The 144,179-nt window shown below is 39.8% G+C and overlaps 2 protein-coding genes and 1 long non-coding RNA gene across 4 annotated transcripts in view; 1 reads left to right on the top strand and 2 right to left on the bottom strand.

Moving 5' to 3' along the window:
- Positions 1–40,440: 40,440 nt before the first annotated feature.
- SCAF4 (SR-related CTD associated factor 4) lies at positions 40,441–93,457 on the top strand. Of its 2 annotated transcripts, none has more exons than XM_032476449.1 (20): positions 40,441–40,922; positions 58,478–58,561; positions 59,459–59,503; positions 61,534–61,695; positions 62,798–62,933; positions 63,247–63,386; positions 64,000–64,176; positions 68,378–68,616; positions 68,989–69,097; positions 71,004–71,168; positions 71,702–71,787; positions 72,464–72,654; positions 73,570–73,670; positions 74,103–74,216; positions 75,067–75,223; positions 76,484–76,641; positions 77,894–78,059; positions 78,150–78,236; positions 78,394–78,585; positions 92,179–93,457. In XM_032476449.1, exons 1-20 carry the CDS (start codon positions 40,893–40,895, stop codon positions 93,102–93,104), a joined length of 3,465 nt encoding a protein of 1,154 aa, XP_032332340.1. In that variant the 5' UTR covers positions 40,441–40,892; the 3' UTR covers positions 93,105–93,457. The 2 variants fall into 2 exon arrangements, with proteins under 2 accessions (XP_032332340.1, XP_032332349.1); XM_032476458.1 differs by having other exon boundaries at positions 78,460–78,585.
- Positions 93,458–95,720: 2,263 nt separating this feature from the next.
- On the bottom strand, positions 95,721–103,137 carry SOD1 (superoxide dismutase 1). Its single transcript, XM_032476461.1, has 5 exons — positions 102,975–103,137; positions 99,798–99,891; positions 98,342–98,411; positions 97,394–97,511; positions 95,721–96,153 (listed from the first exon to the last, which is right to left on the bottom strand). The coding sequence occupies exons 1-5, from the start codon at positions 103,044–103,046 to the stop codon at positions 96,046–96,048; spliced, it is 462 nt and encodes a 153-aa protein (XP_032332352.1). The 5' UTR covers positions 103,047–103,137; the 3' UTR covers positions 95,721–96,045.
- A 35,877-nt stretch (positions 103,138–139,014) lies between these two features.
- LOC116662650 overlaps positions 139,015–144,179 on the bottom strand; it is a 13,401-nt gene continuing 8,236 nt past the window's right edge. Inside the window, exons 2-3 of the long non-coding RNA XR_004318628.1 lie at positions 141,860–141,866; positions 139,015–139,024 (exon numbers count right to left, since the gene is read on the bottom strand). This is a non-coding gene — a long non-coding RNA (uncharacterized LOC116662650). The remainder of the gene's footprint in view (positions 139,025–141,859; positions 141,867–144,179) is intronic.

A 144,179-nucleotide genomic window follows, 5' to 3' on the forward strand; every position in this document is an offset into this window, starting at 1 on the left:
CAGTGCCATCCTGAGGATCCTTAAAAGTAGATGAGGGGGCAGAAGAAGAGGTCAGAGTAAACAGTGTGAGAAGGACTCTGCCTGCCCTGGCTGGCTTTGGAGATGGAAAACGGCCACAAATCAAGAAACGAGGGTAGCCTGTGGAGGCTGGAAAAGGCAAGATTCTCCCCTAGAGTCTCCAGAAGGAACACAGCCCTGCCGACACCTCAACTGTAGCCCAATGAGAGCCATTTCGGACCTCTGACCTTCAGAAATAGAAGATAATAAATTTGTATTGTTTCAAGCCACTCAGTATGTGACAGGAAACAAACACAGTGGCTTCTAGGGCCAACATGCAGACAGGCACTCTCCTGTACAAACGCCCACACACTCCCACATTCACACACACTCATGTGCACACTCATGTACACTGACACACACGCGTATTCATGCAGTCACATGCACTCTTCTGGCACTCACACCCAGGCACTCCTCACACACACACTCCCTCACATAAACACACTCACTCACACACACACACTCACACGCTTGTCTTTAAGAACGTATCCAGGGAAGAAGGTATAGCTCAGTGGTAGAGCACATGCTTAGCATGCACGAGGTCCTGGGTACAATCCCCAGTACCTCCAATAAAAATAAATAAACCAATAAACAAATAAATAAATAATCTATCTCCCCACCAAAAAAAATTTAAAAATTAAAAAAATAAATTAAAAATTTAAAAAAAAATGAATCCATTTGACCGCCCTGGATTGGATGGAATAATACCTATGGACTTTTCAGCATCCCCAAGAGAAAACTTTAAATTTCTTCTAACCAGATCAAGAAATAATTTGCAGTGAAACAAGCTGTGGAACATGACAGGGGTTCTGGCAACCTCTACTTCTGCCAGGCCTGCTCTTTACATAGCCCCGCCCACGCTTTTCCAGGGGAGAATCTCTCCTTCCTCCCCCCCCCCCCCCCCACTCTCCATCCCCCTCAACGCCCCCTACACACACCCCACCTTGCCCATCTCCCTCCCTCGGCCTGAAAGGAGCACCTTACTTTCTCTGCCACACAGTGACACACAGTGACCTCTTAGACCAGGATATTAAAACCATTCTCCCTGTGCCTTTCCTCCCAATTCCTGGCTCCTCCCTCCCCTACGATGCATTTGAAATGCTCTTCCTGATGCCAGGACCTGATTTTTTTTCTTTGCTTATAGCTCCCCCGGCATCTAGCTGCACAACTTTACCCTGAAGCTGGGGAGCTGATCTGATGGGAAAAAAACTGGGCAGGGAGTCAAGAGTCCTGGCTGCTCCCGTTATTTCGTGGTCCCTTAATTACAAAATATGTCACTTTCCACAAAATAAATTAGATTGCTGGTCTCTAAACCCCACACAAAATGTTTCATTATGAATGTATTTATGTTCAGTGGGAATTTTCTATGTCCCCCCAGAAATTAAAAGCTCCTTCAGGGCATAAGTTGAGCTTCTATTTACTTTTAATTCACCCTCACATCTAGTAAAATGTACCACACCCTGTGGGTGTCCAGTAAATGTGGGTTGATTGACTGCTGCCCTCAAAGGAAGAAAGGTACTCAATTCAAATATTGCAAATCATGAACCCAGTTAGGAAGAGAGACTGCTTTGCTGGTATGCATTTGGATTGTCTTCATATCACCAGTGACCTTCTGGGAATCTATATCTAAATGGAGAAAATCACTTTTAGCATGCTATAAAATAATCACTAGCATCATTATAGCTTCACACTGTAATTATGTTTTTATAGCAGAAAGTGTTCCATGTGAAAACTATTAGACTTTCTTATTTTATTTGGAAGGCAAGCGTTACAGGCTAAATTGTGTTCCCCGCAAATCCAAATGTTGAAGGCCTGACCTCCAGGACCTCAGAATGCAACTGTACTTTGACATAATGTCGTTAAAGAGGTAATTAAGTTAAAATCAGATCATTAGGGTGGCCCTAATTCACTGCGACCAGTGTCTTTATAGCAGAGGAGATTAGGACACAAACACATACAGAGGGAGGACCATGTGAAGACCCGAGGAGAAGACGGCCAGTCTACGAGTCAAGGAGAAAAGACAAAGAAGAAACCAGTCTTGCCGATACCTTGATCTCAGACTTGTAGCCTCTAAGACTGAGAAAGTTAATCCCTGTTATTTAGGCAACTAGTCTCTAGTTCATTCTTACGGCAGCCCTAGCAAACTAATATACCAAGTCTATAGACAAATTTTATTTATTTTAGATGTTTGTGGAAAGTATATTCATTTCGAAATTACATTCAATTTAATACATGGTTGTTGTAAAAGAAATTTCTGTAAACAGAAAACAAAAATTCAATGAAATTTAAACCTCCCCCTCCCTCACCACTGGTGCATATCTTTCCAGAACTTTTTTCGAACAAAAATATATGCATATAAATATATACAAGTTTTTGAAGTGAATGATACACATACAGCCTATAGTCAACTTTTCCACCAAATATATGTCAGTTTTGTTCTTCTGTTTTAATAAATGTACATATAATTTTAATTTTAATGGCTATCTAGCTCTCCATCGTGTAAGTATATGATAACTCACTTAATCAGTCCTCTATTGTTAACGGCTAGACTTTTTCCTGATTTTTACTCTCATCTGATGCACAATGCACACTTGCTCATCCACCTTTGCACAATTTCCTAGTAATTTCCTTAGGATAAGTACCTAGGTGATCGCTATATCAAAAAGGGATTCAGTTTCCAGACTTTTGATACCTTTTTTAAGGGACTTATTTTGTTCTCCCCCACGTCCCCCATACCTCAAACAAGGCCCAGCACAAAACAGAGGCCAATCAATACTTTTTTAATTAATCAGTTTTGTCAAATGAGGTAGACGTACTCATGACATGTCATTTCTAAATCTATCTTAAGATGCCATAAAATTAAAAGTTATTTGAAGACCCCAACTTCATGGATAGTCAGAGAATGGCAGAAACGAGGGCCAACTGGTGCCCTCAATCTCATGTACATCTGAGAATCTTACCTGGTAACTGAGCCACAGGTGATGTCATTCTCAAAAATCTGGTTTTTGTCAGTGTATGTATGGACTTGGAGGGAGTGGAGGTGGGTTAGCCTAAATCAGTTACCACTATCAGAAAAACAAAAACAAACAAAACACACACACCCACACATACACATGCCACTCAAGCTCAGCATACTAGAAGGCCAGCACATAATGCCTCTGTATTAGTCCATTCTGGCTGCTATAACAAAATACCATAGACTGGGTCACTTACAAGTAACAGACATTAACTTCTCACAGTTCTGGAAGCTGGGAAGTCCAAGATCAAAGTCCTAGCCAAACGTGAAAAGGTGCTTAAAGTCGCTTATTATTAGAGACATGCAAATCAAAACTACAATAAAGTATCACCTCACACTGGTCAGAATGGCCATCATCAAAAAGTCTACAAATAATAAACACTGGAAAGGCTATGGAAAAGGGGGAATCCTCCTACACTGTTAGTGGAAATAAAAATTGGTGCAGCCATTCTGGAGAACAGTATGGAGGTCCCTTAAAAAATGAAAAATAGAGTTACCATATGATCCAGCAATCCTACTCTTGAGCATATACTCAGAAAAGACAAAAACTCTAGTTTGAAAATTCGATACATGCACCTCAATGTTCATAGCGGCACCATTTACAACTGCCAAGAAATGGAAGCCACCTAAATGTCCATCAACAGATGAATGGATAAAGAAGATGTGATATATATGTGTGGAATATTACTCAGCCATAAAAAATGCAATATTGCCATTTGCAGCAACATGGATGGACATAGAGATGATCATACTAAGTGAAGTAAATAAGACAGAGAAAGACAAATGCCATATGATATCACTTATATGTTGAATCTTTAAAAATGATACAAATGAGCTTATCAGAAATAGAGTCACAGACATAGAAAAACAAACATGGTTGCCAAAGGGGAAGAGGGGAGAGAAAAATTAGGAGTATGGGATTGACAGATACAAACCACTATATATAAAATAGATAAACAACAAGGTCCTCCTGTATAGCACAGGGAACTATATTACTATATTCAATATCTTATAATAACTTATAATGGAAAAGAAGTTGGAAATATGTGTGTGTGTGTGTGTGTAACTGAATTACTTTGCTAGACACCTGAAACTAAAACATTGTATATCAACTGTACTTCAGTTTTTAAAAGGTGGGGGGAGTGTGAAAAAAGGAGGAGCTAAAAAAAAAAGTCTCAGCTGATGCAGTGTCTGGTGTGAATCTGCTTCCTAGACAGCCATCTTTCCCCTGTAACCTCACATGACCTAGAGAGTGAGACCCTCTGGGGTCCCTTTTATAAGAACAATAATCCCATCACCAGGGGTCCACACTCATGACCTAATCATCTCCCAAAGGCCCCCACCTTCTAATGCCATTATATGAGGGTTAGGTTTCAACGTACAAACTTTGAGGTGACACACTCAGTTGATTGCAACCCCCTCTTCGACAGAGATAAGAGAAGCAACCCTTTGTCTTTAGCAGTGGACTGTCTTTATATTAAGTATTTGAATCATCTATTTTACTGCCCTAAAATGAAATCGGTAGATAGTATGGCCAACCCACACCTGAAGTCATGCTCACACTTGACTACAATGGAAGACATCACTGAGTAGTCAGATGCTTGTGTTCCGTGCAGAACTCCAGGAACAGGACAGCTACGACTGCTGATTAAAATGGGTGTGTCACATTGGCAACTCAAATCCCAGCAGAGTGTTGCCATCAGTGATGATATTTTCAGAAACGGTGACTCCTGGTAACGAGCTCTCACAAACCAGAATGCAACGTTATTTCCATTTATATGGTTGTAACTCAACTAGGATTTATTGCATATTAAAAGTATATAAAAATAATTTGTGTTACCTATAAACTAGAGTTCAGGTCTAGGATTCAATCACTATCGGCCAATTTTTCACCTACATGAATGACCAACAAGACATTTGAGAATAATGTAAGCCGAGGGACAATTCTTCATTATGAGGGAAAACCTCACTCATTGTAGGATGACAAGCAACCCATGCTCCAGCCTACTAAGTGCCAGGAATGTCCCTAATCACTGTAACAACAAAAAAGTCCCACAAAGATGTGGAGAATTGGGAATACCTGTGCACTGCCAGTGAGAATGCAGACCAGTGCAGTTGCTAAGGAAAGCACCAGGGGAGTTCCTTAAAAAGAATTAAACATGGAATTACCATAGGATCCAGCAATCCCACCTCTGAATATGTACCCAAAAAGATCTGAAAGGAGAATGTCCAACAGATGCTTGTATGACCATGTTTATATCTGCATCATTCAGAATAGTCAAAAAGCGGAAGCAATCCAAGTGCCCACCAACAGATGAACAGATAAACAAAATACGGTCTATCCCTACAACACGAAGGGAAATAAGTCATTCACAAGATGACAAATACTGTGTGATTCCACTTTAGTGGTATCTAAAGCCGGCAAATTCATAGAAACAGAAAGTAGAATGATGACAAGGAAATGTGGGAGTAGAATGAGGAGTTAATGCTTAACGGGTACAGAGCTTCAGTTTGAGATGATGACAAAGTTCTGGAAATGGACGGTGGTGATGGTTGCACAACACTGTGAATGTACTTAATGCCACTGAACTGTACGCTTAAGAATGTTTAAGATAGTAAATTTTATGGTATGTATATTTTATGTATATTTTAACACACACACAGAAAAACCAGAGACATTGGTAACATAGAAAAAATAAAATAAACAGGAAAAAAAATTCCCACAGATTTCCAAAACACTCCAAGTGTGGAACTGCCCAATGAACCATCATTGCACCGATATGCTTCTCAAAACAGAAGCCCAAACACTAAAGTTTGAATGGGAAGTGACGGAAGTGTGAAGAACATCTCAGGGATGCGAAATCGGTTTTCTCTCAAGCGCCGGTGGTTGCTGGAAGTTGACTAAAGCTCTGTGTTAAGAAGGCGCCTTAGCACTGCCTTTGAACTCAGCAAGGAAAACCACAATCTATCACTAATACCTTCCACGGGCAAGAGCATGAGGCCAGGGTGGCCTGCAGGTCGCATGTGTGCAGGCTCAGAAATGTAAACCCTCATATTCTGAATGTCTTCCACCTATGACTGGAGCCTAAAATCAAAACAGCTTTTTGGCAGGAAAAAACGCAACTGACATATCAAGCTCCGTTTTCCCATATTTTGCAAAACGTTTCGGAATTTAGAGCAAAGAAGAAAATACTGGGTTCAAATACTCAAAACTGTATTTATTTCACCCCACAAGAGAAACTCACTGTGACAGAAGAATAGGAAAATAAAAATAGCACTGCTTAGTAGATCTATAAAGCATGGTTTGGGAACCAGTCTGGGGAAATTTACATGCAGGCAGATCCTAAATTCAAAACTCGAGTAAAATTCTTACATTTATTAACTTTGATCACAATTTCCTTCCATAGTCTGCCCTTTGGTGATGTTAATATGTAGAAAATTCATCTGAGATTGAATTTACTAAGGGAAGGGGGGAACGTAAGGAGATAGAAGTCAAGTTCTGCCCTTCTGATGGATGATGGAAGGAAAATGCCATGGCTGCTGCTGGTGATGATGATGGTGGTGATGGTGTTGATAACAATGATGGTAATGATGGTGATAATGATGTGATGGTGATGATGATGGTGGTGATGGTGATATTGATGATGGTGTTGATAATGATGATGGTGATGATGGTAATAATAATGACAGCGGTGACAGTGATGGCAGTAATACCTAATACCTGTGTAGCATTTCTCTCTGTCTGGCTCTATTGCAAATGCTTTACATACATTCCTTAATTTAATCCTCACAACAACCTTATGGGACAGGTACTTTTATGATCCCAACTCACATAGGAGGAAACCGAAGCACAGCGAGGTTATATCAGTTGTTGAAGTAACACAGCTAGTAAGCAGAAAGAGGTCCCAAACACTGTGCTCTAAAACACTGGTTAAATAAAATTTCCTAACAATTTGTTCCTAATTGGAGTTTCTCTAAAATTCTCTGTCAAAGGAAGAGTATAACCTGGTAACTAAAGGCCATTGGTTGTTCACACATCTATGTGAAGCACCTTAATCAAACATTACTCCAAATACTTAGGAGCTTTCACTGAAGGTGGGAAGGGAGGGGTGGCATTGGAGAAGCACCTAAAGAATAGGTTTTGGGGTAGGGGCTGCAGTAGGGGAGGGGCTTGACTCAGGCTGTGGTGACAGCCTCCCAGATAAACAAAACGTGTATTTAAGAACAGGCTTGGGAAGGTTTAAGTATTCATCTATTGTGTTTTAATAAAAGGGAGAGGGAGTGGGGTTGGGAGGGTAGAAAAGATGATGCAGGTAAGTAGCCCTGGGGGATTGGTTTTACTTAGCATAACTCATCTGTGGTCGTATTTTGCTTGGATTCCCCTCTAGCCCCGATTCTGAAATCACTGAGTCTCTGAGTGGAGTGACAATACTAAGGGGCTGTGGATGGCACCTCCATGACAAAATAGCATGCTTTTGCTTTGATATGGTTCGTGGAATTATGTCAATAGATGGGATTTGAAAGTAAATGTTTTATTAGGGACACAATGTGATTTGTGGTGTGAAATAAAATTCATATTTTATGGCAAGACAAGAAACATATAAACATAAAAAATTCTTCTCTGGCCTTTGGCCTTCTCTCTGCCCGACTGTGCACTGTGTACCCATATTACACGTGGACCAGAACTCCCCCATCAGCAGAAATAGGAACTCAGCCATAAAGAGCAACATTCTCCTAGCAGCAACACATAAAACATTATCCTTAAAAGATAACATTCCTTCTTGATCTTGGAAGGGGTCACGTGACCCACCAGGATGACGCTTAGACCTGGGTAATGTAAACAGTCAATAACACATCATTTGATGTACAGCCCTCAGTCTTGAAAAATTATATAACTGTGCCTGGATTTCTAACGAGCAGAACAGTTCTCAGAGCTTTCTGAGATTGTTCTTCCTGGGTTATAATCCTTAAATTTGGCTCGAATAAAATTTTCCATTTCTTTCTTAGATCAACTGATTATTTTTTTGTCAACAGTAGGTAATATCAGCTGGTGGTTAAGTATTTCATAGATTGTTCAGGTAGGGTGAAAAAGAGTGAAGGGCTTCCCTGAGCAGATGATGCTTAAGCTGAAAACTGGATGCATCAAAGGAGCTGACTGTGAGAAGACAGGGAGCCCATGTGTGCAGTGTCTAAGGCACGGGAAGGAGCATGTTGGGAGACAGTCTGCAAATGTAGGAAGGGTGTGACCAGGTGGACTTTGTAAACCACGGAAAGGATCTTGGCTTTTGTTTTAAGTGCTATGGAGAAGCCTAGGTGGGTGGTGGGTGGATTAAGCAAGGTTGTGGCTGTGATGTGATTGTTTTTAAGAACAGTGTGTTTGAGGAACACTGGCTGTGGTTGAAAAGGACAAGGGAGGGGGCACGGGAAGCAGGATGAAGGTTCTTGGCAGAAGCGCAGGCCAGCAATCCTGGCGGCTCGTGCTTGGCTGGAAGCAGAGTGGGCGGAGAGAGGAAGGCAGAGTCGGGATGTGTCTCAGGAGAGTAGGCAGGACCTTTTTGGGATTAGTGAAAGACTGAAAAAGAGCTGAATCAAGGATTTGATGTTTTGGCCTGAGCAGCTGGGTGGATACTGGCGCCATTTATGGAAATGGGAAAGACCCAGGATGGAGTAATTGGTTATTTTTCTTTTGGAAGTGGTGAAGTGAGCAGATCAAGAGTTTATTTCAGCCCCATTAATTTTGAAATACCTACTTGACATTGGGGAGGAATTCCAAGCAGGACATTGGAGATGCAGGTCTGAGATTCTAGAGAGAAGCCAGGCCTGGAGAGGCAGTCAAGCATCCCATGTGTGTAGGTAACAAATACGCATTAACACAGCATCTTCCGGCTCACGGAGTACCTTCCGTGGGCCTCAGCTCACTAACCTCACAGCCGTCTTGTGAGGTAGTTAATGCTTCCACAATTTTACTGATTAATAATAACACTTTGTGTGTGTATCTCACTTTAGAGTTACCACACCACTTCCCCAAAGGCTCTTCCTGTCACATTTTGCTCCTTTTAATCACACTGGGAAATAGAAGGCGTGGTGATGATGGCTGTGAGCACAGGATTATACCTGTCAAACTTACACCTGTAGAGGCATGCAGGTAACGACATGGGGTGTGCATACCTGTGCTTATTCTCTTGCGGGAAAAAAAAAAAAGGCAGTTGATTTTTTTTGTGACGGACATAAGAGCCCTCTGCTGTTCAGACTGGGCGTATCCATTAACTGAGGTTTTTTTTTCAGCTGAATAGTGTAAAAGTATTGAAACAGAGTTCTCTAATTTTTGTAAAATGCTCTTGGGCTAGAAATACTGTGCGATGACCACCAAACATTTTTAGAACAGTTTAGCTTGTCATAACTAACAATAGCTCTATATTATAGAATCCAATATTTTATTTTTCGAGAAAGCAACACTGAGTGAGAAAAACAAAGAGTTTTATGTTTGGGACTAACTTTTTTCCACCGCTAAATACCCAAATCCAGATATGGTCCTCACATAAAAGTAGCAACTGCATGGCTAAAAGAGGAATGAAAAGCACCTAAACCTTTATAATAGCTGTTGCATAGGAACGCCACGTGAAATCAGTAACTGAACAGCTCAAAACATTTTTGAGAAACCTTGTCCTATTTACCAGTGTGCTTTACCAGTTCATAGGTAGAAGGGCATCTAAAGGGTGCTGATTTATAAAGGGAAAGGTATGAAAAAATAAAAATATAAAGGGAAAGGTATGAATTGGTCTTTGATGATGTAGAGGTTGTAGAAACAAGTGGTGAAGGGGATGCCGGACAGAAGAAATACCTTGAAGCCATGAGAATCCTAGGCCCTTGGGCTGGGACAGGAAGATGGAAGAGTGTTCCAGCTGGGCTGACTGAGGGTCTTCAGCACCAGCTGGGTTTGGCCTCCACCGGGTTGACAGTGGGGACCCCAGAATACTCATTCACCGGATGGTGACATACATGATCAGGTCTGAGCTTTACTGGAGGCTTCGGAAGGGGTACGTAGGGCAGTCAGAGCTGGGAAGGGGCAGGATAAATAATGGCCTTTAAGTGGCTCGTACAACCATCCATCAAAGAAATCACAAGGTCCTCAGCTAGGGTAGTGGTAACAGGAAAGAGAAGCCAGAATAAAACTGAAAGGAAGAAAGCAAAAAGGAGGAAAGATGGTTGGGAGAATGGAAGAACCACTACATTAACTATTACAAAGAAGACTTGGAAAATAATTGCCGTTTAAATCAACAACAAAACAACAAACATTGTGTACTTCTCAGGCCTACCTCTACGCACTGCATCTTCCTATACCTAGAGCTGACTGGCATGATTTCCCCAGGCCCATAGTTGCCCCTAGTCCTAGGACCCATTCTAATCTTAGACTGGTGCCAGTTAAGTATCAGCTGAGAGCATTCCCACCCGTAGGGGGACGTTTGAATATGCATGAGAACATCTTTCATTGCAAAAATGATTAAGGGTGGTTACTGACATTTAGGAACCAGAGATGAAAACATCCTGAAATATTTAGGAAAGGCCACACAATACAGAATTGAACCATGTGTAACCAGTAGACCCATCGCTGAGGAACTCGGCACAATCTCCCTGCCGCAATCCCCTTTGATAAACAGGCATTTGCTGTGTTCTCTGTAGCATCTCCCACAAGACTGGATGTATCCAGAGACCTATGAACACAAAGCTTTAACACTCAATTCCTGCTGCAAACATTTGATATTCTGCCAAGATCACTCGAGTCACACTGCCTGCTTTCTCCATATTTTGAGAAGTTACCAAGTACCTAGTACTGTAGTCACAGCTGGTGGCCTAGAGAGGCAGGAAAGTAACCCCAAGTTTAGTCCCTGCCCACAAGGAATTTAACACCCCTCTGAGGAATAAAAGCCTAGCCCACAAAAGAAACCCTTAAAGCAAACTGGATTGATATGTGTCAGTATATAAATCAGAGTTGAAGTTCTTAATACAAACCAGGATTTTAGTGGTTCAGAGGAGAAGGGAATAATGAAAACTGGAAAAGAGGAGGGGTGACTAGACAAATGCTCATCAATAATTCCCAAAGTGGGTTCCCTGGAGCACTTGTCCAATGGAACAGCAAGTATCATTAGTGGGGTGGGGTGGGGGTCTGGGCTTAAATAAGTTTGGGAATTGCTGGGCTGAGCAGAGTTAATCAGGTTTCTTTATTCCAGGACCTCTTAGATTGTCTAATAACTGATAACTGTTGTCTTCTCTGAGAGTGGGTTTTCATCTTCAAAGTTTGCTCCATTTATTTGAACATGGCACTCTTTCTCTCTCTCTCTCCCCTCCCCTCCCCACCACCTTTTTTTTTTTTTTTCAACCAAGGATTTCATGGTCCTGGGGTTGTATGGCCATAATCTTGGGAAAGACCATTCTAATCAGAGCACCAGACACATGGAGGCATTGGGTGGGAGAGGTGGGACCATGCATGAAATAGTGAGAAGACAGGCATAACCAAGGAGGAGGGGAAAGCTGGGGCAGTGGGGGGCAGCAACCAGCAATATTTAAACTCTTCCATCAGACCGTAAAGGTTCAAGTACTACCTCTGCCGTCTACAAGCCACGTGAACTTGAGCACGTGACTTCGCCTTGCTGGGCCTCAGCTTCCTCCTATGTAAAATGTGGTTAATAATAGTATCTGTCTTGTAGCATTGTTACCAGGATTAAGTAGAGTAAAACAATTAAAAAGTACTTAGGACTGGTCCTGACCTAGGATGAAATCATTGTAGGCCAATGTTACGAGGCTGGAGGGGCCAGACTTGAAGGGTCTTTCAGTTGGACAGAGAGATGTAGGTGCTATGGGAAAAAAAATAGTTTCAAAAAGGTTGTTTATTTATACATGTTCCTATTACTAAATATTACATACAAAATAAAGAATATATGTATATACATGTAGGTGTGAGTGCGTGTGAGCAGTAGATGCAAGATTTAAAGAATTATAAAATAAAGACCCATTACCCAGCTAAAGAAATGGAAGCTCACCAACACAACTACCCTCACAAAGCCCTCCCCCGTCTCTCTCCTTCCCTCCCCGTCAAAGGGAACTGCCGGTCTGATCTGGGCAGTCATCATTCCATCTTTTATCTTAGTAGTTTAACTACCTCTGCATTTCCCCTATATACATTAGTCAGTTTGCTGATTCCTTAACACTATATAAAGGCAGTCACACTGTACTTATTTTCCTGTGACTTTCTTTTTTTGTTCAACTTTTCATGACCCTTAGAATGGACCTGACAGTCTGCATGGCTTGCAGAAAAGCAACTAGTTAAAAATTGGAAATTCTAATATATTTCCCTGGATCTGTTAAAAAGCATCTGGACCCAGGCAAGGTAGTTTGCATCTTCAAACCTCATCCTTCTCGTCTCTAAGTTGGGCATTATTATCGGCCCCAGGAGAACTGTTATGTGGCATAACAAGTAGTTAGTGGCAAAGGGCCCATGGCACCTATAAATCCAGATGTCAGCATTCAGTGGTACGAACAGGTGATGCTCACATTAGGGTGGAAGTGGGATCGAACGTGATTGGCGTAAATCGTGCTTCCCTGCTACAGCTTGAATCTCACTAAATTTTAAACCAGTTAGTTCCATATTTTCCCAGACCACTGGTTTCCCTGGCCTCCTGCACAACTAAACAGGACAGCCCCCGGACCAGTAGGAGGGTTTCCTGAGAGGTCACACCTCCCTGGGCAGGACCGGCCAGCATCCCACTGGAAAGCCATGGCCTCATCTTCATCATCCATCAAATCTTGCTTAACCCAGCACAAACAAGACCAAAACTCATCCCTCTGGCTGCCTCCTGCCTTGGGGCAGTGTCAAGTGCATGGAAAGAAGTGCTGATCCCAGCAGGGGGTGACCGAAAGAATTGTTACAATGCCCTCTTCTCATTAAAAGTAAAATGTGTTACGAAGCAGGTACAAATCATTAGCGGTCCAAATACAGACAACTGATGCAGGTAGGTGTTCTGATATGGCCTAACTGGGGTGCTTTTGGAATAGCAGTGAGCCTCTAATTTGTGAACCACTGCAGCGCAAAACTGAGGACCAACAAATGGTCTCTGAGAGGGACTGCAGAACCCTCTCACCATATACCCGAGGAGGGCAGGACCAGGAGGCTCCCTGAAGCATGTGGGTATATCCTAAACCACCCAGGAACAATCCAAACATCAAAACATAGTAAAGGAATAGATTAATAAAAATGTGATATATCCATAGGGTAGAATTCTAGGCAGCAATAGAAAGACTAGCTAGATCTCTCTCTTTCTCTCTCTCTCTCTCTCTGTGTTTGTTTGTGTGTGCGTTTGGTTGGCTCTCAAAAATACAGTATTGAGTGAAAGAAGTAAGTTTCTAAATGAATATTCAGTATAGTATCATGTATTTTATAAACACATAATGTTCACAGAAAATATATTTAAAGGTATGCAATATATATTTTTAATGGGCCAGAAGGATCCTTGGCAAATTTATAGCACAGATTATCTTAGAAGAAGGAGAGGATACTGGAACTGGAGAAGGACTTGCATTCAATCTGCAATGTTTTTTTGTTTGTTTATTTGTTTTGTTTTAATTTTTTTATTTTATTTTGGAGGGAGGAAATTGGGTTTATTGTTTTTAACTGAGGTACTGGGGATTGAACCTAGGACCTCACACAAGCTAAGCATGCACTCTACCACTGAGCTCTACCCTCCCCCCAATCTGAAATGTTTTATTTGTTATATTAAAACAAGAAGACAAAGCACATATCTTACGGTTAACCATTGTTCATCTTGGTGATGAGAGGAGAGACAGGAAGAAGGAGCCAACCACTTTCATTTGGCAGACAGGGCTCTGGACATCCAATCCACAAGGAGCGTCTTCCTGCCCTCCCCGCCACATTGTGAATGGGGAGGAGTCTGTTCCCTCCACTGCACAGGCTCCCAGCATCACGCCCAAACAGGATGCTTAATGTAGCTCCCACTCCATTCCCCCTCCAGCTGAAAGCTTTGCTTCTCCCATCTCCCTCCTCAAGGCCACAGACAACAACCGTGCAGCAGGGACCCCTGTGATGTCAGCCCAGGAGAGTCACAGAAGTGTCTTATAGGCCAATGCCACGCCCCTTCCTGGTAGCATGTTTACCGATAAAGCTGAAATTTACCAACAGAAGAGAAAAGCAACAAACATTAATTATCAGGCCAAGGGCAAATCACAGTCCTTGTGGCACCTGCGAGGGTCACTGTCGCTGTGTCCAGTTACCCAGCTTAGAAGAAAGTTCCCTCAGTTCAACCTGACCTTGGTTAGGGGAGACTTGTCCCTTCCCACTCTGCCCATCTCTTTTCACCCAAAGGAGCCTGAGTCCCAAGCGTCTGTCCAGCACATTTGGACCGCTGGAAGCTTCATGCTTCTGCCTCCTCCGCTTGGGGCTAAGGACTCTGCTCCCTCCACACTGTGCCCTTGTCCCTGTCCCCTCGCAGCCCACAAGATCGTCCTACACCCCCTCCTCTACTCCCTGCCCCTTCCCAGCCTCCAGACATCCTTCTTGTTTGGGATCAGAGAGTTTGTCTCTGGGCTTCAGCATCCAGATCTTTCTTTCATCCAGGTCAGTGGTATCCCTTTCTGCTATGAGTCCTTGGGGCAACCTTATCAGGCAGGAAGGAAAATATCCAGAAAACCAACTGTTTCTCTGCTCTGACGGAGACCCTGGCTCCCTGCCAGTTAGCTGGGTTGATCCTTCCACACTCTTGGGAAGTGGATTTTGCTATTATTCCTATTTGGCAGATGAGGAAACTAGGGCTTTGAGTTGACCCCATGCCTGTAATCACTAAGGAAAAGTTCCATCTCTTTCCTTCCTCCTCCCTCCAAGTCTTTTGAGACAGAGAACTGGGAAGGAGAGAAGGAACACAAGAGGCATGCACGGGAGAGAGCAAGGGTCAGGGGGGTATTTTAGGCACTGGAGGTGGTGGTGGTGGTGAAAACAGCACCTGTGTTGTACATTTGCTGTGAATGGGAGCAAGGAAGGGGGATTTTCAGAGCTGCTGTTGGGTGATTATGAGTTCCCTGGAGTTCAAGAAATAGATGAAACAAATCTGAGTTATCTTGAAATGATGTTTGGTTATTTAGCCTGTCTTGTTTTGAAGGCAACAACATACTATAGCTGATCCATGAGGTTCTTACCTTTATAAGCTTCATAGTAGTGAGTAAGGGCCAGGATCTGGCCTGAGACCCCTGGGCTCTGGCACCCTGTCCTTTCCACTGGCCCGAGGTGCCTGTCCCACTGTTCTCACAGCCCGGACCCAGACCTGGGGTGAGTGGGCTCTTGAAGAGCCCATCAGTTAATGCTCAGCCTCTGATGTGCAGTGAGGCCTGTGCAGCTCCTGCTGGGGGCTGGGGGCTCTCCTGCAGGGGTGCAGTGGGCCTTAGCTACAGCATCCTCTCTGCTGGAGAAAATCCACCCTGTGTCCTGAGCCTCTGCCTGCCCCTGCACCACACTACTTCCTCCTCAAGGTCACCACCCGACCAGCGAGGGGCCATGGAAACAGGATGGGACGAGGACGCTTCTCACTGAGACTGTGGGTAAGCAAAAAGCCAGAGAAGAGAGTAGAACTTAGAAATATGGAGAAATAAGAGGCCAGGGACCAAGATGACCGAAGGGGAATCTGAGGAACCAGAAGCAGGTCCCAAAGCGTGCCATTCTGGTAAGCCTGGCATCCCGTCACCCATCCGTCTCTTCATTCATTCATTCACTCACTCGTTCATTCACTCTACAAATGAGTCAGGCACTAAACCATGTGCCGGGAGCACTGTGGAAAAGTTCACCGTGCTCCTAGTCCTTGAAGTGCTCACACAGCGGTGGAGGTCAGACATCAAACAGCCCCATTTATAACATAAGGGCAAACAGTGGTAAGTGCTGCAAAGCAAAACAAGTTTGAGCGAGGGGACAAAGACACCTGGAGTGAGGCTGGCTCCTTCAGCTTGAGTGGTCAGGAAAGGTCTCTGAGAAGGTGATGTGGCCGCTTGGATAAAAAGAGAGGGTGTTCCAGGCAGAGGGAATAGCAGGTGCGAAGGCCCTGAGGCAGGACGTTGCTAAGGAACTCTGAGAAACCAGTGTTGCTGACCCACAGGGAGCAAGGAAAAGAGTGTCAGAAAATGAGAAAAAGGAAACAGCAAAGCTTAGACCATTGGGCCTTTGTCGGCCAATATAAGGACAGATTCTTTTGTTTTTAAGTGAATTGGTAATCCACTGAAGTTTTAAGCAGGAGAGTGTCATGATCTCATTTTTCTTTTAAAAGGTAGTGCTACCCTGGCCACGCTCAAGTCGGCTGGGCCCTCTTTTGAGTCCCAGAGCCAGAGATCTCTGAAACTAATCCATTTCTCAGCCCTCTTCCTAGATTCAAATCTTCTTTCTTCCCTTCCCAGCTGTTTGCCCCATTTTTCTTGTGCATCGATTCACACTTCCAGCCCCCAAGCCTGCCAGCTCCAAGATGTACTCCTACAACACCTCTGTCTCCTATCTGTCAACGTCAGGCCCAGGAGACCCAGCAAAAGTCACAAAAGGCCTATTTGCATCTCCCCCACAACAGGAGAGCAAAAATGGGGCATAGCTGTAATTAAACAAATAATTGGAGGTAGGAAGCTCTAAAGCAAAAAGAGAAGGGAAAATTATACTGACACAACTAAATATAGATTCTGCTGTGGGCCATCTTGCTGAGGTGCAGACTTTTACAGCAGGTGTTCAGTTTTGGTTAAGACCCTTTGCAATCATTCTTAAGCTGTACAGCAAGGGGCCCTGAGGAAGAGAGCCCCACCAGTCACATCACAGATGGGGAGCTTGAGAAGCAGGGGGGTGAAGTAGCTCACCTACTGGTCACACACGGCTGCTGAGCGCCAGGGCTCAGCTCCATCCAGGCTCGTGACAACAACCAAGGCCTTTTTCGACAACCCTACGTTGTCTCTCAGCAAAGATTATGAAAGACTGAACAACAATAAAATAAGCTTATGCAACACTTCCCCCGGATGCAAATTAAGAAACTGATTTCAGGAACAGAAACTTTGTTATGGTTTGCCTACCTACAAACAGCACAGCAGAGAAAGTTCAATACTTAAAATAGAAGAAAATAAAAGAAGAAAATGGTCTCTTGTGTGACTGGGAGCATTATTTCTGCTCTGAATACTGTGGGGGTTGCCTGAGAAAAATCTTACACTCAAACCTAGAAATGTCGAAGTCTGATGTAAACTTCTCCAATATACCAAAAAATAGCCACTATTTGCGGAGTTTACTAGTTTACAAAACAAAGTCAGCGTAAACATCCGCTCATTTAGTCGTCACAATAATCCTGAGAGGGCCTGAAAATCAGTATTGTTATCTGCATTCCATAGCTGAGGAGACTGAGGCTCAGAGAAGTAAATGACTTCCTAAAATCAGGCAGCTGAGCCTTGAACCTCAGGCTGCTGAATTCTTTTCATTAGGTACAGAAGGAGGAAACACAAGCTTGAAGTTAACAAGATGTGGATTTGAATTCTAACTTTGTTACTCACCACACCGAGGCCTTGGTTGATGCATCCACAAAGCAGGGAGAATAACCCCTACATCGTGTGAATTAAATGAAGAAGTGTATAAAAAGCACCCTGCTCAGTGCCTGACACAATGTAGGTCTCTGTTATTAATATTTACAGTTTCTTTTTACGCATCTCAATGTATACCCTTTCCAGCTATTCTTTGCAAGACACGTGACTGAAAGATACAGAAGGGAGATGTCTTTTTTAATGATCTCACTCCTTCATTCATTGGCCTGGTTCCTTATTGAGAAAAATATCGGCGTGGTATAAGCAAAGATTCACCTATCAAAAGAATCAATCGAAGGGGAGGGCATAGCTCAGTGGCAGAGCGTGTGCTTAGCATCCACAAGGTCCTGGGTTCAATCCTCAGTCCCTCCATTAATATAAACAAACAAACAAACAAACAAACCTAATCATCTCCCTCGCCGCTCAAAAAAAAAAAAATCAGTCGATGGGGTCACCAGAAGGTAAATGTGAAGGAGAAGAGGGCCAGCACTTCATTCATTTATACAATAAATATTAATGAAGTGTCTGTGATAAGCTGAGCTTTAGGGGGACCATGGTGAACCAGGTAGGGACAGCCCTGTGCTCAGGGAATTACAGCTACAGGGAAGACAAACATCAAGCAAGTCATTTGAATCACCGACATCATTGTCTTAGTCTCAAGCTGCTATAACAAAATACCACAGACTGAGGGTTAGAAACAACAGAAATTTATTTCTCATACTTCTACAGGCTGGAAGGTCTAAGATCAAGGTGCTGGCAGATTCCGTGTCTGGTGAGAACCTGCTCCCTGGTTCATAGAGGGCTGCTTTCTCACTATGTCCTCACACTGTGGAAGGGGAGAGGGAGCTCTCTAGGGTCTCTTTTATAAGGATACAATTCCATGACTTAATCACCTCCCAAAGGCCCTACCTTTAATGCCATTACCTTGAGGGTTAGAATTTCAACATACAAATGGTAGGGGGACACCACCATTCAGACCACAGAAATGACTTAGATACCTCTGGTCCCTTGGCAATTTGAGGGTTCAGAAATAGCACACAAATGGAGCTCTTTCCTCCCCTCTGCTTCCTCCACTTATGTGCGAAATCATCTCCAGTTAATGAGCATCAAATCTAAGCAGAGAAAATAATTCAGTCTTTAGTGACTCCCATCACTGCTGCTTGCATTCCACTGCTGAGAATTAATCACATGACTGTATTGGTCTGAGCCGTGACTTTCCACACCAGGGAGGGGGGAGCATGAATTTCTGGTGGTCAACTGACCACCTCTGTCGCTACTAGAAAGAAGGCCAAACATCAGTAATTAATTATAACACCTAATGAAAGTAACATAAAAATCAAATATAAGGATGTGGAAAGAGAAAAAGGCACATGCCAGGTACATATTAATATTCACTTCACACAAAATAAAATTCAGAATGAAAAGCACTAAAAGGAATGTAGCATAGTTATAAAATTACCACCTACCAAATATGCCATAAACTTTTATGAACCTAAAAATCTTGGCCTCAAAATATAGAAAGCAAACCCTGATGGAAATGCAAGGAGACATTGACAAGTTCTCATAATGGGTGACTTTAAACACATGTCTCAGAAGTTGGCTGATCAATTATTACAAAAATGAATAAGGCTTGAGAAATCCTGACTAATAAAATTAGCAATTACAATTTAATAGATATATGGAAAGAAATACTTTTAACATAACAGAGATTATACAATCTTTTCAAAATTTCATGAGACATTCTCCAAGTGTCTTAGGTTACAAAAGAAATCACACCAAAACCCCAAAAGGGAAACCCTGACAGTACATATTCATGAACTATAATGGAATAAATTAGAAAATAATAGCAGAAAGATAACCAACAAAAATCAATCCTCTTAGATATTTTACAGTCCTCTGCTAACTAAGTCACAGTTTTGAAAGGAAATAAAACTGGGAATAACAAGCTATTTAGAATCACAAGAGCACTACATACATATCAAAGCCCATGGGCTTCAATAAAGCAGCATTCAAAGGAAAAAGATAGAGCTTTAAACACATATAGTAGAAAAACAGAAAGGCTGAAAATAAATGAATCAACCAAGTTTCCAACTCAAGAAGCTGGGGGGAGATGGGGAGAAGAGAGAGAAAAAAGAAATCTGAAGAAAGTTGAAGGAAGGAACAACGGGGGAAGATAAAAGTAGAAGTTAAAAATTAAAAAACAGAAGACAATAGAATTGAGTAACTAGTTCTTTGAAAGAATTAATGGAAAGACAAATCTTTGGCATGCTTATAAAAAGAACAAAACAAGGTAAAATATCAAGGCAAAAATTGTAAGAATGTTGACCTTCATGGCAAGCATTCTGAAAATCTCTAGATGAAATAACTAACTTCCTAGGAAATATTAAGTGTAACGATTAATCCAAGGAAAGGTAGGAAACTTGAATAGAATCTCAACCATAAGAGAAATTGAAGGGCTATTCAAAGATCTACCTAAAATAGGCATCAAGTCAGAGGGCATTTCAGGTAGATTCTACCAGACCTTTAGAGGAGAGAGAATTCTATATACAGTTTTTTCAGAACCTGGAAAAGACAAGAAGCCTACCTAATCCTTTCACAGGTTTCATGTAACACTGATCTCTTTCTCTCTCTCTCTCCACATATATGTATATATATGATATATATGATATATATATATATATATCACTAATAAAGATACAGAATTCCATATCCAGCAGTATATTAAAGGAATAATTAAAAAACTGCCATTCTAGGAATGTAAAGATGTTTCAATCCTTAAGAATCTATCAAAGAGATGAAAGTAGGAAAACCATATGATTGTATTAACAGACTTTTTACAGGCATTTGCTAAAATTCAGCACCAACTCATGACAGCAAATCAAGAGAAGAAATGTCTAAAAACTGATACAGTATGTTAGTAACTTAAGCAAGAGCCACTTTATGGGTCAAATATCATAAATCCCTCCCATAAAAATCAAAGATAAGACAAGATTCCTATTCAGTATTGTACTGCAGGTACTAGAAAATACACTAAGAACAGAAAAGCTAGTACCATTCATTGACAAGTCTTTCCTTCAGGTCAAAAAATGGAAACAGTCCTCTATATCTGTTTGTACTTTGCAGTGTACAAAAGAGTTCTCTAAGCACTGTCACCTGCGACCCTCACAATGTCCAGGTGAGATGCGGACAGAGATGTCATCTTTGTTCCCAGCTTTAAGGGTGAGGAATCTGAGAGTCATGGCATTTTTAGATTTCCCTAAAGAAAAACAGCTGGTAAGCGTGATGGAGGAATAGCCCCAGGTTTTTCTTAATCTTAATCTTAATGGACGCCACGTAGCCTCAATTAAAACACAACATAACTCATTGCTACCAATCACTGACACTGGCCAGGCCACTGTCCCTCTGAACAAGTTAAGTTGGAGCCTCAGGAGCAAACTGGGGTGAAGACAGGGGACACTACATGGTGAATAAGACAGAAGGAAGACAGAGAGCCCTGAGGACAAATGTTCTCGGTGCTGTGTTAAGTAAGCTGAGATGCTGTTTGACAGAGGAGGCTGGCCGGTGCTCAAGTGTGCACCAGGTGCTCCTCCAAGCACCTGTCTATGTCAGCTTATTTCATCCTTAGAACAATTCTCATGAGGTTGGCACTATGAATATTAGTCCCATTTTACAGGTGACAAAGCTGAGTAACGCACCCCCACTTACAGATTTAGAAAAGATAGTGTCAGGATTTGAACCCAGGAAACCTAGCTCCAGAGTCTTTGCTCAAAGTCACTACATTATAGTATCTTGAAGGCAAAACCCTGGTTCCGGGGGTGAGACCAGAAACCAACATGCTGTGTGTGTGTGTGTGGGGGGGGGGTGTGTGTGTGTGTGTGTGTGTGTGTGTGTGTCTCCTTAATGGAGGCACTGACGATAACCCAGGACCTCGTGCACACCAAGCATGCACTCCACCACTGAGCTATACCCACCATCCCCCAGACTGTCATGTGCATGTTTTAGATATAAAAACAGTATCATCAAAGAACCAATTTGCTCAATTTTTCTGATATTACTGAGGCCAGAAACAGGGGGAAAGTTCTAACGCACACACAATCTACTTAGAAACATCCGTTTTTATTATCTGCTTTGCTGCCTCCTAAAATTAGACTTAGCACACAGAAAGGAAGCTGTTCCCCTCAGCTTGTTCCCTTCAGTCTATAGACATGTACACTGAGTCTTACTCAGTAAGAGCCATGAAAGAAAATAAGAAAAAAAGTTATGATTGCTCTGTTAGCACCCTAGATAGGGACTATAAAGTGTTATTTAAAGAATGATCCATGTAATTATAATTCATTGCTCAAAACTTATTTTATCTGCAACTATATTCGTTTCTTATGTCAGAGGTCCTTGACTTCTTTCCCATACCCCTAATCTGCTTCTAGACCTTGGTGCATCTCCCAGAGAGAGCCTGATAACACTTCGGTTTTGTTCCCTTAGCACTTACATTTATAAGCGTAGATTTAGATAATCTCAACTTTGTATTCATGTAGACCTGCTGGAGATTATCCAAACAGAATTACTTTTTTTTTGCACAACCTGCGCCTTCACCCTGGAAGAATTTCCTCAAACCCTTTAAGACCCAGTTCACCTCTTCCAGGAGGTCCTCCTTGATGACACCATCACATGGGCTCCAAGAAACCCATACAACTCACCCATGACAGTAGCTCCCTTAGCACGTCCCACATTACAATTTTTTTCCTAAACTTCTCAAACTCTCACTTGAAATTGCAAACTCCATGAAGGCAGGGACTCTGCCCTATTCAGATCTGTGTCTCTACTGTGTTTGGATTAAGGAATACATTAGTATTTCAAGATCAATGCTTTCAAGAATATTAAATATATATTATAGTATTTTTAATAGACTTTAAATTTTATATTTTCATAAATATTAAGCATCACATAGAGACACCTAAGAAACAATTTATTTCTAGTGAGAGCATTATAAATAATGTTTATAAGGAAATAATAAAACAATGGTCCTTTGTCATTAGCAATATATTTGGAGACTTCCTTAGGAATTTCGTATAAAAAGCCCATGAACTATCTTAATAAATCAGAAGGTAGACAGGGATTGGGAAAGCTACTGCCCTTTAGATAATAATATTTCCTTATCAAAGTAATAGAGAAAAATATCCAAGGAAGTAAAAGAAAAAGAAAAATCTTTGTATTTATACTTTGTGTAGGGGGAGGGAAAAGAAAGAGGGAGTTATGATTCTGATAAATGAATGGAGGGAAGATCGGGTATTAAATTTTACCCAGGCTGGGATGGCAATAATGTCACTTTGCAAAAAGAAGTCAATGGAAATGTCATAGATAATAAGTACAAAATCTGTCAATCTGAACAGTAACATACATTAAAGATTAATGATGCAATGTCATTGCATTATAGAGTGACAGGAATTATGTCTAGGGGAGACAGATTCTTAGAGTGGCAGGTATTACAGAAGAATACTGGGATAATTTTAAGACAATTTAAAGACAAATTGACGAAAATGATCTGTGAAAAGCAATTCCACTGAAGGAACTAGATGTGAGATAACTCTCATGCAGCCACTAAGTCATAGATCATTTTAAAACATAAAACATCAGGACATTAAAAAATGATATAGCCACACGTCAGGCACTTAAGCTCGGTCTGTTTATGCAGGAGACACGTGTCATGTACCCTAAACTATTTTTCCAGGGGTGAAATGGATCAAGGAAAGCATTTGTCATTGTTTTTGGCTGAGTATCCTCTGAATCTCCCTCTTATGGTTGGGGTAAGAATCTGGATTTATTTCCCCAGATTATAAATCCTCGTGGAAAGCAGACTCTATCCAAATTCTTCTCCTTGAATCTCTTACAAGCACAGATGTAGAAGACGAATATCCAAGAGTAAGAGGGTGACAGGCAATCATGAAAGAGTGGAAAGCTAGCTGTTATAACTGGGGATCAAACTTGGGAACTGCTCTGGTCCAGGAAGTGTCAGTGAGATGGGGGGGTGGGGACAGCATAAGACGTAGGCCCCTACTCTGCTTTGATCTGATCTCAGGGGGAGATGAATCACTCCTTTGATCTCAAAGGAGTGCCTTAGATCATAAGACATGTTTGAGGAGGGAAATGAGCCTCCTCAAACACAGAAGAGCCAAATCCACAACTTCTTGGCAGGCGTAGGCTAGGCAATGACAATCTGCACTTGATGTAATAATAACAGAATAAGAATAACAATAATAATCGCCCCTTATCTGTGATATAGGAAAGGTAGAAGAACAGTTTTATAGGAATCATTTATATTTGTAATCCAATAGAAGTAAGAGGGAAATATTTAACTTTTTTGAAATTTTTGAATTTAAAAATTTGAGATTTCCTCTCTCTTAAAGACCTTAAAACTTAAAAAGATGTATCTAAAATAAGTCAGCAAGCATTTTGTGTTAAGAGTCAGGTTTTGCAGGCCATATATTCTCCGCTATAATGACACAACCCTGCCGTTGTAGCATGAAAGCAGTCATAGGTGATATGCAAATGAAGGGGCGTGACTGTGTTCCAATAAAACTTTAATTCTAAAAACAGGCGGTGGGCCACATTTGGCCCGCAGTATGCCCACCCCAGTCTAGAACACTGCACAAAAAGTAACAAAGAATGCTCTTTCACTTAAAACATTCTTTCACGCATAGTAGGTGAAGACAAGCCAGATCAAAATGACACTGGTATTTGAGGAGAAATACTTGAAAGTGAGAATTAACGGTGGGGATGATGGGAGTAACGAGGGAAGAAAAAAGCTGGTTTATTGATTATTTAACAAATGCCTACATAATGCTTACTAAAGTTTCAGGCTCTGGTCCAAATACTTCATAAATTTTAGCTCATTTAATTCCCAGAACAACCCTATCACAGACCACCATTATTATCCCCATCTTACAGGTAAGAAAACTAAGATGCGAAAAAGCTGTCACCTGCCCAACATCAAAAAGGTAGTAATCATGGAAGACAAGAAAATCAAATTAGGAGAGACTCTCATAGAAATGTTATCAGAAGACCGAATTACAATTCTCCTTCCACAACTAACTATATAGACAACACAACTAGCTGGTACACACTCCTCTCTAAGAACCTTGGAAAGTTGTCATCACAGTACTGCCCTCCCTCTTGACTGCACAGAATCCCTGCATCTATCAAATGTGATTATGCATTTGAAAGCGGTTCATTACTTCTGTCTGCTCCCACAAAATGTTAGCTAATATCAGTACTCAGTTATCTAACATATATATATATATGTGTGTGTGTGTGTGTGTGTGTATATATATATTTACACACAATACCAATTATGAAGCACTGGGAGATACACCCCAATGGACTTGTTATTTTTTCAAATATGAAAAAGAACAATCAAAATAAGAAATGCAGGATTGATACTAGAACTAAAATTCATGATCAGTGTGACCACCTCATCCTTGTGGAATTCAGATAAACAAAACCTGCCACTACACTGCCCTCAGCTCCATAATGATTTTCACATATATGAATTAATTTGATACTAACAACAATTGTTTTGCAGGCTAGAAATCTAAGATTCAGAGAATCAAATTCATCTGCCTAAGGTTATATTAAAAACCAGTTCCCTGGACTATTTCCGAGGCTTTACAATAATAAAGAAGCTCAATGTGAGGGAAATGGTGCAGTGAGGCCTAAGTAGGTTTATTATTTTACTTGTATAAGTCTTTCCTAAATGCTTAATAGTGTCTCATTTATTTCTATTACTTAGAATTGAATTATCAATATACTTAAAATGTTTGGCAACTAAAGTGTATCTCTTATTATAAAACTATACATTTCAGTCATTCTTTAACTTAATCAATATTTATTTCCTTTCACGACAATACTCACATTTGTTACAGTGCCGTCTTAGTCCAGATTCCAGTCACTCCCATCCTGCAGGACAGTAGTAATTATTATAAAGGAATAACAGTTCTGGGGGATGCCATTAGGAGCTATAAACACAGAAGATCCTATATTGAGTCAGTTAGGATATTTTCAATCACCAATAACAGAAAACCCAATTTAAATTGGCTTCAACAATAAGGAAATGTATTGGCTTTCCTAATTCCAAGCCCAGAAGTAGAGCAGGCTTCAGGGTTGGTTTAATCCAGCAGATCTAGCTCCGCTTTTCTAGGAGTCTCCTGGTTCTGCTCACCATCTAATGGCAACTTCATTCTCAAGCTGGTATCAAGATGGTTGCAGGCATCACGTACAGAAGATGCTACTTTCTTTCTGTCATTCTCTGGAACATGAGAAATTTCCCCCAGAATCTCCCCGAGACATCCTCTTGCATCTCATTAGACTAAAATGTGTCAGATACCTATTCCTGAACGAACCTTTGAGGTCAGAGGAACATCCTGTGGAGCTGGCTTAGGTCTGCATTTCTGAACAAATCACTAACAAGGGCGATGACATTATTAAACTTGTCCTGGATAAAGCATGGGCTAGCCTTGGAGTTGAGATTAATCTAAACTTCATAGTTGTTTGACAGTAGAGGGGTGAAGTAGATCAGGGAAAGCATCTGTCATTGTTTTTGGCTGAGTAGCCTCTGAACCTCCTTCATATGCTTAGGATAAGAATCTGGATTTATTTCCCCAGATCGTAAGTCCTGGTAGAAGGCAGACTCTAATCCCCATGATTGAAACTGAAAGATAGATTTACCCCTCCCCAGGTGCTTTTGTAGCTAGGTGTGGGCCAGTGGCTGAAACTTGGTCAACTGGACACCTCCCCTGCCTTACGTCACCCCCAGGGAGTGAACCAGGAGCAACTGACCCAAGGAAGCAGAGTCAGGGTAGAATCGGAACGGTCTGCCTGGCAGGGATCTCTCACCACGGCGAATTGACCATGAAATTTCCAGGACCAAACTCATAAAAAGCCCACTAAAGTGTCTGATAACCAGAGTCACAGTATGAAACGTTTCAACAGAGAGTGTCAAACCCTAGACTTGAATTCGTTCACAGACCCAGAGCCTCTTGAATGAAGGAAAGGCCAGGAACTCCTGATGGAGAACAAACACAGTAAGATCACAAACACGTATTGAAAATCCTCATCCTTATCGTCCTCTAAAACAGTTACCATCATTAATCAGGATAAGTGTATACTAGAGAAGGGGACATACCTAGATCTTCAGAGGATTATTGGAAACTGGGTCCATTACTAATGCTAATTCCTCTGGAACCAGAATGCCACCATTGTCTACCAGTCAGAGAGATTTATGGGGAGTAAGGTAATAAATTGAATTTTGAATTGTTTGTCTAGGCTCAAAGAGCCCCCAAATCTGTGTTTATTTCCTTAGCTTACAAAGGTATGAAATGAATCAACACATACAACAAACAGCAAATCTCAACGTTGGCTCTCTAGTCCATGAAGTAAGGGCCATTATGATAGGAATGGCCAAGTGCAAACTCATGGAGTTTATACATAAAACAGCACACCACAACCGATAACACAACCCTAGGAGAATTTCGGAGATTAAAAGGCCTCAAAGACCCACAGGTGATGATTGCTACCACATTCCCATTTAACTCTCTGGTTTGGCCAGTAAAGAAAACCAGATGGGTCTTGGGGAATGACAACAGATTATTATAATCTTAATCAGTTACATCTGCTGTTCCTACAGCCTTTATGTTACAAAAGCAAATATACAAACACCCAGGTATTTGGTATGCATCTGTGGACTTGCCAAAAGCATGTTTTCTCTATCCCAACAGAGAACACCAGAAGCAAGTGTTTGTTTGTCTGTTTTACCTGGCAAGGACAACAGTACACCTTTATCGTCTTACCTCTTCGTATTATGTTACTTCTCTGATCCTGTGCCACAGTTTGGTGTGCAGGAACCCCAATCGTCCAAAGGAAACCAAGTTGACAGAATCCAGGGAGCTGAAGTAGCAGACACCCAGGATGACTAGGTTAGACAACTCGCATCGAAGGATGGAAGACAAGTCTCACAAAACTACATCAGATTTGGGGCGGTGGGTTTGGGGCAGAGGTGGGGGAAAGGGCTCCGATAATGGAGAGCATGTTGGGCTCTCTTTCCAAAATGACAAGTAAGTTGTTATACCTTGCAAGCTCTATGACTAGGAATCATACAGTCATATAGTGGGCCTATACAGGGCTTCAGACTTGATTAATACACCAGTTGTGCCATCTGACTCCATGGGTGACACAACTGGCTCTCAGCTTTAGAATGAGAAGGTCCAGAGCAGGTCCAGGCTGTAGTGCCAGCAACTGCCCCTTAGCAACTGGGATCCAGCTGATCCAGTGAGGCCTAGCATGTCTCTGGCCAATTGGGATGCAACAGAGTCTGTGGTGGGCCCTGATAGGAGAACCAAATGGATGACCCTGTGGTTCCAGGAAAAGTCAAGACCTCTCAGCAAATAACAAACCTTTAGAGAACCAGCTCTTGGGTTGCTATGCCACAAGGCAGCATCACGGAGTGATCAGGAGCTCTGGCTGCCTGCATTTGAATCTCATCTCTGCCACTTACTAGCTATGAGGCTGTGGATCATAGCTTCTTTTCCCTTTGTCTCAGTCCCCCACCCATGAAGCTGGCTTAACAGTCAAGACCTGATGGGAGGATGAAATGTGCTCACGCATGAGAAGTACCTGGCGTGGTGTCTGGCACACATGAGAGCTCCATAAATATTAGTTATTGTATTCACTACATTGAACAAGCATGGGTCACGCCACGAACAAAATCTTCATTCTAGTTCCCCTCACCACCTTCAAGCTCTGTTCAGTGGAAGTAATCTCCTCATGAGCCTGGATGAAACTCTAGCAGATCCCACAGCTTTTCTACTAGTTTCCAGGTCATAAATGAGTCACACTAAGTCACAGTTTCAATTTATTAGAGTGTCAGAAAACTCAACCTGACAGTGTTAAATCTTTGCCCTTCCCCGACTTCTTGACTAGAAGCTTCTACTCCTCCTCTCCTTCGTCCACGTCCTCTCTAGCTTGCCAGGTGTTGGTGTGGGGCCACCAGGCTGAAGCAGGAGTGGGGAAAGAGGAGAAGAAGGGTCTAGACCAGTTCTAATTTGGCTGATGGCTTCATGCTGAGTGTCAGAGCCGACAGATGGTGAGTGCTGGCTCTCGCTCATGGGTGCTCTGGTGGGCTCTTTAGAGGTTCCTTCCAGGATCCTTTTCTCCCTCTCTTCCTTTGACCACAGAGATGTACCTATTCTGTCTGGTCTCTTGCAATTCCCTCTTTCATCCCTGGGCATGCAATTCCTGGTCAACCCCAGCCTCTTTCTGCTGAGGTCCCCAGGTGTCTTATCCAATAAGACCCAAAACAAACTGCATCACTGCTTTCTGTCTCCCACTCAATCCTCAGTCACTTCCCCTACCCACCCTGGATCCAGGTGTCATGGCACTCGTTCTCCCACTAGAAAAGGTATTCAGTCCTTTGCTCACCCTTGGGATTTTGTGGGAGTCAGACCTCAGCCTTTGGGCTACCTTAGTTGCCTTAGACATAGTTTATATCTGTCTCCTGCCTCCACAGAACACATTTCAAAACTCTTCCAGTGATCCCTGAGGATCATGATATTCATGAGGCATGAGGTTAGAATAAGGGTCAGCCAACTTTTTCTGAAGAGAGCCAGGTAGTGTATTTTAGGGTTTGTGGGCTCTAGGTCTCTGTGGTAACCACTCAACTCTGCATTATAGCTTGAAACACAATATATAGACAATATAGACAATATGTAAACCAATCAGCATGGCTGTGTCTCAATAAAACTTTATTTATGAAGAGGTGGTGACCAGATTTGGCCTGCAGGCAGAAAGTCTGCCAACCCCGGGGTCAGAGGTAACATTTCCTCCACCTCTCATTTCATGTCCCAAATAGGTGGGGTGGCAGCTGAAGAAAGACAGCCACTTTCTTATTACCAATCTCCTTACACCGATTCCCATCTCTTTGTACCCTGACCACTTTTTTTTTTTAATTGAAGTATAGTCAGTTTACTATGTTGTGTCAATTTCTGGTGTACAGCACAATGTTTCAGTCATACATATATATACATGTATTCGTTTCCATATTCTTTCCCATTATATGTTACTACAAGATATTGAATATAGTTCCCCATGCTATACTGAAGCAACTAGTTGTTTATCTATTTTATATATAGTAGTCAGTATCTGCAAATCTCAAACTCCCAATTTATCCCTTCCCATCCCCTTTCCCCTTCTGGTAACCATAAGTTTGTTTTCTAGGTCTGTGAGTCTGTTTCTGTTTAGTAAATAAGTACATTTGTCTTTTTCGTTTGTTTGTTTCAAAGATTCCACATATAAGTGACATCATGTGGTATTTTCCTTTCTCTTTCTGGCTTACTTCACTTAGAATGACAATCTCCAGTTTCATCCATGTTGCTGCAAATGGTATTATTTTATTCTCTTTTATGCCTGAGTAGTATTCCATTGTATAAATATACCACAATTTCTTTACCCAGTCATCTGTCGGTGGACATTTAGGTTGTTTCCATGTCTTGGTTATTGTAAATAGTGCTGCTATGAACATTGGGGTGCATGTATCTTTTCGAATTAAAGTTCCCTCTGGATATATGCCCAGGAGAGGGATTGCTGGATCACAGGGTAAGTCTATTTTTAGTTTTTTGAGGAATCGCCATACTGTTTTCCATAATAGCTGCACTAAAATACATTCCCACCAACAGTGTAGGAGAGTTACCCTTACCACTTGTATTATCTCAAAGTGGGGATGAGTTGTGCAACACTTTCTCAGACATTTCCCTTGAAAATGCGAATTGGCCTCACAATCAGTTTTGTAGCTGATGACAAACTGGCACCTTCACTGAAAATGAGGCAGGAAATGTTTCAAACGCGTTGAGCTAGAGATGGCTGCGGGCTCCAGCTGGCCCATCCAGTAGAGACATGAAGGCTGTGCCTTTAAAGTCACAGGATGAACTGGCTCTAGTTCCTTTCTCAAAAAAAGACATAGCCATCGCCCTCCATTTTATCAGAGGCTGTCTTGCTTTCTTAAGCAAAGAAGTGGCTCACGCCTTCAATTTCCTTGTCACCTGGGCTCTGACCACACAGCAGCCTTATTGTGACTTGCTGTAAAACAGATGCTACTGGAGGGGCCCAGAACTAGTTTCCTTTAGAATGAACGGGCTGGAGTGGAAGTGGGGGTGGGGGGTATAGCTCAGTGGTGGAGTGCATGATTAGCATGCATGAAGTCCTGGGTTCAATCTCCAGTATCTCCATTAAAAAAATTAAAATGAAATGAATGGCCCTGACACACCTCCCCTTTGCCTTGATGAGTTCTTGTGTCTGCTTTCTACAGATTTTTCTCTTTCCTAACTGCCAGCCTCTCAGCAGCCACTTCTTGTTGCCCCAGTTAGCCTAGCTCCAGCAGCCTCCTTCCCTATTTTGCTACCTTTAATGTGTTTGGACTTAAAAATCAAAGATTCAAGCTGTTAGATTTGGTGGATAACTGTACTAGGAGTGAGGGCTGAGTAACTGTCTGGTTGGTGGCATGTACCTTTTTAATATGTGGACAATAAGACATCTATTTTGGCTGTTTACTGATTTGTTTTTATTTGTTCGTTTAGAGGGAACATCTACTGTGGTTGCTTACAGACATTTATTTAATCATTCACTCATCCTTCACTTATTTGTCTTTTGCTTGAATACAGATACTCAGCCATGCTGCTGCTATTTTGCCTCAAAAGATGACTTTTTAAAAATCTTCTAATTGATTTATGTATTCACAAATGTACAGAATTTGATGTAAATGCATACATGTGATCCATGTATTTTTAGGGCACTTTTTTTTCTTGCCTCCTCTCCTGCCTTCATCCACATTAGGGCCCCTTACCCTACTGTGATGTAGCATGTACCAGCAACTGGGTATATATCCTTCCATATTTTCTGAATGTGTATACAATCATACAACATACACTCACACAGGGGGTGTGTTTTGTTTGGACAACAGTTAATCTTTGTTGTCCACTCAGCAGCCACAGTTTAGCTCCCTCCTCCCCCTTCTATCTTGCTAATAGAATTTATTTGTTTAAATAGTAGGCAAACATCTCTTAATATGAAGAAAGTCACCCACATTCTAGCCCTAGTGAATGAAGCTCGATTGGTTTTAAATAGGGAATCTCATTCTTTTTTTCATTTGTTTAGGGATGAACATATGGCTCAGTTCTGGTAAATAAGAGCTAAGAAGAACTGTGTGGATAAGTTCCTTTCTTCACAAAGGAAATGTAGTGTGAGTGCTGGATTTCGCAGTGGGTTCACTTCAGATTTGTGGTCATGAATATTAACTGAGAATCAAACATTTCAATCAAAATACCAGTAGAGCTTACTCCTTCTCCAAATTGATGAGCTTTAGCTAAAATATATATGGAAATGCAGAAGAACTAGAGTACCAAGATAACCCTGAAGAACAACAAAGTTAAAGGACTTACATTTATTTCAACCATAAACTATAGTAATCAAGATACAATGGTATTAGCAACCAAAGGAACAAAATAATAAGTTAGCTCATAAATACATATGCAGCCATTTATTCACAAAGATGTCAATGCAATTCAGTGAGGGGAAGAAGGCTATTCAATAAATGAGGATGGAACAACATTTTAAAAAATGAAACTTGAACCCTATCTCACATATACACAAAAGTTAACATGAGATGGACCAGAGACCTAATATGAACATTAAAACCATAGAGCTTATAGAAGAAATCATAGCAGATATCTTCATGACCTTAGACATGCAAAGATTTCTTAGCCAGAGTACAAAAAGGATTTAAATATGAAAGGAAGAATTAATAAATTTTACTCCATAAAAATTAAAAGCTTCTAGAAACTTCTGCTTCTAGTGATGAAGTAGTAACAAAGGTTCAGAATTACCCTTCTACCATAACATAAATTTTGAAAACTGGAAAATATATAGGAAACAACAATTTTCAGACAATGGACAAAAGGCAAATTACTGACAGAGGAACAAATACAAGAATTATTGAAGACTTCTTATGAGGAACTATGCACACCAGAAAACAATGGGAGAACATGTATAAAGTGCTGGGGGTTGGGGAACCCTGAAATGTAGTATTTTATACCTACTGAAAAATATCTTTCAAAACTAAAGATGAAGTATAGAATTTTTTCAGATAAACAAAAGCAGAGAGATTTCAGTGACAGCAGACATGCACTAAAAAAATTATTAAAGGAACTTCTGCAGGGAGAAAGAAATTGACACCAGATGGAAACTTGGATCTATACAAAGGAATGAAGAGCACTGGAAATGTTAAATATGTGGGAAATATAAAAAGCATTATCTTGGTTTTTAAAGTCTTTGAAAGAAAAATGACTGCCTAAAGCAAAAACAATACTAATGTATTGTGGACATATGTAGAAGTAAAATATGGGACAGCAATATTGGAGGATTGGAGAGGATGCAAGTTAAAAGTAAAAGGATGAAAAAATATATCATGAAAATACTAATCATAAGAAAGCTAGAGTGGCTGTATCAGTAACTGACAAAATAGATTTCAGTCTCAACAAATTTAAAAGGATTGAAATCAAACAAAGTATAATCTCTGCCTACAGTGTAATTAAATTCTAAATCAATACCAGAAAGATACTTGAGAAATTCCCAAATATTTGGAATTTAAACAGTGCATTTCTAAATAACTCATGGATAAAAAAGAAACCACAAGAGAAATTACAAAATACTTTGAACTAAGTGGAAATGGAGACACAACACAACAAAATTTTGAGAGGGACAAGGGGAGGGTATAGCTCAGTGGCAGAGAGCATGACCAGCATGCATGAGGTCATGGGTTCAATCCCTGGTACCTTCAGCAGAAGTAATAAACAAATAGATAAATCAAATTACCTCCGCCTCAAAAAAAATTAAAATTAAGTTAAAAAAATTTTTTTTAATTTTGAGAGGGAAATTTAAAGTTTTATACCACAAAAGAAAACGTCTCAAATCAATGATCTAAGCTCCTACTTTAAAAAATCAGAAAAGGAAGCGCAAATTAAATACAAAGCAAGCAGAATAAAGAGATTAATAAAGATAGGAGTGAAAAATCAATGAACTAGAAAGTACACAAACAATAAAGCTAATCAATGAAACCAAAACCTGTTTCTTTGAAAAGATCAACAAAATAGATAAATCTCTAACTACACTGAACAAGAAAATTCTAAGAACATTCAAATTACCAACATCAGGATTGAAAGAAGAGATATCACAGATATTAAAAGGATAATGAGAGAAAATCATGAAAAACTTTATGCCAATAAATCATCAACCTTTAAATAAAATTGAATTAGTAACTAAAAAAACCTCCCCAAAAGAAAACTTTAGACCCAGATGGTTACACGGGTGAATTCTAACAAAATCTTAAGGAAGAAATAATATCAGTTCTATACAAACTCAGAAAACAGAGAAGGAAGGAAACACTTCTCAGATCATTTGATGAGGAAAGAGTACTCAGACACCAAAACCATTACAAGAAAAAAAAAAAAAAAACTACAAACCAATATCACTTATAAACATAGAAGGAAGTGGTCTTGACAGAATATTTGCAAATTGAATCCAGCAATGCATAAAAAGAGTAACACCCCATGTCCTGTGGGGTGTATTCAGGAATGCCAGATTGGTTTAACATTCAAAAACCAATCAATGTAATTTAATTTATCCACTAAAACAGAATAAAATAGAAAAACCATATGAGCCTCTCAATAGACACAGACACAGCATCTGACAAAATACGACACCTACCCATGATTTAAAAGAATTTTTTTTTTAAACTCTCACGAAATTAATAGAAAGGAACTTCAACCTGTTACAGGGCGTCTATGAAAAATCTACAGCTAACGATGTAAGTCATGGTGAAAGAATGTTTACCCCTGGGGTAGGACACAGGATAAAGATGTCCACCTTTCGCTTGTTTTATTTAACATTGCGCTGGAGGGCTAGTCAGTGCAGACAGGAAAAGTAAGTAAAAGACATACACAGTGGCTGGAAAAAATAAAACTTCCTTCTCACAAGACATGATCACGTATAAAGGGCCAATATGCATACGAAAAAATGCTCAACATCAGGGCCAGGTGTTGGACTCTGGAGAAGTAGTTCCATGAGGAAGGAATGTATCTATTTTTGCTCACCAAGAAATCCTAATACCTAGCACAGTGCCCTGCACAGTAGACATTTGTATGTATTTTGTGAATGAATGAATGAATGAATGAATGGGCAAATGTTAGACTGGGGTGGTTCAGTCCTAAAAGGTGACATTTCACTTCAGTCAAGACTTGATTTTAAAACTTCAATTTTGGAAAATGGCTAGGAGAAAGTGTTTTCCTTTAGTAGTTACTTGTGATAGTTAATTTTATGTGTCTTACCAGGGCCACCGAATGAAATGCTGAGATTAGCTGGTTTTTAGGTATGTGTGTGAAGGTGTTTTGGATGAGATTAGCATCTGAATTGACAGGATCAGCAAAATCGACTGCCCTCTCCAGTGCAGGTGGGCATCATCCAGTCCACTGAGGGCCTGAACAGAACAGAGGTGGAAAAAGGAGGAATTAGCTCTTTTTATTTCCTGCCTCACAGCAAGCGCTGGGACAGCTCATCTTATCTTCTCCTGCCCTTGGATGGAGATTTACATCATCCATTTCCCTGGTTTTCAGACCTTGGCCTGGGACTGACCACCAGTTTTCTTGATTCTCTAGCCTGCAGATGGCAGATGGTATGCATATATAAATCCATATATATATAAATCTCTATATAGTCATCCTTTGGTATCTGATGGGGATTAGTTGCAGGACCTGCCACACAGATACCAATATCTGGGGAGGCTCAAGTCCCATAGTCCATCCTCTGTATCTGCTGGTTCTGCATCCAAGGATTCAACCAACTGTGGATCATGTATTAACTTTGCTATCCACGGTTGGTTGAATCTGTGGATGCAGAACTCAAAGATATGGAGGGCCAACTGCATATTTATCAAAAAAAAATCTGCATATCTGTCTCAAACCTGTGTTTTTCAAGGATCAACTGTATATAAGATATACATATGGAGGAAATACTATATATACTATATATAATGGTATATGTATGAGAACACATATTTATATAGAGAAAGAGTATATATGTGTGTGTGTATGTGTGTGTGTGTATATATATATGTATAATATATATACACATATATATATATATATTCAAAAGGTTCTATTTCTCTAGAGAACACTAATACATTACTTATATGCTCACATGCTCACATGCTCACTGTCATAGCTAAGATTATCTATCCAAAGCATTTCAGGTTTGCTGTACACTTAATCTGCATGATTTCTTTTTTTAAGGAGCTTCCTCTTTCCAATTACAAAAGTAATACATGCCTTCTGTAGGGAGTCTAGAAAGTGCTGAAAAATAAAGAAGAAAGTGAAAATTCCCTAAAGTCCCATCACCTCAACTGCCACTGAGCTCTTCCTTCTTCTGCTTCCTGTTTTCCTCATTGTCTGCTGTGCTATTTCAGCATCAACAACATAAAGGGCATGGAGATAGAGACTGACACAAAAAGAATCAGGTGGGTTGCTTGGGGACAGAAGGGGACAACCATGTGGAAGTTTCCAGCAGGGAGTTGGAAATGCAGTTGTAAACCAGGAGAGATTTCAGATCTGTAAGTGGGGAGGGAGAGGGATCCCAGAGGTGTCAGCTGAAATTTCAGGAAGGTGAGGAAGCTGGCCAGAGAAGGAAAGCAGACCAAGAAGAAAGGAGGAGTCTTGTACACTGTAATTAGTTTATACTTGCTCCAGAAAGTATAAGGGATAAAGCATTAGAAAGAACTCGCTTTCTCTAGAATTCTTATCTATGAATATTTTCCTGGGCTCTTCAGGAAATGCTCTCTTTCTGTATTCTCCACACCTGTGGACCACAGCCAGCATTCCTCTCAAGAGAATGAGTTGACATGCAAAGGGCACAGAATTAACCAGAATAATACTTTTTGAATGCCATTTTTTCTTTCCTCTGAAGATTGATTTCATCCACTCTCTTTAAAAACACAAGTCTGTTTGGAATGGCTCAGAACTGTCTATTTCCACACCCACATTACGAACACATGAATCTGTTTAAATCTTTGTTCTTTGAGAGAAGGCTAGTTTGCAAGTGAATAAAATGTCTTGCTGATTTTTCTCAGTTGCATGTATTTATGATCCTCCAGCCATCCTTTTAATAGGCTGCATTCCTACTGCTTCAAGGTCTGCTCATGAAGGACAGTCCTCGTGAGTTTTTGTTATCTGACCAAAATGTCCTATTGGAGGATTTGACTTGTCTGCCGGGCAAGATAGAGATGGAAATCTGGTAGCAGCTATGCAGATGGCTGCCAAATGTCCCAAAGCAGACAGAGGTGCTGCCATCTTCTGAACAGAAACATGGTAGAAAATGCAGCCAAGGCACCCAAAGCCTAGCTGATAACACATATGCCCCAACCAACTACCAACATATAAACCAAACAACCCTATCCAGGAAAAGAACTAAATTAATCTAATTTAGATAATCTAAATTATCTATCTCAAACACAAGGATATTAGACATCACATCTTGTTCCTCGTACATTCAAATCTTAACAGGATGGTGCACAGAAAATGTTCTCCTCCAAGCCATCATCCCCTCAGTTCAACAGCCATTACAGAGCTCAACAGCCATAAAGCATTGAGGTCCCAAATGCAAAACGATTAAACCTGAACTCTCCACCTGTCCCCCAAGCCCTTCTTTCCTATCTCTACTCAAGACTTCAAATTTCCTAAGTCAAAATCCATTTCCCTGACTCACAGGAGGAAAGAAGACTGCAAATATGAACTGGGGGACAAGGAATTCCATCAGGCTTTGTGGGCCCATTTTTAAGTTCTGCCACTGTTCATAGAAAGGGAGAGGAAAGGCACAGCAGACTTTTTTTCCCCCCTTCTAATAGCAATACAAGGTCATATCTGCTATTAGCAGGATCATGGAAGCATATGCTGGGAGATGTTGAGTCTGGATGGGAGGAGAGTTAGAAAGCTTTTCAGCATAATGCTTAACACAAAGTAGGTGCCTGATAAGTGATTAATGATTGAAAGGAGGTAATATCTGAACATCAACCAGATGTTCAATGGGCCTGCCTACATGGAGGAACAGGGAGGGATTTTACATGAGAGCAAAGGCCAAGCTGTGACAATTCTCCGACATGCCCAGGGAATGACAAAACTTAGGTTTTGCCCTGGCAGTAGGCTGGAAACATGGTGTGGGGATCTTGGACAGTATTTGGTAGACAACAGATACCCAGAAAAGCCAAGGGGTACATCTACAAAGAATTGTACTTTCCAATGCAGTGCTGGTGGTCCTATGGATGGCTACTACTCTTACAGAAGCAAAATGGGTTTAAAAAACATAATGGTAGTTGATGTAGAGGGTATAACTCAAGCGATAGAATGTATGCTTAGCATGCATGAGGTCCTGGGTTCAATTCCCAGTACCTCCTCCAAAAAAATAAAACACCTAATTACCCACCCCTCTCCCCAAAAAACCCAAACATAATGGTAGTTGAGCTGAGATTAAAAGGTAGAGATATGAAATAGATGAGGGATGGGCCCAAAAGAATATTTGGGATCTATTTTGTTTTGTTCCTTCAACAAATAATTACGAGTGTACTTCACATATCGTGAAAGAAACAAGCACACTCTTCCTTCATTATACAGCTTCTGCCTGGAGCACTCACAAACTTGCCTTCACAATCAAGTCTGTGAAGAATCTTCTGCTGCCTTCCCTACTCGAATGCACATCAGTTTGGCTTCTGCCCTCTCCACTCCTGCCAAAGTCCCTGCTGAAGGCCTGGTTGCTACCAGGTACTTTCCAATCTTTACCTTGCTAAGTTCTGGCTTCAGCATCTGGATGAGGCTGACCACTTCTCCCATGCTCTTTCTTGACTTCTTCTCACTCCAGCTTCTTTACTCCTCACACACCTGCGTTCCCAGGCTTGTTTCCCCTGTCTGTTTCAGCTCCTCCCACCATGCTGTGCATTAATGACTCGCAGATCTCCACCTCCTCTCAGCCATCTCCCCTGACTCCACATGTGTTTACCCAACTGCCTCCTAGACATCTTCACTTATTTGCCCCAGGGGAAGCTCAGACTCCACAGGCCCCAGAAGGAAGTCCTCTGGCCTTGGGCATGTCAGTTAACCGAATTGGGCCCCACTCCCTGAACTATAAAACAGGGCCATTACCAATAGCCGCCTCATACAGAAGCCCATTATGAAGATTAACTGAAATAACACAGAATAGCATGTCAGTTAGACTCCGGCACATGGTAAACAATCTACAAGTGTGAACCATTATTCTGCCTTCATTTAAACCTATTCCTTCCTACCACATACTTCCGAACTTAGAAACCCACCACCCATGCCCTTCATCCAAGCTAGAACCTCCTAGAGCATCCTCCTTGACACCTCCCTCTTCCTTAACCTCAGTTGTGTCCCAGCCCATCCATTCCACTTAAGTATCTGACCTTGTCTCTCCTCTATTCCATTGCCTTAATCCCTCAGCATCCCCAAGGACTAAGGCTATTCTTTTCCTGACTCCACTCATGCTACTCTACTCCTTTCTGGGTAAAGAGCACATTCCATGACAGCATCCTCCTCTTATAATCTTTCAATTGCTCCCCACGGCCTTGGGGACAAAATCCAAACTTCTAGTAAGGGCACAAACTCTTCAGAGCCTGGTCTCAGTCCACACCACTCCCTGAGCTCCAGCTGGTCCTCCTTGGGTAATGCCACAGTACTCATCAAGCTCAAGTCCGAGTGTCTTCTCCAACCACTCTTGCTTCTTCCAGATGTAGCTCGGGTTCCAGTTCCTCTGAGAAGCCTTCTTGGACTTCCAGTCAGATGATTATCTTTCTTCTTTTTTCCCCAGGGTCTCTGCCCTAACATTTGCCACGCTTTAGTTATTATGCGCTCATCTGCCTGTCCTTCCCCACTAAACCGAGCTGTCTGCAGGAAGAAAAATTGAAAAATTATCTTCTAATTTCCATATTGCCAGAACTCAGCACAGTGGCCGGCAGACAGTAGGTACTCAGGGGAAGTGAATCAGGGCAAAGTGTTACCACTGAAAAGGAAACAACGTGGTCTGGGGAATCGAAATCAGGGTTTAGCGAATCCACTCCTCCTGCAGCACAGGGCTGCACAGGCGTTCTTTAGGCCTGCGTGGATATCCAGTGTCTGCACGTCCTTCTTGTGGCTTCAGCTCACGCAGAATTAACTCGCACAATTGGGGCAGACACAGGGCTGCATCGGCACACGCAGCACAAGGGCTTGCAAATGCACGCCCAGCGGGCTGAGGTCAAATTCTAAACCCTTTGTTCCAGGCAGCGGAGAGCAAGTGGCTCCGAGCCCGCCAGCCCCGGCCTGCCTGGGCGGAATGGCACACAAAAAGCCATTGGGAAACACAGCGTCGGGCAGGGACGCGCGTAGCGCGGGCGCTCTCAGTGCCAGCCTCCCAACCCTGGGATCCCGCGCTCTCCGGCGCCCCTCGCGGGAACCTAGACTCGGAGCCAAGTAGTCTCCCCGGCCCGCTGCCCCAGCAGGCGGGAAAGCGCTCTGCGTCCCGGCGTCACGTGCCAGTGGTTGGGCGGGTGGCGCGCGCGCGCGCGACCGGGGCGGGGCGGAGGCGGGGCCACCACGGCCGGGGCGGGGGCGGGGCCGGGCGGGGCGGGAGCCGGGCACAGGAAGCGCTTGGAGGCCCGAGCCATCCCAGGGTGCCTCGCGCGGCGTGGACTCGGGCCGCTGCCGCCATCCCGCTGGCTAGAGGGAGAGAGAGGCCCGCCCGCTTGCCGGTCGGGCCAGTGTGGGCCAGTGCGTGAGGGCGCGGGGGGCCGTGTCAGCGAGACGCAGAGCGCAGCCGCCACCACTAAACGGACATGTTGGAGCCCAGCGCCGCCGCTGCCTCTTTTTCCTCATCCTCCGGACGGGACTGAGAGGGGGCCCGCCACCCCTCCGCCTCTGCCTCTGCCTCGTCCGCCCGCTCTGCTGCCTCGGCCGCAGCCTCTTCCTGCCCGGCCTTCAGCTCCGCAGCTTATCGCCGCCTCCGGCCCCCCCAGGCCCGGCCGGTTCCCCGGCCCCGCTTCGCCGCGGCGCGAGGTCTATGTGACCGGCGGGCCCGGAGCAGCCGCCGCCGCAGCGCGAACATGGACGCCGTCAACGCCTTCAACCAAGAGGTGAGGGGTGCTTAGGACAGGGGGCGCCGGGCCTGCCGCGGGAGTCTGGGCGTCGTTTCTCCCGCCACCGGAGGTTTAAAGCTTAGGTCGGGGTGGGGACGCTTCCTGCCCCGGTTCCGGGGCGACGGGGCCTGCGCGGAGCGGCCTGTGGCCCCGGGGAGGTAGCGGCCGCCGCGGGAGCGGACCCCACACCCCACACCCCTCCCCCACCGCCCACCCCTGGGCGGCGACCTCGGTCTGCCCCTCTCGCCCCCTTCCGGTCTCCTCCAGCCCGCGTAGGCGCCGGTGCTTCTAAGTTCGCCCCCTTCCAGGTCCGGGCGCTCTCGCTCTCTGCTTCCAGCTCCGTTACTGGCTTCCCAGTGCCGGGAGCCCTCAGGAGGCTAAGAAAGAAGCGCGGGCGGGCGTGGGGGGTGGGGGACGGGAGAGCGGGAGCATCTGCCGGTCGCCGGTCTGCGGGAGCAGCGGCCTCGGCTCTCCTGTTGCTCGGGCCGCGCCGCGCAACGGTGGCCGGACTCTGATTCCAGGTCGGAGAGGAGTTGGAGAGGGTGTTCATCCCCTTCCCCCGGAATTCCTACATTTGGGAAGTAGGATTAATAAACGGAGTGGAGGTGGCTCCTTATCATACCCAGTCGTGAACACAAGCCCGTTACGGGCTCTGTGGCCCCAACGTGACACCTAAAAAGTTAAATGGGAGTGAAGTGTTTGCTCTGCCTTAGTCCGCTAGAGATCCGGCTTTGGCCTCCAGTCCCCCACCCTCGCACCCTTCCCGCGGTAGTTAATCCTCAGCTCCCTTCTTTAGAAACATTTACATGTGAAAACGTCCCAAAACCGGGAACAAAGCTGCCTGCCTCCCTAAAGCTCTATGGTTTTATCTCAAATCATTCCAGGTGCTGTTTTTGAGGCTAGAGCCCACACATTCTGTTTTTTAGAATCGATTTGGGGAGAGGGGTCTTGACCATTGATGAGTAAAATGTAGTTAATGAGTGGAAACAATTGTCATGGGTTGAGTTGGATTATATTGTTTTTCCAAATACTAAAGATAAATCCAGCATTGACAAACTCAGATGTAGTAGTGCTAGATGTCCCGGGACAGTGTTAGAAACTTGCTGCATCTCACAGTCAGACTTAGTAGTTTTACTTGTGTCAGAATTAGAGTGCTATAACTTCCAATTTACAGTGCCATAGTATCGTACTCTCCAGTAGCACTGCAGTTAGGACCGTTTATTGCCTTATTAATTATCCTAGAAATGATTTGTCTTCAACTAATACATAAAATGTATTAACTGCAGAAGTTGGACAGTGTCTTGCAAAGTTCAGTAGTGATTATTTTCGGAATGGTGAAATAATATTTCCTGATTTTTGATGGCTAGAGAATTTGTAATAGTGCCCCAAAGATTTCAGGGCTGGAAGTTGACTTGTTTCCTGAAGGCAGAATACACTGAAATGTTGACTCCATGAAGGCAGGGAGTTTCTGTTCTTTGCTTCCTCCCGACAGCATAGCAGATGCTTCCCAAATACTTGTTGAATGAATGAGAATTTATACAAATGGTACAATTTGTAAAAGATAAGTATATTTCTTTCTCCAGATAAAGACTTTTAAAATATTTTTAATGGCAACTTAATAAACGAAGAGAAGGATTTTTAGTGTATTCTTAAGATCAGAAGTATTTAGTTCTGATTTAGGCATTATGAAAGTTGACATTAAGCACATTATTAAGCAAAATGTCTTATGTTAATTCCAGAAAAATATGATCAGTAGTTTTTACGTTGAAAAGCCAAAATTAGGAATGATATTGACTCCTGGAAAAAGGAAAATGGTAATGTACAAACTGAGAATTTTCTTATCATTGATTATTTTCCTCGAATAATTTTCATTTCCATTTCTAGTCTTTATCAAGTGCAAATTGCGTTATGTTAGGTTTATGTTACCAATTTCAACTCTCTTCTGCCAGACTTTCTTCTGAAAAAACTTTCTGGAGAATTTAGTCTGACTTCAAAATCCCTCTCCTTGTGCCTGCCTGATTGTAGTGATTTGATTCTCAGTTAATTGTCCCCATTCAGGAAATGTTATTGATTAGTTCGTTTCCTGTAAGCTCAAATCTCCCAAATCTTATCTTCATTTTACAAACTGTTGAGTGCCTGCTCAGCTGCAAACCCCTGTTCTGAATACAATGGCATTACTACTGAGGATCTCTGTCTCCTAGGAACCTAAACTAATAGAGGACACAAAACTTTGACAGGTAACTAATATGTGATGGAACAGCTTCCTTTGGGGCCCTTATAAACTGCTGTAAGATGGCCTTTGGGAGGGGTCAGACTTGAGAGAAGAAGTGTCAGTTTCAGGATTTCCAAAGATGTAGGAGAAGTGATTCAAGGGCAACAGTGGTGAGAAATAAGGAACATTAGTTTGACTCCAGAGGCTGCTGGGAAGTAAGGATGGTTAAAGTAGTTTGGGGACCTGACAAGTTTCATGTCTGTCTAATGTGTTTGAAATCTTTTTTTTTTTAAGGCTATGGATAAAGTTTTAAGTAGTGGAGTGATATAATCAAAATGCTGCTTGATTTGTAGTATGTTTTATAGAAGGCAGAGATTTGGGGAAATTTGACAGATTGGGGACTGAGATAGGAGAAAAGTAGAATCTGAACTTGGCATGTCCATAGAGGGAATAGAGAGGAGGGGAAGGATGTAGACCGGAAGGATATATAGTCCTGACATCTGCTAGGTTTTTTGCCCTTTTGCCCCTACATTCTAAGTGCTGGGAGAGTGATGATGCCATTAACATGTCAAGCAGTTGTCAAAAGTATATTTAGTAAAGGGGAAAATGTTTGGTTTTTGAACAGGTTGATTGGAGTGAAACAGTAATGCAGAAGTTTTTGGCAAGCAGCTGGTCATGTAGGACTCAAACTTGGACACAAGCAAGAGATGGAGGAGACATGGGGAGTCACTCTCAGATGTGTGGTGGAGAAAATTGAGAGGGGGAGAGAAAAGGAATTAATATTTAATAAGCATCGATAGCATGACAGGCACTTTATGTATACATATCTAATATAATACTCCCACAGCCTTGCAGAGACATCCATTTATAGATGAGGAAACTGATTTTCAAAGAAGTTAGATAAAAATTCGCCCAAGGGCATACTACTAGCAGAACTGAGATTTTAATGCAGATGATTCCATCTTAATTACTGCCTGAAGATAATATTCTTTATAATACCAGAGGAGTGGTCATGGGTTAAGACTTAAGAAAAAGGCCACTAACTTTTTTGAGGGTAATGGGATCTGTAGTTTAAGATTGAATAGTGCTGGGAGAGATAAGAAAATAAGTAGCAAATGTAGATGTTTTTTGTTGTGTGGTTTGGGATTTTTTGGTTTGTTTGTTTGCTTTTTTTAAGAAGTTTGCTTGTGAGAAATTGAAAGGAAAAGTTGCTTCAAGGATGAATGGAAGGAAGACCAATTAATGGTGTACTAAGCACTGGTGGTAGGCCTTTCGTATGTTTATATAGTGTATATATAAGGTCTTAACCTAAATAGTGTTCAAGCTCTAGTCTCTATTAGGTGTAGAAGTTTGAGCATGTTGAAGGAGTTGTGCAGAAAAACATAGTTTAAAGCAGTAACAGGCAAAATTGTGGATGAGAGGAAAGGAACAGATCAGAAGCATAGTTGTAAAAGGTCAGTATATTCCTGATACAGAAAGGAAGGAAGATTAAAATAGGTGAGGTTATTAAAGACATTTTGATAGGACTTTTATGGCAAGACACTGTGTTCAGTGTTGTAAAAGATGAAAAGATGAGTGAAAAAAATCAGTGCTTACTTAATTGTGTTCCATGTTTATACACAACCTAATGTGAAGAGTTTAGTATTTCATGTGTTGAATGGATAAAGGTTATAGATTGGGGTTTTTTTTAATCCAGTGATTGCAGTGTTAGCCTCTAAATCAGTCCTCTAAATCCAAAAGAATCTCTCTCCCACCTTTTTTTGCAACATCTATGATTTTAAGACGTTTAATTAAAGTACAAGAAAAGTGCAAAGAAAATATAACAAGAATTGACAGTTGTTATTATTTTGTTTTTATTTTAAAAAATAAAATATTATAAAGTCCTCCTTCCCTCTTATCTCCAGTTCTTTTCCCACCCCTCCACCTACCCCAGTCAGAAACAATCAAATCATGAATTTAGTATCAATCTTTGTGGTCTATATACTATATATATAATAGTCTGTTTTGATACACGTGTGTATATTGTACATATTCTGCAATGTGGTTTTTTGCTTAAACATTATTAATACTATATATTATGTTTTAGTTCTTTCTGACTGCTGTGTAGTTATGTTATCATTTGAATAAATCTTATTTATGTGGTTCCCTAGCTGATGAACATTTGTTTCTCACTTGTTGCTGACAAACACTGCAGTGAACTTTCTCAAACATGTCTCTGTGTAAGTTTCTCTAGGACAGCTGTTCTCAAACTTTTTGAATTTTGACTCCTTTAAACTCTTAAAGACCACAGAGAGCTTTTGTGTCCATAGGTTATATCTATTGATACTTAGCATATCAGAAATTTAAACTGAGAAATGTATTTATTAAAAGTAATAAATCCATTACATGTTAACATAAATAAGATTTTTAATGAAAAACAGCATTTCCAAAACAAAAATTAGAAGAATGACATGATTTTATATTTTTGCAAATCTCATTTAAACTGGTTTAATAAAACCTGGATTCTTGTACTTCCTTCTTCATTCAGTCTTTTGTATTTACACACATCAGGTAGCCTCTAGAAAAGTCTGCTGTATACTTGTGAGAAAATGAATGAAAAGGGCAAGAAATGTCTTTATGAAAACAGTTTTTACCTCACAGACCACTAAAAGGAACTCAGGCCCCCCAGGGATCCTGGAATTATTTTTTGAGAGCCACAGCTTTGAGGTGGTGTGCTTATGGATAAGCTAGTTTGAGGGGAAGGAAGGAAGAAAATATAAGTACTTTTATATTTGTCTTTATCTTTAAAATCAGGCAGAAATTAAGCTTTATGAGTACTTTGTATGAATTGATGTTGCTACTCTTACCCACTTGGGCTGTCAACCTTGAACCTTGTTATCCTGAAGGAAGAATTGAGTTCCACATCTTATTGGGGAGCTTGCCACCCTTCCTATTCCCACTGGAATTGTGCTGTATGGACTATTGCATATTTCACTTATTGATTACTAGGTGTAATTGTCTTCTAGAATTTAGATCATATGATGAGGGTAATTTTTTTTTTTTAGCCTGTAATGTTAATCTCGTTATTTTTGATCATTCCTTCCTTTGAGAGGTCTATCGAAATAAGTGGACAAAGAGTTGAAACAAGGTTCTCACTATGTGGAAGAGATGTAGAGGACCAGGGCAACAGTTGAAGTAAAATTGGCCATGTTACACTATTAATCACAGAAGTTCAGAATATTAAAAGTTAGTTATAGTTTTATTCCTTTGCTTTTGACTCTCAGAGAATTGCTTATTTCCAAAAACAGCAGAGAGCTGGCTTTATGGTGAGTGGAATAAAGCTGACTTTTCAAGGGTTTCTTTAGCAGGATTTATCACTGATGTTCTTGTTGAAAGTATCCCTCTTCCTGGTCTATCATTTTGTTTAGTTTTTTTTTTTTTTTTTTTTTTCTCAGAAAAAGTTACATACACGTATAATAAGGAATGATTCAGAGAAAAACTAGAATAATGGAAAAGTTGGCTTGTAAATTTTTGTGAAACAATTCAGGAGACAAAAGTACCTAATAAACAGCTGACCCAAAAAAGTTGACAAAATGGTAGTTGGTTTTTGTATATGTGTGTTTTTGTGGGAGTGTTTTGTTGGTGGCAGTGGTTTTTACCAAGTACAAGTTATAGGTTGCTCTGCTCTACCATGGATCTCGAGTGAATATAATTTACCTAGCATTTCAGGAAATTTTTTTTTTTAAGTATAGTTGATTTACAATATTGTGTTAGTTCAGTTGTACAGCATAGTGATTTCAGGGTTTTTTTTGCAGGTTATATTCCATTTTATGTTATTACAATATACTGGATATAATTCCCTGTGCTATATAGTGAAACCTTGTTGCTTATATTTTATGTATAGTAGTCTGTATCTGTTAATCCTTTATTCCTCAGTTGTTCACCACCCCCTACCCCCTTGGTAATTATAAGTTTGTTTTCTATATCTGAGTCTGTTTCTGTTTTGTATATAGATTCATTTGTATTTTAGATTTCACATAAGTGGTATCATATGATATCTTTCTCTGATTTGTTTCACTAAACATTCGTTAGGTTCACCCGTGTTGCTGCAAAGGGCAATATTTCATTTGTTATGGCTGATTAACATTCCATTGTGTGTGTGTGTGTGTGTGTGTGTGTGTGTGTATAAATATATGTGTGTGTGTGTGTGTGTGTCACATTCTTAAGTGAGTCATCTGTTGATAGGCACTTGGGTTGTTTCCATGTCTTGGCTATTGTAAACAGTGCTGCTAGGAACACAGGGGTGCATGTATCTTTTCAAATTAAAATTTTCATTTTTTCTGGATATATACCCAGGAGTGGAGTTGCTGGATCATTTGGTGGTTCTATTTTAGATTTTTAAGGAACCTTTATACTGTTTTCCATAGTGGCTCCACCACTTTACGTTCCCGCCAACAGTGTGCGGGGGGGTCCCATTTGTCCATATTCTTTCCAGCATTTATTATTTGTAGACTTGTTGATGATAGCCATTCTGACCAGTGTGAGGTAATACCTCATTGTAGTTTTGATTTGCATTTCTCTAATAATTAGTGTTGTTGAGCATCTTTTCATGTGCCTGTTAGACATCTGTATGTCTTTGGAAAAATGTCTATTTAGGTTTCTGCCATTTTTTGATTGGGATGTTTGTTTTTTTAATATTGAGTTGTATATCAAGTAACTTTTCTATGCATGTCTGTACATATTCAAAACATTTAAAAGGTCCCTTGATAACATGATAGGGAAAAGGTTGTTACATAAATGATGAACCTCTAGTGTTATTGATAACATTTTTTGAAATAATATGCCGAATCTTTTTTTTTTAAGCATACCTCAGAGCAACAGCATACAACTTTAATGATAAGCTAAAAACACGTGTACTGTGTTATCAGGTAGTGTATAGAATAAGCTTACCTATTAACAGTTGAAGTTTTGGTAGAGTTGGTAATTGTTAAATTTGTATTAATCAGGCTTTATCAAGATCTGTTGAGGAACTTAATCTAGAAGAGACACGTCTACCTTTCTGTGTTAATATTAAGTGTAATTAACAATGTATTGTCATGATTTTTTTTTGAGAACTAGATTTTCCAAGCAATATTATAATTTATTATGCTCCTGTCACCTTCATTCTTTTCAGTATTTGCATGGTTTAATGATTACATTTCATTGCTTTATAGTTAGCTCTTTATTGGTGCTTGTGAAGTCATAGATTAAATACTTAGAAACTTTGAATACAAATGAAGTATTGTACAGGTTAGCAGTGAATTCAGCAAGAAATTCAGTGTAACTCTAGAGTGGAGTTAAGAATTAGAAGCCAAGGCTTAGAGGAAGAAAAGTAGCAGAGCTCAGTGAAAGGTGAAAGGCCATCCGAGTACCTCTTGAAAGTGATAATTTCTGTTTGGATAATTTGTGATTTTTGGTATAAATCCATGTGGGTCAGTTGGAAGAGACCATAGAGCAGTAGTGTACCTAGCATATTCGACACCCAGAACAGAACGGTTTCTTTCCTTTTTTAAACACACTCCTTATTCTACAACAAAATTATTTTCAGAAATAATCATGAAATTGACCAAGAAAGAAATTTGAACTTTATACCATTTACACATAAATATTACAACAGAGAGTAGAAGTTGGTTAATATATTTAAATTTCATAAATACTTTTTAAAATAAAAGTAGAAAATCTTATCTATGTACTGGTCTGTCACAATAATGAATAGTAATATTCTGGTTTCTTTTTAAGCCTTAACTTCTGCATATTTGTCAATGACTGTCACAGTTGATTTTCACGTATTTGAGTTCAGTAGACAGTTATGGTCAGATTTAACAATCTTATCTTCCCCCATAATTGATTGAAAAACACTTCTCATTAATTCTAATTACAAAAAGTTGTACATAAAGCAGCAGATATACAGATAGTTGGAAAGTCTTAAACATAAGGTTACTTCGGCAGAAATTTAGAAAAAGTTCACTTCACAGTAAATTCTAGAAATCACAATGCTATCCATGTCTTTTCAGGATTGATTCTAGTGACTTTCAAATGTCCTCTGGGACAAAAAAAATTTCACTAAAGTGTTTTCACTCGAAATTTCAATATAGGTTTCTATTATATTTGATAAACATTTTTGAAATTATGTGTAAATGTTCACTTCCTTATATTTTGTTGAACAGTAATGGCAATCTCTGTAATTTTTGTTCATGGATCTTCAAGCTTCGTGTTCCTTTGTTAAAGGCTGATTCTGGCTGTTTGTAAATATTTATACCAGAAAAAAGATATGTCAGGAAAGAAGAATTGCACACAGCTATCATACTTTAAGTGCACTGTTTAAAAGTGTGTGTGTGTGTGTGTGTGTGTGTGTGTGAACCACAGAATTGGAGACATAAACTGAGCCTGAGGAGGGTGCAGGCTATCCTGAACCTCTTTGTAGTGATTCTCCAAATGAACAGGTGTAGTGAATTTGCATGTTTTGCACATTGACCACATAACTGGAGGGTTTTCTAATGAATTTCCACTTAGAATAGATTGCTTATTAAAAGATACATGATAAAAATATACAGATTTGATGCTTATATATTAAAACTCATCAATAACCACAGCAGTAGTTTAAAACTTAAGAATCTTGGTCAACAAAATATTTTAGGGGAAGGAATGTTTTATCCCTGATACTTAGAATTGATGGTGTTTGATGATAAAAGAATTCTCAGTTTTATTATTGTATGTAGAGTTTTTAGAGACCCACTTTTTGCTTTCCGCTGGGTGGACTTCCATTGCCCCACTCTAGGTGTGTTATTACGTTGAAGAGCAATGGTTAAGCAACCCCATAATCTGTAAATCTCCCTCTGCAATATCTCCGTTATATCTTTATGTACATTATCATGACTGTTCCACTTTATTTTCTCCTTTTGTCAGAGCTTAGTTTTAGCTGATGTCGAATTATAATGCCCTGCTTAAAGGAAACCTATAATATGGAAATTTTTGGTAATATGGCTTTTAAGCCTTTAGGAAATGGTAAAATACTCTTTAAATTTTTATGGTCATATATTACCTAGTTCACCTTAATTAAGAGAGAGACGCTAAATGATAAATCACTTTGGAAAGAACAGCCAAGTTTGGAGTTCAATTGGAGATACGTTCAAATCCATAAAGACCTTAACCATTGTTTAATAAATCTAAGAGCATATTTTATAAGTTAGAGGTGGGTTTTGGATATATGAAATACCCAAAATAGGCACATCCATAGAGATAGAAAGTAGATTATTAGTTGAGGGATGGGGAAGGAATGGGAAGTGACTGCTAATGGATATGGAATTTCTTTGAGATGTGATGAAAATTTTCTAAAATTAGTGTTTATGGTTGTATAACTATATGAATATAGTAAAAACCACTAAACTGTACACTTTAAATGAGTGAGTTTTATGGTATAGGAATTACAGCTCAAAGCTGTTTAAAGAAAAAGGCAAAAAAGTCTGGTTTTAACACCATTTTTATTGTTTTGTTGCTTGATCTGATTTTTCTGTCAGTTTGGAAACAATATCTATTAGCTGCTGAGGGGCTCTGTAAATTATTTTGTTGATCCTGAATCCTAAGTTTGTTCAAAGGATATCTTTAGTTTTTACATGCTATTTTAAGAAGTAATCCAGGGGAGACAGTTCAAGGGAAGGACAGGAAAGGAATCCTGCATTTGCTCATTAAATACTAACCAGATACCAGGTTAAGGGTTAGGTGTTTTATATATGTCTTTACATAAACTGGAGGGGTGTTGTCATTTGTCCAAGGTCACACGGTGTAGAAATGGCAGTTCTGAGATTTGGCTGAGTACTGTCAGAGGCTGCCTAAGCCCAGTCCACACCCCCATGTGGCTGTAATGAAGTTTTGTGAGCAGCCAGTCTTTGTCTACTATACTGCTTATGAAGGGAGAGTGCTCCCTAAACAACTTTTGTATATTTGAAGCATGGTGGCAGGTGCACTATAATGTGTACTTGGGAATGAATTTGCCACAGTTTAAGAATAATAAAGTTTGGTAAGTTTGTGACTCATCCCTAGTAGTAGAATAGATGCAATCAGTGTTTAAAACTTAAGATACGCTTTTATAGGCATTTATATTTCATTTGCTAATTAATATTCACACTTAAAATTTTAAAATTGATTAGAGACTTTATAAATGTTGACATTTTCCATTTTAATCCCATGCTTGTGTATAGATCTAGTCATTACAACTTTGTGGGGAGAAAAATAGATATAGATAAAATACACAATGTATGGGATAATTTTTTTTCTTCTAATCAAATGATTTTATATCCTGGAACCAGTTTTTATTTCTTCAGTTAAAGTCTAGGAGGAACTATTTAATTCATGAAAATTTTTTATGGCCAACTTTGGGCAGACACAAAGTTTACTTAAATGAGACATAATAAAAGCATTTCTGAAACCTGTGTCCTATGCTAGTAAAGTAGAGCAATGGCATGGATAAAATATTTGGCATTTCCTAAAATCACATCCTGCCCTATTTCTTGAGCAAGGGAAAACGAAAGAATTGAAGGTTGATTGTAGTTGTTAACCAAAAGGGAGGTGAGGAATAGAAAATGACCTGTTGTAATAAGTGGAACTGAAGGATTTAAAAGCCCTGATGAGAGAGGCAGCCTGGCTTCTAAAGTGAAAAGTTTTGAGTGAAGGATAGACCTCTGGAAATTGTAAGGGAGTTAGTCTTAGGTGAAGAATAAATTAGGGCATACTTTATAGAATGAGTCGTCAGAAATTAGAAAAGTAGTTCTGCTGGCAGCAAATGGTAACAGAACTAGGGGCTGGTGACATAAATAAAAAGTGTGAAATAATGCAGATGACGTTTAAACTACTGTTTGCTGTATTATTATATTCTGTTTTCTTAATTTTCTTAATGCACATAGAAACATAAGTAGTTAATTTGAAAGTAATTTCATCCATAATAGTAACAGTTCATATTTGCACTTATGTGTTTTGTAAAGCATTTTCTAGAACTAGGAGGAAAGTTGGCGCATTTGTGGGAAAATGTAGTAAGGTAAAGAAATGTAGGAAGAAGTAGGTATGAAAATTTTAAAAACTCCTGTCTTAGGGATATTTTGTATTAATGCCAGGTCTGTCTTGTCTCTATAAATTCCTCTAAGCAAGTGGAAAATTGTTTAAACATTTGGGTTTCAAAGGATTTGACTCTCTGGAAAGTTAACAGAATTAACATGGGAGTAAATTATATATCAGTAGTTAAAGGGATGCTTTCTTTAATGCACAGATGTCAAAAAATATATTTAAGACTGTAATTTCTTAAGATTTGGATTTTATATGCACAAAGGCTTCAGTTATAAAGATTTTAAAGGGCAAAATTTTATATTTTTAAAATTTTGTTGTAGTAATTTTGAAAAGGTGTATTAAAGATTTTCAAGCCATTGATTTAAACGTAACTATTAACTTCAAAGACAAGATTTACTCCATGGACAAATTGTGTCTGATAATAACGATTCTACTTATTTATTATATTTAAAATCAAGTTGGAGAAATGCATTTTTGTGTCTCAGACACAAAGTTTTCCATTTTTAATCCATGAATTTTATTTTTTTCGTTTTAAAATCAATGCAAATTAGGTAAATTTAAATTAAAAAACAAAGAAAATATCCCACCTAATACCATTAACATTTTAGAGTGTTTCAGTCTTTTTTTCCCCTCCACTTGTGTTTGAAAATTTTATATGTGGTTACCAGATCTTTTCAGTAACTTATTAACGTATTAATATAACATATTAAATGCCCAGTATTAAGAAATTAGTTGAAACAAACCTTATGTAAAGTATATGTAGAGGTGTAAAACGGAATGTCAGGTAAAAAGGGACTGTAAACTATCCCTTATCTAATTGTTCTAGCAGTAAGCATTTTATGGAGCTGTCCTCAGTCTATATAATTAGATGGACAAAGCATCTTTGCAAAGAAAATAATTTTAAAAGTTTTTTTCTAATTATTATTAAACTTAACATGTATTCTTATAAAGTATATGTTACCAATAAACATTTAAGTTACGTTGGCTTTAACTCTTGATTTGTTTGAAGCCAGTGTATCAGATTTGTTGAATCAAATGAATGAAAGAGGAGGAAAGCTTGTAGAATTAAACAATTTTGTATCTGAGTCTGTCAGAACAGAGATTTGAGTACCAGCCTGTCACTGTGAGTGTATTTCCTTTTGGAAGCATCCATATTTTTTTCTTTATATTAAACTTTACAATTTTTAACAGGCACTTAAGATAAAATTTGTCATTTTGGGCATCATAATAGCAAAGGAAGGAATACTGGATGTGATCAATTTAATTCATTATGAAATAAATTTAAAGAAAGCAAATACTTAAAAGTTTAAGTTTAAGGGGAAAAGGTGGGGGATAATAAGTATCCCATTGAAAGAGATTCTGTCGAAAGATTTCTAGTCACTAGAAGCCAGAAGAGATTCACTAATAATTAATAACAGATCAGATTAAACTTTTTTCTTCTGTGAAGTGTACTTCCTCTAGTGAGGACTCTAAACCAAGTATTTCAGAAAGATATTTACCATGATTTCGTCATGAATAAATTAGAAGACTGTAGACAGGATGAGAGTATTGTTAAGTGATTGTTAGCCGACTGGTAGGGCTCAAGAAATAGCAGATAAGGTCATCCTACAAGTGGGTCCTGTTTTTTTTAATTTTTAAGAAAACCATTGTATTGGAGGAAGCCATATAAAGTAGGTTTATGAAATTTACAAGCTGACTGGAGTAGCTGCTACCTCAAATAGCAGAAAATGATTTCCAGACTACCTACGCAGATTGAAAGGACTGTCAGAAACAAATGTAAAGTCAACATAAAGATCTAGTTTTGATAGAGATTCCAGTGCGGGTCTCAGTTGATTATAAATGTGAGTTAATAATGAATTAAGCACTATTTTTTTTAAATAATGAATGATCTCCCACCCACCCATGTCCATCGTCTGAATCCTAGAACGTGTTATTAAGTTAAGGGTCTTGATTTGGGTTAATTATCCTAAATTATCCAGATGAACCCAATATAACCTGCAGGGTCCTTATATGAGAGAGGCAGGAGAGGAAGTGATATGACAGTTTAAGCAGAGGTTAGGAAAAAGATGCTATGCTGCCAGCTTTGAAGATGGAAGAGGCAGCCATGAGCCAAAGGAATTTAGGCACCCTGTAGAAGCTGGGAAAGGCAAGAAATAGATTTTTGACTTAGAGCACCCAGAAGGAAGGCAGTCCTACCAACACTTTGATTTCATACTAGTGAGATTCTAACCTCCAAAAGTGTTGTTTTAAGCTACTGAGTTTGTGGTAATGTGTTCCTGCAGAAATAGGAAACTGATGCAAAAGACAATCCACTAGATTTCCACAGGAGCAGATCTGGACCCTGTTTATTTTGAGATATCATACTTAAAAGGTTTTAGCCAGGATAGTCAGATCTAGAAACCATATCATTTGGCTAATATTCTAATATTGAAGAGAGAGGGAAACATGCTTAGTTATCTTTAAATATTATAAATATTTTATCACATGAGAAAGATCACTATTGTTATGTGCTCCAGAGGCAGAACTGGAAGTAGGAGAGGGAAGGTTATCAGAAAGGAGATTGGGGGTCAGTACAGAGAAGACTGCTGGTAACCAGTGGAGCTGATTAGTTGTGAGTTACTAAGCCTGTGTGACTGCATGGAATCTGGCAGATATATTGTGAAAGCAGTTCCGAATTTAGTAGAATACTGGTTTTGATACTAAGGTGCTATATAGCTTTAAAACTCTTTGATACTACTGTGTTTTCAATACAGAGAAGATTTCTGTACATGCAGCACTTGAATAATAAATGTAATACAAAAAAGATAATTATGGTAAGCTGGCACAAATAATTAAAAACTCGGGGGGGTGGTATGTGTGTCAGAATTCCCAGGGCATTATATACCTCTGAGCCATTTGTATGTTATCACGTACCAGGCTAAGAGATTTATATACATTCCTAATAACCTTATGAGGCGAAGTGAGTACGATTAATCCTCTTTCACAGATTTGAAAACTCCTTGAAATTTAGAAAACGTGAACTAAACATCAAAGTTTATACTGTTAGTAAATAGCAGAGTATCATGTTACTTTGACTAACTACCAAACACTATGAATTCTACAGGTGTCATGGGCCAGATATGCTCATTCCTTATGTTGTCTTGAAGCTGTTCTTTATTGATGTAAGGGATCATGATGAGCAATTCTTCATAATTTTTAGAATACTTTGTGTATGAGGCATCCAGCAGAATAGTGTTCGTATTTAGACTTTCTAAAGTGACAGCAAAAAGACAAACTCAGGTCTGCTGCTGGCAAGTATGTTTTTCTTACTAAGACTTTCTAAGAAGGTTTTGTACCTTTTGAGGCCTACTGCTGCTATTATTTTCAGTAAGAGAATTGCATGGTTTCTCCGGCTGCTTTGACACATTTGTTTTCATTGACAGATTACATTAATTGTGAATACAGAGCTGGAGTAGCGCAGAATACTGCAGCTAGTGACGTTTATGGAGCGCTTGTCCTGTTGCAGATGACTAGTATATCATGCCATATACAAAAACTAGCAGTAGCATTTGACCCTTTCAGATACCTTTAATTTCCAGCATTTATCCTCATGTTCATTTGTCCATCCCCTTTCTCTGTACCACGCTGAAGTTTCTAGTATGCCCTAGTTAATTATATATTCTTGGTTCTCTTCTTACTCATCCTCATGGCTGTGATCCTGTGACCTTTCAGTTTCTAGCCCAGACACAGATCCATAGTCCAGTGTCTGCTGAAATCTCTGCCTGGATTTTCAGTAGGCATCCCAAATTAAATTCAGTATGTCTCATCATTATCCCTGAATCAGTACAATGTAAATACAGACAGACACAGATGCCTGCTTGATATTTTGTCTGTATTCTCTGTCATAGTTAATGGTCTCTGCATGTGTTTAGTCAGTAATCAGCATTGTATAAGGAGATGAGTATGCTGTTAAGGATTGTGAGCTAATTTAAAATCAACAAATTCTAGTCCAGACCTATTCCTGAGCATCATCCAAAACAGATATAACCCTTTTGAGTATCATCTCAAAAGAGGTGTAACAATCTGTTATTTATTAGTATGATTAAAGTAATGCACCAGCAAACTTAATTCTTCCTTATTCATAAGTGCTCAGTATAGGTTTTCTTCTCTTTTCCGAAGTTGTACTTTCTTTAATAGAATAAACACCCTTCCTCTGTCTCTTAGGTGATCAGTTGAAGGCTTTCTTGCTGGTCTATTTCTTGAATGATGGTTATACTGCTATATGGTATAGTCTTTATTTTAATTTTTTAAGTAGATTATGATTTAAATATAGACTGGAGTGTTTCATCAGAAGTTGCATTGGTCTGTCTGGTGTTGCTCAGTTGACTTTGTTGTTGTTGTTGTTGTTGTTGTTGTTGTTGTTGTTGTTTAATACAGCAAGTTCATTACTGCTGAGATAATCAAGAAGTGCTATTTGGGACATTAAGTGAATATTAGCTCTGGCTTAGGCTTCATTAAAACACGATTCTCTAATGTTTTAATGGCCAGAGAAGTAGTCTTACTGTTGCTCATTCTTAAGATCATGTATAAACCTTTTTGCATCTCCTTTCTCTGCTTTTAGGTCCAGAGAAGGAAATAGAACAACAGTAATAAACAGCCATCTTAATAACTGTTATAACTGAGAAGTGGGCAGAATAAACCCTTTCATAAAATGTGTGCTGTATATTTCATGCAGTGTTGATTTTTTTTTAATTTGTATTGAAGTTGAAATATTTTAAATTTTCTTAGTTTCTCATTGGTTTGTATAATTTCAAAGATTACTATCTCCTCTCTAATAGTTTTTCAATTTCTGAGCATTTATTCTCAGGGAGAATTTTTATTATGTTGGTAAATTAAAGAATCATGACCATATTTATTTATATAATCCGTTTAAATTTTTTTTGAGAAGGGGAGATAATTAGGTTTATCTATTACTTATTTATTTTAATAGAGGTACTGGGGATTAAACCCAGGACCCTGTGCATGCTAAGCACTCTACCACTGAGCTATATACCCTGCGCCCTAGATAATCCCTTTTTAAAAAATGAATTCCTATGCTAATATCTTTGTGTTTCTCTTGTTTTCTGTATCTTGGTATTATTTATAGGAAAATTCTACCTTTATCCACTTAAACAGAGTACATAACTAGTTCATATGTTGATTATATCTGGCATTGCATACTTTTTCTAAACTTACAGTTACCATTACCTATAGTCCCATTGTGTCTGTAGTTCTGAAAAGCTGTGAAAATTCTCTGTTGCTAGAGAATTTAAGATATGTTCCCAGGTAGGGCTATTTACATGGAAAAAAAGACTTTAATTCTTTAGGCTCACCTCTTAGTAAAGGTGATCTATGTCTTAGGGATTCCATATTTGAAATATCAGCATTAATTGGAAAGAAATGGAAATATGATTCATGTAATATGAATGTTGGTATGATTGAAAGTGCTCAGGAAGCCTTGAAATTTATTTCAAAATATATTTTTAGAAGTGTGTGTATATGTGCCTATGATTAAAACAAAACAAAATTAAGAATTTTTAAGAAATTAGATACAAGCTTAGTAATGTCAGAATTTTATCTTTTTAACTCTGTGAGCTCTCATGTTTTGGTTGGATTTAAAATTTAGGGGGAAGGATTATTATTATGCATGTGTGGTTAAGTCTCATGGGAGCATCTGATTATTGGATTTACTGTGGTGAGATTTGTTAAATATGGTGTCATTTTTATTCCTGACTAAATCAAGAAATTGTGAATTCAAGCTTTATAATTGCATGTTAAATTTCTTGCCTGATTTAATACCTGTGCTTCTCCAAATGAAGCTTAGAATTATTTGAAGTTCTTTAAAATCTCAGTGAGGCTTGGATTGAAATATTAAATACTGAGTCACACTGTTGCCACTTTTGCCCAGGACCATGGTATGTTTGTTTCCATTCAGATCATTTTTGAGTTCTTCAGTAAAGTTTTGTAATTTTTTTCTGTTACAGATTTTGAAGATTTCTTACCTTTTACCTCCTCCCCCCCCCCCATTTTGCTGCTTTTAACAATCTTTTCCCATTATATTTTCAAAGTGATGGTGCTGGTATGTAGGAACACTCTTGGCTTTTCTTTACTACACAAATTGTTAAACTTTCCAAAAATTTATCATTTTTTTAGTTAATGTATTATAAATATATTTGTAGAACTGAAGGATTAACTGCTAATTTTACTTTTAGTTAAATTTTTTTTTGTTTGTTTTTTGCTTTTTAAGCTCTTTTCACTTATGGATATGAAGCCTCCCATCTCTCGAGCCAAGATGATTCTCATCACGAAAGCTGCTATTAAAGCTATTAAGGTAAGAGTAAAATAAATATATTTAATTTGAAAAGTGTTTTTGAAATTTTGAAATGTTTTTATTAAATGTGGCTTCATCTTGTGAATTAGTTCAGGCCTGAATCAAAGAGCACTAACCAGGTTTTACTGAAGATACATAATAGTACAGTATGGTGCATTTGCATTGTAACATATTGTTTTAAAACCTTATTGAGTTTTTTGTTGTTAGTATTTCCCATTTATATTTTTTAGCTATAAGAAGTATAATTGACAAATAAATTTAGTCATATAATTTAATAAAATATGATTTGATACACGTGTACATTGTGGAATGATCACCTCAATCAAGCTAATTAATACATCCATCACTTCACATAATTACCTTTTGATTATCTTTTATGTGTGTGGGGTGCTAAAAAAGTTGAACTCACTGAAGTAGAAAGTAGAATGGCAGGTTTTTTTTTTCCATTCAATTCTTACAAATCGTCAGCATATTAGCTTCATTTTTATTTTAAAAAACCCTCAGGCTTCATGAAATTAAATGTCTTACCCAAGATCACTCCTAAATAATTGAGTCACTTTAAAAACTGCATTATTTGGTCCCAATTCCATTGATCTTATTCCTGTCATAAAGTTCTCTGATAAATTGCTTTATGAGATTTACTGATTAAAAGTCTAAGAAAAGGGCCTGCTGTTTCGGGGGATTTTTTTTTATAGTTTTCTGTTTCAGTTAGTTTTTTCCTGATTTGTTAAGATTTCTTAAGTTGTTGACTGTGTGTTGAGTATGAATTATTTCTCATTGTCATTCAGTGGGGAATTAATCAGATTCTGCAAATTTCAAGGTTTTGAGTATTTTCTGATTACAGGAAATGTAGAAATAATGTAAACTGGATAATGATTTTCTTTTAATTCTTTTCAGCTTTATAAGCATGTAGTTCAAATAGTAGAAAAGTTCATCAAAAAGGTAACTATCCATTTCATTACTACTTCATTTTAGTTATGATCAGTAATTGTGATTTACTTTGTAATTTGTAATTTGGATGCTTGCTTCTAAAGCCACTCTACAAAAAAGTTGTCTCTAGGAGTTCGTTTTAATCATTAGAGATTTTGGGGGGTTTTTTCTTTAACAGAACAAAAATTTATAGCAGTACTGTTGATTGAACAATTACTGTGAGATAGCCATTCAACAACAGAATTTCTTGTCTGCTGACAAGACTCTCTTCCTTGAGCCTGATAGGTCTCCTCTCCCCTTTGCTGTGTCTACTCTGTTGACATTTAACTCATCTTGGAGTACTTGAAATGAAATCACTGTAAAGTTTTCCAACTTTTCCCTGCTCCCATCATAATTGAACCATTTTTCACTTCCACAATTATATATTGCTTTACAACTGTGTGATTAGCACGTCTGTCTCAGTAGAGGACCGAGAGCAGAGATTTGGACATCTTTGTCTGCTTCCCCAACCTGGAATTGTGTCATGTAGTACACACTGATAAATGTGTATGGACTCCAAAAAAAAAAAAAAAAGTTGTGTGTGGAAATGTCTCTGGCCCATGGCCTTTTAATACTGGCTGAGAGATAGGAGTTAGAGCTCCAACAGACCAAAAAAGGATAGTCAGTAGAGGTTTTTATAGTAGCAAATCCAAGTACAAATAAATAAAATAGAAAAAAATTTAAATTACCTATATGCCATCACCCCAGATACTATGAATGTCTTTATTTCATTTGGATCTACTCAGGTTTTAGTATGTACATGTACATTTATAAAAGGAAAAATGAAGACATACTGATTGATAATCTGCTTTCCCACTGAATTTATCATAAACATCTGTGAAGTATTTCATCGTGATTGTTTTCACAATTTATTTTTTCTCCTTTTTTTATTGAATGAAAGATTCTTAAATTCTGTAGTGCTTTAAAAAAAATCTATAATGCTTTGTAATTTTCAAAAGTTTCACACACATGAATTCATGTAATCCGATAATAACCTTTTTCCTCATCCCTGTATTGCCCCTCTCCGTTCCCTTTCCTTACTGATAACCACTAGTTTGTTCTCTATATCTGAGTCTACTTTTTTGTTTCATTCACATTTGTTGTATTTTTTAGATTTCACATGTAAGTGATATCATAGAGTATTTGTCTTTCTCTGTCTTATTTCACTTAGCATAATGCCTTCCAAGTCCATCCATGTTTCTGCAAATGGCAAAATTCTATTCTGTTTCACGGTTGAGTAGAATTTTGTTGTGTATATATATATATATACATATACGCACACCCTATCTTTATACACTTCTGTTGATGGATATGTTTTCATTATCTACTCAACCAGTTCCTTACTGCTGGGCATTTCACTTCAGGGGCTAGCTTTATGGGGAAAATTAGAGACATCTTAATTGTTTTCCTTGGAATAAATTTCTAGATGTAGACTTGTTGAATCAAATAAGGCTTTGCTTTTATTGCTAAATCATCTTTCATAAAGATTGTACCACCAGAGATGTATGTGGGTGTCTTTTTCTCTGTTCTTTCTATCTTGCCAATTTGGTAGGCCAACAAAGGCCTCTCCTTTTTTGTTTCTCTGGTACTGTAATAGAATTAAAATTAATATGTTGTTAAAATTATCTTTTTGATAATTTTAAAAGGTTAAAATTATATTTTTGAGCAGGATGAATTGGAATAGAGACTTATTATAATAAGTGGATTTGTATGGAAGTGGCTTTGGGATTGGTAAAGTAATGTTGATTCTGTGCAGTTGTGTGTGCGGAGATAGAGGGATCAGAGAAAAGTAAAATATTGGGGATCTGAAGTTTCAAGAGAATGGCAGTTCTCTACAGACTTGTAGGAAATTTGACAAACTAGCCAATAAGAGAACTAAACATTCGGGTAGTTTCTAAATAAAAATAAATGTTGGATATATAGAGTTTCATAAAAGTGAGGTTAATGGGTATCAGATTGTGATTTGCTTTTCTTGTATTGACTTTACATCTTTATCTTTGTAGTGTAAACCAGAGTACAAGGTTCCGGGATTGTATGTAATCGACTCAATTGTGCGACAGTCTCGTCATCAGTTTGGAACTGATAAAGATGTTTTTGGGCCAAGATTCTCTAAAAACATAACTGCCACATTCCAATATTTATATCTTTGTCCATCTGAAGATAAGGTATAGTTTATAATTTTATTATTTAAGTCTGTTTAAATGTATACTAGATATTTGGTACTAGAAAGATAATTATGTAGCGATCTCTGTGAACTTGAAACAAAACCCAGTTTTTTCTGTAGTAGTCATCTCGTATTTATCCATTTTTTTTGTGAAGTCCTTCAGGAATGTTGTATTGTTAAAATTTAAAAGGAGCACCATCTTGCTTTAAAGAAGATGTTGTTGGAAAGATTTCTTGTGTTGAGTGGTAAAGAAATTCTGCAGTAGAGGAAGGCAGTGCTCACCTCAGATTGTTGCTTATTCCAGAAGGGACTAAGAATTGATGGCTTTCCCCAGTATATAGAGATGCTAGAGTGTAAATGGTTTTCATTAGCAATCAGACTATAGTATCTAATTCCTCTCATATATAGCTGGCTTTACAATGTACTATAAAAATATTTTTAAAAAAATTATAGACATGAAAACTAGACTCCAGTATGTGGAAGAAATACACCGGTAAGGTAAACTCAGTGAAGGCTAGAGACTTACAATAAACGGCGCATAAATTTTGAGTATTATGGATTCTATATTTATACTCTTGGAGGAATGCTCTTCTTGGGAAAGTATACAAGAGAAAAAGGTGATTTCCTTAAGTAGGAGATAAGAATTATACCCATGAATAGCACATTTTCTCTGGATTGCCTTCATATTTACTGGTCCACAAAACAACTTACATAACACTTGCTGGCCAGTTTCTTAATATTTTTAACTGTTACGGTCATCCTGAAAATTTTTTTACTTCAGTTCTCTCGGATAACTATTTTTGTTTCTTTGTAACTATGAATATAATGAAAACTTCAAATGCATTATTATAGTAAATTTCTTTTTATCTAGATTATATTCCTTTTTTTTTTTCCCTCCTGTTTCTTAGACCAAATTATACTACTGAAGAAAGGTCAATTAGAGGAGTTTAATCAGGTTGTAATTCAGATGATTTAATTCTTTTTATGAAACAGATCTAATTTGAAGATACTAGCTTAGAGTATTTTTTTTCTCTTTGTAAGAAGTATAATAAATTATTTAAGCAAATATTTATTGTATATTCATGTTTTCTCACACATAACAGAGTAAAATAGTTCGTGTGCTGAACCTTTGGCAAAAAAATGGGGTATTCAAAATTGAAATTATTCAGCCTCTTTTGGACATGGCAGCAGGAACCAGTAATGCAGCCCCAATAGCAGAAAATGTTACTAATAATGAAGGTATGGCCAAGTGTATCTGTGAACTTAGAAATGATATAATTTTTTGTGCATGAAATATTTGGAGTCTATTTATGGTGATGGACTTTTTCCATAAGAAGGAAACTTGAGTTTACATCTTGGAATGTATGGTTTTCTTTCCATAGTTCTTATTTCTAATAAAAGTTTTCAATGCTAGTATAAACTGTAATACTATAATCTATATTTTTACTGTGTGTTTAACTGAATGGAATGTTTTGTATAGAAACTTAATGGAGTTTAAAAAAAATTTATAGGTTAAAGTTTTCTTAGGCCTTAATGACCTTTTCTTTTTTAGGTTCACCTCCACCTCCAGTCAAGGTTGCTTCTGAACTTCCACAGGCCACTACAAACTCTGTACCAACTGTACCACAGTTGCCCAGCTCTGATGCTTTTGCTGCTGTGGCCCAACTGTTTCAGACAACTCAAGGTCAACAGGTAAACCACTTATCCGAAGAAACATTAAATTGTTTATTTAAGATACTGTTGTCAGTTCTTATTTTTCATTCCTAATTATCAAGCACATTTTAGGGAGGAAATATTTCTACTTTTCAACTAGAAAAGCCTTCACCAGGAAGGTAAATGCATAGGGCTAATAGGAAAACTGTGGGAAAGGGTGAGAAACAGGGTAACAGCACACTGAGAAATAGCAGTACCCCTTTGGAGAGAACTTAAGAACTGCCAAATTGCTGGTATGGCTGCTCGCAGTTCCAGAATTTCCAGTTGATTTCAAAATTATTTGGATTGGAGATAGTTTTTTACACTTTTCTAGAGTATATATTTACCTTGTTCACAATTTGGTGTATTTTCTTTTCTCTTTGACCATCATTTTCTACTGTTGGGGTTGTTGGCATACATTTTTAACCTTAAGTGACATTGTTCCCTGACATTCACAACAAATGTAACCATTACCAAAAAGTGGATTCTTTTTCCCAGTGTACTCTGTGCCTATGCTATTTTGAGCCACCTGTAAGATTTTCTTTAGTAAATTAACTTTTGATACTATGGTTATACTTTGTTATGTGGTTTATCAGTTTTCCCATTCTTTAAGCTTCAGCAGATCCTTCAGACTTTTCAACAGCCTCCAAAACCACAGTCTCCCGCCATTGACAATGCTGTGATGGCTCAGGTTCAGGCTATCACAGCTCAATTAAAGACAGCTCCTACACAACCACCTGAACAAAAAGCTGCTTTCCCCCCACCTGAGCAAAAAACTGCATTTGACAAGGTACGCTTCTCTCACATATCCCACTCTATTGTCTATATCACTCAGGTCGGAATGTGGAAGGTTCTCCCTTCTCTAGCTTCTCTGGATTGTCATTTCGTTGCGTTGTGGTTTGAGGGATTTTTCCCCCTTATATCAAAACATGGATTATTATTTCTGGTTATAAATGTAATATATACTTGTTGCAAAATTTACAGTGTAACGGAAACAGGAGAACATTCACCATTAACATACTTGAAGATAACATTTTGATGTATATCTTTTCAGAATTAATTTCCTGGGGTTATATACTTTTTCTTTCGTTTTATATATGTGTGTACATACATATACATATTAAAAAATATATGTATGTCTTTAGTATATATAAACACTGTTTCTGACTTGCATGTTTTGATCTTAATCTTGTCTCTTTGTTGTTGTTGAGGTTAATAGATGTAGATACACATTTTTACTGAGTGATCATTTAGGAGTATTTCATTCCATGGGCACATCACAATTTAGCCATTCCCCCTATTGATAGACATTGAAGTTGCTTTCTGTTTTTTTGCTGTTAAAAACGTTAATTATATCTATATGAGGGTTTGGATTGGTTCAGTGTCTTCCAACTGTTCTCTTGGGTCTTATATATGTTGAAGGAGCTGCCACTGAGGATATAGATGTGCTGAATATACACAGCTCAGAGCTTCCTGTTGAGATGTTAACCCAAACAACTCCACTTTTATCTTGTCTATGTATTGGATTTATGGCCATACAAAATTTCATTTCATTCTACAGATTTCGCTGCAAAAAACAATAAAAGTTTGAAGATCCTGGAATGATATATCTTTCAGTTTAATCTCTAGAATTTTGATTCTTTCTAGCATTTATATTTATATTTATATTTATAATTACAAGATACAATGACTTTATTGCTGGTAGTCCATGTTAAGAATCCATATATAAACAGATACTGGTTATATTGTAGTGATTTATGAATGAATATTGGTTAAAAAAAGGTTGAATGAAATTTTTAAGTAGAAAGGAATACATGTTTATTATAGGGAAAAAAAAGCAAGTAATACAGAAAGTTCCAAAGTAAAAAGGGAATCAGTTCCCCTCTGCTTTGAACAGATTTGTTTCTTCTTTTCAGACCTGTTTTCAAGCATATGTGAACATAAATTGTTACGTATTGTGGTTTTGTTTATTAGTCTTCTGTTTTGTGTTATAATTAGGAAAACTCTTCCCACTGGTATTAAAAATTCTGTAGTTCTCCTAGTAGTTTTATATTTTTGTTTTTTATGTTTGTCTCTCAGTCCATCCATCCAGAACCATATTTTAGAATATCTTCATATTTTGGAAACTGCTGATTCTCCCTCACAATTTTTGTCATACACTTAATTCTCGTTTGTTTCTGTGTCTATCTCTAGACACTATTCTGTCCCACTAATATATTTGCTTATTTCTGCATCATAACAATTTAAATACTTGCAACTTGTATTTTATTTCCAGATGTGTTTCTGCCCTTATTCTCTTTCAGACTTTCTTTGGCTATTCTTGAGCATATGTATTAGGGTTCTCCAGAGAAACAGAAGCAGTTACACACGCACACTCTCACGCTCATGCTCACGCAGTTGTCCAGGCTGGCAAATTTGAAATTTGTACGTCAGAATGGCAGGCTGGAAATTCAGATAAGACTTAATGTTGCAGTCTTCAGTCTGAATTCTGCATGGCAAGGTTTCCATATTGCCATCTTGAGAATTCCTTCTCCAGGAAACCTAAATTCTTGGTCTTAAGGCCTTCGACTGATTGGATGAGGCATACCCATATTATGGAGAATATTTATTCAAAATCTACTGATTTAAATGTTTAATCACATTTTTAAAATACCTTTCACAGCAACATCTAGATTAATATTCAACCAAACCACTGGGCACCATAATGTAGCCAAGTTACATACGATTAACCATCATAATATACTTTTGCAGATGAACTTTAACAAATTTTAGAATTTATGGATTTATATGTTAATTTAAGAAGTACTGATAGTCTCTGTTGCAGAATCTCCATTTATTAGGTTTTTAATGTAAGTTGTATACATTTTTTGTTCCATTTATCCATTCTTAGGTATTTATTCATTTTCCATGTTTAATTTTTTATAACACTTCTATTTAGTTAATGATGCCATAGATGAAAACTTAATTTTTATTTTATCTTGTAAATGGTCTTGGTATTAAATGCTGTTTTCTAATTGGTTCTCTCAGATTTTCTAGGCTACTAAACTTGACTTTTCCTCTCAACATCAACATAGGCATTTCTTTTTCTTTTCTTATTATACTGGTGGCTAGGACTTCCAGGAAAAAGATGTTGAGTAATAGCAGTGCTACTGGCATTCTTACTTTGTTATTAACTTGAATTGTAATTCTCTAGTGTTTTACCTTAAGTGAGTTAATCAGTGTTTTTTAGTTATATAAAGTTTAGAAGAAGGAATTCTTTGCTTTTGACTAAAAAAGGTCTATTTTAAGCTAGTCAAACAGCTTGACTGGGAACATTTTGTCTGTTTCAGCTGCTTCATAGATCTTCAGTTTCCTAAAAAAGCAACAGAAATGCCTTTTTGGATATAAAAGTTTAATTTTTTAATTGCTTCAAATCTTTTTCCAAAGCAATAGTTATAAATCTCAAATTTTAACACACCTGTATGTGATAAACTGCGAAGATCATAGGGTTTGAGTTTTCTGTAGGCAGTTTAGACTCGAGTTTTAATTTTGGCTCCTGTTACTGACTCTTTCTTAATGTTGGGTTACTTAAATACTCACTGTATACCAGTGTAATAAAATAAAAAAGTTTCTTCTGTGTAGCACAGGGAACTATGTTTAGTATCTTACAATAACTTCTAATTAAAAGAAAATGAAAACGAATATATGTATGTATATGCATGACTGGGACATTGTGCTGTACACCAGAAATTGACACGTCATAACTGTACTTCAGTAAAAAATTTTAAAATAAATTTTAAAAAATACCTGTATTTTCTTATTGCCACTGAGGGTTAAGTAAGCTAATGTGCGTAAAGCAGCAGGATGCCTCAGCCATATTAGATTGCTCAGTTATAAGAACTTTTAATCACATGGCCTAGAATTACAAAGAAAGGAAGAAAGACAAATGTTGTCCAAGAAGGGGACTTCTCGTCCTAATTTAGAAATCTGTTCAATAGAGTAGAATCAGAATTTCTAGGCAGAACTATCACAGAACAATAGAAATACAGGAATCTGAGGTTGGAAATCCATGAGCAGGAAGGGTACAGCTTGAGAGAGATGACTGCTTGTTTGACACCAGAGACAGGGCTTTGAAGTAGTAAAGACCATTGTCTACATCCTGATTCTATCATTTATTAACTGTATGGTCTTGGTTTTTGGTTCTTAATTCCTGAGCCTTAGTTTCCTTGTCTGTAAAAAGAAGAAATTATATCTACATTGTATGCTTCTTGTGATGATGAAGTATTGTATGTAACCTACCAAAACACGCAGTGGGTGTTCCTATGGAATTAGGTGTATTACTTTCCTTCCTTCCTACCTTTCTAAATAAATGTGATAATATTTTTGAGTGGCTCTTCTTGATATGATTTTGTGAAGTGCCCTGATTGGCTTTCTTGATTTTTTTTTTTAAATGAGCGTTTCTGGTAATCTAAGGTGAGCTGCGAAGTTTTAAGAAAGAAGCAAGTAATCAGGTAGACTGTGTGGCCCTGTCTGTGCCATTCTCTTTCTTCTTTGTCGTATTACTAGTATATTCTTGAGCAAGCAGCATATGGACATTTTTCTGTAGGCATTTAAAATGATTAGATAAGATGGTCTTTCTTTTTGTACATTTTACAAAGCTGACTGAAAATGTATACCCATTTTCACATGTGCAAAGTTCCAGAAGTTTTTAGTCTAGTAAAAATCTGTCACTAAATTAGCTATAAAATCATGTAGAAAATACTCAAAAAGAGAACACTACTTAGAATTGGGGAAGAAAAGCAGAATTTAAATAATTATGTCTTTTCAAAATGACATTTGTATAAAAATTGTCTATGAACCAAGGTCCTAAGAGACATAAGGGAAAATGAGATTATACTTGAAAGCATGGTGGGGTTATGCATGATGGTGAATATCTGTTGTTTGTGTAAAGATTTTTGTGCAGTGAAGCATAGTCTAAATTTTAAAATGGAATATTGACATGCCTATTTCAGAAGCTACTTGATAGATTTGATTACGATGATGAGCCAGAAGCTGTGGAGGAATCAAAGAAAGAAGATGCTGCTGCCGCCGCTGCCGCCGCCGCCGCCGCCGCCGCTGCTGTTGCTGCTGCTGCCGCCGCCACTGCTGCCAGTGCCGCCACGGCACCTCCTGCTGCTGCCGCACCCCCAGCTCCTGCTGCTGCCGTGCCTTCTGCTGCCCCGGCTGCGGCTTCTCCTCCACAGGCCCCCTTGTGAGTTTCTTTTGATTTCTCAGCAGATACGGATTTAGTAATCATTGTAAGGCATGATGCAAGTAACAATAACATAATCATTTTTCAAAAAAAAAATAATCATTTTTCATACAGTCTTTTAAAGAAAATTTTTTTATTGTGATATTACAGGTTTTCTTCTAAATGGAGAGGGTCCTATCAGATTTACAGTAGAAAAATGGCTTTTATGTTAGGAATAATGCTGAATGTGTAAATTAATATAGACAAATGTGTGATTCAGTCAAATGCTGATAATTAATGACTCCTGAGCAGCATTCTTTTAAGTTTCTGTAATATACATGTGGCTAAGAGGCATGTGTTTTTGAATGGGTAAAAAGATTACTCATTTTTTAGTGGATTTCCTGGAGATGGCATGCAGCAGCCGGCATATACCCAGCATCAAAACATGGATCAGTTTCAACCTCGAATGATGCCAATACAGCAGGAGCCAGCGCATCATCAGGTAGGGACATTTTTCTTACAGCTGAGTTTTAGTAACTGAAGATTTATTCATTAGAGCATATGGATTGGACTTCTTAGGTCACTATTGCTAGCTGGTGTGAGTGGCTAAATAGTACTAGAGCTGCAATAAAAGCTGTTGAGCACATAACTGATTTGAGTTGCCTTTTGATTTAATTAAAACAAGGATGCTAATAAATATTGCATGCTAATAATTTAATACTAGGTATTTTTATTAAAATAGTTTAGAGAGAGATTTTGGTTCTATTTCAGGGAACTGGCTTGTTTAGTTATATAGCTCTTTTCTTATTTCCTCCCTTCCTTCCTTTCTTTCTTTTTCTTCTCTGCTTATCTCTCTTCTTTCATTATATTGTGTGATTCAGTGCTTTAGAGGGCTTTCAAGCTCACAGCATTCAGGAATATAGTTTGAAATCTGCAGTAAAAGGAGCATGGTGTACTTAGAGGATTACAGGAAGTTAGTAGAGCTTTGTTCATTGGGTTTATTTTTTAAAATAAATTTTTTTTATTTATTTAAATTGGGTTTATTTTTTAAAATAAATAAAATAAAATAAATTCTCTAATTCAGAGTTTCCTAAACTTGACTGTGCATCTAAATTATGGGGGCAGGGGAAGGATGTTTTAAAAAAATATAAATTTGGCGCCTCTAGTGCTATAGTCACTCTAAAGAATCTGTTGTGGGGTTTTTTTGTTTGTTTATTTGTTTCTAATTGTGTAGTGATTCTGTTTTACAACCAGCCTTGGGAAATACTACTTTATAGACTTAGTTTAGAAAGTGTTCTAAGAAATCTCTTTAGAATATATTCATTTTCTTATCTGTATCATGTTCAGTCCCTACTATAAACTTTCCTTGTTTTAATGTGCTTCACGGATTCTTTGGGGTTTTCTTTTTTCTTTTTCTTTTTTTTTTTAAACAAATTGAAGGTTTGTAGCAACCATGCATTGTCAGATGATTGTTAGCATTTTTTAGCAATAAAGTATTTTTAAATTAAAGTATATACTTTTTTTTAGACTTAATGTTATTGCACACTTAATAGACTGCAGTATAATGTAAACATAACTTCTGTATGTACTAGAAAACCAAAAAATTATTGTGATATTCACTTTATTATAGTGGTCTGGAACTGAACCCACAATATCTCTGAGGTGTGCCTGCATTTGGTCATATGAAATTGATGCTGTGATTTTAATGACTTGTTGATAAATGACATTTGAAAGATATTTTATGAGCCTGTTTAAAATATGAAGAAAACCTATGAGTTTATTTCCAAATGTTTAACAATTACTTAAAGTTTATAAATAATTTAGAAAGAGTGCTTTTTTTGTGATATTGTAATTACATATTTATGCTTTTAATTCTATTGGTATTGAAATGACACCTGTAGAAATATGTTAGATTGTGGCTTACTCTAGTTACTGTGATATTTGAAACCTTAGAAGTAGGCATATTGGTTGAAACTCCCCCTTGGAGTAGATTTTTTTTAAAAATCATCCCAGAAGTCAATGCTTCTAGCCACTCTTCCTGTTCAAAAGCTTGATTGCCTTTAAAGTTGTAGAGAGTTTGCAGTAGAGTACCTCTGAGCTTCTTTAGTCTGTCTCATTGCTTCCTTGCATAAATGAAGTTATGTTTTTAAATTATAAAACCAAATTTGTGTATTCACAATTATAAACTGAGTTACAGGATTTTTAACCTGTGTGGTTAGATATGTAACAGTTCTTTGGATAAAGATTGTACCTGTAGAAATGTTAATTGTTGTTGCATGTCATAGTTTTTCGTTGGTCAAAATTTATTGAAGATATTTTAGTTATATATAAAGTAACTAAGATTTTTTCGTATTATTTTTGGTAGCTATTACTTAAAATCTGTTCATACAATTTTTTGAAAACCAAAGGTTCCACTTCCTCCTAATGGACAGATGCCAGGATTTGGCCTTCTTCCTACACCTCCATTTCCTCCCATGGCTCAGTCCGTGATTCCTCCAACTCCACCTGTGCAGCAGCCTTTCCAAACTTCCTTTCAGACACAAAATGAACCACTTACACAAAAGACACATCAGGTAAAACTTCATTCTCAAGATTGTTGATTATCTTTTTGGTTCCCTTGACTTCTAGCAGATACCTGCTTGTTGGCTTGTTATCTTCAGTTTTGAATATGAGGAAACACTGTTACCTTAGGTACATATTAACCCTCTCTGTGACCTAGATTTTCATTCGGAAAGTGGATGAATTAATACTACCAGTTTCCATTGGGTTCTCTGAGGATTGAGATGGAGTATGGAAAGCTTAACCAGGGCCTAATTCACTAATTTATTTAGGTGATGGTTTATTGTAACAGTATGTAACTGACATGAAATAATTTCTAGCAGTAGACAAGTATTTCTTCTAATCTTGTAAACCATATAAGACAAAGACTTTTCCCACTTGTGACTGGTCATTGTTAAACTAGTAATACGATCTTAGGTAAGTCCCAAAGAAAACTGCTTCAGAGCAAGGGATTTGTAATTTAGCATTTTTTAGATGTTGTCCTCTTGCCTTTATTTATAATTTCTACTTTCCAGTTTAATGATGGCTTTTGGTTTTGTTTTTAAAGGAAATGGAAGTAGAGCAGCCTTGTATTCAAGAAGTGAAGCGGCACATACCTGATAACAGAAAATCAAGATCTAGATCAGCATCCAGGTAATTTAAAATGTTATTCCAAATCTGTATGTCTTAGGAGATGTAGAATTTAAAATCAAGTTGGATTATTTTTAGATGTGCAAAGTTAATAAACTAACACTTGGTATATTTGTATGTATGTGTGAAGTGGGGGCAGGAGAAGTATTAATAAAAAAAAACTAAGTCAGTCATCTTTAACCCACATTTATTCCCTTTTGAGCTGCTCTAATGCATGCTTACAGTGTTACATGGAATTATAATATTTATATATTCCAAGTTTCGTTACCAATTTACCAACCAAAAAATGGAAATATAATAAGTAATACTATTACCAGATTATGTTTTTAAAATTACTACAGAAAAGGTTTTACTGAGCAGATAGAGAATAGTAGTCACAATATATCTCAATAACATTAAGCTTCTGCACTACAAAGATGTCATTTAGTATAGTACAAATTTTGAAAAATGAGAGATGCAAAGTTAGCAGCCTTATTTATCTTGTTTGTAATATATGCATGCTTTCTAATTTTGAACGTATTAAAAATCTTTAAAATGAATTCCCTACTGTCAGATTCTTACATATCCAAACATTAAATTACCTAGTTGTGTTTTTTCTTTTTCACGTTAACAAACACATGCTTACAATTTCTTTTTCTCTCCACGTGTTATCCATTCTCTCTCCTTGTGAAAATATTAGGTCACCAAAAAGGAGACGATCTCGATCTGGTTCTAGATCTCGAAGGTCTCGTCACCGACGATCTCGATCTCGATCCAGAGATAGACGCCGACATTCTCCTCGATCTCGATCCCAAGAAAGACGAGATCGAGAAAAAGAAAGAGAACGCCGACAAAAAGGCCTTCCTCAAATCAAATCAGAAACTGCTAGTGGTAAATGAACACTTACATTCAACCTTCCTACGTTATTTTTCATGGGATGGGTGTAAAGTGTTTTATAACTGTTAGCAAAATACTGCTTTATCGTGTTTTGTTTGTACTTTGGCATATACCCTTGGATTTGCTTCTGTACGTTAAGCCAGTTGTAAAGCAGTGAGTGAATCAAACCAACGGTAATGAGTAATAGGGTGTCTTTGATTGAATGTATGAAATATGAAGCCATTAACTAGCTTCCCTGTACTACACAGAGTAGAAAGGTGGTTTGGTCTTTATTTTCCTCAAGAATAACTAATGCCCTCTTATTTTTATAAAGATGCACAGTTTAGAGAATGTATTAACTTGCATTATCTCCTGAATTTCATCATGTATTTAGAATATGTTTAGTAAGATGGGCCAGACACATCTTATTAAACAAAATTAAGTGAAATTTTAATTTATAATATGACTGAAGCATATATAAAACTTCTGACTCTAAGGCTTATCAGCTAGGACACAACATAAGAGAAAAATCATACACATGTGATGGTTAGATAGGGACAGCTACATATAGTGAACCAAACACCGAATTGGTTGGTGATCAAGGAGAGTTGGAATCAAATTTTAGCTCTTCCTTTCACTTGCCAAGGGTGATTCTGAGCAAGATACTGCTTCCCTGACCCTGGTTTACATAGATGAAATCTTCAGATGTCTATAAAAGCCATTTTTTTCCCATCTCAAAGGTGTACCTTTCACTATCCTGGTTCCATTTCTGGAAGTACTACCACAGTTTACTAGAATTTTTAAAATGTATGTGGGCTTTTCTACTTAAACTTGATGGAATCATAATGTGACTCATGCATATTTTCTGTAAAGTACAGTGCTGCTCATTATCAAATATGTATATTTTTATGATTATAATTTTATTTTAAGTTTGTAGTACTACACTCTGGGTGGGACAACTGGACAAAAGGACTACTCAGCAAGATGTTGCCAGTCTCTTAGAAGAGTTTGGGCCAATTGAATCAATTAATGTGAGTGTTAAATTATTTAATGACAGTAGATTGATGTGATTAATCTTATTTTATGAAATCAAGGACTTGAGACCTAAGTTAAAATTTGCCCAGATTTGTAGAAGATACAACTAGAGTTTAGGTATTATGATTTCATGTTTAGCATTCTCTGCATTTAACCACATTTCTTGGATAACCAAGTTTAATTTAAAACCTTTTTCTAAAGAAACCTTTATATAACAAAGCTTGGGGGACCGTAGGTTTGTTGATAACTGGCAGTTGAGACTGAACTGGAACTGCCAGTTACAAATTCATTTAATCTCAGATTATAGAACACTGGCTAGAGGGTGCAGGGGGTTGGAGTTAGAGTTGTTAACTGATCAATTACTATTATATCTTGTTGCTCTTTGATTTCTTTATCATATTTTATAATATTAAAATCTTTTGGAGCAGATGATTCCTCCCAGAGGTTGTGCCTATATTGTTATGGTTCATAGGCAAGATGCTTATCGTGCCCTGCAGAAACTGAGCCGAGGAAACTATAAAGTGAACCAGAAATCCATAAAGGTACTATTTTATATTGTATAATTCATTTCTTTAAAAGTTTAATACATAATACTACACAACTTTTTAAAAACCAGTTTTAGACACCAGAGTGTTATTACATACGCATCTTCTTTTAAAGAGGTTATCTCTTAAGAGTTAACAAAATTTTAAGTCCTACATGCATGGTAGAATTTTGTGGGATTTTTTTTTCAAGATGGATAGATTCATCAGGGTATTTAATTGGTGCTTCAAATATAATGTCAAATTTTGTAAAATATTGTATCTTGTCATTCAAAAAATTGTGATTTTTTTACATTTTAATTTTGAAGTTTGCCATCTCATCTTAGAATTTACTATGAAAAATACTTACTGAAGATAGAGGAAAAGATGTAGGTACATGAGTATTTCCCCCCCCAAAGGGGCCAGAGTCAGTGTTTCCTCAATGTCACAATACCCTGTTATACCCTTAGATTGCACTGCAAAGGACTTTATCTCATGTTGAGTAATCCTGAGGTACCTGAGACTTAAAAGTGTTCCTCACTTTTCTATTCTTAGTTGTATGGGGAACTTCACCCTGTCTCTGGTAACTTTTTCCTTTTCTCTTAAGTTTTATGCTGCCCGAGTTAGGGGGTGGTGAGTTGGTAAGGACATGATTACCAGTCAAATTTACATCCTAGGACAAAGTGGGATAAAGGGGTAACCAGTTTCCTAGTGCCAAATATACCTTTGAGTGAGATCCAGGGATAACCAGGCCAGGTTTCTGCCTTGTTGACCAAGTCTTGGTGATTAGGATGGTGGGAAACAGTTAACGCTCAAAATTTTTGACGTTTTTCTCCCTTATCTTTTTATATTTTAACTAATGGTGAAATAGATTGCCTGGGCCTTAAACAAAGGAATAAAGGCAGATTATAAGCAGTATTGGGATGTAGAACTTGGTGTTACTTATATTCCATGGGACAAAGTCAAGCCTGAAGAACTGGAGAGTTTTTGTGAAGGAGGAATGTTGGACAGTGATACACTTAATCCAGGTAAAGCAGTATTTAATTTTTTAAAAAATTTATCTATTTTCTTGGTAGTGCTATGACAAATGTTCTCTGCATTAGGAGTCGATTTTTGAGATAATTTCAAATACTATGTGGGTGCCTGTCTCTCCATTATAAACTGAAGAAACAACAGTGAATAAGACAATTGTGGTCCTTGCCCTCGTGCAACTTATATTTAGTGGGAGAGATGCAGACACAACAAATGAAATAATTACTGATTGTGGGGTTAATTATTAATTATGGTATTAAGTAGATCTTAAGTAGGATTTTTCACTGTGAAAACCTAACAGATCAAGTGAGTCTTAAACTGAACATTGTTGTAGTAAAAATCTACTGCTTCATAATAATTTCTTTGAAAAATGTTTAAATGTTCACAGAGGCTATCAAAAGTAAATGTGTAAGACGAGGAGGTGCAATTATTTGTAGCCTGAATATTAAATGCTGGATGGACAGTGGGATTGGGGAAAAGGGCATTGGGAAAATTTGCAGCTTATGGGGGCATGACCTGAAGACTGATACATAGCAGGACAAAGAGGAGCACCGGATGGCATGGCAAAATAGAGTAAATGTTCGAGGGAAGCTTCAGACAGGAGTGATGGTTTGAGAGCCAAAGGGTGGTGAAACAGTGCTGGACTATTCTCATATCCATCCCCCTTCCCTACACGGTGCGTGTTGCCTTCACTTAAGGTTGCCTTTCAATTAAGGCAAACAGGTATCTAGGGTCTACTATGTACCAGGTGTTCTGAGAGGTTCTGGTCCAAGGTAAGAAGAATCCTGCTTCCTTCCCAGGATCTTTAATCCAAACAGTACACTGTTGTGGTTAAGAACATAGACGTTAGAGCCAGATATGTCGGGGTTGAGTCCCGTCTCTGCCAGCTTACTAGATATGTGACTTTGGACAAATTGTCTTTGTTTACCTCATTTATAAAATGAGGATAATAATAGGACCTACTTATAGATGGATGCCTGTGAGAATTAAATGAAGGTATATGTAATATATATAATGCTTAGAACTGTGCCTGGCACATAGTAAGCATTCTTTTTGCATGTTTGCTGTTGTTATTCATTAATTTAAATAATTTATATAAAATTAGCATAGGCATTTAATAATCATACTGCTGTCTGATTTTAATATCAGCATTTAAAAAATTACTTTAAAGTTTAAAGTTTGTACTGAAAGTTAAAAGAGTTTAAAGTTACAAACTAAAAGTGTAAGCTTTTGTTACATTTCTCTAACTCTCATAGATTGGAAGGGAATTCCCAAGAAGCATGAAAATGAAGTTGCTCAAAATGGAGGGGCAGAAACCTCACACACAGAACCAGTATCACCCATCCCTAAGCCTTTACCTGTGCCTGTCCCTCCCATTCCTGTTCCTGCACCTATAACAGTACCACCTCCACAGGTAAGAATATTTGGGGCATTATTTAATCTTTTAAATGTGTGGAACATACCTTTCTAATCGTACTGTAGATGTGTGTCTAGATTCATAGTCAAAGACGAGTATGTAAATGAGCATATTACTTTTTTGTGTGTTGGCGTATTATTTATAAACTCTTAAAAACCAGAATAAGTTCATATTGCCTTATATCTGTCTGGATTATTCCATGTTTTACCACATAAGCTTTTTGACTTGAGGTGTGACTTTTCTGTTACATAACAAGAGCTAAGTAAGTAACATTTTGGTAAAAATTATGAATACTTGACCCATACGTCTATGCGTGATCCACTAGATTTTTCTTTTCTTTCAATACCTTCCTTCCTCAGTTTCTCACCATAAAATTGAATCAGATAAATCTGAGTTGTCACCAGAGTAGGTGGCCTAGCTTCTTGATTTTCTCAATGTAAGAAAATTACATGCTTTGATACCTAATTTAGCTGTGGTATTTTATAAATGGATTCCCCAAATCGGCACTCTTCAGTTGACCTTTTGAATATGCTGTTCCAGATACGGAAGGATATGCCTTCTAGATAAGATTCAGTGTTATGTCATGACTCATTTAAAGAAACTTGACTAATCTATAAAAGTTGATCATACTTTTTTTAAAACATAATACCTGACATATGTTGGGTGTTTATTAAGTGCCAGGCAGTAGCACTTAACATTTATTTACTCTTTAATCTCCCTAATTATGTCAGGTTGGCAGTTTTCCATTTTATAAATGAGTAAACTGAGATCGTAATGTAAGTAGCTTGCTCAGTGTCACAAACTGCTTAAAAGGGGGGGCCAGGCAGTTTGACCCTAGGACCTGTGATCTTAATCCTGTGCAAATTACCAGGTAGCTTTTCTTAGTGTTAATTTCTCAAAATTACTGTCCTGACCATAAGACATTTTTAAACATTATATTCTAGCAGAATACCAGTATAGGTGCTAGTGAAATATAGTGTGAATTTGCTGTCATAAAGTAGAGAGCAAATAAATAAGTGATTTCTATTATTTAAAAATGTTTCTATAAGGTAAACATATATCATATAAAATGTATGATTTCTATCACTTGGGGTAGGTACAGGTTTCCACCTATTATCTAATAAGTTTATCATATAGCAGGAACAATTTAGAGAGAACTATTTTTTCAACAAGGTATTTTCTTTGTCTCTACACAGTAAAAGGCTGGGAGGGTGGCTAGATACGTGGCTCCATTTTTCTTTCTTTCTAGGTCCCACCACATCAGCCAGGACCTCCTGTAGTTGGTACTCTCCAGCCACCTACTTTCACACCTCCTTTGGGAATTCCGCCTCCCGGCTTTGGTCCTGGTGTTCCTCCTCCTCCACCTCCTCCACCGTTTTTGCGCCCAGGATTCAACCCAATGCATTTACCACCAGGTACACTGAATTATGTGAGAAGACATTCTTTTTTTAGAGCCTGAAATAAAATGACACAGCTTGAATTGACATTTTTTTTTCTTATTCTAGGTTTTCTTCCTCCTGGACCCCCACCTCCTATAACTCCACCAGTATCCATTCCTCCTCCTCACACTCCACCAATAAGCATCCCAAACTGTAAGCATGTTTTTCCTTTGTGTTCACTTGTCCTCTTGGAGCTGGGAGTAGGAGGGAGAATGGACCAGTAATAGGATCTGTAGTATGGCAAAAGAATGTTGACCGGGGAGATAATTAATTATTCAGCTTCACATGTTGATGTAATTATATTCCTTAGCTACTATCGCTGGTATAAATGAAGACACTACAAAAGACTTATCTATTGGAAATCCCATTCCAACAGTGGTGTCTGGGGCTAGAGGAAATGCCGAGTCTGGTGACAGTGTGAAAATGTATGGCTCTGCTGTGCCACCTGCTGCACCCACGAATCTGCCCACCCCTCCTGTAACCCAGCCTGTTTCACTTCTTGGTAAGTTAACTTTTTTATCATTACTTTTCTTTCCCCTGCCCAAGTTTGTTTTTTTAATAAACAATGCTAATGTTGGTAAAATATTCTCTGAGGCTAATATTTTTCTTTGAAGATTTTCTTCTTAAATATATGCACTTGGTTTTTACCAAGAATACCCTCCCTCAAGAGACCGCCTCAAAAATCAAATCATGTTTATTTGTCTTGAATTAAAGTTTGGATTTGCACATCTTAATTTGGTATAGAAAAGTGATGAAGCTAATCTCTGTAAAAAAGGAACTGGTACAAAGTTCATGATTGACATAACCCCAGACATCCCAGCTTAATAAGAGATAGCATTTCTTTGACAACATAGATTTTTTTTTCCTGTCTGGATTAATTTTTATAATATTTAAATTCCCTGGACTTTGGTAGCTTTCTCTCTGGGTTAGTAAAGAAATCATCTTTGATACATTGCAATAAAATGGCTTTGTTACCTGAGTGACAGTTGCACCGCCTAAGGTGTGCATTTCCACTGACCCCTCAGTTTTCTCCTGCAAGAGTTCATCTGTTGTATTCTTTACCTGCAACTTTACTACTGCGATCAAGGGAAGCATGATTTAGATTGTTTACATCTTTAAGAGGCCTTACCCTTATTTGCTTGAATTCTAAATGAATATGTCATATACTTGTTATAGTGACCAACCTTTCAATAATAAATTGTTGTATTTGAAGTGGAATTGCCAAGTGTAATTAGCACTTGATTCTCCTAATGAATAGTTAATTCGTCCTTAGTATTTAAATGTTCTAGTCCTGTGTGCCCATTGTATTTTTCGGAGGTATATGTGTGTGTGTGCAAATGTTTGCTTTCATAATCTTTGATTTTTTTGGAAAGAGCACATTAGGTTACCTTTGCGATACAGAACTGTGGGACATTGGTTTGTGATGTAGGACTTTTACTTTTCACCTACAGCATTCGGCACTGTTGGAAATTTTCACTTTGTTCCATGTACGACATTTATAATAAAAATCAATTTGTTTTTAAATGGCATGCTGTCTTCTGCCCGCTCCAAGACTGAGTTTAGGCTAATAATAAATTTGATTTTTATTTCCTTTAGTATGTGGACTGGGTAATGGTAAAAGGATTTAGGGTTAAAATTTTTCGCAGGTAATGTAGCAGTAGTCTCAATGATGGAAAATGGTTTGTTTAATGAGGAAGTTGCTCAAGAGGTCTATGCCATAATGGAAATCATAGTAGAAGGAAAATTGGAGTAGGATCCAGGAAACCTGAACATCTTTGGAGATCAGTTTTGTTATGCTCCCCCCCCCCCCATATTTGTAGAAAGATGGTTATACAAGAATCATAGAATCTAAGTTGGGTAGAATTTTCTGATCCACCCCTTTCCTCCACCCAACACCCACCCTTGATAATGAATTCTCTTTGAAATAAAATTTCCTGGTCTAGTGTCCTTAGATACTAGGCCACCTGAGACTGTTAACAAAATTGCATGCTTTGGGCTTTTTTTTCTGAGCTTAGTTAGCTCATTGAGTGAGTGAAGAGATTTCATCATCACCAGGAGTCTAATAACCACTACTTTCAAACAACTTTGAAGAATAAATAAACTGCCTCTGATTTAACATTTAAGTCTTGGAGACTCTGCCCTTTATGTCTTACCACGAGTGAAATATATATAAAGTCTCAGCCAACATGTGAAACAAAACAAATCAAAAGTTGATAAGCTTAAAAAATCAGCTTAGTAATAAGCTGAGCGCTGCTAGAAAAATAATTAAATTTTTGACATTTATCATTACCCAACATACCTGTTTGGATGTCCGGCTCCTCCCATCCCCCAGAATGGACGCTCCATGAGAGAGGAACATCTGTTACGTGAGTAAGTGGATAGGTAGGTGGATGGTTCTCAGTGTAGGGCTGTTTTACTTCTACCTCTGGTGATGATCTTGGTCTGTAACTTTTTAAACAAAATTTAGAAATTGAAGAATGTTCCAAATATGGAATGGTTAGAATATGACATAACATAAAAATGAAACTGTTTTATTAAAGTAAACACTTTTAGCTAAAATGCAGTAGTTTAGTTCCAATCATGAGAAAGAAGCTTTCCCTGTTCCTTCAGTTGGAAATCTTGAAAAGAATATCCCATGAATTTTGACTTTTTATTGAAATGAGACTTTTTAAATGTGTATCCAAATGAAGAATATTTATCCAAAGGATTAATGACAATTCCATCATACTGATCAAGGAATATAGTAATCACAGGCAGTGTTGCAGCACTGCAGAACTAGTAATCAGGGCTGGGCATTGTTGACGTTAACCAAGTCATGGAAAATTAGAACTAAGATGCTTTCAAGTTTTGTCTTGGTGCTCTAATGTTTTCTCTTATGATAATAAAAAAGCAGTGTTATACTATGCCAGAAAACTTTAAGCCTAGAAGGTGACACTAAACTTCAGTTTTTCAACTGTGGGAAAAGAAATAAAAATGCCACGCCGGGGTGTTGTAATGATTCAGTGAGCTAACATATATAAAACAACTAACATGGGGCCTGCCACAGGGTAAGCGCTCAGGTAATGGTGGGTGCAATATTACAGGTAAGGAATATCCTAGGTGATATTTAGAATACCTAGAGAAGAATATACTTTGAAACTTTGAAATATTACTTTATCTCTGATTTATTTTAAACTGTTCTAATTATTGGCAGACAAAGGGTACAGTCTTTTCAGGAAAGTATGTGTCTTGGCATAGTCACCTCAGATATTTTCATGGCTTATTAGACCAGATCATAAATCCACACATATTAAAGTTCCATCAGTTGGCTTGCTGAGAAAATGTGTGTTAGTCATAGTGGCATTTCATTTAAATAGCACACTCTAATATCTGTGTTATTCCCATTAATGATACTCAAATCATTTTCTTACAGTGGAAGGTAAATGTATCCTTGAGACTTAACTGAGTGTTTGGATCTTAATTTCTGAAATGTGGCAATAATATTTTTAAAGTAGAGGGGCCAAAGTTTCAACAGATCTTCGAAAGTTCTGTAGTGAGTCCTGGTTATGAAGGAGGCAGTGGGGTGCTTTAAGATTGGTTTGGCTTAAATAATTTTCTCTTAGTTTGGGAGGGATGAGTATGTATTTCTGGAGCTGAGCTGAGGGTAGCCCACAGTACCAAGTTTGTAGAGACTTAAGCCTCTGGTCTTTCATAGATTTTTATTGTTTTAGTAACTGATAATCTGAAAACATGAAATTATTTGATGCACAGCAGTGATTCATTATCACTTGATTTTAAAGGAATCTGTTCTTAGTACCTCACACTCCAAGATAGCTAGTTAGAGCATTGGTGGTTTCATAAAAGCTAGAGGACACAGTTACAGTTGTTGATCATTTAGGAGAAAAGGAATATTAAAGATGATAGCAATTCAGTGCATTCTCTTTACTGTATAAGTGTATGTGTTTACTTTTCCAAACTTTTTGTATAACATGTATTTATTAATATGTACAGCATATTTTTTTTAAAGTTCATTGTAAATGTGAAATTTGGGTTATTTTGGTGTTCCAAACAATAAAAAAATACACAAAAAAGTTTGTTTGTGTTACATATCTCTATTGTGTTACCAGCATATCCAGGATATCTTTTCAAGGAAAAATTAAGCTAAGTTGGACTCATTCCTCTTGTGGAAAATTAAAGTCTCTTCTCTTGCCAGATACATTTATTCATTATAATTATTAAAATACAGACATTTTATCACACTGCTGTAAGGTGGTGGTGAAATTTATAAATAAGAATTGGCTATGTGTAAGATTGCTTCTTACTGATAATTTTTGTTACCAAAGATTTAAAGTAAAAGTCATGAATTGGTGGCCTCCAGGCTGAATTGCTAGAGAGTGGGATGTACTTCATGCTTGATTTCCACACATCGTTGCCTGGCCTCAGTAGGCATTTGAGTTGATGTTCCAAAATTGAGACACTTCAGGAATTATGTAGACAGAATTGGCTTTTGAATTAAACAGGTGTGTTTGCTTTTATGCAGTAGCTATGATCCTTAAGACTTCCATGAAGGTGAATAATTTCACCATCAAATTCTGTAATTACAGTTGACTCTTGAACAGTGTGGAGATTAGGGGCTCTGACTCCCACACAGTCCAAAATCCACATGTAACTTTGTAATTGGCCCTTCATACCCGCAGTTCCACACCTGCAAGTTACCCAGCTGTGGACTGTGTAGGACATATTTACTGGACACAGTCTGTATATGAGTAGATGATGGAGTTCAAACCCATGTTATTTAGGAGTCAGCAGTACTTTAAAATTGGTAACTGAGTTGTGGTGATTTCACCTAAGCTTTGGATTTTTCTGCCTAGAATTTTGATACATTTATAATCAGCAATTTTTAACATTTTAAATTAGAACATTAGAGCACCAAAATACTGGTATAAATAGCACTCAAAAGAAACGTGAAGAAACTTTTAAAATATTTTTTCTTGTTGTGAACTTTGCTATAATATTGGTTATATTAAATTATAAGCCAGAAGGATCTACCAAGGTGTTTGTTTACCCTATAAAAGTGTTCTTCTTCAAAGCTTTTAAGATATTTGAGTTGATAACTCGAAATACTGCATTATATTATTCCACTAGAGTTAGGTAGTTAGAAAAAGTTCCCAATTACTCATCACAGTGCCTGCAACTTAGTATATAACATTGTTCAGTGAATGACTAATAGTGATTAATCCACAAAAAATATTTACCTTGGATATGAATTTATGCATGAATACACTATTTTCTCAGAAGGTAAAGCACTTCAAACAAAACATGGGGAAGGTCTCGCACAGAAACTTGAAAGCTGCTTATCACATTGTCTGCATCTCCTCCTGCACTTCCTAGACTGCAGAACTCCAGCCTAAAGAGTCTATTTTAAGTTTAAAGCCCTCTCACATATTTTTGGGCTTGAGGAAGGTGGGAGGGGCAGACACTCTGGGCTCTAGATTAATTGTGATAGACAAAGATAATGCTGTGAAGAATTTCAGGTAAGATTTTTTTCCAGCTAACATTGGAAATAAAATACCCTGTGGATAATCTCATTATGTGATGGGTTAACTGTATATCCCAAACATCTTGACTTTTTAATAGTACAACTCTTAACTCAAAGTCACAACTGTTACACTTTGCCAGTTATAGTAAAATAGCAATTCATATACAAACTGAAATTCTTAAAGACAACCATAAATAACCGTAGGGAAATTGATCAAACCTTATTGTACGTTATTTTGCAAAACACCAAGGAGTCATTTCAAAGAGATAATAATAGTCTCTTATTTTTCATTTGAAATTATGGTTTTATGTATTAGATTTTATCAAAACACAATGTACTCTATGCTCAAAATAGATACACATCTTATATATTATTGAAAATTTAAATTTCTCTTATTTATTGCTAACATTCTAAGAATGATTTTTTGGTATAATTATAATGTAATCTAAATATGCTTTTTCTCTTTCTTTGAAAACTAGCTCCTCATTTTTCCAAACTCCCCAGCTCCCAACACAGTGCCTACTATAAGAGTCGCCTGAGAATCTGTTCAAAATAATTAAGCTCTAAATATTATTAATCGGTGAATCTAGGCAAAGGAAATACATGTATGGATTGTACTGTTATTTCAATTTTCTGAAGGTCTGGAGTAAAAACAACAAACATTTTTATGATTAAAATATATGTTTTTTATATAATGTACACATACGAATCTCAGGGTATTGGTAGGAGAGACGACAGTGGTTGATAAATCTTTTTCCTTATGTGAACAAATTTTGTGTTAGGTTCATGCAAGAATGCCACAGAAATTCATTCTGTTGGAATCAAGTAAGGTGGAACTGCGACTAGGAACAGAAAAGAAGGTTGTGAGAGAACACTGCTGCTTTGCTTAAAATAAATTTCAGATCTTCATAGGTTTACAGTGGACTCACTGCCCTGGGGAGAGACCTGGACCTTGTAGGCAGCCACTGCTCTTGCCCCATGAGAGGTATCTTTTGATGAGTTGGTCGTCACTTATGGTGCCATCATTTATTCATTCATACATTCAACATGTATTTACTCAATACCTACTGTGTGCCAGGCACCCTTTTGGGTACTAAAGATACCCGAATGACAAGATACGAGCTGTTTTCCTGGGGCTTACATTCTAGTGGGGGCTTAGATCGTAAGCCAATAATTTTGCATGGAGATGCTCCAATGAAGAGAGTAAAGCAGAGACTGGGATCGGAGGAATGTTGCATGATATGTGCTATTATAAATGGGTTGGCCAGGGAGGGCAGCTAAGGAGATAATACGGAGATAAAAGAGGAAAGAGCCATGTAAATGCAGAGGGAAAACATTTCAGGAGGAATAACAGAAGGGAAGCTTGGACTGAGAACAAACTTGGCTTGTTGGAGGGACTCCAGTGGGCTGTTAGGGCTGGAGCAGGGGTGATCAAAGGGAAGAGCAGCAAGTGATGAGTTCAGAGCTGGTTGTTGGGCTGGTCATGAGTCCAGCAGGAGTTGGTGTAAGACTTGAGCAAAGTGTTGTAATCTGGTTCACATTTCTTAAAGGATTACATATGGGTATTCTGTAGAAACCAAACTATAGGAGTTGGTAAGAGTAGAAAGAGGAGACTAGTATGGATGCCATTGGAATAGATGAGGTTAGAGAGCTAGCAGTGTGCACTGGGATGGTATAGTGAAAGTAGTAGGCAGTCGGATTCGGAATGTATTTTAAAGATAGAGCCTCAGAATGGCCTTATTACTTAAATATGGGAGGGAAAGGAGTCAAGAATGATTAAGTATTTGACCTGAGCAATTGGTAGAGTGTAACTGCCACTCCTGAGATGGGCAGATCTCAAAGAAGAGCAGGCTTAGGAGAAGGATGTTGAGTTAAAATGTTGGATGTTTTAATATTCAGGGGCAACTAAATATTCAGGTCAACTAAACAACTGGTAAATAAAGTCTAAAGATGTAAATTCTGGTATCATCAGCCAATATAGATACTATTTACAGCCACCAGAGCCTGTAAGATTACCTAAGGAAGAAATAAATGTAGGGGAGTAGTGAGGGATGAGCCCAGGAACACTTCAGAATTTAGCAGTTGAGAATCTGATATGGAGAACTAAGACATGTTGGGAACTCTTCTAAGTGTTATTTAAGCCTTACAGTCCTTTGAAGTTGACACAGTTACTCCCATTTTGTGGATGGGAAGTCTGAAGCATCAAGAGGTGAAGTAACTTGCCCAAGCTCACAGCACCAAGTGGCAGAGTCTAGAATTCAACACCTACACTTTTAACCACTATCCTGTAATTTTCCATCCAGCAAAGTATACTGACAGGGCACAGCCAGTGGGCAAGGAAGCAAAAATCCTTTAAGCCCAGGAAAGAGAGTTCCTAGGAATGAGGGAGAGATCAACTATCAGATGCCTTTGTTGGGGCAAAGAAGATTGCTGAGACTTGCCAACTGGATTATAGGAATATGAAGGCTTCTGGGTGACCTTGAGAAATGTGGTTTCATTGGCGTGATAAGTTCAAAAGCCTATATAAGTAAATGCAGGATCAGGAGATAATGAGAGGAAGAAACGGATAGTGATTTTGGACATCTCTTTGAGGAGGTGTGCTATATAGGTAACCAGTAAAATGGTGATAGCTGAAGGGAGATGCAAGGTGAAGGAGGGGGTTTTTGTTCATTTTTATTTCTAAAAGACTGACAAAGACTAGAAATTTTTATTGGAAAGCCCAGTAGAGGGGTAATTTCTGATGTAAGAAAGGAGATACTTGCTAGGTTGATAGCCTTATGAAGGTGAGAGGGCACGTACTTAGGATTTGAATAAGAGGCTTCTTTAGCCTTTGGAACACAGTTCACAGACAGGCGGAGTGACACAGATACAGGTGCGGGTAAATTGGTAGATTTGGTGGTAGGCAGGTGGATAAAGTCTTTATAACTGCCTTTTTAAAATGATAAACCAACTAGGATAAGTAAAATCTGGTATTTCTGTATAATGGAATATTCACTGGTAATACAAAGAAATGAAAGACTTACACCAGCTACAACATGGATGGGCCTTGAGAAGATATGCTGAGTGAAAGAAGCCTGTCACAAAGGATCACACATTGTATGGTTCCACTTATATTAAATGTCCAGAATAGGCAAGTCCATAGAGATGAAAAAAATAGAATATGTGGTTGCCTGGGGATTGAGGTGGAGTTAGAGGGAAATGGAGAATGATGGTTAATGGATACAGGGTTTCCTTTTGAGGTTGTGGAAATGTTCTAATATTTACTGTGATGGTTGCCCAACTCTGGATATATTAAAAACCATTGAATTTTACCCTTTACGTGGATGAATTACAGGCTCTGAATTTTATCTCTGAAGCTGTACACAGCAAACCAGCCAAGAGTAGTGGAATTAAGGAGAAACAGGAACAAATGAAACACATTATCTAGAAACATGAGAATGTGAATCAACTAGGAAAATTAGAATTGCTCGCCAGATTTAAGGGAGCACTTGTATTTGTAGTTATAAATTTTAAATAAGACCAGTCAGCATGTTGGGGGTGGTGCGCAGCTGTGTTCATGTGCAGATCAGGTAGAAGAGTTGCATTTAAAACCAACGATGAGGTTTTTCCGGGCAACATGGTGAGGGAGAACCATGGACTCCAAGGCAGGTAAGGAGGAAAGTAAAGATGTGAAGGGCACTGGGGACATGATCCTAGTGGGAATGACAGTTGCTCTGGGAAGGGGGTTAGAGTCGGGTATTTGAAAAACAGAACTCGGCAGTGATAAAGTTATTTGTAATGAAAGGTCCAGGACTTCGTAGAGGCAGTGGCTGTGATAGGATGGAAGCCGAGAGCATGGTGCAGAATAGGTAGAATGAGCACCTTGCTTTTTCTACTAACTTGCCTTTTCAGATATTCCTTCTGCTCGTCCTCCTCCTCCCTTCCTTTCCTTTTTCACATAGCAAATCCTTGCTTTTTTTGAAAGATCCAAATTAAATCCTCCATGAAAGTGTCCAACTAATGTGCTCAGTTGATCACTCCTATAGTGTTTAATTCAAGCCTTTGTAACTTTCTGTATGTCTCTCTAACTACGCAACTGTGGCCATCCTTGGCGGGAAGTGCCCTATTCGTTTATGTACATTTGTATCCCTTATTTATAAATATCTTCTAGATTTCAAGGTCCACACTGGTCTCAAGCCATATCAACCTACTCATCCCTGGCCACCCCTTTAGCCTTTTAACATACTTGTTCTTTTTCCCCCATAATTACCAACATCTTTGCTAGAGATAGCAATGGCACCTCCCCTTTAATCTTGACTTAAATTTTTAAATTGTGAAACTGTCAGGTGTTTTTTTTTTTTGGCTTATTGTAAGAAATAGCTAGTTAAATGCCTGTGTATTTCTTATACTTCTCTAATTTGAATGCAGACATTTGAGACTGTCACTTTTTTCGTCTGCCCTAAAATCCTACTGTATTAGAAAATTTGGAAATTTCTGTCTAGAGTGATATTTCCCCAGGTCTGAACTCTTCCCTTTTTTGTTTTGCCCATATTCTGGATAAGTTAACACCATGACTCTTCTGTGCTCTACCTATATGCATTTAATCAGTTTCTTCAGCGCATTTCCACTGGATGTTGCCCAGGCCCCTCCAACTCTCAGTATTACCATGTAAAATTTATCATGTCTTCAAAAATTGCATCTCTTCCTAAATTTCTGCATTGCGTTGATGTCTCCATCCACTTGTTCATTCAAAGCAGAGAGCTATGTTCCTTCTCTTAAATTCTCAGTTCTGCCTGCTAACGGTCTTAAATCTGCTTCTCAGCTCCAGTACCTCTTTAGTTCAGTCTTTTTCCTGGATTCTTAGATTAAGAGCCTAGCTGCTCTCCAGCGTCCTCCCCCTTGCTTTCCTGTATACAGCTTGCTAGAGGGATCTTTCAAAATGAACATGGGGTCATCCTTGCTAAAAATTCCTCCATAGTTTTCCCATCACTCTAAAATCAGGGTCCAAGTTCCTTGTCATGGCATACAAGATTGAATTGCCCCAGCCTACCTGTTCAGCCTCACAAAACTCAACTTTTTTCTTTTAATTGATAGCTGTTTTTATTTATACAGATTTCTTTCTAGCTGCTTCAGTAATAAACCTCATCTTCTCTCTGATTTTCCTCAAATGTTCTATTGCAAGTCTTAAAACAGCACACTTTACTGCTTCACCTTCCTGTTGATAAGCCTTTCAGAAGCTGCTGTTCTCTTGACCAGTAATAACCTTTCTTACTCGTATTGACCTTGTATGTTTTCCCCTTCGAGACCCAATTCAGACATCCCCTGGGATTCCCACTCAGATTCACATACACCAGCTTTATCAGTTCCACCCTTGTCAGCATACTATAGTATGTGCCATCTCCTACAGCAGTTGACATTTGTGTTTCTACGAGGCGCTCTCCTGTTTGAAGGGAAGGACTAAATTTTTTTAATCTTTAATCCCTAGCACATTAAATGAGTTAATGTAAACCTCAGATGTTCAACACATGTATGAGTGAATTTTTTTGAGTTTGTAACTCGTGAGTGATACTGCATGTCATACTTCCAAATAAAATGAATAACTGCTTTGAATGCCATTTAGACATGGGTAACCCACTATATATTCTGTCGGCATGTGCATAGTGTCAGCTTTCCTAATAAAAATAAAAGTTAATTTCAGCTACTATGCCTACCAAGAGCTTGTGCCGCCTGATGTATTTTTAAATATAACTTCTATTATAAAAGCTGTACTTTTTTATTTGAATGCAAAACAACAGATAAGCAAAAACAGTCCATAATTTCACCACTTCTGTGGTCTGAAGGCCAACATTTGGAACAATGGGAATATTCTAACAGGGAAATCTATAAACTTTGATGGTCTATAAAGTGTTAGAAGGAAATGGACTTATCTATGAAAAGGGGAAGGGATTTGAGTATATAGTATTTTAAGCAAATCCCAAATACAAATATCCACTTTTATGGACTAGATGAATTAGGCACTAGTTTTTCTAGGCGGTTTAAACATAAAAGTTAACCCTGTCAAATCAATCTGTATACACCTTCAAATGCATATGATAAAGGACTTAGAGATGTGTTCCTAGAGACAGGGTTATATTTTATAAAGAATCATTGCTCATTTGATCTCTTCTGTACAAGGTTGAGGTTGGCCTTGCTTCTTTTGGCAGCTGTCAGATGGGTAGTTGAGGAAGCCAGTCATCATGGAGAAATTAGGAATAGGACCTTCCCATCATTCTGTAAATCAGTGTTTCCTGTTAAAGACTCATCTGAACCTAAAACTTTTGTTATAAGAAGATGCTTTGAACCTCTTCCCCGTTTTTCTAGTGTTATTTTAAAACTTGCTTTTGGCCCTTTGATCCTATAGTTGGGTACTGGAATGTGCTACAGTAACTTTTTAATAGTAAACATTGATCGTTTTAGTCCTTGAACAAAAGCTGGTAGGGGGCATTATAGCTCATGGGTAGAGTGTGTGCTTAAATTAACGTGCATGAGGTCCTGGGTTCAATCCCCAGTACTGCCATTAAAATAAATAAATAAACCTAATCCCCCCCCCAAAATGTTTTTTAGAAAGCTAGTGGGAAAGTAGAGTTTGACTTTTTAAAGTATTTCCATATATACCTCTATTAAAAGAGGTTGTCCCTGGGTACATACTTTTTTGCTGCCTGTTTTGAGTTGAAGTCCACAAATACTGGGACTGCACGATGCATTTAGAAAGTGGGAGAAAGGTGGGGAGGGTGTAGTATAGCTCAGTGGTAGAGTGCCGTGCTAACCACGCACAAGGTCCTGGGTTCAGTCCCCAGTGCCTCCATTAAAATGAATGAATGAACAAACCAACCTAATTACCTCCCCTCCCCACCCCCCCAAAAAAAGTTTTTAAAAAAAGTGGGAGAAAGGACCTATCTTGGGTGCCTTGTTGTCCTGCTGTATGGTATACGCTCAGATGTTCACTAAATGATATGAAGAATGTTTGTCTGCTGTGGATTTCATGTCAGTCTGATATGGTATAGGTGGTGGTTCTATATATGTTCATTGGAATTTTCCTAAGGACAGTCTGAAGAATCTGTGGACGGATGAGGTCTTTGCCTTATCCATCTATTTCATCATTTCACCTTTCACCATGGTAATTAGTATTTCTAAACTTTGGGCCTGGCATATGGAAGCTCAGTGTATTCATATCTTTCCCAACTACCAGAGTGCTTGACTGTAAACTATGGTGGTTTTGGGGGGACCAGGAGAGGCTAGTAAGATCTTAACAGTCAGAAATGAAAAATGCTGTTTTTGCAAAGTGAAATATTTATCATCTGTCTGAATACATGTGTGAATAATAACAAGCACCCAACTGTGTGCCAAGCTCTAAGCTCACTTAGATGTTCATCTCATTTTATCTCAAAATGAGGCAGGTAAGTTGTCCGCATTTCTGAGGCATGTGTCCAAGGTCACCTCTGTGTTAAAACTTGTTTCACCAAACATAGTTCTCTTTAAGCATTTGAAAGAAGATACTCTGTTAAAGTAAATACCAAAGTGGTGAGTCTTCAGTGTTAAGAGAAGTATAGACTGATACACGTATATTTTCCAGTCTGCTCTGTTTAGTGCCTAAGTCTAGCAGAATAGTATTGGAGCACCTGTTTTGAGGAGTGCAAACTAAAGTAGAAATTCTTACCTGTCGTATTAGTATTAACTGTTTATACAAAAAATCTAGGAGCAAACAGGACTTGTTAAATGTTTGCTAAAGTGAGTAGGAGGAAGTGTCTTAAACCGAAACTTATGAGCAAACCCTCCTGTAAATGGGACATAAAACCAGTAAGTCATTGTCACTTTCAGTAGCACTAACTTTATCAGTTTTGCCACCTTTGGGCAAAAAGTGAATGGCTGAACACTCAGCATGGTTTAGCAGTCATTTCAGCCCAGCAGCATACATGTTATGCTGTGCTTTGGAAAGGGGCCTGTTTGTGCACGGGTCATTTGATAAGCATTAGTGTTTAAGTAATGCTTACTGCATAATAACTACGTGAAGCATTTTAGTGACAAAGAGCCCTCTCTCTTTACTGGATTTTCTGGGTCATTGGCCACATTTTCTTCTAGTAATAAATTAAGACTTGGAGTATAAAATTTTCCGAGAGTATACCTGAAATAACCTTCAATTGGTTCAGTTCGGTTCTTTATTTCATTAGGGCACAGCACGTGTTTCTTGAGTATTTTGAATGGTAAAACAGCTACTAATCAAGGCTATGAAAGGAGATTTTCACATACTCTTTCCAAAAATTGATATAATTTCCTTTTGCAGTTTATTTTGACTTCTACTTATATTAGGTACTAATGTTTTTATGTATGTTAGTAATAGATAGCTTTATCTAATTTAAGTGTGTAACATATCTTTAGAACTGCTTGCCATGGGTTGTTACTGGGCCCTCGCATTGAGTTTCTCCCAGGTAGACTGGCAAACAATACAAAGTTTGAAGATTTTGGTCTGAATTTCATTTTACTTCAAGCTCCACAGGAAATAGTTGAAAGTAGTGTGACGTCTTCTATGTTATTTACATTTTTATTTTTATTGCCTCTCAGGTACTCAAGGAGTTGCACCTGGTCCTGTAATTGGGCTCCAAGCCCCATCCACTGGTCTTCTTGGTGCCCGACCTGGCCTAATCCCACTCCAGCGCCCGCCAGGAATGCCTCCACCCCATTTACAGCGATTTCCTCTGATGCCACCTCGTCCCATGCCACCTCACATGATGCATAGAGGTCCGCCACCAGGCCCAGGGGGCTTTGGAATGCCTCCGCCTCACGGAATGAAAGGCCCCTTTCCACCCCATGGCCCCTTTGTTCGGCCTGGTGGAATGCCGGGGCTCGGGGCCCCAGGACCAGGCCCAGGCGCTCCTGAAGACAGAGACGGAAGGCAGCCGCAGCAGCCACCACCAACTCAGCAGCCGCCACCGACTCAGCAGCCGCCACCGACTCAGCAGCCGCCACCGACTCAGCACCAGCCACAGCCGTTTAGAAACGATAACAGGCAGCAGTTCAATGCAGGTAGAGACCAAGAAAGGTTTGGAAGAAGATCTTTCGGAAGTAGGGTGGAGAATGACCGGGAACGGTATGGGAACCGTAATGATGATAGAGATAATTGTAATCGTGAAAGGAGAGAGTGGGGAAGAAGGAGCCCTGACCGGGACAGGCACCGAGACTTGGAAGAGAGGAATAGACGCTCTAGTGGGCACCGAGACAGAGAGAGAGATTCTAGAGATAGAGAGTCTCGTAGGGAGAAGGAAGAAAACCGAGGGAAGGAAAAGCCCGAGGTGGCAGACAGGGCCAGTGGGAACAAAGCCGCTGAACCTCCCCTTAGCCAAGTGGGAACCGTAGACACTGTTTCAGAACTTGGCAAGGGGGAGTCTGAGTCTGCAGTCGTAAGACCTTCTGAAGAGTTGCCTGCTGAGGCTACCTCATCCGTTGAACCTGACAAGGATTCCGGCTCAGCAGCAGAGGCTCCTCGTTAGAGACTGGAATTTGTCAAAATGTGACAGTGACGCTTCCGGAGTGTAGAGCTTGAGGTGTACAGATGCTGTATCATATTTGCTCCTGCTTATCAGCCCCGCAGTAGTTGGCGGGGAATTGTAAGCAATTTGATTGCTTCCCTTCTATTTAAAAATAGCCACAAAATAACAAAAAATACTGAAAATATGAATAAATATTACCCTTTTTGCTGTAACTTTTTAAAAGTTTTGACTTTAAAAAGTTTACAAATCGTAATTAGAAGTGCTATTTTTTTTTTTAATTTAAGACAAGGTAACGGTGAAAGCTCCTCAAAAACAATAGGGATGTTTTTAATAAACTCTATTTTCGTAACAAACTTTAATGTGTGTTATTCTTCCTACACTGCATTAAGGTGGAAAAGGATTGTTCACTATCAAAGTTTGAGCTGTTAATACTGTATTGGAGTCTAAATTAGACTTGTTTATTTGATGGAAATAGACATCTTTATGTAGTTACTCTCACTTTTCATTTGTAATATTTTTGATTTTTAGCATTTCAGTCATAAGGTAAAGGTTAGTGGTTTTAATGTTAACTGAAAAGCTTGTTTTGCAACTCAGTCAAGGTTTTCTTTTTTTGCCGTTGTCTTTGTGGTAAATGTTGCCCTAATTACTCTGTAAAGAAAAATTTTGCTGGGGGAAAAATTGGATCCCGACGTTTCCCTACCTGTTGTACTATACATTATCTGATTGGGTATTACTTATTTAGAAGGCTGGGTGTTTTTCCTGCCATCCCGTTAACTTTTTCAAAAGGATGAAAGAAATCAAGGTTAACATTTGCAAAAGCTTTTTGTCTTATATCTGTTCAAGGGCTTGAATGCAACCTATTCTACAGCCTTGCCTGTTGCCTTTCCTTATCATTTTTTAAACCCCCTGCTGGGCATAGGTAAACTGAACCTTTTGCCACATATACTTTTATCTCTTCTGTAAAATTGTTGGGTTAACTAGGAAAAATAGTTGTAGGTATCCAAGAACTATTACATGAAGACATCCAAAGCCAAATCAAACCCATACCTGAAATAGTACAGAAAAGCAGTTACATAAAACCGCTTACCCAGTGCCAAGGAAAAGGCTGCCGTTACACAATCCAAATATTTATGTCCTTGTTGAAGGTTTTTTCTCACATTTCTTAACTGTCCTAGTTTCAGGGTGCTGAGCAATTAACTTTTTCTTTGCCCTCATCCCCAGGTGAAGCTGCTTTATTACTTTGGTTTTAGTTTTCTACAGCAAGATCTTTGTTTTGATGGGGAGAATGTATCTACAGCTATTTTTTTTTGTCCTTGCTTTTGGAAAATAAGAGAATACGTCATTTCATATTTGCAGACTTGAGTTACAAAATTTTTCCTTAATTTTATGTTGGCCCACCAGGAAGTTTAAAAGTCCTAGCTGAAACTGCTTCTAGAAAGAGACATTTAATTAGTGTCCAGATTTCCAAGACTTGCAGCCCTGTATTGCCAATATAAAGTATTTACAGCACTCTATTTGCACGTGGCAAAACCCCAAACTACCAAGTGGTAGTAATTACACTTGAGGCTTTAAAGGACACAAGCAAGTCCTGTACTTGAGCCTTGTCCCATGTATGTAACAAACTACATTAGTGAAGGCCAGTAGTGATTGCTTTTAAACTCCCTGATGATGCGTTTAACAATTTATTGTGAGCAAATTATCACCAATTTAAAAACTTTGAAAACACTAGTCTTTTTCTAAATTAGCTTTCCCTACATTTGATAAAGCCCAAATGATGATACATTTGATAAAGCCCAATATACATTTGTGACCAGTCAAAATTACTTCTGGCTTCTCTATCAGAATAATATTCTGCAATTTTCAATTAATAAACTAGCTCACAGTCAAACCTGAGATTAACATTTAAAACCATTCTCTTACAGGTATATATTTACATTAACACGTTGATCACTGACTTGAGGATCAGGTGCCCTTGAGGAAATACAAATGTCACCCAAGTTTGGGTGACATGGCAATCAATGTGTTGAGAAAATAGACTGGAATTCACTACTTGGATATATAAATTCTTATATTTAAATAGAACACATTTCCTTGCTTCCACCTTACAATAGTATAATGCATTTAAGGAGGCTTATCTGAAAGCAGATTGTTCCAACCTCCACTTTTATTATAAACTAAATGTTCGCAGGTCTACAAAAATGGAACATGTGCCATTTTGGCAGGTAGGTAAATTAATCTTACTAGCTAACTGAGGCTCTAACCTGCTGTTCACAATTTCACCACAAGCTATCAAAGGGCTCTCTTAAACCGTAAGATCTACTTTTTAAAAACTTACATACTTTTTGAATCAAAATACCGAAGTGGCTTAAGCAGGAAAAGTAACTTCCCTAAAATTTAACAAAGGATAGCCTATTTGTCCAAGATTAAAGTTCAACTTAGTCTTAGCTAAATTTACCAGTTGCTAAAACTAAACATTTTGGTGACCTCAGTTAAAACACCTTAAAAACAGGGCTCCATGAAATAGTTAATACCTATCAACATAATAATCTGTTCCATTCAAGCTCTGAGTATCAGCTAATTTAGAATTTCAATTTAAATACTTTAACAGGCTCAAAATACAGTGTCAGAGAAAGTATCTGTTTATTGCAGGCTTAAGTGAGAACTGAAGACAGACAATTAAGTTTAATATCCACATGTGATTAAGTGTGGCAAAATACAGAGATCAATGAAACACATTTTAACTGAATATGACTTTTACAAAGATACAAATCTTCCAAATGATCACAAATCAGTTCTCATTACAGGAACGTAAAGCAATTTTTAAAAGTCACACAAATCACACATTTAAGGTTACAGTGTTTAACATTTCTCAAGTTAAATTTCTACAACTAGCAAGACAACAGATGAGTTACTAGGACTCAGACCACGTCCTAGGGAATGCTTATTGGGCGATCCCAATCACGCCGCAGGCCAGACGACTTCCAGCATTTCCCGTCTTTGTACTTTCTTCATTTCCACCTTTGCCCAAGTCATCTGGTTTTTCATGGACCTTTAAAAAATTTTAAGAACATTAACTTAGGGTTATCAAGCAATTACCATCTCTTCTTGCAATACCCAGAAGACTTTTAAGAAACAACATTATAAAGTGGCATGGTAAATTAATCCTACTAGCAGGAAAATATATTCATATTTAATCTAGTAGTAAAAAGTAGAAACTACTACTCAAAGGTTTTTCTTGATAATGCAAAGGCATGTGTTACCCCTAAACATAAACACTAGGTAAGCATTGCTGTCTCTAAATGAAGTACTAAAAGCACACAATTAGGTTAAAAGGCCGCCACATGCTGAATCCCCCATGGGAAACTTTAGTAAGCTCAGTTACAGTAGTCATTCTTTGAGTATAAATTGCTGTGGGGAAAAAAAGTGAATCAGAAAGAAACTTATCAAAATCGTGCCTAATGAACTACAGGTCCATAAATAAGAGGTAATCCTAAAAATGTCTCAAATATTCACACAATAATATTTATATTTTTGCTCATCAAACACTGATAAATGATTTTTCTGCTTCATAACTATAGCTGAAGAAAATTCTAAGGATAAAGGATCAACTGAAAGTAAGTGTCTACTGAATATTAACGGCCCTCTGGAGCAAGCCAAAGGGAGCCGAGACGGCGTGCTTTGTCTGAACCAGCTGCAGCTCCCTACATAGCTTGGGCAGCTGCTTCCCACGCGTGAAACAGGTGATGATAACCTGCAGACAGGAGTGAATACAGTGCTGAGGTCCACCCCAGGTTTTAGACTAAAAATGTTCCGGTTAACTGCAAGGGGAAAACCAAATGGCGAGAAAACAGCCATTTTAAAACTAGACGGGGCAGGGTACAGCTCAAGTGGCAGAGTGTGTGCTCAGCACGCGTGAGGTCCAGGGTTCAATCCCCAGTACCTCCATTAAATAAATAAACCTAATTCCCTCCCCCTCCCCCACACAAAAAAATACAAATAAGACTAGATAAAGACCAATTCTGTTTCTATAACACAGATCTAATATCAGATATAATCTGCCTTATTACTGCATCTTCCTTATTTAGCACAACAGTGTTCTAACCAATCTAGATCATTAACTCATCTTTACTATAACCATCCAATAAAATAATTGCTTTTCCTAATCTGAACTAAAGGTACAATTTATGTGGATCCTTAGAAACCAGGATTAATAATCATGAAATCATGAAAGGATACATGACCATGTGTTAGAAGAAATTTATGCATATCCTTACTATACAAAAACTTACCACCATTGTGCGGCCAATGATGGAATGGTCTCCTGAGAGTGAGATCACAGGATCTTCAATAGACACAATGGCCATACCATCTTTGCCAGCAGTCACATTGCCCAGGTCTCCAACATGCCTAACATTGAAAAAGCATTAGAGGAATTAGGACTGATTTACATTTAACTTCAGCTCATGAGCTAAATTAAAAACAGACTGAATCAGAAACGTTAACAGTGGGCTAAGAGGTAGATATAGTCTATGTACCAAACAGGACCCACTTTCCAGGCTGACAAAATTTTGTTTGAAAACATACAAGTTTAAAAACAAGTAACTAGATGTTCTAGATACAAGGCTCTTCAAACAAGGCTTCAAGTTTATAAAGCAAAGCTCTGGGAAGTCGTGGGATGGGGGTGCACTTCTAATTTCAGAGGTAAAGTACCAAAGGGTAAACCTTAAGTTATTGATGCCTGTTCAGTGTTGGCATGGCTAAGACAGCTATGCCCCCAGGCCTCTGACAGAAAAATAAATTAATCCTTGTCCTTATATTTAGTATTTTCCTGAAAGGCTCTCAGAAAACAAACACATACAAATGAAGTCTCAATGAATTTTCAGTATCAATTTTTTATCTACAAATCTTCCAATGTTTCACACGATGATGGTTTATTTTGCTAGTGGCTGACAATACTGTTACTCATGACATTTCCTGTATTAGTTCCCTTTGGCTCTTGTATTAGTTCTATGTTCAATAAATGCTACAAAACCAAATCGTTTCTAAGTGTCCCCATTTGTCAATTCCTTAGCCTAGGGAGTAAGGCATTCTAGCACCTGGGGGCAAAAGGTTACATGGGGGCAACAAGTTCAAGAGCAGAGGTGCAATTATCTTAGCATGCACTCTGCAAGTAGTATACCCATACTGACCCCCAAAAGTCATCCCTGTTAATTTCAAAAAGAGTTAAGGTCACTCACCTCTCTTGATCCTTTGGCCCACCATGTTTTTTGGACAGAGGATTAAAGTGAGGACCTGCACTGGTACAGCCTATTTACCAAGAAAAGTAGCTAAATTATGAATCAAAATTCCAAAATAAATTCTAGAAAGAAACTGATTATTGCTAAAACCTCAAATGGAAAAAGTACTGACCCACATTGTGACTTGTAGGCTAATAAAAACAGAAAGGAACACCTTAAAATGGGCAGGGAGTAGAGGCAATTTCTAACCACTGTGTGGTACTGGTAAAGTTAATAACCTTCTCTGGGCTTTGGTTTCTTCACTGCTTTGTAAAATAAGAAGGCCAAAAATTGACCTTCAATGGTGGTTCTACTATTAAAATCCCATGATGATGATTCTACTTCATAAGATGACAGCATACCCTAACTACAAAAAACTTATCTCCCTAGCAACATGCTACCAAGCAGCTCTCCCATTTGTGGCCTTTACTTGGGGGCATCCAGGATATAATATGGCACCTTACGCCCAAGGGCTGTTGCCTCACACAGCTCTAGGGGATGGCACTCAGGTTATATTCTGTAAAAATGGCACTCCTGTGCACCAGGGAACACCATTCACACAGAACACAACCACAACAATGCAGGTTCTTTTATGACATGGTTCTTCATCCAAAAGCTGATGGAAAGTTTCCCCTGTTTACAGCTTTTATCCATACTCCACTGCCCCCTCAAGCCCTCCCACCCCAGGGAGAAGGCATGCAGGTTACAGGGTGTGGCACACTTAAGTCAAAGCCACAGAGCAATCACCCCCCAAAGCAGAAGCAGTAAAACCAAGAAACCACTGGAGGAATTTTTATAATTGTTAAAATGGATCAAATCTGATCATTAAATCACTATAGGAACAAAATTATGGAACATTAAAAACAAGTTTTCCAGCAAAATGAATCAAGTTCTCATCATTAAAAGTCTAAACATTGTTTAGATTACTCAAATATGGCAAAAGGTCACTAAAAGCAATTTAACCCATAAGCTTTTAACTTGCTTCTAATCCTAAATTGAGAAAGTGAAACTCAGTCCAACAGTTTACAATCATCCTATCATCAGTTTGTATCTTACTTCCCCCCCACTGAGGATCCCGAGTCGGAGGTGTGGAGCTATTCTTAACGGGAACGCAAATACACGCACCCTGCGCTCGCCACACCTGCCCTCGCCACACCTGCCCTCAGCCTGCAACTCACAAACGTGCAATCACTGATAATCAAACCATAATCAAGATAAAAAAAAATCAACTCCTTTCCCTTTCATTCCACACGTTAAGAGTCAAAAACCACTTCTGTGACTAATACATCCCTGAGGTAGTCACATAACTTGACTTTTGTTTTTTTCATGCTGAGTTTTTAATGCCTGGGGGTAACTCTACCCAGTTTCCCTCACTAGATTAAATCAGCGCAAGTCACCAGACCAGCACAACACCCACCTTGTGTGTTATCTCCAAACTGATGGACATGGAATCCATGATCGCCTTCGGCCAATCCTGAAATGGACCCCGATACCATGACTGGCCCATTTTCCTTTATTCAAAGAAAAGGGCGAGAAGTTTGAGAGAGCAAAGGCTTCTGAACAAAGAAAACAGCCGAATTATCTTTACCGTTCACAGGAAAATGGAAAACAACGAACATGGACTTGGGAGTTGAAAAATCTGTGTTCAAATTCCAGGCCCACCACTTTCTAGCACTGAACCTCCAGGAAGCTGCCTAACTATTCATTTAAGTACGTTCTTGTTTATTCTGTAAATAGTACAAACAGGTTGTACTTGCGCATGGTGAGTGTGTGTGTACATATCAAATGTTTTAATCCAAATGTCAGCACATCATACTTCTTTTTTTAGCACCTTGCTTTCTTTATGCAGACACTCTTCCATACTAGCAAACATACAGATCTGCCTGGAAGGAAGAAAGGAAGGAAGGGAGAAAGAGAAAAGAAAAGAAGCACCCCGGGAGTGACCAACTTGTTACCCAAGGATCCCTGTTCTCCACTCTCCACAAGAGGAGTGTTTACCAGTTTCCAGCATAGAATATTTTTGATTCACAGCCAGAAAATACCCTACCCCACTGCTCCTGGAGGACTGATTCTAGTCTAACCAGAAGTACTGTTTTCTCTAGTCTTATTAGGCACTGAAACCTAGATAACCTTTCTACTCTAGGAACTGAAATAAAACATACACATCATCCCCACCATACAGTAATACATGATGGTGTCTTTGCCTTTAAAAAGCCAGGACCAAAAATTACAGGAGGTGTTAACCTTGAAGATCTGACTTTTCACTGGCTGGATACCACTGCTCAAACAAAGCAGCATGGTGACCACTGCCTTTTGTGTTTCTTTTTGAGAATAGATATTATTCTTCCAGGTACAACCTTTAATTTTGGAAAAACCCAAATGTGAATGTTATCCCCCCAAACACACCATGTTATCAAAAGCAGAGAGAGAAACATGATAGGTTCTGCCAACCCCCCATCTAACAGGTAATGCACAGAGCACACGGAAGTAGTCCGCCAGTAAGCTGCCCGGGTGCAAGCCCACAGGGGCCAAGCCACTATCTCAAATGAGTAGAACAGTTCAGGGAAGGAGGAGGAATGGAAACCGGTCCCGCACAGTTTTGCCCCGGACTACTGAAGCCTCAGTACAGGCAGATCACCAAGTTTTTCAAGAGAAGCTAGGAATTTGGACTTACGGGTGAAAGTTTCTGATTTGTAAAAATTGGAAACTAATCCAAAATGTTAAAACATCCAATAGGCCGAGAAATAGTTTATTGCTAATTTAATACATCTGCATTAAAGGAGGGTCTTTATCAGGTACAAACAGCACCATCAAAATGAATTTCAGAACATGAAAGAGGGAGCCACACACGCCACTCAGGGAAGGTGGAAAAACTAAGGGAACCTCAGTTATGAATGGATTCACAGCCTGGCTTCTGAATGTAATGCCAAGAGCTGTTTCTCAGCGTTTAGAGGGAAGGGATTCCTCAGAGGCTTCTAAGATTCTCTAGTGGGAGGAAGGAAGGTGGACAAAACAAAGTCTAGCAAATAAAAACAGCAAAATTTAGTCAAATGCCAAAGAGCCTTTTCCAGAAAATTTCAAAATCACTTAAAGGAAAAAATTAAGCTCAAATTAAGTTCTCCCTCATATAAATTTATAGTTGGGAAAGTTACCTAGATGACTTTTCCTGTCCTCTCACATTCTAATAAACCATTTTAGAGACTAAATCTCATACATACGTTGAACAGTCCCTCATGATTAACAAGCCATGCACAACATAAACAATCTTCCACTGGTCACCTAAGATTTGGGGAGACAATCTTAACACAAGCACCTCCCTTACAACACCTGTGTTTTGCAACATTACTGACGAGTGTTTCTTTAGTTTTATTTTACAAGGTTTGTTGGGACGCTTACCCTCTACCATCTCATTACCAGGCCTACTGGTAGAGAATTTTCAAAGCCACTTTACAAAGCATTTGGCTAAACAAATGCTCCAAGAGCAGAGTTAAGTAACAATTCCATGCAATGGAAATACTCCAGGTCTCCCAAAGTTGGAATCCCAAACCCCATCCACCATTCTCTACCAACAGGAATTCTCAATCCTCCATGCACTGTTAAAAACCACTTGGGAAACCTTAAATATAGCAAAGTGCAGAATGCACCCTAACAGACTCTGATGTAACTGGTCCAGAGCTGGGTCCTGGTAGGTGCATGTTAAAAAGCTCCCCAAATGAGTCTACTGTGCACTCGGAGTTAAAAATCACTCCTCTGGAAAATCCCCTCCAAGGGAGTCTGCTAGATCTCTGGCTTTTGGAGCTTTGATCAAGGCCATTTCCTTTACCCTTATAGCCTGACGATGACCTAGAGCAGGGGTCAGTAAACTTCTGTAAGGGGTCTCCGTCGCATACTCTTTTCCACATGTTTAAACATAAACATAGAAAAACATATAAAAACCACTCTTAGCTCAAGGGCTGTACAAACACGGCCCCCGGGACAGATCAGGCCCGCAGGCCGTAGTTTTCTGACCCCTGAATTAGCTCAAGCTGGAAAGGAAGCCCCAAAGGGATAACGGATGCTACAATTCCCAGGTCTCCCGACCGCACCCGCCACCCCCGGATCTCAAGGGCGGCCGGCGCCTCGGACTGCGCAACTCAGAATCTGCAGGATCTCAGGACCCAGAAAACGACCCCGCAAGAAAGGGCCACAGCCCTGGAGAACACCAGGGAGGCCTCCGCCCTAGGCCGCCGAAGGGGCCCCGGGAGGGGCATCCGGCCTTCCTCCCTCGCTTCCTCGCCTTTCTCTGGGGCCCGCGCTTGCTGGCACCCACGGGGTCGGCCGGGCGTTCCCTCCCTGCACCCTCGCCCAGGCCTCGCCACGCGCTGCCGCCGCCGCCGCCGCCAGGTTCGCCCGCCCGGTGACTCAGCACTTCGCGGCCGCGCGCGGGTGGACGGCTCCGGCGAACCGCGCGACTGCAGGGCAGGCCGGCCGCACCGACCCGCCGACCCGCGCGCCGGGGGCGTGGCAAGGGCTGCCCGAGGCCCCGGCGGCCGGCCGCTCCAAGGCGCAGGTGCGCAGGCACAGCTCTCCGCCGGCCTCCCTCCCCTGCCCTTGCCTTCTGCTCGAAGTGGATGGTGCCCTGAACCTGGCCGTCGCCCTTCAGCACGCACACAGCCTTCAACGCCATGACTATCGGGGACGCGCGCCGCTCAGGGCTACGAGGACAACTCAGGCAACGGGAGACGCTGCAGAAGACGCCGACGCAAAAAGCTACCTCCGCCGCGCGAGACTTTTATAGGCCGGCCGCCGAGCCCCGCCCACCCTGGCCCGGAACCAATCACCGCCCTCGTGCTCAGCCCGCTCCCCACGGGGGGCCTCGGGACGCGAGTGGCCTGGAATGACCGGGGCGGGGCCACGGGGCCGCGTGGGGAGCCCAATGCTCCCCGTCGCCGGCTTTTTCCGCCCCGCGGCTGTAAAACGCCCAGGAAGCTGGAACAGTGGAAAAACCAGCCTTTCTCCTCCAAAGGGTGTAACTCGTGGATTGCAGTACACGAAATTGGGAACATGAGGTATACATGGCACGCCTTGAAGATCTGAAGCCTATTTGTCTGGAAATGTCATTACTTATAACTGACTTTGGTCATAATGTTGTCGCGTTTGTTATTTAGGGATGTATCAATCTGGTTCCGTTGGATAGTTCTGTTATTGTCTTGTGTTTTGGGTTTCTGTGAGCATGTAAAGTCGATACATCTCAATCCTTGGCCTCACCTTTTCTTCCCTGTAGTTTTCTTAGTCCTTGGCACATAGAGTGACTTGTTTGGTTACGCGAATTGTGTATTCTTTTCAAATATTTCCTGTTTGGCAAGGCCACAACCCTAAAAATACCAACAATGTCAACTGATTGATTTCTACATACCTCTGTGTTTTGTCTGACTCTGCCACAACAGATTACAAAAACATATGAAATGAGCAAACAGTACAAACTACTTTTGTGGGGTTTTATTTAAAAGTATAAACGTCTTTGCTTGTGTGCTCAGAAACCTTGAGAAAGATGTATAGGAGACTGCAGGTGGGTACCCTTGGGGAGTGCGAATTAAACTTTCACTAATGTTCTCTTAAAACTTTTTTTTTCTTTTTTGCGGTGAACATGCATTTGTCTGCAACAGTTTGGCTTAGAATGAGAATCCTCTTGCACCAGATACACATACTAGTGTTGGGGGAATAGTTTAGTAAGCTGAGGGCTCCAGAGGGGGCATTGAGGAGAGAAAAAAAATCCATCTTCCCTCCCCATGGTGCTGCCTGCATAACAAAGATGAGTGAACTGTTTTCGGAGCAGGCAAGGTTAACTTAACCTGGAAGCATGTCTTGGACTCACCCAGAGAGCTCATTAAACTGCAGGTTGCTGTGTTTCTGACTCACTGAGTCTGGAGTGGAACATGGAATTGGCATTCCAACTGTGTTCCCAGGTAGTGCTGATAATTCTGGTCTGGGATCACACTTCGAGGAACTCTGACTTGCAGGTGTTTTTCACGCGCAGTGAAGTATACAAGTTGGGGGCAAGAGCCTGGACCCACTTGACTCAGAAGAGGAGATGGGGAAAGCGTCCTGAAAAGAAATGGGGAGTCAAGGAGACCCAGGCAGGGGCCAGTCAGGGACCTAAGGGAGAAGAGCTCGGGCTGCTGGGGATTTCTTTTGCCTTTGTTTTGTGGGATTGAAATCCTTCCCATCTCCCCTAGAACTCCAACACAATCCATGTAATGCTCCGTAAGAAGGATTTTATTGTGAGGAGGATGTTGAAACACTGAGGCATAATTCAAGGCCAGAGTGAAACAAAGCAGAGTCTTGCTTCAGCCCCACATCTTGGCTTACAGTACTTATTTATTTAATTATACTCTTGGTCTCTAAGTCATCTTCTGTCAGAGGTACACAATCTACATTTTTCTTTATCATCCTCTAGAAAGTATATATTTGTAATTTTGCTTATTGTACTTACTAGAATTTTCCAGATAATTGGCATAGGCTAGGCAGTTGCATAAATGTGCCAATATCAGCCAAAGGGCCTTTGCCCAAGGCTGAAGTTTCTTTGGGTTCTTGGAAGTTGGAATCAGATTTCAGTTCACTTGCCAACAAAGCAGCCCACGAATACAAAAAGGGCCCCTGGGATCATGAGTCCCTCCTCTTTGAGATAGGTAGACAAAGCCTGGGTCGGTGCCAGGGCTTGTGTTGCACAGGATTAGAGGACCCGTGAGGTTCATTCCTAGTACTGCCCTCACACCTGCGCATGGGGGTCCCACACTTTAGAGGGCCCTTTTCTGTCCCTGTTCAGTCCACTTCTCCCATGGGGGAAAGAGTGTGGAGCCAAGAAGGTGGTCCCACCCAGAATCTTACCCCTCTTTCTAGAGCAGGGTTAAGGAATTTAAATATGTGATCCTGAATAGCATTATTGTCCTCCTAAATTAAAGCAGGGTATCTCAACCTCGGCACTGCTAATATTTGGGGCCAGATACACCTTTTTTGCAGGGGGCTGTCCTGTGCATTGCAGTATATTTAGTATCATCCCCGGCTTCTTACTTCTAGATGCTCTAATCACCCCCCTCGCCGAGCTGTGACAACCAAAATTTCTCCAGACATTGCCAAATGTTCCCTGGGAGGCAAAATTGCCCTCAGTTGAGAACCACTGTTCAAGAACAAGCATTAAGTATCCAGGACCCTGGCCCTAATAGCCTTCAGTCTGTTTCTAGGACCTGGACAGGCTACTGATGGACTGTACCACCATGGGTACACACCTAAACTTGACCATAGGCCCCTCTCAGTGCAACCTGGAGCCCTCCATGGGGAAAGAAGGAGGAAAGACCAGGGTGGGGGCATCAGGCTCTCATTCTACTGCCACTTTCCTACAGAGACGTCCAAGAATTCCAAATCTGAACCTGCCTTCCAGGTCTTCGTAAAGCTATATTTGTGAAGGCAGGAGGATAAATTACATTTTATTTAGCTGTGTTATTTTGATTTAAAATATTTAAACATACAGCATATGATAGGAGGGCCTCCATTTGTGCCCTTGCCCATGCCCTGTAAATGTTAGGGCGGCCCTGTTCATTTTGACCTTGAGATTCCATGATCCAATGGCTTTGGGGTGCTCCTGCCCAATAATCTAGTCATGGAGTTCATGTGTGTGACCAGAGAACCCAGGCAATTTTGAAAAGTTCAAATCCCATTGAGAGTCATTATCTCCAAGAGATCAAGCGAATCTGAAAGCAGCCTGAGTTGTCTTGAGCCCAGGAATGAGGCTGGAATCTGATAGTCAGAATTGGGCACAGGTATTCCAGGGAGTCTCTGATTTTGTGGGGAATGATGAGGGCTGGCGGCTTCAGATCAGACTGCAGCTCATGCAGATGACTAAGCAATTGTCAGTGTGTCATTCTGACCCCTGAGGATGAAAATCAGTCTTTGAGGACCTCTGTGATTAGGAGGGTAACAAGAAGGTAGACCAGAAGCTCAGTCTTGCATTTCCGTCATTTTCATCTTCTTCTTCCTCTTTTCTTAGAACCCATTCTTCTCTTCTCTCCTTTATCTCACCTCTCTCTTCCCATAAATCATTTTTCCTTCTGTAATTCCAGGTAATCCCCCTCAACATCTTCATCATTCTCAGTAAATAAGCAATTTTCTATTAATCTCCTCCATGTCCAGCATCACAGAGGCGTTATCACCAAGGCCTTTGCTGATGAAAAAGTGTATATTATGCAAATCGTAGGACAGTGTCAGAACTAGAGGAAATCCAAAAGAAGCAAAGTACAAAAAGAGAGGCTTATTCTAATGCTAAGAAATAAATGCACTAATAACTAGGGAGCAAATTAGAAACCGTTAAAGGCAGTTTTAGCTAGTCCTACCAGCAGACATTTAGTGTTAGTAAATCCCTAAAACAGAAAGCTATTACCAGTAAGCACTGTAAGAAGATTATATCACAGAATCATGAAGTAGCTGAGGCATTTTTAAAAGTTGGAGAGGAGAAAAAGTATAAAAATAAATTTAGATTGTTAGTAAGCAGGACTGAACAGCCTGCAATTAGAAATTTATGAACTGTAATTGACAGCTGTATATTTAATTATCTTGGCAGTAGCCTATTTCATATGATCTCTGTTTAGCAGTTTCAGCCTGGGCTCTAGCCCACTCTGGCCCACTCTTTCATCTTGGATAATTCTCTGTAGAGCTCAGCTGTAAATCAAAGATACCTGGGTTTGGTACAGGGGTTATCAACCCTGACTGCACCTTAGAATCCACCTGGGAGCTTTTTGAAAACAGTGCTTGGGCCCAAGTATAGTCACATCTTCAAACGGTATGTAATGAAACTGTAAGTGCACATTATATTACTGTAAGATACATAAGAAACAACAATGATTTTCACTGGAAAGGGGCTACTTACCTTGTGCTTTCTATCCCACAAGGAAAATAAACCTTTATTTGGCTACACAAGGATAACCAGGTTTCTGTTACATGTGGTCGAAAGCAATTTCTAACTGACAGAGATGAGAAGCCACCAAAGGAGTTTTAGCAGGAATTGACATGATTATGCTCATGTGCAATAAGGACTTCAGTGGGTAGATTGAAAGGGGTGGGGTGAGACTGGAGGCAGAGAGGCCCTTTGGGAGAAGTGATAAGGCCTTGGCCTGAGGCCATTGCAAGAAAAAAGGGAGCGATAATAGAAAAGGAACCTCCAGTCTCAGGCACTAACTAGACCTGCAGGTTGATGGGCGGAGAAGGCAAAGGTTTGGGGGCTTGGGTGACGGAAGCGGGGGGGTTGTGCACCTGGGTGCCTGAGGAACCTCGAAGTGCCGAGCTGGAAGCGGCCATTTGGACACAGATGTGAACCTCAGGGTCACCCCCCAAGTGTGGACCCTGCCTCAGACTCAACCCCCATGCTATTCAGATTTGTAACAAAAAAGTAGTTACTCACTTCCTTCAGGGATATCATTCTCTTCGTGATTCTCTACCAATCTGGGTGGGCAGGAAACTGGTGAGATTTAGGCACCAATTATATTATCTCAAGTTCACCTGGTTTAAACAATCTCTTTAAAGCGGTGATTCTCAGACGTTAATATACCTTAGAATCAGCTGGAAGACTTGTTAATACACAAATTGCTGGTCCCCACCTCCAGAGGTTTTTTCTTTAAAAAATAAAAACAGCTTTAATAATATATAATTTATGTATGATAGAAATTTCACGCATTGTAAGTGTACACTTCAGTTATATTTTTAGTAAATTTATGTAGTTGGCAACCATTACCAAAATGCAGTTTTAAAACATTCAAACCAGCCCAGCAAGTTTCTTCATGCTGGTTTTTGCTTAATCTCTCTCCTACTCCAAGCACTAGGCGACAATTGGCCTGCTTTTTTCTCTATGAACTAGCTTTTTATGGACATTTCTTGTAAAGAGAGTCATACGGTATGTAGTCTTGCATCTGGTTTCTTTCACTTAGCATAATGTTTCAGAGCTTAATTTTGTTGTAGTAGATAATGGCAGTTTTCTCCTTTTTATGTCTAAAAAGCATTCCGTTGCATGGACCATACCATAAATTGTTTTTCCAATCACAAGTTGTGGTGGACATTTGGATTTGTTATGGGTTGAATTGCGTCCCCTCCAAAATTCTTATGTTGAAGTCCTAACCATCCCCCTCACAAAGTGACCTTGTTTGGAAATACTATTTCCAAAGGTGAGACACTGGAGTAGGATGGACCCCTTATCCAATACGACTAGTGTTCTTACAAAAAGAGGAAATTTGGACACAGGCAGGCAGATAGGGAGAACGCCACGTGGAGATGCAGGTAGAGATCGGGGTGATGCTTCTACAAGCCAAGGACCACCACACACTGCCAGCAGAGCCCAAGATGGGAGGGGCGAGGGACAAACTCTCCCTCCAAGCCTCAGAAGGGACCAACCCTGCTGACACATTGGTCTCAGATTTCTAACCACCAGAACTATGAGCCAGTTTCTGAATTTAAGCCACTATGTTAGATTAGCCCTCACAGACAAATACAGGATTATGTCTGGGTTTTGACTGTTACAAATAATGCTGCCAAGAATATTGGTATTCATGTCTGTGTGGACATATGCTTTCATTTCTCTTTGGTTTGCTAGGTTTTTTTGTTTTTTGTTTTTTTATAATATCTGGGGTTTTTTTTAGTATTCCTCATAATTTTCTTTTCTTTCTTTCTTTCTTTTTCTTTTTTTTTTTCTGTTGTTGTTGAGGGGGGAGGTAATTAGGTTTATTTATTTATTTATTTAGAGGAGGTACTGGGAATTGAACCGAGGACCTTGTGCATGCTAGGCATGTGCTCTACCACTTGAGCGATATCCTCCCCCTTGGTTTTTTGTTTTTTTTAAAGAACTGCCAAACAATATTTCAAAGTGGCTACATCATTTTGCATTCCCATCAGCAACACAAAGGTTCCACTTTCTCCACATCCTTGCCGACACTTGCTATTCTCTCTCTTTTTTAATTACAGCCATTTCAGTGAGTGTGTGGTGGGATTTTCATTGTAGTTTTCATTTGCATTTCCCTAGTGACTAATGATGTTGAGTATCTTTTCATGTGCTTATTGGCTATTTATGTATCTTCTTTGATGAAGTGTCTATGCAAGTCTTCCCCCATTTTTGGTCTTATAACACTGGCTGGAATCTCCAGTGCAATGCTAACTAAAAGTGGAAAGAGCTGAGATCTTTGGGCTGTTCCCAACAGTTTAGGGAAGCAGTCAGTCTTTTACCATTAAGTATGACGTTAGCTGTAGGTTTTTCATAGATGCCCTTTATTCAGCTTGAGGAAGTTCCCAGCTATTCCTAGTTTGCTGAGTTTTTGACCTGAAAGGGCATTCGCTTTTGTCAAATGGTGTTTCTGCATCTATTAAGATGATCATGTGGTTTTTGTCCTTTGTTCTATTAATATAGTGTATTACGTTGTTAGTTTCGGATGTTTAACCGGTCATGTATTCCTGTAATAAATCCCATTTGAACAGAGTATATAATCCTTTCTATATGTTGACAAATTTGATTTGTTAATATTTATCAGGGGATATTGTTCTATAATTTTATTTTCTTGTGATGTCTTTATTTGATATCAGGATAGTACTGCTGTCACTGAATGAGTTGAGAAGCATTTCCTCCTCATCTATTTTCTGAAAACGTTTGTGAAGAATGAGTGCTATCTGTCTTTAAAGATTTTTATAGAATTCACCAGCAAAGCTCAAGCTTTTTATTTGTGAGAAGAAGATTAATTACTAATTCAATTCCTTATTAGAAGTCATGTCAAATATTCTGTTTCTTCTTGAGTTATTTTTGATAATTTATGTCTGCTAAGGAATCTGCCTACTTCATCTAAATTGTCTAGTTTGTTGGTATAGGGTTTTTCCTAGTATTTTCTTATAAACTTTAAATGTCTATAGAATTGGTAGTAGCACCCCCCTGTTTCATTCCTGATTTTGGTAATCTGTGTGCTGCTCTTGTTTTGTTGGTCAGTCTAACTAAGCCACTGTCAATTTTGTTAACTTGTCAATTTTGTTAACTTCAAAGAACCAACTTTTGGCTTTATTGATTTTCTCTATTGTCCTTCTATTTTCTATTTCACTGTTTCCAATTTGATCTTTATCATGTCTTTTCTTCTGCTTGTCTTGGGTTTATTTTGCTTTTCTTTTGTCTAGTTTCTTAAGGTGGAAGCATAGTTTACTGATTTGAGATCTTCTTTTCTAGTGTAGGTATTTAAAACTATAAATTTCTTTCTAAGCATTGTATTAGCTATATCCATAACATGATATGTTACATTTTAATTTTAATTTAGTTTGAAATATTCTCTAATTTCTCTCATGATTTCTTTTTTCTCCTATGCATTCCTTAAAAGTGCAGTGCTCAACTTACCGATATTTAGGGATTCCCCAAATTTCCTTCTGTTGTTGATTTCTAATTTAATTCTATGGTGAATTAAAAGAATGTGTTGCCGAAAAATCAGCCTCCTTACTCTGAAAAGTGAATTCAAACTCAGAGGCAGAGTTTTGGAAGCAAGGAAAAGAGCAGCTTTACTGCTTTGCTGGGCAAAGGGGAGTCACAGGAGACTAATGCCTTAGTGACGGTGAATCCATCCTGGGGTTGGGGTCTTGAGATTTTATAGAAAAACTGGATGGAAAAGAAAAGGTGACAATCAGGGTGTTTTACAGGGTGTTGCATTCTCTTCATCTTGACAAAAACTTGCTGTTGTTATGGAGGAACTTAGGAAAGTCTGCCCATTTTCTTGAGGTTCGTCCATGACCTTCTCTCAAGACCTTTAGGGTAAAAAGGATTAAGTTATTCTAAGAAAAGTGTGCGCAGGGAGGGGAGCCTGTTGGTCATAAGATCAGTTTAGCTGAAAGTATGGGCCTGAATAACTCAATAGCCATCTTGTTAGTTTTCTACTCTTTCAAATGTCCTTTGTCTGATTTCATTCCTTTTAAATGTATTAAGACTTGCTTTATGGCGTAGCATTTGACCTGTTCTGGAGAATGTTCCATTTGCTCTTGAGATGAATGAGTCTTCTGCAGTTGTTTGGGTGAAGCATTCTACATATATTATTAGGCTGCATAGATGGATAGTGTTTTTTAAGTCCTCTGTACCTTTGCTGATTTTCTGTCTAGTTTGTCTATCAATCACTGAGAGTGGGATAGTGAAATCTCCAACTTCTGTTACTGCATTGCCTACATTTCTTTTTAATTCTGTCTATTTTGTTTCATGTTTTTGAGGCTCTGGTAGTAGAGGCATATACATTTATAATTGTTATACATTCCTGATATAGTGGCCTTTTATCATTTTGGAACACACCTTTTTGTTTCCAGTAATATTTCTTATCTTAACATTTATTTTAGCTAACAGCCATATAGCTACTCCAGCTCTCTTATGGTAACTGTTGTCATGGCGTATCTTTTCTCATCTTTTTACTTTCAACCTATTTATGTCTCTGAATCTAAGGTGTTCTCCTGCCGACAGCATATAGTTAAATCATGTCCTTGTTGTTGATATATTTTATATATGGCAGTGTATATTTGTTAATCCTAAACTCCTAATTTCTCTTTTCCCCCTTCCCTTTGATAACCTTAAGTTTGTTTTCTATGTTTGAGTCTGTTTCTATTTTGTAAAGAAATTCATTTGTATCATTTTTTTAGATTCCATGTGTTAAGTGATATCATACAGTATTTGTCTTTCTCTGACTTACTTCACTTAATATGATAATCTCTAGGTCCATCCATATTGCTGCAAATGGCACAATTTCATTCTTATTTATAGCTGAGTAATATTCCAGTGTGTGTGTGTGTGTGTGTGTGTGTGTGTGTGTGTGTGTATACAACTTCTTTATCCAGTCATCTATTGATGGACATTTAGGTTGTCTCCAGATCTTGGCTGTGTGAATAGTGCTGCTATGAATGTTGGGTGCATATATCTTTTTGAATTAGAGTTTTCTCTGGACATATGCCCAGGAGTGGGATTGCTGGATCATATGGTAAGTCTGTTTCTACTTTTTTTAAGGAGCAGTACTCCATACTGTTCTCCATAGTGGCTGCACCAATTTACATTCCCACCAACAGTGTAGGAAGGTTCTTTAATATTTTAAAATTTATTTTATTAGTGGTTGCTCTGTAGATTGCAACTTATCAAAATCCAGTTGAGATTAATACTAATTTAATTCTGATAAAATACAGAAACTTGGGGGTAGGGTATAGCTCAGTGGCAGAGTGCATGCCTATCATGTACGACGTCTTGGGTTCAATTCTCCAGTACCTACATTAAAAAACAAACAAACAAACAAACAAGCCTAATTAACTCCCTCCCCCAAATTAAAAAAAATATATATATATAGAAACTTTGCTCCAGTGTAACTCCATTCTCTCCCCTCACCTTTGTATTATTATAGTTACATGTATTACATTTGTATGTGGTATAAATGCAACAGTACAGTGTTATGATTATTGTTTTACACAATCTTATGTCTTTTAAAGAAATCAGGAGAAGAAATCAGGAAAATACATTTATAAAGTCTTTTATATTAACTCACATATTTACCATTTCCAGTGCTTTTTATTTCTTCCTGTGCACTCAAGTGTGATCTGATGTCACTTCCTTTCAGTCTGAAGGACTTAAAAGCAGGGCTGTCGTCACTTCCATTAACTTTGTATGCTAACAAGTGGGAGGATTATTCCAACTACTTTGGGGAAAGGGCTGGGATTCCCAGGAATTGGGCCACCACCCACTTTTTGACCTTTTACGGTCAGCCTCGGAACTGTCATGGCGCCTGTGGGAGTGCCATTTAGCATGCTAATACATTACAGTGAGTGTATAATGAAGCTCAAGGTCTACTGGAAGTCAGATCTCCCACTATCTTGGCTCTTAAGGCCTCCTGGGAGATGAATCTCCCACCATTTTGGTGTTAATTGCTGTGTCATTCCTTGAATGGCTGTGCCCTGCCCCCTTCCTTCATGTCTCATTTCCACACTCCCTGTTCTACTTTTGTATTCACAAGCACCTGTTGGGAGGCCAGGCAGGTATCATGATCCCCATGAGAATTAAGACTCAGGGAGGTGATCACACTCTAGAAACAGGCAAAACCCCAGATTGAACTCAGATACTCTGGATTCCAGGCCAGCACTCTTTGAACCATACCATGGAATCTGTTTTAAAGTCTAAAATGACACCTTATCCTTCTTCTGACCTGTTATTCTAATTTGGCATATTAAGCACGATTAACATAACTAAACATCATAAGACTCCCAAGTGTCTGATTCAAACAAAATGCAAGCTAATTACCTCAGGTCTCCAGAGTATGTTTGGTTTTCTGTTTCTAAAAGTAACAATAATTTTCCTTCATATGTCTCTTGATGAGGAATTTTTCCCCCTTACAATTTTCTTACAAATGTGCTTCAAGTTAACCGTTTAGTGCCTTATAGAACAAGGTTCAGAATCACATAGATTCTAGAAGTGATCTTTTTATTACACTTGACAATGAACAGGTCTTTAAATGTATAGCAGTCCTGTTGCATATGCATTTGTTGTTTGTGAATTGGCGTGGAATGTTTTTCTTCTTGTGAAGCTCTTCATTTGCATGGGATTAAAAACTCTGAATTGGTTTGAAGTGAGAAATTTAGTCCAGTTTTACTAAGGAAGACAAGTCAAACCAGTTTGGCTGGGTGAAAAAGTTGTTTTCTTTTGTTTTGTTGTATTAAGAGCCAGTTATTTTACCAGGAAAATGAGTTTATTTGGGAAGAGTAGAGGAATTACAATTCACAACAAGCAAACTATGGTGAACCATCCTGAAAAAGTGGTTCTTAATAAGTTGGTTTGAGAGTGAATATAGAATGTGGGGTTTTTTTGTTGTTTGTTTTTAAGATGAGAAATGTTCCAGAAATATAAATAAACTGAAGTTTTCAAAGAGCAAATCATTTTTTAAAATGTTCAGGGAAGTCTGATCATGACAAAATGTGTTTGAGATTGAAAGGAGGCTTCTCCTCTAATTATTCGTGTGCACATTAATAGTGAAAACACCGTTATTAACCAGGAGCTCTTGTGTGGAGTGTTGATTCTTCTATCTGGTGTTCTTGGATCTCAGTTCCTTATCCTGCAAAATGAGCGGTTGACAAGATGTATAAGTTCCTATTACTATTGTAATGTATTACCACAAACTTGGTGGTTTAAAACAACACAGATATATTCTCTTACATTTCTGGAGATCAAGAGTCTGATGGGGGTCTCACTGAGCTAAAATCATGGTATAGGCAGATCCATGTTCCTTTTTGGAGTCTCTTGAGATGAATCCATTTCTTTGCCTTCTCCAGTACCTAGAGGCTGCCTGCATTCCTTGGCTGAAGACTACTTCCTCCATTTTCAAAGCCAAAGCCAGCGATAGCCAGTTGAGTCTTTTCTCCCATTGCATCCCTTTGACCCTGACTTTTCTGCCTCCCTCTCCCTCTTTTAAGGATCTTTGTAATTACATTGATCCAGCCCATCCAGAATCATCTTTTTATTTTAAGGACAGCTGATTAACAACCTAAATTCCATCTGTGACCTTAATTCTTCTTTGCCACGTAACCTAACATCGATACAGGTTCTGGGAATTAGGATGTGGACATGTTTGGGAGACATTATTCTGCCTATGATATTAGGCAGTCTCTGAGATCTTTCCAATTCAAAATTTTGTGATAAAGAATCAACATAATTGCCCTCTATTATTTTGGTTTTAAAGTGCAATATGTGAAACCCAAACAACTAAATTATAGGGAAAGAAATAAAATGATATTTTCATTTGTGGTTTAAATTTTATTTTATTTTTATAAAAGGAATTATATCTGTGTAGTTCAAAAACCAAAACATAGTAAGAAATAGATTGGGGGTCTTGACTCATCCCTAGTCATGTGTATGTACCATTATTTGTTGAATCAACCTCCACTGTATTACTTTCCTAGAGCTGCCATGACAAATGATAATTAACTGCATAGGTTAAAATAACAGAAATGTATTTTCCCACAGTTCTGGAGGGCAGAGGTCCAAAATCAAGGTGTCGACAGAGTGTTGATCCCTCTGAAGGCTCTAAGGAAGAATTCTTCCTTGCCTCTTGTAGCTTCTGGTAGCTACAGGCATACCTTGGCTTGTGGCCCCATCACTCCAATCTCTGCCTCCATGGTGGCATGGCCTTCTTTCCTGTGTGCATGTCTGTGTGCCCTCTCCTCTTCTTCTAAGGACACGAGTCATTGCATTTAGGGTCCACCCAAATCCAGTATGACCTCGTCTTAACTAATAATATCTACAAAGATCCTATTTCCAAATAAGGTCACGTTCATAGGTGCTAATGGTTAGGACTTGACCTTATCTTTTGGGGGACATAATTCAACCCATTACACTATGGACGGACATGTGGCTGTTTTCAGTTATTTGCTATTAGAACAGATGCTGCATGGTTTCTTACAGACCTGTGCATATACTCCCATGGACTTGTGAAATGCCTCTGAAATACAAATTCCTAAAAGTATACATGTTGAGTCATAGGTTTCTGCCAAATTGTGCTTCAAAAGGCTGCACTTATTTCCATTCCCATCCTCAATGTTTATCTCCCTACAGCTTCACCAAACCCCCATAATACCAGTCTGTCTATCTGCCAGTCTGAGAGGTGAAAAATAAACCTCATTTTTCATTTCCACTTCTTCGATTACTCATCAGATGAGCACACTTTCGTGTCTTTATTGAATTTGTAAGTATGTGAATTGTTGGTTGTCTCCCAGTCCCTCCTGAGCTCCTGGTCTATTTTTAAATTTGATCCATTTAAGACACTTTAAGTCCTTATTTTTTTTAGGTCACTGTTTTTCCTTTGATCTTTCACTTGAATGGAACTTGATCTTTTACGTAAACCTAAGACCAGAGACTGTGTGAAAGTACATATCTATAGCAGAGGAGTGTTAGCTTCTCACTGTTGAATTTCTATGAGGCAGCTGTGATGTGAGTTTGGAAAGTACTGAATAAGCCTCTGGTATCTGCAGTGGGTGCAATTTCTGTACAGAGAGAGCAGTTTTATCAGAAATGAGATATGATTGAAAGTATGTCAGTGAGTGGGACTTTATATAAATCTGTGGGAAGGTAAAATCCCTTTTTCTCTTTTTTTAAATGATGGGGCTTCAGTTAGGTTATCAAATTGGTGGTAACCATCCAACAGACTGCATGTCCATCCTGGCTTTCTCTTCCCAACATACAGTCATTCAGTTTGTAATTAAGAAAAGTGAGGAGGGCAACTCCAAAAAGAACTGAAAGCAAGGCATGATCAGGTCGGGTATTTGTACACCCGTGTTCATAGCAGCATTATTCACAACAGCCAAAAGGTGGACGCAACCCACAGACAGATGAACTGATAAAAGAATTGTGGTCTATCCATAAAATGGCATATTATTCAGCCTTGAAAAGGAAAGAAATTCTGACCCGGGCTTCAACACGTGAACCTTGAGGACATCGTGCTGTACTTTTGAGTTAGACACAAAAGGACAAATACTGCTTGATTTCACTTATTTTGGTACCTAGAGCAGTCAGATCCATAGACACTGAAAGTAGAAAGGTGGTTGCCAGGGACTGGAAGGAGGAGGGAGAGGGAAGCTGTTGTTTAATGGGGACAGAGTGTCAGTTTTACAAGGTGGGAAGAGTTCTGGAGGTGGATGGTGGTGATGGTTGCCCAATAACGTGAATGTACCAAATGCCACTGAACTGGACACTTAAAAATGGTTAAGATGATAAATTCTATGTGTATTTTACCAAAATTAAAAATTAAAAAATTTTAAAATGTAACATTTATGTTAGATATATTTTACCACAATTAAAATAAAGGAAAGAAGGAAGGAAGGGAGGATGAAGAGGGGCTGCTTATGCCTTGTTTCGCAGCAGGTAACTCCTAACACATGGGGCAGCCCCAGGACAGTGGGCCCTGTCACTGGTTTCTGCTCACGTTCCTTTATCCCCAGGCTCCACCTCCAACCCGCGGGCTGTAAGATGTCATCCTAGAAATCAGAAATGGCTCCTTGTTTAGAACTGGCAGTGTGGAACACTGCTTAAGTATGAAAATTAGGTAGTTCATCGGGATTCCTGTGTCGGGAAACCTGTCTTTGTTGAAGAAAGGCATAGTGTAACAGCCTTTGGGAATCCTTTGCCCATGGAAGAGGCCTCAGTGGTGGACACAAAGCCCTTGCCTTGTAGGTCATTTAAGGAAGGAGGGATTTTCGCACCCCAACATGAGGCTGTTTAGATTGTAGTTAAGAATAGGGAGGTAGGGTATGTTTTTGCCTTGGTTCTTACACTGGGCACTTATCCACCCACCCCTTCCCAGCTCTTCACCTCCAAGAAAAAAAAAAGTTGTGTTTTTTTTTAATTGAAGCATAGTCAGTTTACAATGTTGTGTCAATTTCTGGTGTACAGCATAATGTCTCAGTCATACATGTACATACATATATTCATTTTCATATTCTTTTTCTTTGTAGGTTATGACAAGATACTAAATATAGTTCCCTGTGCTATACAGAAGAAACTTGTTGTTTATCTATTTTATATATAGTAGTGTGTGTCTGCAAATCTCAAACTCCCAATTTATCCCTTAAGAGTTACTCATCCTTTTTTTTTTTGTATTTTTAAAAATTGAAGCATAGTTAATTTACAGTGTTGTGTCAATTTCTGGTGTACAGCACAATGCTTCAGTCATGCATGAATATACATATATTCCTTTTCATATTTTTTCAGCATAAGCTACTACAGGATATTGAATATAGTTCCCTGTGCCATACAGTATAAACTTGTTTATTTATTTTATATATACCAGTCAAGTTGCTCATTCTTATAATTTACTTACCATATTTATTTTTCACCTTGCTCCGCACGTTGGTATGTACTCTCTCGAGGACAGAGACTTTTGTCTGTTTAACCCACTGATGTGTCCCAGATGTCTAGATCAGTGTCCAGCAGCCGTAAGCATTTGAGAATGAATGACTTTCGTCCCTACTCCCAACAGCTGGTTGGATATGTGAACCCAAGGCGTTTCTTGGGGATTGGGGACTTGTCCCACCCCCGCCCCTCAGTCCAGCAAGTCAGAGCCCCTGGTCCAAGGGTCTAGAATAGGCCTGAGGAGGAGGGAGGGCTGGCTAGGAGGCCTCCCTAGGCCCTAAGCCTAAACTTCCCCTACCAGCTGTGGGGGAGGGAGCCAGAGGTGGGGTTGGGAGGGAGGGAGGGCCTGACTTACCTGTATAGCCTTTTGGGCCATTTGACTTTACCATGCTCATGTCCTGTGCTACCTTTTCCAAAAATATTTTATTCTACATTTTACAAATGCTTAGCTATTAAAAATACGCCTAAGTCAAATTTTACAAGATATAAGATTCACCTCTGGTTGAGATGGTTAAAAACAAGACAACTGGCCCCAAATGGAGTCACTTATGCTAAGCCCCATGTCACCACACCAAGTAAACTTAATGGCAGTGTCGGCTTTCCCAGAAATGGAATCTTTAACCAGTCAATCAGAAATTGCCTGATTCCTAGCACTAGTGAGGTCATCTGCCAGACAGAACCCTGCCTTTTCCCCTAAAGGAAAGTAACCCACTTTAACCAACCCACTTTTTTAGCTTAGTGTAACTTCCTTCTCTCCACTCCCTTCTGCCCTTCAAGTCTTTCATTTTGTGCAGCTCCTCAGAGCTCATTTCCATCTCCTAGATTGGATGCTGCCTGATTCAAATCAGTTTGTGCTCAAAAATTCTTAAAACTTTTAATATACCTCAGTTTATCTTTTGACACGACTGAGCTAAAGTTTTCAGTCCTCAGAGAGTTTTTTTTCCTCTAGAGTTAAAAATAACTGAAAGCCGTCTCAGAGTGGTGCCTTTCTTCAACTTCGATCTTGCCTGTCCTGTTCAATCATTAAACCTCCCCAGCCAGCATAGCGCCAGGCACAGAGTAAACCGTTAATAAGTATTTGACGAGTAAATCAATTGGTATCAAAACAAAATGCAGGCTGCTTTCATGTTCCTCGGATTCTGCATTTTCCTAAAGAAAGGATATACGCGTCAGAGTATGATAATGTAATTAAATATATATTTGGTCTTTGTCCATTTCTGGCACTGAGCACCCTAAACCCTTGCAGTTTCCTAAGTGATGAGAGGAGACGGGTGTCTTTTGTTATGTTAATGAAGTGACTTTTGGATCCATCTAAGAATGGGGACTGGTTGCCTGGAGAACCAACCATGTGATTAGAGGGTTGGAGTTTTCTCTCCCATTCCCTGACCTCCTGGGAGGGAAGGGAGCTGCAGATTTTGTCAGTCACCAATGGCCAGTGATTGAATCAATCATGTCTATGTAATGAGGACTCCATCAACCCCCAAGGGGATAAGGTTTGGAGAACTTCTGAGCTGGTGAACACATGGTGATGTGGGGAGAGTGGAGCGCCTAGGGAGGGCGTGGAAGCTCTGCCCCCCTCCCCCCGTACCTTTCCTTACATCTCCTCCACCTGGCTGTTCTTGAGCCATGTCCTTTTATAATAAACCAGTAATCTAGTAAATAAAATGTTTCTCTGAGTGCTGCGAGCCACTTCAGTCAATTAATTGAAACCAAGGAAGGGGTCGTTAGAACCTCCAATCTATAGCTGGTCAGTCAGAAGCATAGGTGATAAACTGGCCTGGTGACTACCTTCTGAAGTTGGGGAGGGGGGCAGTCTTCTGAGACTGAGCCCTTAACCTGGGGGTTCTGATGCTATCTCTGAGTAGATGATGTCCAAATTGAGTTGAATTATAGGACACTGAGCTGGTGTCTGGAGATTTGTTGGAGGATACGGGGAGCCCCTCCCCTCCCCACTGTGGAGGTGGGGTGCCCCAGGGTATGTGATCAGCTTTGCACAGTTCTCTGGTTGATGGTGATCAATCCTTAGGCGCCAGAATGTCTGGGGACTATGCGCTCGTGATCATTGACCATCAAGTATTTCGTTTCTTCCACACGTACATGTTGGAATTGGTGCTAGAAACATTTTACATAGAAATCACCCCGTCTGAGAATGTCAGCTGAAGCCCCGAACCAAGAATATAAGTGACAGGTGACAAGTCCCTGACATTCCAGAGGGATGTAAGGACATGCCCTCATAACTTGCTAAGAGGTGGCTGGACCAATCTTTTGACCGGGAACCATCCCCCTTGTGTGACGGATCAGTCAGCCACGTGAGAGTGAGATTACTTTGAAGAGGATGGTTGGCTTGGGGAGAAGGGGTGATTTTCACTCTTAACCCTAAACCGAAGGCAAGTGACAGGGCTTCAAAAGAAGCCTTCCTAGAGTGTGGGTGGACTACCAGGAAGAGAGAAAGACTAAATGCCGGGCCGAGCTTGAGGATGGTCAGGCAGTGGGTAGTGGAGGGCAAGAGTTGTGGGATACTGTGGAATGAAGAGGAGTTCTGGGATGGAAGAGGACTTTGCTTTTTATTTTTACTCTCTGTTCTCTTTAGTTTTTTTTTTTCTTTATGTATTTTTTATTTTTTAAAAAGCTAGCTATACCTGTGTTCAAATTACATAAAAGCCACTTTGGCTTCTCATTTAGGAGAGAAAGGCTCAGAATATTAAATCAGTGCTTCTCCAACATTAATGTGCATAAAATCCCCTGGAAATCTGGTTAACAGTGCAGGCTCTGATTCAGTAAATCTGGGGTGTACCCTGAGACTCTGCATTTCCAACAAGCTCCCAGGTGATGCCCAGACTGCTAGTGTGTGGATCACACTTTGAGTAGCAAGAGTTAAGTGACTTGCCCAAGGCCACCCAACTAGGACTAGAATTCTGATCTCCTGCCTTCCAAAGCAAGATGGCCTTACTCTTGCTTTTTTTTTTTTTTTTTTTTTCCAGTTTATGTTGACCACCACTGGAAATCAGGACCTCAGAGATGGTAGTGACTGTTAGGCTGGCTCTTTCCATGTTGGTGTGGGAAAATGGTGTATTTTAAAACAGTTATGGATAATTCTGTTAAATCTCAGGCTTTAATAGAGTTACGCTCCCCTTCAAGCAGTTATATAAGCACTTATGCAACAGCAGATGAGAAAGGGACATTTTTCTTTTGCTAAAATGAATTTGTTGGAAAAGAGCCCTTCACATAGTGAAAGCGTGCCTTCCTCCTTTCTGAGACCTGGGACCACCAAAGGGAACCTTGCTTATCCCACTGAGCTATCCCTTGGGCCATCAAGAACCTTTGATGGGTGGCTGTGCACCATCCTTTGGGGTCCTTTGTGCCTGACTCTGTGACAAAACTCTCAGTGAGTCATCACATCTGACCTGAATGGGAAGGTTCAGTGGACCCCTTTTACAGATGAGGAAACCGAGGCTCCAACACATTATTGGCCTGAAGTCATACACCTGGAACTCAAAGTTCTGTCCCTCTTATACCAGAGTCCCCACTTGTCACCACTCCACTGTGCTGAAAATGATGCAGGTCACCACAGGGGCAAGTCTTGGATGAAGCCCCTGGAATCATTTTGGTGGGTTTTCTTGGAACAGCCCAAGCCTGGCTCTTTTCCCAGCCTTTGCTGCACATGGTGATAATTGTAGCTTTCTTAATTTTCCTATACCTGCAACTAAATTTCTGCTTCAAACACTCATTCCATGAGGTACAGAAGCTACATCTCAGCCAGTTCAGTTCTTCTTAGTTAATGCCACATTTTGGGGGCAAATCAGGGCTTCCATAGTCAAGTCAAGGTTCTTTTTCCCTCTTCTTTGCCCACAGAATCTCTTAGCATTGCCGGCTCCTTGTCTTTCAAACCTTTATTTCAGTGTCACTTTCTTAAAGAGATCATTCTTACTGTCAATGAAAAATTAATCAGTCGATCTAACAAAGAAATGGAAAATTTTATTTGAGCCAAATTTGAGGATTATAACCCAGGAAGAGCATCACAGAAAACTCTTGAGAAGTGTTCTACTAGTTAGAAGCAAGGCACAGTTATATAAGGTTTTCGATGTACAGAGGGCTGTACATCAAATGACATAATATTGAAAGTTTACATAATCCAGATCTAAGCTTCATCCTGGTGGGTCATGTGACCCCTTACAAGCTCAAGAAGGAATGTTATCTTCTAAGGAGTTGTCTTGATGCTAAAAGAATGTTGCTTTTTATGGTTGAGCAGGTATTCTGCTGATGAGGGAGGTCTGGTTGAGGCATAATGCAGATACACAGTGCACAGTCAGGCAGGGGAGGAGGCCAAACTGTAGCAGGAAAAATGGGGCACGAGAAGATGGTCATGTCCCAGGTCTCAGGCGAGTCCCTGGAGCGCGCCCCACCAAGTCCTTAGCTTCACACAGGAAAGAAGTCAAGAATGAACCATAGTTGAGTGAAAGTAGATTTATTTAGAGAGACACACACTCCATAGACAGAATGTGGTCCATCTCAGAAGGGAGAGCGGCCATGAGGTGTGGGGGTGGTTAGTTTTTGTGGACTGGGCAATTTCATATGCTTACCAGTGGGAGGGTTGTTCCAACTATGTTGGGGAAGGGGTAGGGATTTCCAGGAATGGGACCCCCACCCGCTTTTTGTCCTTTTATGGTCAGCCTGGGAACTGTCCTGGCGCCTGTGGGTATGCCAAGAGGCTGGAGGTCTACTGGAAGTCGGATCTTCTGCCATCTTGGTTCTAACCAGTTAATCTGTCCTCACTGCTGTGTCATTCTTTTAATAGTTGTGCCCTGCCTGCTTCCCTTCTGTCTCAAAAGGGCAGAGAAGAATTTTTTATGTTTAAATTTTTCTTATCTTGCCATAAAATATGAATTTTATTTCACACTGTTCAAACAAAAATCACCCACCCAGTCATTCTGAGACAGGAGGGAAGGGGGCAGGCCACAGCCACTCAAGGAACGACAGCAATTTAACACCAAAATGGGGGAAGATTCACCTCCTAGTGGACCTTAAGGATTAAGAGGTTTAACTTCTAGTGGACCTTGAGCTTCATTATATGCTCATTGTAACAGCGGGATCAAATAACATGCCCGCAGGCGCCATGACAGCCCCAAGGCTGACCGCAAAAGGCCAAAGAATGGGCGGTGGTCCAATTCCTGGTAGTCCCAGCCCCTTCCCCAGGGCAGTTGGACTGATCCCACCTGCAGGCGTGTGAAGCTACTGAGCCCATAAAAAGTGACAACATCACACTTAGAGGCCCTTTTTCGCTCTCTCCCCTTTGGAGATGGCCCGCACTCTGTCTATGGAGCGTGTACCTACTTTAACTTTAACCTGAGCACCCGATTCCCACACCTCTTCCCTTGCCTTTCTCTTGCCTTACACTCTATGCAGTGTGTATCTCTATAAATAAATCTACCTTAATTCAATGGTGCCTCACACTTGAATTCTTTCCTGCGCGAAGCCAAGCACCCACACTTGGCGGGGCACATCCCAGGGACTCAGCCAAGACCTGGGACTCGGCCCCCTCACGCCCCACATCTGTTTTCCTGCATCAATTCAAACTCTTTGGATTCTTTGTCTGTTTATTTTTATTGTCTGTGTCTCCCCATCATCGCTCCCACCAACGCTTGGCCCTAATAGGTGCTCAGTAAATATGTTCTAATGAATAATTAAGATGTCCCTGGGTGGAGCCTTCTGGTTCCTCTGTGGGAATGAAACGGGTGGGGGGGGAGGGGGCAGGAGCAAAATTTCACTCTTATGCCCAAAACAAGCGCCCACCAAGGCTTTGGGAACCCAAGTGTTGGGTTTGGGTCTTTTTTACCGTCTGTCATGAAGAAACAGAACATCTGCCTGTGGGCCCGGCTCCCTATCTGAGGAAGTCTGGAGGAGATGGAAATCCTGAACAGGACCTCGGGTGGGCTGGGGGAACTCGAGAGGAAAGAAACTCTCTCCCCCTCATTTGAGGCAGTCCAGGGTGTGTGGAGAAAGACTGGGGTACAGTGCAAAGCTTTTCTCCTCACTCCCAGCTCCTCTCGCTGACAGCCCTTTCTCCCCATCCCCCGTCCCCCCCAGGCCGGAATTTGTCTTCCTTTCCTCTCCCCTCCCCCATCCCTAAATAGTAAGGCTCGGCCTCATCTCCGTTGAACTTTGTCCCATTTGGAGGAGGCAGATTTTTTCCAACTGTCATTAACAGTCCCACGGTGAATAAGGAGGTGTACGAACTTACATCTTTTGTACAAATTGAAGGGCAATTTTCATTGTAACATTACCCTACTGCAAAATGTAATTTGATAGAAGAAAGAGGTTTGTTAATCTTTCAGATTCCTTTTTTTTTTTTTTTTGGCTTTTAAAAATTATTTGTTGCCCAAACCGAAAATCGGTGCCACCTATGGGTCCTGGATGCAATCAAATCAGAGAATGATAGTGAGGCCAGCAGGGCCTGACTCAACAGACTAGAGGGCTTTCCTTCCATAACTGATGGATGGAGGAAAACACTGGATGTGAATTCTTTTTAATTGAAGCATAGCCAATGTACGGTGTTGTGTCAATTTCTTGTGTACAGCATTATGTTTCAGTCATACATACACATACATGCATGTATTCCTTTTCATATTCTTTTTCATTACAGGTTACTACAAGATATTGAATATAGTTCCCTGTGCCATACAGTAGAAACTTGTTATTTATCTATTTTCTATTATAGTAGTTAGTATCTGCAAATCTCAGACTCCCAGTTTATCCCTTCCCACCCTCTTCCTCCCCAGTAACCATAGGTTTATTTTCTATGTCTATGAGTCTGTTTCTATTTTGTAAATAAGTTGATTTGTGTCTTTTTTTTTTTAGATTCCACATATAAGTGATATCATATAGTATTTTTCTTTCTCTTTCTGACTTCACTTAGAATGATGATTTCCAGCTCCATTCATGTGCTGCAAATGGCATTATTTTATTCCTTTTATGGCTAAGTAGTATTCCATTGTGTGTGTGTGTGTGTGTGTGTGTGTGTGTGTGTTTGTATGTGTACACATATATATACACACCACAACTTCTTTTGGATGAGAATTCTTAATAACCAGACTCTACTGGACTTTTTTTTTTTGCAGACTGGCTGTCGGTTTCTGTGTTCCAGCCCTGCTGTTTTATCCAGGTGGGATTCCTCTTCATTCCAGGTACGTGGGTGTGCAAGCTGGGCTCTTCCTCCAAGGTCATGAGCAGGTACTTGCACTGCCATGAATGTATTACAAGGAAAGGGCTGTTGACAAAAAATTAATCAGTTAATCTAAGAAAGAAATGGAAAAATTCTATTCAACCCAAATTTGAGGATTATAACCCAGGAAGAGCATCTCTGAATATTCAGAGAACTGTCCCACCAGTTAGAAAACAAGGCACAGGCTTGTAAGTTTTTTGATGTACAGAGGTACATCAAATGACATGTTATTGACAGTTTATACTGTGGGCACAGCGTGGTGGCCGGTCGGTGTCATGGTGACACACAGGTTGGTAAAAGAATTTGCCAGAGATAAAGTATGAGAATAGAAAAGGAATGTATTAGGTGACCCTGCCATAGACAACAGCAGGCCACTCAGATGAGTGGTGCCTGTGTGAGCACCGAGGGCCAGTTACTGGGGTCTCTTATAAGGTAGGGTCACAAGGTGCCGGATCGGCTTGTGCTCAAATCTCTGATTGGTTGTAGATGAGGTAAGAGGTTTAGGGTGGGGTTTATGGCTCTAATAAGCTGGGCTGAAACGAGCCAGCCTGAGCTATTGTGAGATTAGACATTACCTGGGGCTCTTAGTTTGTTAAGGGAAAGACGCCCAGTAAATAATGTACTTAATCTGTTGAGGGACCACAGGCAGATATCGGAGAGCCTGGACATGGGGGTCGTTGGACGCTGAAGGACCTCAGCTGGCCTACCAGTTTACACAATCCAGATCTAAGTGGGTCGTCCTGGTGGGTCATGTGACCCCTTATAAGACCAAGAAGGAATGTTATCTTTGAGGAGTGGTCTTGCTGTGGGGAGAATGCTGCTCTTTATGGTTGAGCGGGTGTCTCTGCTGATGGGGGGGGGGGTCTGGTCCACACGTAATGCAGATACACGGCGCACAGTGGGGGAGAGAGGAGGCCAAAGGGCAGAGAGGAATGTTTTATGTTTAAGTTTTTCCCGTCTTGCCATAAAGTGTGAATGTCATTTCAGAGGGCACTGTATGATAAAGAATCTAACCTTGCCGAGAGAGAGCTCTGGTCTCTGCCCCCGTCTCCCGGGAGGTGATCACTAAGCCCTTAGACTCTCCTGCCTGATCAAAGTGCCTTTGTGTTACTGAAAACTTGGGTCTGCTCATCCACACGCAGTAAAGCCAATCTACTGACACCGGGTTGTGGTGACGGGAAGTGCAGCGTTTATTGCGAGGCATGAGCTGAGGAGTTCAGGGCAGCTAGTGCTCCAAACCGCTTGGGTTTCAGGGAGGCATTTTTAAAGGCCAGGTGAGGGAGTGGAGCCCCAGTTATGTGATCAGCTTGTGCACAGTTCCCTGATTGGTTGATGGTGAGGGCACAGGGCAGTGTCACAGGGGTTACATTTTCAATCCTCAGACCCAGTAGGGCTGGGGAGTACATGCTCGTGGTTATCCAGTAGTTAACTTCTTCTGTTTGGTGGGGGTTTTAGCATCTATGAAATAGCTCAGAAAATGTGCACCAGATATTGTTATGTGGGTACTTCAGGGAGGAACTAAAGCAGGGCACGTGGTGGGGAGGGGGTCTGTCCCAGGAAGGGTCCTGTTCAGTGACATTTGTTTACCTGGACGTCAAGGATGGACCTCTCCTGACTCTACCCTGTGTGTCTCTTCTCTTGGCTGATTTTCATCTGTATCTTTTTGCTGTAATAAACCATAATTGTGAGTGTAATAGCTTTCAGCGAGTTCGGAGAGTCCTTCTAGTGACTTACTGAATTTGACAGTGGTTGTGGGGACCCCCGGACCGGCCGTTGGTGTCAGAAGTGAAGGTAGTCTTAGGGACTGTGCCTTAACTTTGAACACATGGTCTCTGGTCCTGGACTCTCCTATTGGGCTGAGTGAACCACTTCATCTCTTTGATGAAGGTGCCTTTGCCTCAGTGCTCAGTGAGGAGAGTGTTATCTGTGTGCCCTCTGGAGGAGGTTGCTGTGGGGACTGGGATGGGACAGGGCTGTGTAAGTTGTCCAGCTCCATGCAAATGCCCCCTCTTGGCACCAGTGGACTGAGTGCATCCTCACGTAAACATGAGACACATTTGACAGTGATGGTGACAGTGAGGACCCCATGCCTACAGTCTGACTAACCTCATCTGTCTATACAGGGAGGTGAGAGGTGTTGGGGCCAAAGAATAGGTACCTGAAGCTGAGTCAAAGCCATTTCTCTAAAATAAGATCTTCACAGCCACTTACTGGGTGGAAGAATGCAAACTCTACGCACATGAGGAGACAAACCCAAGTTACAATGCACCTGTCATTCATCAGAATGGCAAAAACTCAAAATCTTGACAAACCACTCTGTGGTGAGGCTGTGAGGAAGTGGGCACTCACATAACATGACTGGTGGGAGTACAAAATGCCTCATCCCCTGTTGAGGGGAAGTGAGCAATAACTAAGAAAATGACACAGCATTTACTCTTTGACCTAGAGATATCACTTCTCAGTACTATCCTGAATTACCTCTAACAATACAAACAATTGTAATGGTTATTTATTACAGCATAAATGGTAATTCAGAATATTAAAAACAACCTAAATGTCCATATATAAGAAATTGTTTGACTAAATTATAGCACAATGAAATACCACATTGCTATAAAAACTGACAAGGAGGAACTCCATGAACTGATACAGAGGGAAAGCCAGCTATATGGTTGCATGAAGAAAGCAAAACAAAACAAGAACAGAGTTCACTAAAATGATTATAGATGTCATAGCACATTGAGTAAAAAAGAATCTGTGAATCAGAATGATACCAAAGAACACATAAACAGGAAAAGTAAAGAAAGCTCTTCTTTCATCATAAGGGAAAGTAAAATGCCAACTAATAAATGTAGGGGGACTAATACAAGTAGAAAATCAAGTCACCACTTTTCACACATCATAGCAAATCATTGATATCATCACTGACTCAGGCTCGACATAATGGATGCTAAACCTACTGAGTTAAAGTTTGTTGGGGAAGGGGATATTTATAATATGTATACAACCTGAAAGCTGTTCCCCCAGATTACTTCTCAGTTACATACTTACCGGACTTACCATACTTACTTAGTCAAGAGATTAAAATCAACATCTCAATAATAGGACAAAGTGGTGACATGCCTCCTGATGGATGCACTGAAAAGACCACAAGATCCCAGATATAGTATTCCTGCCAAAAACGCACAACCTGAACTAAATCATGAGGAACAATTATATAAACCCAAGTTGAAGGCATTCTACAAAATAGTGGCCTGTCCTCTCCAAAAATGTCAATGTCATGAAAGGTAAAGAAAGGCCAGGGAATCTGTTTCAGATTTTAAAAGACTAACGACTACATCAAAATTTAAAGCTTTTGTGCACCAAAGGATACTATCAAGCGAGTGAAAAGGCAGCCCATAGAATGGGAGAACATATTTACAATTTATCTATCTTTTATTTTTTAATGGAGGTACTGGGGATTGAACCCAGGACCGTGTGCATGCTAAGCATGTGCTTTACCACTGAGCTACACCCGCCTGCTTATATATCTTATAAGGGGTTGATATATAGAACATATAAAGAACTCCTAAACTCAACAACATCAAAAACAAGACCATTAAAAAATGAGCGAAGGTCTTGAATAGACATTTCTCCAAAGAAGTTATAGAAATGGCCAATGAGCACATGAAAAGATACCCAGCATCACTAATTGTTAGGGAAACTTGAATCAAAACCACAGCACATAACACACAACACAGGTGAATCTCAGAAACATTGCACTGAAAGAAGTCAGACACAAAAGTTTACCTCTGGACATGATTCCATTCAGAGGAAATGCTAGAAAAGGCAAAGCCATAGGGACAGAGAGCAGATCAGTAGTACCTTGTGGTCCAGATGAGGGCAGCGATGAGAGCAAAGATGCAGGTTGGAACTTCTCCGGGGGACGGAAGAGCTCTAAACAAATACAGTGGTTGCAGGACTGTATATTTACCAAATGCATAGAACCCTAAAGTATACCCCAATAAAGCTATAAAATAATAATATGAGGAGAAGGAGGAAGTCTGGAAAAAAACCATATCTCAGACTGAAATCTGCCACACATACTCATGAGCAGGCCGACCCAGTAACCCTCGGCACCTCGCCTAGCAGCTCCAGGGTGTCCAGGCTCAGGGTCTCAGCCTCCAAGCTTCCTTCCCTGAAAGGTTCGTTCAGGGCAGATGCAGTGCTCAGGCCTCGGGACTCGGGAACAGACGCCTCCCATGAACGTCTGCACATGTGCGTGGTCCCGAATCTTCAACCCCAGGTGCTGCTCAGAGGGGCTCAGGCCACAGGACTGGCCGGATTCTTATCCCCTGCTCATGCCTGGGGGGCCTTCCTGGTAACCCCAGCCAACTCCCCTGTCTGAGCCCTGTGATTCCACAGTGAAAACTGACTTCTAACGTGCGTCAGCTAATTAACGAAGCCTCTGTTGTTGATTGGAATGAGGGTGGCTGAAGCCTTTGTAGTAGCTGACTCCGGGTGGTGGGCTTTCCTTCCCTTTAGCTTTATATTTGGAAAACATTCCAACCCACAAAAAAGTTGGAACAACGGGACAACGAACCTCTTTATGCCTTTCATCTAGATTCACCAATTGTTAACATTTTTGTCTCATTTGCTCAGACCCTTCTCTCTCTCTTTCCATTCCACATACGTACATATGTGTACATGTGTCTATAGAAATATATGGATATATGCACACAATATCTATACCTGTGTATCTAATATGTATAGAGACTGACTTTTGCTGAACCATTAAGTCTAATATGTCCCCTTTACACCCAAATAATCTAGAATATAGCTCCTAAGAACAAAGGCGTTCTCTTACATAATCTCAGGGAAATCGTCAACTTCAAGAAATTAATATTAATACAATATTATTGCATAACATATTTTGCCAGTTGTCCCAATAATATCATTTATAACCCTTTGTTTTCAAGTTGGGCTCCAGTCCTGGATTAAGCAAGACATTTAATTGTCAACCTCATTAGTCTCCCCTAATCTGGAACAGTTCCCTCAGCCTTTCTTTGTCATGACATGGACATTTTTGAAGAGAACAGGTAGGGGGCCCCTCAGTTTGGGCTTGTCTGATTGTATACTTGAGATTATTCTGGTTCGGTTATACATTTTGGGTCTGGAGTGACGTGATCTCGGTGTGTCCTCCTACTGATGCGTTTGAACGTTGGACACTTGCGGTGGTCGTTCACATTATGATGTCTGGGCTAGTTCTCCACTACAAAGGTGCTTTTTCCTCTGTACCATTAATAACTCAGCTGTAGGGAGATACTAGGAGCCTAGGTGAATCCCCTGCTCCCAAACTCATTCACCCCAAAGAATCAATAAACTCGGACTTCTCAAAGAAAATGCGTCTCCCCTGAACTCGGCAAGATTCTAAAATTCATCCATCAATGCTGGACCTGTTTTCAGAATAAGCTGGACAGCTTCGTGCTCAGAAGTGCCTAACTGGTGTCCTCAAGGTGTCCTTGGATAGAATTCAGGGGGTCTTAAACGTAGATGGGAAGGCAGCTAGGTGATTATTTTCACCAACCTCCAGCTGAAACTGAACACCCTCTTCAACTACGAGTCAGAGAACAAACCACAGCAACACCAATGGCTATGCTACCGATGGGAATTCCAGGTGTTTTACATCACATTACATCTGGTGCAGAGTACTATTTACATTCATCACTCCCTCAAAATCATAGAAGTTATTAGATTCATCGCTAGAGCTTGTTATTTAATGCGTTCATCAAAAAGCAGATATATTACATATCACAGATTTTAAATGCATTTTGGCGTTCAGCAATGTTCCCTTCGTAATCCTGCGTGTTCTGTTTTATGCACCTGTCTTAGTCTGATTGGGCTGCAGTTACAAAATACCACTGGTGTCTCTTTCAGTTCTGAGTAATCTTTTCTGTGCTTTGATTGTCTATGTTTCTAGCCCAGATCAGCGCCTGGCTGGCTTGGCTACTACTGTCTGTCCTGCTGCCTTTCTGTCTGTTTTTCCTACTGAATGATTAGCTCTGTAGGACCCCCCCTTCATCCTGTCAGCACCTGACCCAGTGCTGGAACACTGTACCTGGTTGAGAAATGCTTGCGGAGTTGAATAGATGCAGCTCCCCACTTTGGAGTAAGAACACTCAGGTTCAGGTGAGAAGTAACAATTGGAACCTCAGGGCTAGAACCCAAGGCTCTCAGTCCCTGGCCTGATCCACTCCAGCACACCAAGGGCCTGGCCAGTTTGCTTTCCTGACGCAGAATTTCAAACAACTGTTAGTTACATTGTCTTCCTGGATTGAGTAAACAGTCTCCCCACCCCCACCCCCTGCCATTTTGTTTTATTTATTTATTTTTAAAATTTTGTAACCAGTCTTTTTGTGACAGGCTTAATGCAAAGATAAATGCATCAGTGAGAATTATACCCATCAATTTCTGTTTGGATGTGATTTTTAAGATGTTAAACGATTCCTAAAACCCCTGAATTTCTTCTTCCCAGGGGGCCTCTCAGACCCTTTTTAACTTTTGTATACAAAGATTTTCAAATATTCAGAAAAGTATAGAGAATGACTTAATGAACCCATCACTTAGATTTAACAGGGATCATTTTGCCCCTTTTTTTGCTTCCTGTTTTGTTTTATATAATTTCCTGAAGCATCTTAAAGTAAATTACAAACATCATAGCATCTCAACCCTAAATAAAGAAGACAGTGTCTTTCAGAACCGTAATTCCTTAGTCACGCATAAGGAAATTAATTCCCTAATACCATTTTACACACAGCACATATTCAGATTTTCCCAGTTGTCCTTGAACAAACCACTTTATTATTGCTGGTTGGTTTGAGTTCATGTTGAACAATCCCCTGCTTTTCCTTTGTTTAATTCCATTGTCTTCTTGAGAAAGCCAAATCAGTTTTCCTGCAAAATGTCCCACATTCTAGATTTGGTGGGTTGCTCTCTCATGGAGTCATTTAACCTGTCTTCCTGTCACATGGAATTTAGATCTAAAATACTGCTCAGACTTAACAAAAATATTAAACATTTTTGGTAAGGCTGTTTCAAAGATGACGTCTCATGCTTTGTATTTCAACACACCAAGATGCTTGAAATATCGGATTGCCCCGTTACTAGTGATGCTAAGATTTGGCGAGTTCCGGTGATGAGACCTGATACCTTCTGGTAGAATTGTATTTCCCTCTTTAACCAGCAAGTAATCTCTGGCCTGACACTTGTCACTCTGCTTCCCTACCAGTCTTTCACCCAAAGGTTTTCTCTTCTATTTATCACTGTGGCCTGTTTTAATGATTTTATTACAGTTTGCAAAATGGTGATTTCATGCTATGATTTTTTCTACAATTATGAGCTGGCATTCTCCTGTAAAGAAGAGGCTTTTCACATCACTCTGGCCTATTTTGGTCACCCTGAAATATAGTTTCTAAAGGGAAGGTAAGAAGAATGTTCAGTTATTTCCCGTCAATGGTCAATTTTCAGAGTAAGGCGTTGGAGCCATAGCTACCTCCAGTGGTGAGAGACACATTGTTCCCAGGGGAGGAACTTTCTCTTCTGGCTGAGTACCCTAATGAGTTCGTGGTTTGGGAGGGTGGGTACTTTAGGTCTCATTCTAGGGTCTCAGATAAAATAGGATTACAGTCGGTCTTCCATGTCCTCGAGTTCTGCATCTGTGGATTCAAACAACCATGGATTGAAAATATTCCAGAAAAAAAATTCCAGAAAGCAAAACTTGAATTTACTGCAAGGCAGCACCTATTTATATAGCATTTACTGTTGTATTTACAACTCTTTACAGAGTGTTTACATTGTATGAAGTATTCCATTGATCATGTAGGTTGGCCCAGACTAGGTGGGAGGAGAGAACAGAAAAGTGTAAACACAAGGAGGCAAGGATCATAGGGGCCATCTTAGAAGCTGGCTACACATTTTCATAGCCTATAAAAACAGAGGTCTAATTTACCTCTGGAACTACTTAAAAAAGAGAGAGAGAGAGAAAAGAAAAAAAAAGATAAATTAGCTTAATTTATCTAAAGACGTCGGAGAAGAAAAATAACAAGACATTAATCAGAATTTTCCAGCCTCCTTTGGTATGCACAAAACTACACTTGAAATTTTTCAGAGACGCTGAGAAGAATGAAGCTGCCTTTTTCCAGTGAATACAGGTGTTGTATTATATGTATATTTTATGTCTCATGAGATGTACGTGCCATAAAAACTAGCTGGCTATTAGGAATCATAACTAAACCTTTTACCAGTATTATGAAAAGAAACAGTAGGGTATTATTTTTTAGTGTAAGCATAATTGCTTTTCCATCTCTGTAAATGTCATTTATATGCTAAAAGTAGATTACATTTGTGATTTTACAGTAGTCTATGAAGTTGTAGGGCTTTCTGTTCACCGGGAAGTCAATGGTTTCACTTCTTTATTCTTTGGAAGCATTTGGACTTAGACTGATGGTTACAGAGTCCACTCTGCTATTCGTAGGACAGACTTCCCATGAGTCTACCTATGCTGGCATTTTTGTGCCAAGATCAGAGAGGTCTCTTTCACATTTCTACCCAGCTCAAATGATTGATGGCTCCTTTGGGGACGTTTATGAAGGGGTGTTTCAATGCAAAATCAGGCCACTTTAATAGCACACTATAGTCTCAGGAAATTTATTTAGTAAATCTGACAGCAGCCCAGGCCATCACTCTTTGTTTTTAGTTGAAGTATAGTTGATTTACAATATTGTGTTAGTTTCAGGTGTACAGCAAAGTGATTTGGAGATATATATATATATATTCTTTTTTCCAGTTCTTTTCCATTATAGTTTATTACAAGATATTGAATATAGTTCTCTGTACTATACAGTAAATCTTTGTTTTTTTTAATATCTTTTATATATGGTAGTGTGTATCTAATAACCCCATACCCTCCAGATTTATACCCACCACCCCCACTTTTCCCCACCTTTGGTAACCATAAGTTTGTTTTCTATGTCTGTGAATCTGTTTCTGTTTTATAAATAAGTTCATTTGTCTCATTTTTTTTTGAGACAAACATACAAGTGATATCACAGTGGTATTTGTCTTTCTCTGTCTGACTTACTTCACTTAGTGTGATAACCTCTAGGTCCATCCTTGTTGCTGTGAATGGCATTGTTTCATTCTTTTTACGGCTGAGTAATATTCCACTGTGTGTGTGTGTGTGTGTGTGTGTGTGTGTGTGTGTATGTACAATGGATATATATAATATATATATTTTATACAGACACACACACTGCATCTTCTTTATCCAGTCATCTGTTGATGGACACTTAGGTTGCTTCCATGTCTTGGCTATTGTAAATAGTGCTGCTGTGAACACTGGGGTGCAGGTGTCTTTTTGAAGTAGAGCTTTCATCTTTTCTGGTTATATGCCAGGGAGTGGGATGGCTAGATCATATGGTAATTCTTTTTTTATTTTTTTAAAGAACCTCCATTCTATTTTCCATGGTAGCTATACCAGTTTATATTCCCACCAACAGTGTAGGACGGGTTCCCTTTTCTCCACACTCTCTCAGTCTTAATGTATACACCATTACTCTTAATATGTAGTAGAGTCACATCCAACATACATTTACATATAACTCGCTGGAAATCAATTATATATGTGCATTAGGGGGAGGGGCAAACAGAGACTGAGAGTCAGAGAGAATATGAATTTACATAATGAAGGAGGTTTTTGCCTGTTATTCCCATCAATAAGTTTACAGCCTGGAGAAGGGGAAGATTGGAGATTTGAATCAAATATTCTTTCACAAACTCTCAGTTTCTAGGTAACTCTCATGGTGTGAGCATCTCACCTTGTGAGTGTGATTCTACTATTTTAAGTATATATTGCTTTCTTCTGTAACAAGGCCCTGAATACCCAAGCAATTACTTCAGCTGATGCTCAGTTGAAAACACACACAATCATCAATCTGCTCATCTCTGGGGTCAAGGCAAAGGACTGTTTTGGACAGCTGACATATCACTCATCAACATACTCTGTTAAGACGGCCCCTCGTTGAGAACTTAAGGTTCATGGGAGTAATTTTGGCAATACTAAATTCCAGCCTTTTATATAGTTCTTAAAACTAAGTTCCTGCGAAAGCAGACTACTGTTTTTATCCTGCAAAATGGCTCTATCTGTCAAGGATCTCCAGAGAAACAATATCAATAGGATGTATGTATATGTATGTATGTATTTCTGTGTGTGTGTGTGTGTGTGTGTGTGTGTGTGTGTTGTGCATAAGGGAGATTGACTTCAAGGAATTGGCTCATTTGATTATGGGGGCTGGCAAGTCCTAAACATGTAGGGCAGGCTGGTAGGCAGGAGACCCAGGGAAGAGTTAATTTTGCAGTCTTGAGTTTGAAGGCAGGCTGATGACAGAATTCCTTTTTCTTCTAGGGACCTCAGTCTTTTCTCTTAAGGTCTTCAACTGATTGGGTGAGGCTCACCCAATTACGCAGGGTAGTCTACTTTACTCAAGTCTACTCATTTAAATATTAACCACATCTACAAAAAATACCTTGACAGCAACATCTAGACTGGTGGTTGACCAAACAACTGGTACCATAGCCTAGCCAAGTTGACATATGAAATTAACCATCACAATGCTTCAGTGGGAATCCACTGAATGAACAAAAGCCCAATTAATTCCTTCACTGACTTCATTCATGTCTTTGTCATCAAAAGCAATAATTCCCATTTGACATACAAAACTGACATCCAAATGATGGAGGAAAAATGCCAACTTCTTTCCCTTAGAGTCATCAAGACATAGTCCTTGGGACATTGCATGGGCAACAGCTGTACCTTTAGAAGTGGACCATAACTGGAGCTGGAAGGCCCTAGGAGAATTCTAGATAGCTAGAACCAAAGGACATGATCTCTGCTGACACTTCCTTCAGTTTACAGAACTGAAGTTTCTGGACTTCGGAAAGCTCTGAAAACTGTTCTCCTGGTTAGAAATCAAGGCACAGTTATATAAGTTTTTTGAGACAGAGAGCTGTACATCAAATGACATGTTATTGATAGTTTACATAATCCAGATCTAAGTGTCATCTTGGTGGATCATGCGACCCCTTTTAAGATCAAGAAGGAATGTTATCTTTAAGGAGCGGGCTTGTTGCTGCAGGAGAATGCTGCTCTTTATGGTTGAGCGGGTGTTTCTGCTGATGGGGAGGTCTGGTCGATGCGTAATGCAGGCACACAGCGCACAGTGAGGGAGAGAGAAGGGCAAAGGGCAGGGAAGAAGTTTTTATGTTTAAATTTTTCTTGTCTTGCCATAAAAATATGAATTTTATTTCACAAGATTAATGACTAATAAAAGGCAGAGAAATCAGACCACAATTCTGTGACCCTTTCCTGCCCTTGCCCTGGGGCATAGCTTTCTCACGTGGCTGTAAGTCTGGGTGTCTGTATAGTCAAGAGTCCCAGCTGGAAACTGAAGTTGCACTCAGATGGAATTCTAGAAAGAACTTAGCAAAGCATTCACTTTCAGAATAGGGTGTAGGGTTAACGGATACAAAGGAAGATGGAGAAACCCTTAGAGACCAGTAACAATAGTAGAGACAAGGGAAAGAAACTTACTGAGCCTGGTGAGAGCTGGAGCCAGAGAGGAGCCAGACTTGCCGCACGAAGCGGGAAGTCTAGGGAAGAAATACCCTGGCCCCTCTCTCCTCCCGTTCTCTGACCTCTTCTTAGTACCTCTCTCTCTTCAAGCCCAAAAGGAGGCCAAAGGAGAGGGAAACTCCAATAATTCATCTATGGGGCTCAGCCCCCCTGAGACACAGAGCAGGGCTGAGAAGGGCAGGGAATGGGATGGGTTTGGAGGGGCAAATGGAGAATAACTCACACAGCGTTGTAATGTGTTTCAGGTGCTTCACAGATGCTCAAAGCCCTTTCAACTAGTGTCTTAGGAAGCATTGCCTACCCCCAACAAATCTGGTTAAAGTGAGTTGTCACCTGCACTTGTGAACCTAGAAATGCTGATACCTAAGGAGGCGTTAACCTCCCAGTGGCAGTGTCCTTGAGGAGACAGGTTTGTGGGGGGTGGGGTTGTGCCTTGGGGCCACTAAAAGGGGCTGTGGTGGTGCTTCTTCATTCTACCTACACACCAAAATCACTCCTGCAGGTTCTATGAGGGGGGCTCTCAGGAGAAGGGAAGGGAGGAAGCAAGGTGAGGAAAGAGAGAGAGTAACTAGGTAAGGAATTCACCACTGTCAGTTCTGATTCTGAGACAGGAGGTAAGGGGGACACAACCATGAAAAGAATGACACAGCCATTGAGGATAGGACATAAACTGGTTAGAACCAACTAGGCCCAAGATGGCAGGAGATTTGAGCTCCAGTAGACCTTGAGCTCGTGTGCTCACTGTAATACATTGGCTGCTAAACGGCACCCCCACAGGTGCCATGACAGTTCTGAGGCTGCCCATAAAAGGCCTCAAAGTAGCTGGTGGCCCAGTTCCAGGAAATCCCTGCCCCATTCCCCCAGATAGTTGGAATAATCCTTCCACTTGTTAGCCTATGAAATTACCCAGCACATAGAAACTAACAGCCCTTTACCCTGGGGCCTCTTGCCTTCTGAGATGCCCACACTCTGTCTATGGAGTGTTTAACTCCCTGAATAAACCTGCTTTCACTTTACTGTGGTTTGCTCTTGAATTCCTTCCTGGAGAAGCCAAGGACCCTCACTTGGTGGGGTGCGTCCCAGGGACTCGCCTGAGACTTGGGACACGACCATCTTCTCAAGCCCTATTTTCTTGCAACAGTTCCGCCCCCTTGAAGTGCAGGCTGGCATGTGCAGCTCAAAACTCTCCCCACAGAAAAGCGCGAGTGCTGTTGAGGAGGTGGAGAACCTGGAAGACTTGTGCGTTGCCAGTAGGAGGGTAAAATGGTGCAGCCACTGTGGGAAACAGTTTAACACAGAATTACTGTATGATCCAGCAGTTCCACTCCTGGGTGTTCCCGAAGGAACTGAAAGCAGAGTCTCAAACAGATCAATGTACCCCTGTGTTCATAGCGATACCTGAAGCTGGAAACAACCCAAATGTCCATCTGCAGATGAATGGATAAACAAAAGGTGATATAGATCCATGCAACGGAATATTATTCAGCTTAAAAAAAAATACAATTTTGATACCTGCTGTGCTGTGTCAGTCCCAGCCTATTGATGGTCATGCTCTGGGCTAGGAACACAAGCAGGAGCTTCCCACCAGGGCCAAGAGCAAGGTTCATCACTCCCAGGTCCTGGAGGTTCACGGCGCACTGAGGCTCACACAGTGAGCACATGGGTTGAGAGAACGTGAGTGCAGATCTGGGGCTCTGCCTTTATTGGGGTCTGAGGGTGAGGTGTCTAGGGTTTTGGCTGTTGGCTAGGGTCATCACTGTCTGCTGGCTACTCTGAAGCATCAGAGGGGGAATCAGGGCCCAGGAACATGGAGGCAGGTCACTGAAGTGGTCGGTTTCCTAGGTTGTCCAGGGCTTTCTAAAAGGGGACCTGCATCGGTAGGGCAGACCTACTTCCTCATCTGGTGGTTTTCCCAGTAGCTGTGTTGCAGTGGGCAATGTGCTTTTTCAAAACAATGTCTTTTAAAACGGATGCCTCAACGATCAAAAGCTTAATGTCAGGTGTTTACACTACATGCTACCACATGGACGAACCTTGAAGGCATTATGCTGAGCGAAATGAGCCGGTCACAAAAGGACCAATACTGTGTGATTCCACTTATATGTGGTGCCTAGAACGGGCAAGTTCATAGACACAGAAAGTAAAACAGAGATTACCTAGAGCTGAGGGGACAGGAGACTGGGAGTTACTGCTTAATGGGTATAGAGTTTCCATCTGGGATGATGAAAAGTTCTAGAGATGGATGGTGGTGATGGTTGTACAACCAGATGAATGTACCTAAAGTCATTAAGCCGTACATTAAAAAATAGCTAAAATGGTAAATTTTATAAAGTGGATATTTTACCACAATAAAAAAGAATGAAAACAAAATGGAAAACCTCCCAGCTGCTTCCAAAGTAGATGTGCAGCCAAGTCCTGTCTCTGCTCCATCGCCCTCCCTTCCACGTGGGGCCTCTACCTGGGTCCTCTGGGCCTAACCGTTGAACCTGGCTTCCCTCTCTGGTCCCCAGCAGCGTCAGGGGCACTGAACTGGTCCAGTCTGGTTCAGACTGGTCAGGGGCCCAGGCTGAGTACACTGGGAAATCATTTGATCACCACTCCCCTGAAGCCCTTTCCCTCTTGCATTCCTGGCCCCAGGCTTTTCCTTCTTCCCAAGCCCTGTCTTCCTAGCTCTCCCTCCTCCCTCTCCTCTGCTCAGGTTCCCACCCTGCCAACCCAGTTCCCCAGCTGGCGGTTCATCCCTCAGGCTGGAGCAGGGCTGCAGAAGACTTAGGCTGAGGTTTGGGCAATGCCTGTCCCCTGCCCAGGTGGGGCTGCCTTCCTGCTCACTCTGATGCTGTCTTCCCCAGACTCAGTGGCCACCCAGCCTGGGCTATGCTGCTCTTCCAATGCCCCCGCCGTCATCAAGGTGGGGAGTTCAGCATGGAGGATCCAAGTGCCAACTTAGAACCAGATGGCCTGAGTGCCACTACTTACCAGCTGTACAACTTTGGGCAAAAGCTTAACCTCTCTGTGCCTCAGTATTCTCATCTGTGACTCAGTGATGACAAATGTGTCACTCCAAGGATCACTGTCAGGAAGTTGAGGGTGACTGTGTCACGTGATCCTCTCTGCCTACCCGGAGACCCTCCTTTCTACTCACTGAAATCTTGGGTATGCATGGACCTGCCTGGCCCCCATCCATCTCCTGTCAGAGGTCCACCAATTGAGTATAAGCTGCTGGAAAGCACTGATTCCATCAGTCATCTTGCTTCCTCTCTTCTCCCAATCATCCAGAGCTTTCTCAGCCCTTGGAGTGACAGCTCAAGTTCCATTTTTTCTAGACCCTTCTCCGAGCCCTCTAGCTGACCTGCTGGGCTCTCCTCCTCTGAGATCCCTCTCCATTGACGGTCAGGAGCACTCCAGAGGGACACTTTTTCTCCTTCCATTTTGCTTAAGTGAAAATGGACTTCCTACATGGAACACAAAACCTCGTCCTCATTTACCTTTGCTTCTGCGCCCTCAGCACAAATAAAGGCAGGGGCTGCAGCAGACGCTGTTGATGGCTTGCCCAGATTCCCTGCTAGGTCGGTTGTGCCACGAGCGTCGGCCACGGTTCGCAGCTACCCCTTCTTCAGAGAATTGCCCCCTAGGCACAGGAGCACAGGGCACGGGACGTCGGGCTCCCCCAGCCCACAGCTGGTGGCCCCCTGACACAGGTGGACCAAAGGCCAGCCCCCCGCTCCAAGTGGAACCAGCTCTGAGGTGCCACTCATACCAGAGCTTCCTGCGGGATCAGCCTGCCGTGTCCTCCCTCCCCTCCCCCTGAGAGCCTCCCCTCAATAAATCCTAGAGCAAGAATCTCAGGCTCTGCTCCTGGGCAGCCTGACCCAGGACACTCGTTAACCAGTACTTGCTTTGTCCTAGGCACTATTCTCAGCACTTTATATTAATTCATTCAAAACATACTTTAATAACGAACCAGATCCATGACTTTTATATGTCTGTGACCCCTAAAATGCAGTGAGTTTCTACTGATAGATGGTACAGAAGTTCTGTCTGTCTCTCTGGCTCCTCCACTGTCCATTCTCTCTTCTGGTAGAATTCTTGATCTTCCTCCACTCCTTCACTCTCAGTGCCTGGGGTCTGAGTGGGGCTGGCCCATTCCCCAGCTTCAGGGGTGGGCACATGACCCAGAGTGAGCCAATCAGGGCACTCCATTTCTAGGGCCATGGTCATTGGCTCAGGGATGGGTACATGATCCAAAGCCAGGCCAGTAAAACTCAATTCCTATAATTTCATTGGACCTTTTGGGGAAGGGAAGCTTTCATCCCACCGCAGTTGCCTAATTGGGAGGATGGGAGACCAAGGCTACCCTGCCCCTGCGTGAAACCATCAGGGAAGAAAGTAGAGCTGGAGCAGCTGAAGAGAAATGGATTCCTGAATTTACCAACCAAGCATATGGATCAAGCCACACCAGCCTTTTAGTTTTTAGGCCAATAAATTCTCTTTTCTGCTTAATCCAGTGAGTCAGATTTTGGTTACTCCCACTGAAATTATCCCAACTAGTACAGACTGATTTCTTAACAGGATACCAGTGAACATTTATGGGAAAACTGTTAGGTAACAGGGCCACCTGATTTATGTTACATTCATTTCATTACCTCATAGATATCCAAAATCACTTTGCCAAAACCATTTGATAGTGGTGACAACGAATGTCACATATATCCTAAAGGAATTTTGAAAAAAAATTGTGTTCCCCCATATGCTTTTTAAAGTTTTAATATTTAAAAAATCATTTTTCATGTTAAGTTTAAGTTATTGCAAAAGATGTAATTTCTCCCATACTGTAGATGTTGACATTTTCAAATAAAATTCATACCACTTTTTCAGGTACGAATTTCCACTTATGCAAGATGGGTAAGTTCTAGAGGTCTGCCTGCTGCATGACACTGTGCTTACAGTTAGCTGTTCTGTATTGTACACATAAAAATTTGTTAAAACAGTAGATCTCATGTTAAGTGTTTTTACCCACACAAACAAACAAAATCTCTCAGATCACGTTTAAATGTGTCTAGTGGAACCTTAATATCACATTGATTTAATAATCATCATTATTTGAACCATTTACAGAATAGTGAACGAACTCTTTTAAGAGTTAGAAATTTTGCATCATTCCTTTCCTCCTTCAACTTGTATTTCTGTTCTACATCCCCCACAGAATTCTATCCTAATAGAATACATGCTGGAAGATCTTTTGTTGATCACCCATTATTTCTCTGCAGTGAAATTGTATAAATTTAAATATTTTCCACCTCCTATAATCACAAGGTCATAAGATTTACTCTTTCCTTAATTTGGATCAATTTATAGTGACAATAATTAGTAGTGTACAATCTATTAAAACAACAAAAATATTGACAATTAGGAAGCAAAAAGTAATTGTATTAGAAATACATATCTTAAAAAGATGGATAATTTTTTGGTGACAATGAGTTTATCTAGTTGGTAATTAAAATTACTTACTGCTAGAATGAATCAGACTTTGGCACCAATTCTATCCCCACTTTTCATGTATAAAACTACTGTGGAAAACTACTCAGCAGTAAAAAAAAATTGACTCATGCCACAACTTGGATGAATTTCAAGGGCATTATGATGACTGAAATAAATCAATCTCAAAAAGTCAGATACTGTATAATTCCGTCTCTCTGGAAGTGACATTGTGCAGAGATGGAGAACAAATGAGTGGTTGGTGGGGGTTAGCAATGGTGGTGGGCGGGGAGGTGTACGTGGCAATGAAGGAGCAGCACAAGGAAGATCTTCATGGCGATGGCGTGGTTCTGTGCCGTGACTGTGGTGGTGGTGATGTGAATCTGCACACGTGATAAACGGCACAGAACTACCCACATACATTGCACCGGTGTCAGTTTCCTGGCTTTGGTGTTGCACTGCAGCAGCAGAAGGTTAACCATCGGGGGAAGCTGGCAAAGGATACATCAGACCTCTCTGTATTATCGTTGTAACTTCCTGTGAATCTAAAATTAGTTAATAATTTTTTTTAAAAAGATGGATGCTCTGAGAAACTGGCTTCATATAAATCAGAAGATGGTCTAGAAGGAGTTTTGTGACAGCCATGCCATTCAATTCTTTAAATTCCTTCAGCATAATATGCCAGGAATCATTAAGTGGTCTTTCATCAAAATTAATTTTAATGCTCTATTAATGGGCAATTCAGTTAGGTCCTCCTCTAATTCTGTTTAAGACAATGAATGGGAAATGCCCTCACTTATCAGGACTCCGTCATCAGTCATTTCTATCGGGCCGCACAGATACTGCTGTTTCCCCTTTGGTGCCTGGAGGGTCCCCTGCTCCCAGGTCAGGGCACTTTAGTGAGAGCGAGGGTAGGTAACAGGGATGCCTTCCTCTGTAAAGTGGGAGAAGAGCAATTACAAAGGGGGAGGGAGGCTGAAAACCAACCTGACACTTTATCCACACTAGCTGTCGACAGATCAACCTGAGAAGGAGAGTAAATGGAAGTTGAGGCTCTGGAAACTGTTTTTCCCTTTGAAAGTTATCAAGACATGCCATCACCCCCAGGTGAAGCCAGACCCTATTCAAAGAGCCTTTTTATTGTTTTTTTTAATTTCTACTGAACTGTATTCGATTTACAATGTTAGTTTCAGGTGTACAGCAAAGTGAATCAATTATACATATACATGTGTATATATTTTTCAGATTCTTCTCCATTACAGCCCATTACAAGAAACTGAATATAGTTCCCTGTGCTATACAGTAGGTCCTTGTTGTTTATCTATTTTATATATAGTAATGTGTGTCAAAGACCCTATTAATAGCTCCATTTTTATATCAGAGGAAAGGAAGCTAAGAGCACTTAAGTCATTCACCCAACACCACCCAGCCAGCTGATGAACTGGAATTAAAACTTTAGTGATTAACTCCATTTTCTTTCAACCACACTGTCCTGTGAAAACAAGGTTCTTGTGTTTCCCCACATTTTCATAAGGGCAAGTGCAAAATA

This window comes from Camelus ferus, chromosome 1 (genome assembly GCF_009834535.1).
Source record: "Camelus ferus isolate YT-003-E chromosome 1, BCGSAC_Cfer_1.0, whole genome shotgun sequence".
Taxonomy (NCBI): Eukaryota; Metazoa; Chordata; class Mammalia; order Artiodactyla; family Camelidae; genus Camelus; species Camelus ferus.

Coding starts and splice junctions, on each gene's coding strand:
- SCAF4 (XM_032476449.1), top strand. CDS start 40,893: ATGGACGCCGTCAACGCCTTCAACCAAGAG. Junction 73,671..74,102: donor GGCCAATTGAATCAATTAAT/GTGAGTGTTAAA, acceptor CTTTTGGAGCAG/ATGATTCCTCCCAGAGGTTG. Junction 78,586..92,178: donor CCAGCCTGTTTCACTTCTTG/GTAAGTTAACTT, acceptor ATTGCCTCTCAG/GTACTCAAGGAGTTGCACCT.
- SOD1 (XM_032476461.1), bottom strand. CDS start 103,046: ATGGCGTTGAAGGCTGTGTGCGTGCTGAAGGGCGACGGCCAGGTTCAG. Junction 99,892..102,974: donor CCATCCACTTCGAGCAGAAG/GCAAGGGCAGGG, acceptor CTTTGAATAAAG/GAAAATGGGCCAGTCATGGT. Junction 98,412..99,797: donor GTTTGGAGATAACACACAAG/GTGGGTGTTGTG, acceptor CTTGGTAAATAG/GCTGTACCAGTGCAGGTCCT.